Genomic DNA, 144,179 nt, shown 5'->3' with positions numbered 1-144,179 from the left:
AGGCAGGAAGGACAGAGAACTGTTCCCAGGTCTAAGGAAGAAAGCTGATGACCCCCAAAACACCAGCTTTCCCCAGTGCTCCGCTGACCACAGTCTGGTTGACTCCAAGCCAACACTCCCCGGTGAGGCTGAGTTGGGTCACCGGGGCAGAGGGAGGCTGGGATGCTCGAGGCACAGAGACACATCTTAGTCAACTGATACCAACGTAGTATTCCGTAGCTTCAAGACGGAGATATCGCCAAGGTTGACTGGATTCAAAAAATTCAAGCCAAACCTGTGTAAGCAGAAGGCGTGGCTCAGCAACATGCAAAGTTTTCCAAACAGCCTCCCAGACCTTCCCATGGTGCCTGCCAACCCCAAATGAAAGGCGACTGGACAGAGAAAAGCAACAGCTTCTGCAGACACGGGCAGGTCTGTGCACACTCACGTGCGCTATTAGGACACCTACAGTCCTGCTCCCAAACTCTCTTTCTCTCCTGGCTGAAAATGAGGTGAAAACTTCAAACCGCGGCTCTTTAATGCACACAGGTATAGGGCTTCGTCGGCTTCCAAACTCCATCCCCTACACTTACAAAACCAGTCCAGCAAGGCCAAAGGCAAAGTTATTCTGACCCACAAACCTCAAAATGCAAGGGCACAAAGCCACCAGGCTTTCAGAGATGGCAAAGGGGGAAAAAAAAACCTAAACCTAGTAAATTTCCAATCAACATGAACACACCCCGCCCCCCTACAAGTCCAAGGGTATCAAGTTCCAGAGAGGGTTTCATTCTATTTTATTCTACATTTACTCTACAATTACTAGTTGAAAAAAACAATGCCTGACAAATGTCGGTGCTCAAAAAATTCTGTTGAAGAAAGCACATGCCACAAACCCTGGCACTGAAATTTCAGTAACAGTACTATAAATCTTATTAGTATAATAATCTCAACAGGCAATATGGGTAGTCTCAGGAATTCCATGAGTAGCTATGTTCTAAAGGAACAGGGAAGGCGAGCTGGCCGGATTGCTCTTTAACTTTCAAAGTTCCTACGGTAAAAGAAAAAAAAAAACTAACCTTTCTCCCAATAAGTTAGGTACAAACTACAACACCTCCATCGAAAATTAAGACCTGCGTTCAAACACATATTATCCCTCCCGGGTGTGGACTCCTACTAATCACTGAGATCAGACTACTTCTCAAAGAGTGTCCGACGGTAAACAGGTTCATCATGTTTTTATTCCCAGTCTTAGGAGAAGACAGAAGTGCCAACCATCATAATTTTCTGTAATAAATGCCATAATAAAGACACGTCTCAAAAACTTATTTGAATGGAGGGCAAAAGTCCTTGCAATTTCTTTCTAAGCAAGATTATTGTTATTTTTGGATGTTTTTAGTTTTCCACTTCCATGGAAACACTTCAAGTTCTGGAGCTCAGCCTTCCTTTCAGAGAAGGGACAGCCAACCAGGGCCTTAAAAAAACTGCTGCTGCCAAGCCCCAACTTGCTTCTGCATCGGCCCTCTGCACTGACTTTGCTCCTTCCTGGCCTCTGACGCTCTGATGTGCTCTACCTCAACACCCCTGGGAACACTCTTGGCTAAAGCAATGATTTTGCAATCCAACAGAGAAAGTGGTTCATAGGCCAGCTTGGGCCTGAACACTGAAGGATCTCAACAACGATGACAAAAATACCTGTATCCCCCATTCTCAGTAAAGATCATCAGCTAAAAGAACATGCCAACTCAATCCACATGGACACGACTCTAAAATTATTACAGAACTAGAATTAAACGTGAGAGAGACAACACTCCACAACATGGAGCGACTTGTTTTAAAGGATTACGTGGTAGTTTGCTTTTCAACAGTCTTGCAAGAGAAAATGCTTACGGAAGACTGACAAAACATCTCTGATTCCCTGACTATGGTCCACCCTGATCCTCCGGGGCAGACAGCAAGAAACACTGTGTGTCAATGGTGTCCACAGGCAGTGACACACCTCCCATGTCCAGAAATTCAAGTCCGAGGAAACCCAACAGAGGCTGAACCAGGCTTAGGACCACCATGCCCTAGGGTTGGGCTGAGTTAAACCTAGGTGGGCTGTTTCTGATTTGCAAATCTCTCAATGAGGCAGATTAAGCTTACCAGAATGCCTCTTACCAGTTCATACATCAAACTACAAGCAAAATTATGAGGAAAGATGTACAAGAGCTTTTGATGTCACCAGAAATCTAGATCTGAGGAGACAGAGGATATAAAACAAGATTTAGTGGCAAGACCTCAAAGGTCAGTCAGCGCACCATCAAGACTCTGGAAGTCGATGAGTCCGATGTTGTTAGAAGAAACTCAGATTGAAGATGTCACTATTTCATTGCTATGAAGTATTCATGATTCTTCAAATTCATTGGGAAAAGTTGATAATTTATTTTCAAGCAGGACAATTACCTCAAGAGCAAACATCCGATCCATCATGCTTCTCGATGAGGTGGCATCAGCAACAATATGAACCTCAATACCTCGGCCAACTAGCTCCAGAGCTGTTTGCTGGATACACACATGAGTCTAGGAAGAAAATTAAAAATCCTACGTAATAATGCAGTCACACATTTTACAAACGTGCAACAACATGGTAAAGCAGGAAAAAGCACTACAGTTTTCATGACCTTGTCCTACATCTGGTGTTGCCTCTAACTTGCTAGGTGATCTTGAAAATAAACAGCATCTCAGGCTTTGGTTTCCTCACTGTAAAGTCAGAAATTGGATTACATCACGCTTCCTCATACTAGGATCCTTGAAGAGATTCTTGGAGCTCCATGAGAATTTTTTTAAAAAGATTTTCATCTGTCATCTGGATAACCTTCCTAGGGCTGACTACTACCCACTCCATTTTGATGCCACTCGCGGTTGGGTTTATTTCTGAACTCACTCTGAGTGCCTAACACAAAGAATGAGTCAGCAGTACCGTAGACGGAGAAACAAGTAGAAAAACTAAGTTGGTACGAGGTATCCAGTAGTAAAGGTAGGCCAAGTTAAAAATAACAAGTGACAAAGGCAGAAAATATCCAGTATACGGCACAAGCAGATGTATTACAGAGATTCCATCTTTGTAGGTACTAACTTGTAACAATTCATTAGCAGAGAATACAGAGCAAAACCATGCCCGACAAGAGCTCCGTTACATAAGCAATGAAAGCACATTTCAATAATACCAGGATGCCAACCTTATGTGCATGTGACGAGTGAGCTTTGGAGAATTATCAACTGACATGCCATTAAAATTGGCACTGGAGGACTGTTCAAAGATGATTTTGATTAGGTATGAGGTCTAATAATGATAAATGAGCAAAAAAAGTGCCCAACTCAGCGACAATATTTGGCATGACATATTTATATAAATAGGCTTCTTCTATATTATTATTGAAGTCAAGATACAAAAATATTTAATGCACACCTAAACCTAAGGCTGCATCTTTCTACTCTGAAAACCTACTGTATAAAAACCTACCATCATAGGTATATTAAATTAATATTATTTGGATTTCATTGTATTTATGATTTTTTCATAATTCTTAAATGTAATTCAATAGCTGTTTAAATGTTATGAATAAGTACATATATATCTTCTTTACACATATGCAAAAAAAAGGGATCAAACAAAAATCATTTTAATCAGCATGAGGAATCCAGGAGTATTTTTAAAAAAGATATGTCAGTGATTTAAGCATAAAGGACAATGAACTACATGACTTCTAAGGTTTTTCTACAGCAAAAATATGACCAAGGTGAAATCCTACAACACATAAATAAAAATAATGCCTCTGATGAATATGTGCCCCAAAAGTAGTAATTAAAAGCAAAGGCCCAAGAATTGATCAGCCGAGATTCAAATCCAACCCCATCCCTTAACCAGCTACATGCCTCAAGCAAATTATACAGCATGTGTTTTAGTCTCCTCATCTGTAATAGGGGGAGACCGAAAGTACTTAGTTGGCTCAGAAAGTCACCGGGAGTGTTAAATGAATGAAGAGATACAGACCACTGCCATGCAAAGAGTCAACACTCAATAAAGGGTGGATGTTTTTCATCATTACTATCACCTACCACCTAGTCTATACATAAAATTGCACTGTCGAAATACCAAGTTCTTCTACAAATGATATTGTATCCCAAACATAACAATAGGCACTTACTTCTACTCCAAATAATACAACACTCCGGACTCCAGGAATCTCGGCTAACGCTGCTTCTACTTCTGGTATTACCATTGAAAACTTGGTCTTTGGAAGGACGAGTTTTACACCTGTTAGGTCAATTTCTTGAACGGTGCTTCCAAGACCTTTAGGGTACTGTTCTGTTACAATAACTGGAATTCCTAACATTCGGGCCCCTTGTAACTGGAAAAAACAAAAACCAAAGATAATTAGCAATATACATATCTGTAAATATATACATGTATATCATGCTTCAGGAAATTGGAAAAAATAAACAAGCAAACATACCAATCTTTGTCCCACACTAATAATATCCCCAAAATATTTGATGGCTGGTCTGAATCGTTCCTGCATATCACAGCAGAAAAACACAGTGCTTGAAGGTGTAAGATTTCCCAGGGTGGTGAGCTGAGGAAAAAAGAATGATTTAGCACTCGTTATACAACGACATTTATTTTCAGTGGAGATCAATAAAGGAGAAAAGTGTTCCTACTGTTTGACCCAGTAAGTCAATTTCTACAACTATTATCCAAAAGAAGAGATCCGAATTACAGAAAAAAAAAAAAAAGTTATCCACAAAGATGTTGACTGAATTGCTTTTAATAGTGAAAATGAGAAATGAACCAAGGACTAACAATACAGAAATGACTTCACAATTTTAACAGCCCCATGATGAAACATTTTTTTAGAGAACTAAAATAACATATGAAAATAAGTGTTCAAAATATCTGAACCATCTATGAAGAAATACTCATGATCTAATGTTAATTTTAAAAAGAGAGCACAGTTCAACAGCACCTCAATCATGTAAAACTATAAATAGAAGGTAGAAGCAAATATATGAAAGTAGTTACACAGTTATGTGTGCTGGTAATATTTTTCTTCATAGGTTTCTTACCTTCTCCAAATGCTACTTAAAAACCCTTCCCAAATGTTATTTAAAAATATGCATTGCTTTTATAACTAGTAAAAATGTTACGATAGTAAACAACTTAAGTTTGATGATGGCACTGCTTACAAGTACGAAAAGTAATCCTGGAAATAATCCGTAGCAGAGACTATGGAACATAAAACTGAAAAAACAGAAACAAATCCAGAATCGCTCTGTCATCAAGACAGAAATATTAAGATGCTGTTCTCAGGAATAACTTCTCAGAGTTCAAAAAAGAAATGCAATGAATTGATGCCAGGCACATCACCACTGTTCAATGGACAGACATAAATTGGACACCTGCATTCTTCAACATATTCATCACCATCAGGAAAATAATGAATTAAGGTTAAAAACAGGCATTAGATTACCTAGCTTTAATTAATTGCCAGAGTTGCTCTACAGTAACAACTTGGGCTCAGTATGAATCTACAAAAGAAGTGAAAACCACTGGTGAATGTTAAGAATTTCATGTCACTCATGGATTCTTAAAGGTCCATGATGCTTTTCTTCTTACCTTCTCAAATTTCAGAAAGCCACTGTAGAGGAAGCAGTCCAGTCCTGAATGAACCCTTGCCCCTCCTCTTACTAGCCAGCCCTTAGATCTCCCCTCGAACTTTCCCATTTTGCCTAAAACCACCCATGGATAATAGCTGTTAATAATTTTCTAGAGAAAACCTGTGTCCCAATTACATGGTGGTGGTTTCCCCACCAGCCTGGCCCTAGACCCTCCCTACAGGCCCTACCACTGAGGGCTACTCTCAGGAAACAGTCACCACAGGAATTAAGTGAATCATTAAAAGGAATCCTTTATCCTTCCAGTGAGTTTGTACTTTATCTAGGTGCTGGTCTGAGGAACTCTGGTACCCAGCACCCTTTGGTGTGAACTCTATAGACCAAGTTCATGGCAGAATGGGAGTGCCATCTGTAATTCTAACACTATGCATAGGGTTTCCCTACTTTGCCAATAAAGTATGATTAAAATAAATATTCAAGCATCTTAAATTATATATTCTATCTTTAACTGTTTGCTCCCTTAAATTTTTAATGCAAGTATCATCTTCTAAAGCAGTGAGCATGTATATATAAGTACCTAGGACACAATTTTTAAAACCAATCACTATTTATAAATATGTATTTTAAATTCTCAGGAAAAATTAAATTTTGGATCAAAGGGCTCAAAGTCTAAGTGGGTCCCTAGACACCCACAATGTGTTTAGGGCACACGACAGAATGTGGTTTACCTGCAACTGGTCAATTTCAAATTAGAGCAATGCAACTCAGCCATTCTCGTCATTCCACAGCAGTGAAAGCAGTAAGCAGGCCAAGTAAACCAAAGTAAGTGTGCCGGATGGCCAACCATTATCATACTTAGAGCTCATAGCAGCTTTATCTCCAGCTCGCAGATCTCACCTAACAGACGAACTCAGTATACATTCCTAACAAGTTTAGTTGTCCTGACCCTAAATTCACAGAAGGTTATAAACAGCAAATCAGAACGGAAGCTGCTGGAGATAGGCAAACGGGGTATCGGCAAGAAATGATAGATGACAGAGAAAAGATTCAAAATACACTAAAAGATCAAAACTCAACTAGTTCCACATCTAGACTTCTAGTGGAGGAGTATGTATATAACTTATAAATTGGGACATCATTTTAGCACACTCAATAAGAAAATGTTAAATTATATAGTACTTCAGGACCACGATATTAAAATGGCCAAAATATTTAATACTGGGATACTTAAAGGAATAAAGCCTTACCTACCCAGAAATCCTAAATATTCAGAGTTGTAGTCTCCTGGGGTTTCTGTTCCTACCTCCTTTCAGCTGTGAGGTCTCCTGTTCTGGGCAGGGGGCCACATCAGATATATGTCATAGTAGACACGGACTGAGGACGTCAGAAAATGCTGCCATAAAATCCTCACCACCTTGCAAAACCCTTCTAGTACAGGAACTCACCTATTAACCTTCAGCAAACAGAAACGACAGAGATAATGTGACAAGGCATGCTTTTGTGCAGAGATGACTGGTTATAATTTAGTGAATCAAAAATGCCCAGATACCCTCCTCTCTGTAAGGCAGAGTCAAACTCCTGACATCCCCTTGGATGTGGCATGAAGTAATTTGCTTCCTCAAAGTAGAATACAGACGGGGTCGGGTGACTATTGACAGTGGAAAAACCTGGCAGACACTGCCTCAGCCAGGTGATCAAAACCGAGATAATCAGGGATGCAACACTGATAGTGTCCCGTCTTGAAAAAATGTGAGGAGAACGACCTTCACGATCTGCCTCTCAGAATCCCACAACCCCATTTGAAGCATGAGAAAAACATCAGATAAACCAAAACTGAGGTACAGTCTACCAAAATATCTGACCAATACTTGTCAAAACCATCATGTCATCAAAAACAATACAAATCTGAAAAACTGTCATTGCCCACGGGAGCCTAGGAAGACATGACAACCAGACATAATTAGTATCCAAGAATGGATTGTAGAAGAGAAAAATGGCACTCGGGAAAAACTGGTGTAATGTGAATGAAGTGTAGAGCTCAGAGAATCATATGTACCAACGCTGGTTCCTCAGCTGTGCCCAGCATCGTGCCCAGTAATGTAAGATGTTAGTCGGGGGGGAAACTAGGTACAAGTATCCAGGATCTCTCTGAATGATCTCTGCAACTTTGCTGTAAGTCTAACACTACGCTAAAACTAAAAACTTATTTTTTTTAAAGAAAACAACAAAAAAAGCTATCCCTACGCTGTGGTAGTTGGGGGGAAAAATGCTACTTTATGAATAACCTATATAATTGATAAGCCAGAAAGAAGGCTTTGAGGCTACAATAAAAAGGAGAAAAAAACAAAACAAAAAAACAATGCTGAAAAACTCTCACCATGTCCCACCAACCCACCCCCCAAATCCACATGAATTCAAGTAAGTTATTAAATTAAACCCTGAGTCTAAAATCCGGAGACTTCTTAATTTGAGTCATGAATTTCTCTGAAACCAAAACCTTGTAGATAACTAAAAATGCTGCTCAGACACACACTCTAACTGCAAGATAACAAATTAAAAGTGCACTTGACCAAATGCCATCACAAGGAAAAAACAGCAATTACAGATCACTGCATATTCAAGAAACATGAAAAAAATCACATACAAAAATATGTGTGTGCATACACACTTTCATATACCTATGTATCTACAAACATCTCTATACATACACACACATAGATAATACATATTTCAATAAACCTATTTAAATACAAAAAACTGATCAAAGCCAATAGCCTCCTCAAGCAAGAGTTTCAGAGATCAATTTCAAGTATAAATTTTTGTCCACTTTCTTAAGAAATGTCATAGCTGGAATCTGACCTTAGATTTCACAGTCAAAAGACTTTTCACCCCCAAGTCCCATTATTATGGTTATCATGACAGTATTTCCCTCTCTTCACTACCACCTATGTTCTGACCATTTTCTAACAGTGGCTGTCCATCTGCAAGGAACGTGTCCCCCTTCTGCTAAGTGTCCCTGGTTACTCAAGACGGGCACATATAGAGAGGCTGGCCTTGCTCAGTGATGCTCTCTCCGTGCCCCAGTTCTGTTCTTCCATAAAAGCAATTCACGGTGAGTGTGACATGTTGAATTCTGTCCCCCAAAATCCATACGTTGAACTCCTAATCCCTAGGACCTCAGAAAGTGACCTTATTTGGAAACAGAATCATTGAAAAATAATTAGTCAAGATGAGGTCACACTTGAGTGTGAGTTGAGTGCCGACACCAACATGACCAGCATCCTTATAAAAAGAGGAAATTTGGACAGAGAAGGCCTTGGGAACATGAAGGTAGCGATGAAGGTGATGGGTTTATACGCCAAGCAATGCCAAAGATCACCAGCAAACCACCAAGAGACAGGAAAGAAGCATGGAAGAGATTCTCCCTCACAGTCCTCAGGAGTCAACCCTGACTGCTAGCCTCCAGAACTGTGTGGAAATAGACTGCTGTTGTAGAAGCCACTCAGTGTGTGGTACTTTGTTATAACAGCGTTCTAGTGCGAACTACTACAATGAGTAAACTGTGTACCTTTAGGAATGATTAAAGTTTCAAATTGTAAGTGGGATGTGTTCAAAACTGTGGTAGTCTATGAGAGTCACAAGATAGGCATGGATGTGCTCAGGAGAGAGCCCAGAAGGGCAGTCGGGTATCATTATTTCACTCACAAGTATTTGCATGCAAGGAAATGTGATTACCACAGCTACAGCAAGGTCTTGCTCCAGCTTGGACTCCCTTAAAAGAGTTTTATGACGTGATTCCCCTGGGGTTACAAGCCTCCCTACACAGCAGAGCTGTGGGCATTAGAATCTGAGACCAAATCTCAATTTCCCTAAATTCAATTACATGAAATCAGACAAATCATTTACATTTTCAAACAGCAGTGTCTCAATCTGTAACGAAGCAACAAAACAGTATCTACCTCAGAGGGCTACTTCAAGGTTTCAATGGGCTTCATGTAATCAATCAATAAATTCATAGTTCCCACGCTCAAACACAGCTTATTTACAGGTAGCCTCCACAAGGGGAAAAAAGCATACAATGCAGTAATCTAAAATGCTGAATTTTTTGAAAGTCACACACACTCACACACACACACACACACTCCCATCGAACCAATGGGGGAGAGACCAACCACATCCCTCATGATCCAGATGTTTCCTCTCAGTGCCTGACACCGTTGACCTCCCAGGGATCTGTCCCGCCTGCTTCTCTTTTCTGTTTCTGAGCATTACTATCTATCTGCTCCTCCTACGTGCTCCCACAGGAAAGGTTTCATAATCAGAAAGCACCACCTTCAAACCAGGGAGCCCAAGGGGGGACAGATTCCTTTCCTTCTTCCCAAACCCTGTCTTCTCTCCCTTCCCACCATGAACTCTGGGGTCTCTTCTGGCTAGGAAATGTCATGCCCTCTGTTAAAAATAATAACAGTAGTAATAAACCTCTAAGAAAGTGAAGGTGCTGGAGCCAAATCCCTTCCCAATTAACCATCTCAGGAAAGGTCAAAATAACCTTCCCAGGGAAGTCCTTATCTCCCACCCCACACGAAGCTGCCAGAGCCTTCCCTCCTCCGTACAGAGGCAAAATGGCCTCACTGGCATTCTCCTCATCACGTCCACTTCTTCCTCTCTTCTGTTCGGGCTCTGTCTTCCACGGTGACAAGGTGGAAAATACACTGGTGGTGGTAGGATATCAAATGTACAGGAGTTTCCAGGGTTGAATGCTTCCATTAGTAAAAACTTGGGAAATGCCTTTGGAAAAATTAAAATTTGTAAGTTGTAAAAATGACCCAAACGCCCACCATTTGATCCTCTCCTTTACATTTCTTCCTCTGCGTCTCAAAATGCCTCAGACTTCAAGCATTCTGACAAAGCCGAAGAGACATAAAACATGAGCTGTTTTCAGCTACCTGAGCTGTCAGCAGACACTCGGTCACTGTGACGGATTATTTCAGAGAAGACGACACTCCGAAGTCCCATACTGACACCGGGGGTCTCAACAATCGGTCCCCACAGAACCGCTAACCCACCACAGGTGCGCAAGTTATGGCACAGGAAACCACTGCGTTTTACAAGGTCATAGCAGTAACAGTCAGAAAAACATGAAAACAAAGTCACTCCCCTATGTACATTAAGAATATACTCCAGAATATATAGTATGTGAGCCAGGGCCCTAGAGGCTCTAAGCCCTATGGTCAAGGAAATAACAAGTTATATTATTTAAACAGTGGACTACATGGGACCAAACTGATGCTCTCTGTCCCTGCCTCTGGGAGAAAGGGCCCATCATGCCCCAGGAGCACGGCCTCACTGATGGGCCATCTTGAGCCTTCCGGAGTGACAGGCACTGATTCCAAAGAACAGTGAACACCAGCCAAACAAATATTACAAGCTCAAGTTTGTGGCCTGTCCTCTATTCTGCTTGATATTTTCATTAAGCACGAAGAGAGAAGATGAATGCTCTAGTCAGCTACAAGGGAGGACTTGATGCTCCACCATTATCAGAGAACCTTGGGCAAATTTCCTCTATGTTCTGCTCTTTTGCAAAATGAGAGTTAAGTTATCAGGTAAGGAACAAGAATGGGGTCTTATCCATGTTTGGGTTCATCGTGCCAGGCACTTACACCTGCCACTCAAATGTTCTTGTGATGAACTCTATGGTTTCATTTAGCTATAAAATGTCCATGTCTCTAGGATCATACAGCTAGGTTCTAAAAACATATAATAAAACGTTCATGAAAAGAACTATCTTCCCTCTCACTTCTGAGTACATACACACATAAAGACATGTGTGTCTATATATATATACACTACTACAGGAAATGCTTCACAAAGAAGTCTGCATCTTCAGTTCAGCTCCAGACCTCCTCAGTTAGAATTTGGATTCTGGCCTTTATTAATGGATTTGTCAAAGGTGCATCCAACTTCTTGGGTATTTTGGCAACAATAACCTAAATACACTGACAAGGAAGGCTGCAGAGAGGTGTCAGCCATGAAAACTCCTGAAGACATAAAAATGGGGGGGTAGTAAACACCTACCCACCACAATTCTCACAATTCTCTGTATGGACAACAGGGCAAATTCTGGGGTATCAGAGATCATCCCTCTAGGATCCCCACGGGGGTAAACAGTGGAATCTCATAGCCTTTGTCCTCTGAACATAGGAAATTTATCCAGGTAAAAGTATCTGCTTTGGAAGCTTCTGGCATGGGTGCTGGGGTGATAAGAAACAAAACCAATTCTGCAGCTAGCTGTCTACAGCTAGGGGAAAAAAAAATCTAGAGAATACTCTTAAGAATATGACACGCAAAAACAAAAAAAGAATATGACACTTGAATATTAAAATGCCTTCTAAGTGTGATTCCCAAACTTCAGTTTGGTCTTCAGAAGAAATGGCTTATCAGTTTCTCAACGAAAGAACAACTGATAGTGTAGTACCTAAAATATACCTTATGTCCTCTCTTTTCAAAAATAAAAATCCTCCAGTGAAGCCTCTGAGCGTAAAAAGGGCAAGAGACAGGCCCGCATAGTTATTAGTGCATGACTTTAAAAAAAAATATCTAAAAGCTATAAAATAATCCTCAGGTGCAACAACTTTCTCAGCCAGGACCATCGGAAAATCCTGGTGAAGCGAAAGTTGGGTAATTAACAAGGTATTACAGTCCTGGAGTCAAATGACTTTTTCAACGAAGGCGACGCATATATAATCAACAGATTCAGTAACCAGTTACCAGGACGAGGCTACGCACTTAAGGTTAGGGGAGGCTTAAGCTCCAGGAACTGTAAGCTGGGGAGAGGAGCGGGGAAAGGTCTGGCTCCTGAAGTTTGTGTTTCCGCAAGTGGTAAACACAACTCCGGGTAACAAACCCTAAGGCCAGCACTCCGCGTCAACTCTTTACCCCATTCGGCAGCACTCCCACAGAAAATCACAGCTAGTACCGCACAGCCCTTGGGTTATGCAGGCGGCTGGACTTGCTCCTGGCACACAAAGCGGATGCGGGCGGTCGAGGACCACACACGTGGGGGCGTTCTCGCCTGCCCGGACGCGCTGGGAGGCCCACGCCCCCGCTTCGGGCGAGGACAGCTGGTGACCGTCACCTTCGGACTGGCCCATCCTCTGGGCCGTCCCCGAGGACTGCGATCCCGGCGCAGCCCTTCCAAGCCAGCGAGGCGCGCAAGGCCCGGCGCCAGGGCGGCGCGGGGCACCTGAGGAGCGCAGCGGAGGCGGAGACAGGGACGCGCGGAGACCAGGAACAGTGGCGGGGCGCGCGGCCCTCTCGCGGGACCCACCTGGATCTGAAGCGGCACGAGGCGGACCTTGCAGCGCTCGCTCACCGCGAAGCCCTTGGGCAGGTCCACGTACTGGCCCCACTCCTCGGCGAAGAGCTGCACCACGAATTTGCGGTGCATGTCAATCTGGTCGCCGTACAGGCTGAGGAACTTCTGGATGAGCAGCTCGTAGCCCGCGCCATGCGGCACGGACGAGGGCCGCGCGAAGACCGAGAAGCAGAAGAGCACGGGGACCGTGCCCGACGGCGCCCCCGCGCCCGCGCCACCGCTATTGGGGAGCGCCGGGACAGCCAGCTCCGCCGCCGCCATGTTCCCCCGAGCGTCTGCCAGCTCCGAGGCCAGCGAGGCGCAGACAGGGCCGGCCCCCGCGGCCCCGCCCCCGCGGCCCCGCCTCCCCGCGCCGCCCGCCGGCTCGGGAAGGCGAAGGGGCGGGCCCTGGCGGCCGCCGCTCGCGCACCCTCCCCCGCCGCGCAGAGGGCGGACCGCGGCGGAGGGCTGGGCGGTGGGGCCGGGGTGCGCGCGAGCCAGCGCCTGCGCCCGCCTCCGGGACCGCCCCCTCCAACCTGGACCTGGCTGGGCAGCCCCGAGGCGCGCCTAGTGCGCGGGAGAGGTGTGTGCCCCTGGCCCTTCGCCCGCGCTCCGCCCCCCCTTCGAACGAGCGCTGTTCGCGGGGAGTTTACGCAGTGCTTGGGGACCCAAGGCTGCCCGATTGAATCTGCCCGGACGGGTTACCTGTTGGCCTTGTGCGGAGACAGGCGGGCAGTCCTCTTCGGGGGTGGCAGCAGTAATGTCAAAACCGATAGGTCAGACTGATAGAGACCCTAAGAAGAGCAGCAGAATCTAATGTTTCCTTGGGAGGGTCATCCGAGGCTCCGAATTTCCTATTTTTTCAGTCCCATGGAATACAGTATCTCTAGGAGTGAATTTGAGATCTTGGCCTCCCTTTATCTCAAACCAGTTTCAGGGAGAACTTGGATTGGGAATTGCAAAATATAAAGAGGTTTATGAGTAAAAATCGAGACTTTATATTCAAACTGAGTTTTTCTGTTAAGTGAGTAAAAGGTCAAATAAAGTAATCCCCTGCCTTATGAACACCATAAAGCACTATCTACAATTAACTGGAATTAGAGAAGCATACACTGTAAAGTTTCCTTTACATCAGGTCGTGGGTCAAGATAGGCTCACGAGTCTAAACACATTTTAGGTATTGGGGGTTTCCTCTTCCTGGAATGTAATAACTTTTAAGTCAGTGCATTTGTAGGATGTTTAGCAGTATCTCTGGCCTCTACCCGGTAGATACCAATAGTCCAGGCTCGTCCCTAGTCTTCACAAGCTAAAATGTTTCTAGACAGGGCGCCTGGGTGGCTCAGGTGGTTAAGCGACTGCCTTCGGCTCAGGTCATGATCCTGGCATCCCGGGATTGAGTCCCGCATCGGGCTCCCTGCTCAGCAGGGAGTCTGCTTCTCCCTCTGACCCTCTTCCCTCTCGTGCTATCTCTCATTCTCTCTCTCTCAAATAAATAAATAAAATCTTAAAATAAAATAAAATAAAATGTTTCCAGACATTGCCAAACATCCCCCCGGGGGGCAAATTTGCTCCCAGTTGAGAACTACTGCTTTCAAGTAATGTTAAGACCTCCATTTGGCCTTTATTGCTCACTTGTACCCAAACTACTAAAAATAGTCTGTTTTCTGATTTCTTTTCAAACCCTGAGAGATTCCATTAAAAACTCTTATTGTCTGAACCCATCAGACCCAAAATGATATTTTTGCAGCTATCACTCCATTGCAAGGCCCTCCATATGCAGATGTAAAAATCTGTGCTAATAAGAGTGACAATCGCAAAGTTCCACTGATGCTCCAGGAAAAAAAAATAGGGAAAAAATAATTGACAACTAAAAGCTAAGTATGAAAACCAGAGGCCTTTTCAGCAGCATTGAAAGAGGTTTTCAATTCCTGCAGTAGGAAGACAGGGAATGCTGAGGACCAAATATTAAGAGTAGCAGAGCTCCAAAGAGGGTTAAACTCTTAAACAGTGCATATTTTCTATGCCAAGGCCAGAAAAAGCCTTGGTTGGAAATGGAACCGTGACATAAGAGATGGGGTTGATGATGCCCAAAATCATGAGTCTTCAGATTCCTTAATGACACATTCCTCCATTTTTTTTTAAGACAATGCAGAGGCTTTTCCTCAGCAAGACATGAACTCCCCCAGGATTTTCCCCCCACTTTTTTCTCCTGGTACCTAGGCCTCTAACATAGCCTTAAGTAACACCAAAACTAGGCCACAGATGTGCTGGGGCTCATCAGGAAGGAAAGGGACCCAAAGCAATAGTAGAATCCAAAGGAAGAGCTGAGAGATTTTGTGTGTCACTGGATTATGAGGGTACATGATCAAAGATGTGGAGCAAAGGTTTACCAGTTAAGAAACACTCTACCAACATATAGGTTTTAACACCCTGGTAAAGCTTCGGAGTGATAGACCGAGCACAATGTGTCTAGGGTAGCTCCTGCACGGGCCATACATTTACATTCTCACCCCAAAGCTATGTTAACTGTTTTTCCCTCTGTCATACTCTGGAGAGACATAAACTGGCTGGACACCCTGCAGAATATCACATTTGTCCACTATATTGATAACATCATGCTGATTGGACAAGATGAATAAAAAGTAACTATTTGTGGAAGGCCTTGGTAAAACACTCCAGAAGAGAGGGAGAACCTCTAAGAAGTTTTAAGGACCCACAACAATAGCAAAATTTTAGGGTCCAGTGCCCTAGGGCATGGCAAGACATCCCCTTCCAAGTACAGGACAAATTACTGCTTCTTGCACTTGCACTTCCCACCATGAAGAAGGAAGCACAGTGCCTAGAAGGCCTCTTCAGATCACAGAGACAGCATATTCCACAACTGAGAATAATATGACTCATTCTGTGTGACATGAAATGTGGCCAGCTTTGAGTGGGGTCCAGCAGTAGAAGTGGTTTTGCAGTAGATCCAGGTAGCAGTGTGGACAGCCCTACCTCCCAGGCCATATAACCCAATAGATCCTATAGTACTGGAAATACCAGTAGTAAAAAAGATGCCATTAAGTTGACGGCAAGTCCTAATGCAAGAACCACAATCCAGACACCATCAGTTTTGGAACACAGTCATGCTATGTGCAGCAGAAATTTCTACTGTTCCAATAGGACATCAAGGAACCATGCAGATGGAAAAGCCAACCCTGAGCTGATTTCTTTCAGATCCACCAAGACTTGGGGTTAAAAAGGTCCAGAAGAAATCCATAGAAAGTTGGAAGTGGTACATACAGGATCAAGAACAAGCAAGACTGGACAGATCAAATGATTAAATGTGTCAGCTAGCCTAGACACCCACATTATCCACTACTGTCCTAACAGTACCTCTCCTTCAGGTCACATGGGGGATCCATTATCACTAGTTGAAAGAAGCTAAAAGATTTGAGCTTGGTTTACAAACGCATTGGCTTAATATCTTGGCGCAAGCCTTGGAAGACAGGAATGAGGAGAAATTCTCCCCAGGGGCAAAGTTTGGACAGTGATTTGGTTATCTACTTTTCATGGAAAGAGAGGTTACCTGAGCTGGGCCTGAAAAAGACACAGAATCATGGACAAAGTTAAATGGCTTAGCAAACTAGTCAGGAACCTGGAAAAAGAATGATTGGAAGGTCAGGACCAAGGAGATCTGGGATAGTGACATGAAAATGTTCATATGGGAAGGAGCACCAAGTGTGACAATTTTCATATTGCATGGTAATGCTCACTCAAGAGGATCCACTATAGAAGAGACACTGTACCAGCAGGAAGATAACCAGAATATAAGAAGGACTCCTTCTACTCCATGATAAAAAGACAAGCCAATTAAAAGGGGAGAAAAGACTTGAACAAGCACTTCACTGAAAAAGATGAAAAAATGTCCAAGAAGTACACGAGAAAGTGCTTAACATCACTAGTCGTCAGAAAAACACAAATTAAATCAACATAAAAATTCTATTTCAAACCCACCAAAATAGTTAAAATTAAAAAGACAATAACAACAATATGGAACTAGAGTTTTTATACATTGTAGCTGGTGTGTGACATGACACAACCATTTTAGAAAAATTGACACGGCAACTTTTTACATAGTTAAACATGCATCTGTTCTTTATCCACAAAATCTCAACGGGCAGTTTTTATGCAAGAGACATGAAAACCCACGTCCACAAAGGCTTATACACAAATATTCATGGAAGCTCCATTTATGATATCCCAAAACTGGAAATAACCCAAATTTCAGTGAGGTTTGATAAACTGTTGGTGATATAGTCACACAGTGGAATGCTACAAGAAATAAAAAACAAAGAATATCTCATACACAGAACAACATAAGATGAATCTGAAAAAACAAAAACAAACACGAAGCCAGACACAAAAATGTGTATATTGTGTGATTCCATTCAAACGAAGTTCAAAAAGAGATAAAACTAATCTCTGTGATAGAAATCGGAACAATGGTAGCCTATGGGAGGATTGTAAGGATTAGAAAAAAATCACAGAATTTTCTGCGTTGTTGGAAATATTCTGCATTTCATTTGCGTTTATTTAATTAGAATCCACCTGCGCATTTTACCATATGTAAATTTTTACCCTGAAATAAAAAGTACAATCCAATGTCTTATAATAATTATTTCTCTGATCCTAATTTCTACCATTCAACCCTCCGCTCCAGCCCCACTGCCCTCTTGTCATTCCTCATCCTTTGTACTTGCTATTCTTTCTGCCTGAGAACTATTCTGCTCCCAGACAGCCATGCTATCTGAGTTTTAAGCAAGTCTATATGAATTCCTGCTGCCTCATTGAATGTAGGTCTATGTTCAAATATGAACCTCAAATCAAAGAGGTCCACCCTTATTTTCTTACATAAAATAGATCACTTACTGTGATCACAATCTATATATCCATTTCCTGCTTCACCTTTCTTGTCTTTCTTAACACTTATCCCCTTTTGTATATATAGTGACAGCAGAAACTTGTTTCCATTATTTCCTGCTGTATTACAACCCCTAGAACACTGCCTAGCACATAGTAGGCTCTCCACAAATAGGGTGAAGGACTGTTACAGTGACTATATCTTTAAGCTAACTGTACTGAAAAATCCAAGGTATGCTCAGTCAAAGGTATTATTTAGGTGAATGCTTTGTCTACATTGTAAATTAATCCTGGGACAACTATGATTAGAGGATTACCGGATTTCTCAGAAGGCTCCAAACAGGATTATCCGACTCCATTTGCGTTCTCTGAAAACTCTGTGATAACAAAAGCAAAGAAAGTCAAGTATCACACGGCTTATACACCCTTCTCCATGGGGAGTTCTGACAATTTTCTGCAAAGGAAAGGAAAGGTGTCAAGATGTCATTTCATACATAGATGTGATGTGGTACAGTGAAATGATGTGAAGATCTACCAGATAAGTTTAAGAACCAGAGGAGACTCTAAGATCATCTACTAGAGACACTCTAGCTGAAACTTACTGCTAGGATTTATTATTATTTTACTATAACATCACCAAAAATCTTACAGTTGATTGCTGGCACATCCAGCTGTGACTATCTCCCATAATGTTAGTCAAACTCATATGAATATAAAATTCAATTGCTTGAATTTCTCATCTAGTCAATCAATGAATACTATACACTTAGGATTCTGTGGTGAACAAGAAAGATAATAAATATTCTTACAGAGCTCCCTGCTGTTATAGAGCTGACAGTCTGTCTACTGGGGTAGGTAGACAATAAACACATAAGCAAATAAATGACCTAAATAACCCTGGGTAGGAAAAAGGCTATGAAGAAAGTATCATAGACCATAGCCAGGAGTGGTAGGATGCAGGATACTTTAAATAAATTGTCTGCAATCTCCTTTCTTAGAAGGCAGCATCTAAGCTGTGATCTGAGTGGTAGGAGAAAGTACTCCGGAGGGAGGAACATGCGCACAGGCTCTGAAAGTGTAACCAGCCTCCTATGTTTGAGGAAGGGTGTGGTTGGAACACAGTGAATTACATGAGACAAGATAACCTGATCAATGGTTATAAGCACATAAAGAATTTGGGTTTATTTTGAGTCAAATGTTTTAATCAGGGAAATGACATGAACTGATTTATGATTTAATAAAACCTCATCTTAGTACTATGAGGGAAACTGAATGTAGAGAGTCGAAAGCAGAGACAAGGAGACCTGCGTAGTTGGCTGTCAGAGTCCTGCAGGCAAGAGGGAAAGGCTGATTGTTCTGCAGCAGTGGTTCTCAGCCAGGGGCGATTCTGCCTCGGGGCATATTTGGCAATGCCTGGAGACATAAACAGCTGGAGAGAATGGTCCACTCTGTCTAATACTGCCAAGAGATCAAGCAGAATGAGAATGCACATAGAGAACATAGGGACATCTAGTCTCTTGGTGACTTTGACAAGGACAGTTCCAGGGGAAGATGGGGGATAAGAGCCTGGTTTTATTGAGTTCGAAGAGAAAATTGGTAATGAGAAATGAGTCCACCAATTCGTTAGATTAAGAGGGACAGGAGTTTAGGAGGATTTCTTTAAGGATAGGAAATGCTAGAGACATTAGATTATCATTTTATACTGGTGAGAATTAAGCAGGAGATAGGGAGAGGTTTATAATGCTCTAGGAGAGAAGATAATTGAAGGAGCACAGTCCTTGAAAAGGACAGAATCCAGAGCACAGAATGGGGGTTGTGCTTCTTGTGGGAATGGAGATCCTTGTTCTACTGAGAATAAAAGGCAGGGTACCTGGGTGGCTCAGTCGTTAAGTGTCTGCCTTGGGCTCGGGTCCTGATCCCAGGGTCCTGGGATCAAGTCCCACATCGGGCTCCCTGCTCCGCGGGAAGCCTGCTTCTCCCTCTCCCACTCCCCCTGCTTGTGTTCCCGCTCTCACTATCTCTCTCTCTGTCAAATAAATGAATAAAATCTTTAAAAAATAAAAGGCAGAGGATTCAGGTAAACATAGAGGCAGGTTAATAACTGGAATAAGAACATAAGGGAGTCTATTTTCTTTTGCATGATATATAATATTGCATATGACTCTTAAATATCTATTATCCTTATTTCTTGGTATAATTTAGATATAGGTTATTATATTAAAGCCAGTCATAATTTTGGCCTGGTCTCCTATTCCTAACTCTGTCTTTTCTTCTTCTCTTTTCAAAGGACATACTTTGGGAGTCACCTATCTATTTTAACACATTCCTTTCACCATGACCATCTTTCGAAAATAGAAAGCTGTTTATAAGTTGTTCTATTTTGTATTTCAGAACTTCCCTGTATCTCCTCAGGAAGTTTCTGTCCAATGCGGCATCTGGTTCATTTTTCAAAAAAGGGGGTCCTGGAGTGGACAGGAAACAGTGAAATTATAAACTTCCCAGAATTTCCATTGTCTCCAAAATCTCTCTTAAGGTCTTGAAGTCAGACAACCTAAGACAGTGGAGGCACATGGCTGAAATCACAACGTGCATGGCTTTAGTTTCCCAAAGTTCAGTTATGGCTCCTTTGGAATCCTTAATCACCTTGTTGCCCCTCACACTGTTCTGCTGCCTGTGGACAGATGGAGTACTGTGATTTGCCATTCTTGGACAAAAGTTTGTAGAGCCTTTCAGGTCAGCATAGCATTTAGCCCCCCATCTTCCCTCCTGATAAGCTGAAGGAAGCATCCCTGCTCCTACCAAAGGCTCCCCTTGGGCCCTGGATCCTCCGTCCCTCAGAGATTTCTGTTCTGCCATTATCCCCGATCCTGTTCTATGTGAACAAATTCCTCCCTCTCTCCTGGATCTTTCTCACTGGATATGAGTTAAGTGAGGAGATAATAAATGAACTCTTTTGCTCCTCTTCTTCTAAAAATAGGGTCCTCTTTCTCTTGTGTCAGTTGAAAAACTTCTTGGAAAATGTGACTCCACTTGTCTTTCCATTTATTCCCTAACTCATCCCGCTATGGCTTCTACCTTCCTCTGTCCCCTCAAACTGCTCTTGTCAAGGTCGTCAATGAGCTGCTTCTTGCCAGTCTCATGACTATGCCTACCATTAACGACCATGTCTGCACTCTGAACTTACTGGACTCTTCAAGCATATGCAACACGTCTCATCACTCTCTGCTTTGTGAAATCTTTTTAGGTGGGAACTGCCATTACTTTATATTCCCCTGGTTTTCCTTCTTACTGACTGCCTTCGCCAGGCTTTTTTAAAAATCTTGTTCTCCCATTATCTGACTTCTAAATGTCAGCACACACCAGACATCCGTCTTGAGTCCTCTTTTTTTCCCCTCTCTGCACGCTTTCCCTGATTGATCTCATCTCGTTCCTAATCACCATCTGCATGTTACAACAATCAAATTTTTATCTCTAGTGCTGATTCCTCCCTGACATTCAGACTTATATGTCAAACTGCCTACGTGGCCCCTCCACTAGATGTCTCCAGAACCTCTCACATACACCATGATTATGATCGGGGTGCCTGGGTGGCTCAGTCGGTTGAGCATCCAACTCTTGATTTCAGCTCAGGTCATGATCTTGGGGTTGTGAGATCGAGACCCATGTCAGGCTCCATGCTGGGCATGGAGCCTGCTTAAGATTCTCTCTCCCTCTCTCTCTGCCCCTCCCCGCCTGTACACTCTACCAAAAAAAGAAAGAAAGAAAAGAAAACTCAAATACACCATGATCAACACAGAACTCTTAACTTTCAGCCTATATGTGAGATATATATATATATATATATATCTTTCTTCAGAGTCTTCCCTCATCTTAGAAAGGGGAGTCACCTCCCAGTGATCAAGCTAGAAACCTGTGAGTCATTCTGGACTGATTCCCTCCAGCACCACCACATCCATTTTGCCAGCAGAACCTGTGGCTTCTACCAACCAATTTTGTTCAGGTTGCCACCATCCTTGTCGAAGCACATCAGCTCTCTCCTGGATGGCTGCCAGTAGTTTCTCTGATACAGCTCGCCCCTCAGGCCATGCTCCACACAGCAGAGTGAACTGTTGACAAAGTAAATGAGAACATCTCATTTCTCTGCTTACAACCCCTTATTAGCTTCCAACTAGACTTAAAACGGAAGGAAATCCATTTCCTTAGCACAGTCTGCTAGGCCTTACAAAGTCTGACTTCTGTTCTACCTCTCTGCTCTCATCTCCTGTCTTCCCATCCTTAACTCCCACCGCTCCAGCCACATAGAACTTTCCCAGAACTTTCCAGCTTCAAAGCCTTGCACTTATTCTGCCTGTAGGATTTTTTCCCAAGATTTCCCCCCTGCAGGGCTCCCTCTCATCCTTCAAATCTACCTCAAGTACATTCTCTCAATCCAAGCCCTTCACTCTTAGCACGTTATTGTTTTGATTTTCTCCTTGGCCCTTGCCATTCAGTATTCATTTTACATAAGCTTATTGATGAAGGGTACTCACCACATGAAGGCAAAAACCCTGTCCATCTCTTCTGTCCAAGTGTTCCCAGCAACCCACTGCCTGCTGAATAATACAAACTCAATAAACACGTGAACAAATCAATGAATGACTCAATGTAACTGATCTACCTTTCTCCTTATTCTTTCTATTCTCTGGTTTAGTAATTTGAAGTCATTTCCCACCCTCTCCCCAAAGATGTTCTAGGGGAGTTACATCTTTGTGTGTTCCAAGGTCCCTGAACCTAAAGAATTGACCATCTGATTTTATTGTATAGATCCTGTCGATTACAAATACAGTTCTTTTCTCTTATCAGTGGTTTTGCTTTCTGCTGTTTCGGTTAACCCACAGTCAAGCACCTTCCAGACGCAGATGACTGTCCTTCTGATGCATCCTCAGAAGGTCAATAGTAGCCTAATGCTACATCACAATAGCTAGGTCATTCACCTCACTTCAGCTCCTCAGGTAGGCATTTTATCATCTCACATCATCACCAGAAGAAGGGTGAGTACAGACTAATATATTTTGAGAGAGAGAGACCACATTTATGTAACTTCTATTGTATTGTTATAATTGTCCTATTTTTTAAAAAAGATTTATTTATTAATTTCAGAGAGAGAGAGAGAGAGAGCACAAGCAGGGTGGGGCAGAGGGAGATGGAGAGAGAAACTTAAGCAGACTCTACACTGAGTGAGGAGCCCGCTGCCAGGCTTGATGTCACAACCTTAAGATCATGACCTGAGCTGAAACCAAGGCTCGGAGGTTTAACTGACTGAGCCACCCAGGTGCCCCTAATTGTTCTATTTTATTATTAATTATTGTTAATCTCTGTGTTAATACTGTGCCTAATTTAGAAGTTAAACTTTAGCAAAGTATGTATGTATAGGAAGAAAACAGAGTACATGACCTCCCTTGGACTCGCAAGTAGGTACTGTGGTACTAAGGAAGAAGGAGGGGATGGCTTCTGGTGGACAACAAAGAACAAAGGCTATAAACTATTACAAGATTAGCCAAATGCAACCTTTCCTCTCTGGCCTTGCTTCATGAAGGCAGTGATGGCAGCTGCCTCAGTTTACACTTCATTATGCAGTTTGCAATCTTGGGATGCTTTTCCCAACACATGAGTGTGGCAGGCAAAGCCGACAAGGACGCTTCAGGCTTTTTCCACTCGGGTAATGCATGTCTGGCTTTTCTACATGGCCTCGGCAGCCACTTTACCATCGTTGATTCTATCACCTCCATCAAAATTTAAAGTCTAGCTGCGATGAAGTTAAGTGATTTCTCATAACCTCCTTTCTGGAGCTACAACTTGGCTAAAATAGGATTTCTGTAATTATTACTGCTTTAATGCTGGCACTCACTTTCGCTGGCAGGCTTTTTCCCCAATTTTAGTTTATTAAAAAATTGGACTATCTCCTCTTACTTTCTTTTCAGGAATAACCTCTTCAAACCTAATAGGCTACCCCCAAAAATTGTGCTATGGGGCTTTCTCTAAGCCTAGAGAGTAAGGAAAAGAATATCTTGGGCTAAAACAAAAAACCTGATGGGATCTTTTGTGCACGTATTTTTTATATTTTTCCTTAGCCCTATCTAAATCCATTATCTACCTAAACCTCTATGTTTCTGAGTGAATTAGGGCCTTGGTCTTATCTTTTTTTGGATACCATTTATTGACTCTTTACGGCTCACTAGGTCCAAGACTAAGCACTTTCCACGTATTTATTTAATTTGATTCATACAATAATCCAATGAGACAACATGTCTTCACCAACCACTCTCCTCCGGACTTCTCAGCTTACAAAAAAAACTAAGGTCCAGAAAGGTGAAGTGGCTGCTTGGAATCCTATAACTTGTAACTACAGAGCAGGGACCCTGTAGGAGGTCATGATTTTACTGCCTGGAATACAAGTAGAACCTTTTCTTAATTAAGCGGAAGGGGAAGGCTTGGGAATGCGGTCGCTGCTTCCCTCTAAGGCTACCCAGGTCCCTCGCCCTTGTTGCACCTGATCAAAATGTCTGCTGGTGGGAGGGGGGCTGCCACATGGCATGCTCTTTTCACTTACCTCTTCAGAATAAGCTTCTATCTGGAAACCCCTTCAGTACTCAAGTAAATGCAAATTCCTTGAAAATATAGAGGTAGTAGCCCTTGAGCTGTCCAATGCTGAGGACTCCAGCGTGTAAGTTTGTGGCTATCTTCTTGGAATACTAATAGCGAACACTTCTATAATGCTTGGTATGTTATAAGCACGGGTCTATTTGTTTTTGGTTTCTGTGGCTGCCCTAACAAAATTATCACGAACTAGCTTACTTCACACAACACAAGTTTATTTGCTCACAATTCGAGAGGCCAGGAATCCGAGCTCAGTATCACTGGGCTGAAGTTAGGATGTCAACGGGCCTGGGCTACCTCTGGAGACTATAGAGAAGAATCTGTTCCTTGCTCCGTCCAGCTTTAGGTGTCTGTTGGCATTCCTTGGCTTTTGGTCACATCACTTCAATCCCTGCCCTACATCAATGTATCACCTTCTTCTGTGTCTGCATGTGGTCACATTTCCCTCTGCCTTCTTTTTATATGGATACATATAATTGCATTTAGGGTACATCTGGATAATCTCCCCATCTTAAGGTCCTTAACTTAATCACATTTGCAAAGACCCTTTTTACTATGCAAGTAGACACGGACAGGTTCCAGGGTTTAGGACCAGGTAATGGAGCCATGACTCAGCCTACTGCAATATTTTATACATAGAACTCACTTAATCCCATAGCCATGAGGTAAGTATTGTGATTATCCCCATTTATTGATGAAAGTGAAGCACGGAGGGGTCATACAACTTATCCAAGATCAAATAGCTATTAAGTGGCAGTGTGTGGATTTGAATCAGTTTTGTGACCTGAAAAACTAGCTGCCACTGTAATTAAATGGAAAAATAATTCCTATAGAAGAATTCCCTAGGGGCGCCTGGGTGGCTCAGTCGTTAAGCACCAGCCTTCGGCTCAGGTCATGGTCCCAGGGTCCTGGGATCGAGCCCCACATCGGGCTCCCTGATCGGCGGGAAGCCTGCTTCTCCCTCTCCCACTCCCCCTGCTTGTGTTCCCTCTCTCGCTGTGTCTCTCTCTGTCAAATAAATAAATAAAATCTAAAAAAAAAAAAAAAAGAATTCCCTAGGCTGAGTGTGCCAAGATCGAAGTCAAATGTAAAGAGGTTTCTGCTTTAAAGGCAGTCCTCCTAGCTTATGGAATTTCCCCACTTTCTCCTCTTTGGTAGGACTCCTTGTTCTGTCATGTACTTTATCATCTCATACATACACAATCTGTCTACGTGTGGGGCTCTTAGAGTAATGTGAGAAAAGTGTGCTGGATAAAGTGTAGGCAGTTGAGGTATTTGCTGAATGAATGGACTTTTAACCGTTCCATCAAAGAAACACCATGTTTGAATCGGCAGCAAGCAGTAAGCAAGCTCGATACTCCTCATTTTTAATTTTTTTAAAGGATTTTATTTATTTATTTGAGAGAGGAGCAGGGGGAGGGGCAGAGGGAGAAATAGACTCCCCACTGAGCAGGGAGGCTGAAGTGGGGCTCGATTCCAGGACCCTGAAATCATGACCTGAACCAAAGGCAGATGCCTACCCGACTGAGCCACTCAGGCGCCCCTGCCCTTTGAAATCTTAAACCTATCCATCTCTGATTCTTGCTCAGGTCAGGCTGTTTTAATCAAGTAGCCCATTTCTATATGCCTGTTCTGGAGACTTTTCCAGAAAGCTCTGTATTTATATCCTTTCCCAAGTCTACATTCTTTATAGTACCCTTTTAACCAGTTCATTTTTATTTTTCTCCCCCATATACTCAGAGTTTCACCAAAACAATTTTCATAGTTCTTCATATCACTATACTCTTAGGGTCAGGTCACTGGTCCGGAAGTTTATTTCTTTCCATGTGAATCTCATTCTCCTTGACCAAACTAGCACAACCAACATGCTCCTCAATTTACAGCCTTAAGCTATCCCACCAGTGCTGGGACACACAGGTATTACTCTTCTACAGAATACTGGAAAGATATATTCAAAAAATAATACCACATCAAATAATAAAAGTGTTTTTAAGAATATTATATGTTGGCAGATGAAATAAGAGTCCCTCATACATTTCTGGTGAGCATGTAAATTAATACAAGTTTTTAAAAAGCCAAGTTGCCATCATCTATGGAGAACCTTGAAAATATTCATTATCTTTGATCTCTGAATTCTACTGTATAAGTTGGTATAGGTTGAGATGCTATAACTGAGAGATTCAAGCATGTAAATTGGTTTAAAGACAATAGGGGTTCATTTCTCACTCACGTGATAGCTGTAGTTGAGTGACTTTCTTCAGTATAGTGATTCAGAGACCAAGCTCCTTCCTTCTAAGGCATTGCCATCCCCTCGGTCTTCGTCATCTTAATCCCAAGGGAAGAGAGAGCAAGACCTAAGGGAAGAGAGAGCAAGGGGAAGATACATTCACTTCAAGTTTTAATGCAAAAGTGACAGACATCACGTCCGCTCACATCCAATGGTGAAAACCCATCAGTCAACTTTAAGAGAGAAGAGAACACAGACTAGCCTACATGCTCAGAAACAAAAGGAATTGATTTTTTTGTTGAGGAACAACAGCGTCTGCCACATCAAGCTTTCCAAAGAAGCCAGCCTCAATATAATGCCAAAAGCAGAGTGTAGTGGGAATATAACCCCCAATGCAGAGCATATAGAAGCATCATGGACAGATAGGTGGATTCAAGTTAGAATGCTCACTCTGGCCCTCAGAAGGTGGGGCCCTTATGGAATTTAAAAGTTATCTCATTTTATAGTTTGCATAATTCTTTCGCAAAGGGATTTGGTAAAGATTAAATGGGATATTGTATTCAAAGCACTTACTCAAGTATTTGTTACGCAATAATCATTTAATAAGTAGCTACTATCATTATAATTGCTATTTAAAAGTTTTATATACAAACACATCTATGACAGTTATTCCTGTTGAGCCAAAATAATCTAAATGTATCAGTGAGTTAACCACGGCACATGCATTCATTAGAATAGAAAACAGTTCTTTGAAAGTAATGCAGTCAGCAAAGTACAATACAAAATGGATATAAAATGTAAAAATTTTAAAGCAGGAGACATTTTTAAGGAGTATGAATTTAATTAGGTTAAAATACTCTTAGCTATGTAAAAAATACAAAATGCAATAAAATTTTAACCAATGTTATCTATAATTTTTCATTTTTCTTTGTTTTGACTTTGTTTTTGAATTTTTAGTGACTTTTACTGTTTTTTTCTTGGTTTTGCTGTTTATGTTAAAACTTCTTCAAAGTAATAAAATGCTATAGATGTATTTGAAATCCCTTTTACAATCCCTCCTGATATGGCTCTTTCCATCTGAGAGAAAACTTTTTCTTGAGTTGGTGTATGTCCTTCCTGATCAAGTATTTGACTCTGGCCATGGATGTATGTTTACATAAAAATATATGATAATTTGGAATTTTTTAAATTACATGAATGGAATCCATCTTTGATTTATCTTTTCATGTAATATGCGTCCAATTTTTTTCCACATTTAGTCTGTAGATCCAGTTCATTTAAAGTTCCATGGTCTTTCATTGGATGAGTATAATACAATCCATTCATTCATTCACCATGGATGAATAATTAAAGATTTCCAGTTTTGTGCTATCTCTAAGAAATACTGCAGTGAGCATTCTTTCCTATGCTCCCCGTGAATGTGTGTGATAGATTCCCTACAGTATACAATCAGAAGTGAAATTCATAGGTCAAAGGGTACGATCATACCGAGGTTTATTACATATTGCCAAATTGGTTCACATCTATTTTATATTCTGTTATGAATATACCAATTTTCCAAACCTTTTTCTCAATTCTTTCTGACTTCTTTTTTCCCAGTATGACAGTATTTAATAATATGTCTCTGTGGCTCTGCTTTTCCTTTCACTGATTATTTATGAGGCTACACATTTTTCATATTTTTCTTAGGCATTTAGATTTCAACTTACACCTTTAGTTTTTTGCTATTTGCGATAATCTTTTACTTACTCATCTGTACAGTTCTTTCTCTGTATGTATATTCCCCAAACTAAACACATTTTACAATACAGGCACCCCAAATGTCATTGCCTATATTGTGGCTAGACGTATTGCTTCACAAACTTAAAAATCAAGCTACTATTTGGTAACTCCGGTGGAAAATTAAATTTCTTTTCCAGGTGTTTTTATTGTGGATAATAGATGTGGTTCACTAAAGGGATTTCTGGGGACAAATGTATATTCCATACAGATCAAAGAAAGGCAAGCCACTGGATCTCTTACCGAGTTCACCTTCCCTGCAGCTAAAGACAACAGAGTCTAAACATGCTGCCAACTGTCAGGGATTTTCATACTGCTCATCCAGGCTTAAATATCTGCTAATTTAGATAATGGCTACAGCCCCTCAGCTAATGGTATTTACAACAAAAACATATGGCCAGTACTTGGAAGGCCAGTCATTAGCTAATATGAGTCATTTCCAGATGATATAGAGATAATTTATACTGTCAGTATGAATTGTATTTGAGTGGTATGGCATTTACCAGAGTTGACCCTTCAAGAATAGACACTGGTGGCTACTTCATGTGTTAACTCTTGAGGGACTCTGAAAAAGACTACCTGTCCATCACAATTTAAGGAATACAGACTGAAAAAGCACTAAAGGTTAAGGGAGGTGGAGGAGAGATGAAAGAAAGAGGAAAGAAAGAATCAGAAAAGAGTAGGAGGACAGAGATGGAGCAAGCTAAAGTCTACATTAGACAGAATAGGTGCTAGATTATGCTGTAGTAACAAATGGTCTCTAATAATGATGGTTTAACTCAATAAAATTTTTTCTTGATTATATTCATGTTCACTGTGGGTCAGAGAGGGCTCTGCCCAATACTCTTCAAGAGGTAGAAGCTTCTGTGATCATCAGAACTTCCTCCCAAAATTGATATATACCACTTCTGATCACACTTGACTGTCCACAGCAGATCCCACGGCCACCTGTAACTTCAACAGGAACTGATATATCTTCCACGCTAGCCTGGAAGCAAAGGAATGGGAAACATTTGGTAAACAGCATAGTGACTACTAAAGACCACCATTTTGGCTATCAAATGTTGGTTCAGGGGCTCCTGGGTGGCTCAGTCGGTTAAGCATCTGCCTTCGGCTTGGTCATGATCCCAGAGTCCTGGGATCAAGCCCCACGTCAGGTTCCCTGTGGGGAGCCTGGTTTTCCCTCTCCCTCGGCCCCCTACCCCCTGCTTGTGCTCTCTCTCTCAGATAAATAAAATCTTTTAAAACAATGTTAGTTCAGTTGGTTCAGTCTCTAGTCCCAAAAAGAGAACAACACATCTACCCCTACTCCAAGAAAGACAACCCCAAAATCCCACTCAGTCATGGTATTACCAAACCCCAAGTTTGGCTGCCTGTCACTCAAAAGGCCAATACTCAAGAAAAAGTTTTGATTGGAAAGGAATTTGAACTTTATTTAGGAGGCCAGCCACCTGGGGAGAAGGCAGACTCTTGTCCAAGAGCCAACTCTGAGGTTTATGCCTGGCCCAGGGGTTTTGAAAGGGGTTTAGGGCAGTTAATCAGTGAAGGGAGTGCAGTGGTCCACAACATTTCTGGATTACGTGCAGACTCGATGGTGCCAGCTACAGATGTTATCTCAGTGCCCCGGGGGTTGTGAGAGCAGGTCCAGTTCTTCTTTGATGATGTGTAGGAATACTGTGTTCTTCCAGGAGGGCAAGTTCTACAGATACACAAAGGGAGGTTAGTAAAATTATTTGCATGACCTGAAAAAAGAAAAACATTTTGCTAAAAAAAAAATGCTAGGCTAATCAAAAGGTGAGGCAGCTTCAAACAGACTTGTTGGCCACTGTAGCCTGGGAAAGTTTTGGTCCTTCACTCCTCAAGGCCAGTGGCCTGTCTGCTACTGATCAAGGGACTTGGGTCAGCAAGTAAGGACTGTGTTAACTTGAAGCAAGTTAACCCTGCAGACCGGGTCGAGTGCTGCTATAATGGCATTAAGCTCAACATCTTGGAAGGGGAACCCTCCTACAATGTTGTTAGGTGCAGCCACTCTGGAAGACAGAATGGAGGTTCCTCAGAAAGTTAAAAATAGAGCTACCCTATGACCCAGCAATTGCACTCCTAGGCATTTACCCAAAGGATACAAACATGGTGATTCGAAGGGGCACCTGCACCCCAATGTTTATAGCAGCAATGTCCACAATAGCCGAACTATGGAAAGAGCCCAGATGTCCATAGACAGCTGAATGGATAAAGAAGATGTGGTGTATATATATATATATACAGTGGAGTATTACTCAGCCATCAGAAAGGATGAAATCTTGTCATTTGTGATGTGGATGGAACTAGAGAGTATATGCTAAGCGAAATGAATCAGTCAGAGAAAGACAAATACCATATGATTTCACTCATACGTGGAATTTAAGAAACAAAACAGGTGAACATAGGGGAAGAGAAGGAAAAATAAAATAAGATGAAATCAGAGAGAGAGACAAACCATAAGAGCCCTTACCTATAGGAAACAAACTGAGGGCTGCTGGAGGGGAGGTGGGTGGGGGATGGGGTAACTAGGGCATGGGCATTAAGGAGGGCAGTTGATGGAATGAGCACTGGGTGTTACATGCAACTGATTAATCACTAAATTCTACCTCTGAAACTAATAACACACTATATGTTAACTAAATTGAATTTAAATATTTTTTTTAAAAAAGCTCAACAACTTGGACCTTTGCATTATATTCTTCCATATCTACCTTAAGTTTGGAAGCAGCTACTCTTGCAATGGAGAACTATTAACGAAAAAGACAAGTAAACACCTTCCAACACACAGACATACACACATGCCTCATACATTGATGTGTAACATCAACAGGTAATCATGCTAAGGCCGGAAGCAATAAAAGTCCAGTTCAAATAGTGCGGAACTGTGGAAAATTGCTAGTTTAGGGTGGTTTCTGTGAGTCTTACCAACGAGCAGGATCAGGAAGCTGTCTGGCATTTCTTTCACCCAAAGCTAGGTTTATGGTGATACCCAGAAAAGACAGGCACAAGGAGCTTCCACTACTCAGTACTTTGCCAAATTAATATGCTAAAATAAAACCATCTGCAGCATGTACAAAGATGGGTAGACACCATGACAGGACACAGTTTACTTTTACCCCAGGCTTGTCTGTCAGTTTCTGGATGTGCAAAATTAAATTCCCTTGTGGGGTGACTACATTTAAACTCCAGGACTCCTTTAGCAAATGCATTTCTCTTCTATTTCCACCTCACTTTCTTCCCACCCATGTAGTCTGTAGGCCCTAACCTCATTTAGACTGGAGTCTAATATCCGTGCTCCTGGCATCTGGTCTGTTCAGTCCCGAGTCTTACCCTTCCGAAGATAGATCTATAAAAAGAAAAAGGATATATATTTTTTTTCTTTAAAGATTTTATTTATTTATTTGACAGACAGAGAGAGAGCGAGCGAGAGTAGGAACACAGGCAGGGGGAGGGGGAGAGGGAGAAGCAGGCTTCCCGCGGAGCAGGGAGCCCGATGCGGGGCTCGATCCCAGGACCCTGGGATCATGATCTGAGCCGAAGGCAGACGCTTAACGACTGAGCCACCCAGGCACCCAAGGATATTTTTAATAAGGATGGAAAACTTTCGTATTACAGATGTTTTCAGTAACTGACAGGACAATTGGTTGAAAAATAAATTTGAAATGAGAGAGTATGGGGGTATTTTTGGGGGGAAAGGGTGGGTATTTTTTATTTTGTATTTTATTTTTTTTTAAGATTTTATTTATTTGACAGAGAGAGACACAGTGAGAGAGGGAACACAAGCAGGGGGAGTGGGAGAGGGAGAGGCGGGCTTCCCGCGGAGCAGGGAGCCAGATGCGGGGCTCGATTCCAGGACCCTGGGATCACGATCTGAGCCGAAGGCAGCCGCTTAACGACTGAGCCACCCAGGCGCCCCTGGGTGGGTATTTTTTAATATGTAGAGGATACTTCAAGAGGGATAACACCCTGGGATAACAACCTGGGGAGAAGTACAGAATGCCAGACACCAAAGGGAATAAGCAGCCTGGGGAACTTTTAAACAGAAGTCAGTCGAGGAAGCCCACCCTTTGTGTCCAAGCATGACCTAAGCACTAGCAGCACGGGTATCATCTGGGAGGTTGTTAGAAAGGCAGAATCTGGGTCCTGAACCTTACAGTATCAGAGCCTGCAACTTAACCATATCACCTGGTGATTCCTATCAGCGTTAATGTTGGTACTCATCAAGATTTTAATTATTAAGAGTTCTTTTTAAATAGTAAGGTATAATTGCTCACATACTCTTGTATTCAGAAAGCAGGACCTAACAGTTACCAAAGCTAACACAACCTAACTAGGCAGTTATTGGTTATTGGTAACTATTATTAAAATCAAATCATGGGGCACCTGGCTGGCTCAGTCAGGGCATTCGACTTTTGATCCATCCAGGGGTTGTGAGTTTGAACCCTATGCTGGGTGTAGACATTATTTAAATCAATAAATAAAAACTTAAAAATAAAGTCACCTCTTTTGTAGTGAAAACATTTCTTCTGCTGCGTTGACTATTATTGCTAAGATAAACTTTATGTGGACGACAAAGCAATAAATATAAAATCTGAAAGAACAACTTGAAGTACAGGAATGCCTTATCATTTATGTATTTACATATTCCTGTATATGTACACATGCAGAAGTCATGTATACAAATATATAAAATGTAATATAAATTAAAAGTGTAAACTTTGTCATGTAAGTGTCTTTATATAATAAAGGATACCTAGACAAAGAGAAGTTAAATATATCCAACGTCACAAAATTTTTAAGTGGCAGAATATGGAATAGAATCTAGTTCTCCTGAATATATTACATTGTAACTAATAATTCTGATGTTTAAAAACATTTATTAAGATTAACTACAGTAGTTGTTTCATGATGAGTTTCAAGCAGGAATCAAACTATAGCTTGAATGGTATGGATTTTATGTTCATGTTTTTCTGGAATTTTATTTTATTTTATTTATTTATTTTTTTAAAGATCTTATTTATTTATTCATGAAAGACAGAGAGAGAGAGAGAGAGGCAGAGGGAGAAGCAGGCTCCCAAGGAGCAGGGAGCCCGACGTGGGACTCGATCCCAGGACTCTGGGATCACGACCTGAGCCGAAGGCAGACGCTTAACCATCTGAGCCACCCAGGCGCCCTGGAATTTTAAATAAATGAAATGTCTGTCTCACAGTTAAAAATATTTTTCATATATTATAATTTCATTTTTTAATGTTTATGTTATCTTATTACTATGGACTTTTCTACTTTCTAAATAAGATGGGCTAAATTCAATTTAAACATTAAGTCTTTAACTCAGAAATTTTAATTTCACTAAAGGCTACCACAAAGTTTTAAATATGAAAGCTTTTCTAATACTTGATTCATTTTAATCTATTCAATTTTTATAATGGAAACCATAAAACATATTAGGTAATAAAGGCTAATTTATTGGGTATTTTCCATGTGTCATGCACTTATGCCACATTTTTGTGCCAATAAAACTTCCTTCTCTTTAAAATATTGATATCTATTAGTTCCAACTTTTATTATATATAAACAATACTTTATATCTATACTTTAAAAATAAGGAATGTAGAAAATCAAAGCATTTATGTTACAATAATCCAAAATTGCATGTACACCATGATTACAATATAAAAATATTCATGCATATAGACAGTGAAATGCAAAAATAAGTTCATTTTCTAATATAGGGTTATAGATTTTTGCTACTCTAGACATTTACATAATATATTATTTTCAATAAAAACTGAGTGCTCTGTTTGTATATGTTTCTCAAATGAGAAAACATGGCTTAAATTTTTATCTTCTTAGTGATCGATGTAGAGAAACATAGATCTTAATTTCATTGAATTAGAGACATCAAGCTTCTTTATACTTAGTGTTTGGTTCTGTTTAAATTTTTACATACCACAAGTTCATATTCTCTCATCTTCTGAAAACATCATAGTTTTTACATTCACACTTAAATTTGCAATTGATTTGTAATTGATTTTTGTTTGTGGCAGGATGTTGAAAGAAGTTTCATTACTTTTCCACATGGATATCCAATTTTCACAACATGGTATTTGGAAATCATTGTCATTTCCCCACCACTCTCCAGGGCTACTTTTCCACACAAGTCAAAAGTCCATATGTACACTGGTATGTTTTCTGATTCCCTGTTCTGGTCCTTGTTTTATTTCTCTACCTTTGTGATACCATGATAATATCTTAATTATTTTAGCTGTATAATAAATCTTTAATTACAGATTTTATTTTCTTAATAGTTAGAATATTCAGATTTACAATCTCCTTTTTTATCAGGTTTATTAAGTTGTATTTTCCTAGAAGCCCTAAAATACATTTAACTTAAGTCCCAGAAGGAAAAAAGAGAAACAAGGAATGAGACAGAAGGCATAGTTGAAGTGATAACAACTAAAAATTTCCCGAAACTGATTAAAGGCTTCAATTCATAGATTCGAGAAGACCAAATTTAGATCAAGATAAAATTTACGTTAGAGGCAAATAAGTGAGAAAATCGTTAAAGAAGTCACAAAAGTAGAAAAAGGAACAACAAAGAAGCAAATTACATAAAAAGGCTTTCACTCACATACTGTGGATATTAGTTACAAATTCAAACACCAGTTATATTGTATGTAAATATAGAAGTGCTAGGATCCGGCTGTTTCAGGACCTCTCAGATGCCTTCAAGCTATTGTGCATTCTCTGCAGGAGCTGACTCATTCCCTGTCTACCCCAACTCCCACAATGCCATCTTTTGAGCCCTAATCTAAAGCACCACAGGTTTAGAAGGGTCCCCACCATTGGTGTCTTCTGCAGTGCTCTTGTCTCGTATCCCCCAGATTCCTTCAATAGTGAGGGTGAGCGTCCCGGCCACCGCTGCTAGGTTAACCGGAGACCCCTGGGGCGAAGCTGCCCTGAAGGGATTTGGCATTTCTCTGCATTTGGATCAAGACTCAATTATCTGCATTTCTGTCTTGTCATCCAGTGATGTTTTACTATCTTATTAGGATCCTGATAACTTCAAGTAAATTTTTTTGCAACATATTTGATGCAGGTTTTCTACTTTTCAGTGGGAAAAGTGGTCTCAATTACCTAGTTTGTCACTACCAGCAAAGACAATTCCACTCTTATTATGATTTTTTACATGCAGAAGGGCTATCATTCCACCTTTCTAATCTAGTTCAAATGGTCTCTTCATTTCTTTTTTTAAAATTTTATGTATTTATTAGAGCGAGAGAGAGAGAGAATGAGAGAGAAAGCACGAGTGGGGAGAAGAAGGAGAAGTAGACTACCCACTGAGCAGGGAGCCTGATACGGGGCTCCATCCCAGGACTCCGGATTCACAACCTGAGCTGAAGGCAGACGCTTAACCGACTGAGCCACCCAGACACCCCTCTTCATTTCTTAAACTTAAGAAAAATAAGGATTTTAATATAAACAGCACAAAATCTCATTAGAAGTCAGGAAATCTCTGAGTTTAATCATTAATCTTATATTTCATATTTATAGGCCAAGGGTTTAACAGATTTATTGTATGCATTGCCCTAGTACCCAGTTCCATCAAGGCTCAAATGGGTCTAAGTTTTATGCAAGCATATTTAACATCAACTTCCTTCAGCTTAGCTAATTCTAGGGAAAAACATAGTAATAATAGATATAATATTAGAGATACAGGGCAAGTGATCTTCAAACATTTATAATCTGGAAGACATTCGAGAGACAGGGGCACCAGGAACTAAAAGGAAGGACAGAAACAAGGGGGACTATGTGCAAAGACAAATTCCATTTTTTTTCTAGAATCTACTACTATGGCTCTCTGGAACTGCTCTAGAAGAACTGGTAGTTTATCTAGTATGCAAATAACGTTGAATCGGGGGTTCATGTGAGTATTTCTTCCATCTCATTTTCATAGCTTTATGCTTGCTTATGCTTGATAATGAAAACAATGCCAGATGGTATGGCCAATTAACAGGCTCTAAGAGACAGCCTCCAGAATTTATATGGGAGTTAGTCTTAAATAACTCAATTCAGTTGCTTTTCTTACCGTGAATGGGAAGTGTACAGTCAATTGGCCAGAGATAGACTGAGTTACTTAAATACTTCAAGCTTTGTTTAATGCAGTTCTGTTCAGAAACTGCTTATGGAGTAGGGAAGATTTCTGGATAAAGACAAAGTCTCTGATGACTGTTGAATAGTGACTATGAATTACCAAGGTTGAGAAGGGTATGGGGGAAGGGTAACCAGCACAGGGATATATTTAAGATATGTATTTTAAAATCTTATCATGGGAGAAGCAAAGGAGTAATTTTTGCCTCCAATCAGACAAAAGTTTCTGATCTGACTCACTGGGTGAATGGATAATGGTGCAGTTTACTGTGATCAGGAATACAGCAGGTTGAAATCCTAAGATGCATCAAATTTAAGAAATTGGATTAAAAAGAGGGGCAAAGGACTTTGAGATGAAATGGAAGAGAACCCAGAGAAAACAATATCCTAGAAGTCAAGAAATTCGAGTTTCAAAAAGAAATAAGCACCCAAAGATATCAAATGAAGCCCATAATCTAAACAAAAAATAGCAAAAAGCCATTGGATTTAACAATATGTTGATTATTAAGGATGTTTAGAGAGCAATTTTGACAACATTATGGCATCAAAAATAAGATTGCAGGGGGTGCCTGGGTGGCTCAGTGGGTTAAGCATCAGACTCTTGGTTTCAGCTCAGGTCAAGATCTCAAGGTCCGAGATCCAGCCCCATACCCCACTGCCCCTGCCCCCTGCTCAGTGGGAGTCTGCTTGAGATTCTTTTCCTCTCCCTCTGCTTCTCCCCCATTCATGCTCACTTACACACATTCTCTCTGTCTCTCTCTAAAATAAATAAATCTTTAAATAAATAAGATTTCAATGAGTTAAGATGCAAAGGAAGTAAGGAAGTAGAAATAACTAGGGCATAGTAGACTTTCAAGAACCTTGTCTATAGGGAGACAGAATGGTATCTATAAAGGGAGGCAAGTTTGAGGGGAGGGCTCTGTCTTTTTTTTTTTTTTTTTCCAGCAAGAGTAAATGGAGAGATCAGAAAGACCCAGGGGACTAGTAGGCTAAATAGAGGAGAAAAGGTACACAAATGATGGAGAATATACCAAGCGAGAAAGAGAGGTCTTGATGGAAAGGAGTGGTAAGTGGTTGGTCATAAAACAGACATTTTGAACAACTTGAGGGTAGGCAAAAGTTGCTTAATGAAGATATAGATCTGAATGTGTCTGGAGAGGCGTAGCTGTGTAGATGATGCATGATCAGACCTTAAACTATGCAAGATATATTGATTAAGCTCCACTCTGAAAACGCTGAAGTTGATTTTTTTTTTTTTTTTTTAAGATTTATTTGACAGAGAGAGACACAGCGAGAGAGGGAACACAAGCAGGGGGAGTGGGAGAGGGAGAAGCAGGCTTCCCGCCGCGGAGGGAGCCCAATGCAGGGCTCGATCCCAGGACCCCGGGATCATGACCTGAGCCAAAGGCAGACGCTTAATGACTGAGCCACCCAGGCGCCCCTGAAGTTGATTTTTAATACAAAGGATGTAATTAAGAGAAATAAGACAATTTGTAATAGCCATCCACGTAATAAAGACTCTAAGTAAGATAAATGATATTGTGAACAAATCCAATAAGAATATTTTAATTAAAACTCTTGCATTCAAGACTGAGCTTGAATGACAATTATGGGATGGAAGGGAATCGCTGATGTCCATGAAGGCTACGTTCTCAGCAGAAAGGCTGCCCTTCGGGTTCAAGGACATCCAGTCCATCAACCGAGGAAAATGCCAGTGGTCAGGACGGGGTGAGTATTTGAGATGGCAGAAGTCAAGGGGGAGGACATGCCTAAAAATATGATGGAAAATAAGAGCTGAGGAAAGAGTTTTTGAAGCATTCACCACAATTCATTGCACCTGGTAATCTTCTATTTCTATTGGCCTCTGGGATTTAGCTAGAGCTCATATATCCCTGTTTGCCTGGTTTACGTCTGTTGTCACAGCATCGTTTCCTATTTAACGTTTGTCATGGGGGGAACCTAGATGTAGGCACACCTGGTTGAACATTAAAACTAAGAAGGGTCATGCAGAAGTGAAGTGAATAGGTCAAGTTAGGAGGGGTAAGAAATTTTTAAATTAGATTGCTGTGTCCATTGGTGTTTGCCCAAAGCCACTCCCAGCCAACGCATTTTGCTTTAATCTAATTTGACCTTGATATGCTTGATTTTCTAAGCTTAGCTGTTCAAACTGCAGGAGATTAGCTAAGGCTGAACTACTGACCTGATGATAAAGATCTAAGCACGGGGAAAAATGCCCAAGAGGCTCATAAACCCCTCGAAGCTTTCTCACTGAATCCCAGCGCTTTTTAGGTGAAGAGCTAGCTACCCGAAAAGAAAGTTATTTGTGGCCACAAGTGGTAAGTAAAGGATCATATTAGTATTATCTTTTAAGGAGAGAAAAGGGGAAAGAAAAAAATCAAAGTAATAGCTCCTTTTCCTGTTAACTTGCTTTGCCTTTCGTCTTTTCCCTCCCCATCCTGGAAAAGTAACTTATAATTTAAATAATGTTTCTCGGGGTGCCTGGGTGGCTCAGTCATTAAGCATCTGCCTTCGGCTCAGGTCATGGTCCCAGGGTCCTGCGATCGAGCCCCCTCCCTGCTCAAAGGGAAGCCTGCTTCTCCCTCTCCCACTCCCCCTGCTTGTGTTCCCTCTCTTGCTGTGTCTCTCTCTGTCAGATAAATAAATAAAATCTTTAAATAAATAAATATTGTTTTTTGAATATAAAATCAATGCAAGCCACTCTATAGACAGATAAGGGATTTTATACTTCAGGGCAGGATTTTCTAATTTGGGCGTTAAAAATGCCTAGAAGGCTTGCTGAAACACAGGTTGCTGGGCCCTGCCCCCAGAGTTTCAGTAAGTTTGGTATTTGAGGGGGAGAATGGAGTGGACCTAGGGGACCTATTTCTAACAAGTCCCCAGCTGATGCAAATGTTGCTGGTCCCAAACCACACCTGAGATCCACTGCCTAACTGTAGTAGGTAGCTGCTCAAAATAGCCTCTTCTTTGTGTGGTACTTAAGAAACCCTGACTCATTCTTCCCCCAATATACTGCTACCCAGATTCAGTGAGAATTCAGGCCTGCACCGAAATCCCAGGTCACTCCTGATTCGTCAGATGTCTCAAGAGGCTCTTTCTGACCCTCAGGGGCTCACGTGAGAATTAACTGAGAACATACTAAGTTAAGTGGCTACCAAAGTGAGAGGCCTGCTCACAAATCCAAAAGTCCACTGGTTACCAACACAAAGCCTATGGGAAGCAGAGGACCAGCTTAAATGAACACATCGCCCATTTGTAGAGAGTGCTCAACATGGATGCCTGATCAGGCTGGAAATCGCTCCTTTGTAGTCACTAATCAATTTCTTTCATATCTTCATATGACTGCAATCTTAATTACAGTGGGTGACTTTGCAGATTACTTAATAAAATTAGACAAACAGTGGCGTCTGGGTGGCTCAGTCGGTTAGGCGTCTGCCTTCGACTCGGGTCATGGTCCCAGGGTCCTGGGATCGAGACCCCGTGTCGGGCTCTCTGCTCAGCGGGGAGCCTGCTTCTCCCTCTCCCTCTGCCTGCCGCTCCCCCTGCTTGTGTTCTCTCTCTGTCAAATAAATAAATAAAATCTTTAAAAAATTAAAAAAAAATAAAATTAGACAAAGGTTAAACCATTGCAGTGCTTCTTAAAGTTTTTTAGGTCCTGAGCTTACTTGGAGAAACTGAGGAAAGCTATGGATATTTTCCCCCAAGTAAATACATCCAATTTGTTGGGGGGCGGGGTGGACAGTTCAATACCTCCTGAGAGATCTATATTCTCCAGATTCAGAACTTCCTGCTCTGAGGGTTTCAGGTTCATGCCCTTCTGCTGAATGAGTAGTCTCACAATCCTAAGATATGAAAGGCCTCTTGCGGGGAGGTTTCAGACTCAGGAGGAGATATGCCCCCATTGACGTGACACAGTCTTATGTCTTTACCTCAGTCTTCCTTTGTCCTGGAACTATATTCATTTTAGGTGTTGAGAAAAATTTACCACAAACTTTGCAGCTTTAAAACAACACAAACTTACTATCTTACAGCTCTGTAGGTCAGAACTTCTAAAATCATAGTGTCAGCAAGCCTGCATTCCTTCCGGAGGATCTGGGAGAGAGAATCTGTTTTCTTGCCTTTGTCAGCTTCAAGAGGCCACTTGGATTCTTTGGCCGGTGGCACCTGCCTCCGTCCTCAAAGCCAGGAGCCTAGCTTCCTCAAATCTCTCTGTTTTCATCTTCATATCTCCGGCCGTTATTCCAAGGCCCCTGCTTTCCTCTTTCCCTTTGTAAGGCCTCTGTGATTACACTGGGCCCATCTGAATAATCTCAGATGCTTGTCCCACCTCAGGGTTAAGCATTTTGAACTTATTACTAGTAAAGAAGTTGGTAGGACTCCAGTAGCCACTCCATGAATTGTAGAAATTTTTTTTTTTTTTTAAGATTTTATGTATTTATCTGACAGAGAGAGAGAGAGCACAAGCAGGGGGAGCAGCAGAGGGAGAGGGAGAAGCAGGCTCTCTGCTGAGCAGGGAGTCCGATGCGGGGCTTGATCCCAGGACCCTGGGATCACGACCCGAGCCAAGGGCTGTTGGTCAACAGACTGAGCCACCCAGGTGCCCCCGTCCCATCTCAATATCTTTAACTTGATTTCTGTAAAGTCCCTTTTGTATTTAAGGAAACACATTCATATGTTCTGGGAGTTAAAACATGGATCCTAGGGTATGTGTGTGGGAGACACTATTCTGTCTACCAGAGCATGCATTTTATTATTATCCTTCCAATATACTCTAGCTCTTGGTTGATTATCATTATTTTCAACATCAGTCAAATAAAATTAATAGTAACTGTGGATTTCAGTTAAGCATTTTGAACTTACTACCAGTAAGGAAGTTGGTAGGACTCCAGTAGCCACTCCATGAATTGTAGAAAACTTCTAAACTTAGATATTTATACATACAAATTAATGTTGCTTCTAGTTCTTTAAAACTTACTCACTGTGGAAACACGGTCAACAGAGTCTGTATTTTGAGACCAACTGAAAAAAACAGAAAAAGAAAAAATTAGTTTATCTTAAAAGTACATGATGTAATCAATCAAAAATTCCTGTACTCAAGTATAGAAAACCATGGAATGCAATAAGAAAGATACGATTTCACCGAAATATTGTCAAAAATAAAGTGTTTTAGTTGACTCCATGTTCAATATGGGTTTTCAAGATAATGTGATTTTAAGCTGAATTAACAGTTGTATAATCTTTAGAGAAGGAGATAATATTCATTCATTCAAAAAAGGTTGCTTTTAAAGCATCTATGTGGCAAGGACTGTTCTAGACAATACACATAATCTCCACTTTGTACTGTTACTATGTCCTCATTTTTAAAAATTTTAGGTTCAGAAAACTTGGATAAAAATAATCACAATACAGTTACAGGAAAAGGCCTAAACTTTAAACTCAATAAAATCTTGGCATAACAAATTTTTTTCTGAATTATTGTATCTGTTCATGCAGTTTTATTAGCAAAAATGTATTTAAAACTTTTTTTTTAAATTATCAGTTGCATCATGCACATTAAAGTTTTAAACCATCTGCTTTCCAAAATGTTCAGTTCAACATCACCATCTGCTGAAGGGGATTAAGAGCACACCTTGATGAGTGCTGAGTAATATATGGAATTGTTGAATCACTATATTGTACACCTGAAACTAATTTAACACTTTCTGTTAACTATACTGGAATTAAAATCAAATTTAAAAAACGAAGGAAATTCTGACACGTACTACAACATGGATGAACTTTGAAGACATTATGCTAAATGAAACGAACCAGTTACAAAAGGAAAAATAATAAAACATCACTGTCTGCAACATTTGAAAATTGTCTTTCTTTTAATTTTGCTCCTATTTCTCATGAACATCTCTCAGTATGAACTACAGTATAATCAGACAGAATTTCCATCCTATCACTATGTTTAGCTAAATGTTTAATATATTGCAATTTTAAGCTGCAGCAATACTGCAAAGGCAGTATTATAAAAATCTTGTAAACAAGTAATTATAGCCGTGATGTCTCAACCTTTTCCACAGACTCATATCCCTGTTTCATTATTGTTTTTGGGATAGACACATATTTTTAAAAATCCTGAAGTGATGCATAAGTAGGCAGATGCTATTTGTGTTACAAGTTTTATGACAAAGAAGTAATCGGTTCTTCTTCTTCAGTGGGGAAAAAAACAGAAAAACATGAGTGGTGACTGATGATTGTATCAGGCCACAGACCCAGGTGCACCAGAAGGGAAACCAAGCTTTAGTCCCTTTGTTCACATGAGCCTGGCATCAGCTGGCCTGTCCTTCATGCCATTGCTCATCTGGTCTGCAGGTCAGGCCAGTGACACATGAGTGGCACGTGAGCCTCCTCCCCCAACTTTGAAGCTTTTTGTCCCAGCTCTTTCATTACAACAATGACCCTCTAAAAGCCTTGGAAAAATACTTGGCTGGGCTCTCTTCTTGTGGTCAGGCTCTCTCAGACCACGTTTGCCTAGACATGCCATAGACAATCCCTACCCCCACTGCGCCATGTTGGATAAAGGGGCCCTTGACGTGATGCTGACTCCCAGGACTTGACTTGAACTGGGGTTCAGAATACCCCCGCCCCTCTAACCACAGCTCTAATTAGGGTTTCTACTCTTCTTCCCTTTCCCGGTATTTGGCCTCAGACATCAGCCAGGGCACAAAGCCCATTCCCTGGGAATCACACCAATATTTAAACCTTCTGTTTTCCCCTCCAACTTCCACCCCTCCGCCACCACTCCTCACCCTTCTAGTCTGGCAAACTCGAATACTATCTCCAGAGACAGGAAACAGTGATTCTGACTGACTTTGCAGCTTACACTTCTGAAGCTCAGGAGCTAAATACCGACTTGTTTGTTCTGTGGTGTGCTGTCGTAACAGGCCAATTTTGAGCAAAGGCTGTGCCTTTCTCTAGCTGGGTAGTAGAGTGGTGAGGAGGGCCTCGGGGGGGGGGGGGGTGGAGCTCGGGGGAAGGCTCGTTCCTGGGACGCTAGGAGGTGGGTACATGTGCAGAGGCTTAGTCTCAAACTTACAAAGACAAGAAAAATGACAAATGTCAGAGTGAATATCTGAAGGGGAAGCGCTTAAATTATCCTTGAAATTGCAGGAGTTTTGAAGTGAAAAGAGCTCTACTTGAGACGGAATAGGACCGGAAAGTTAAATCCAGGCTAGAATAGGAGTTTACTTACTCAGGGGAGAGGGAGAAAAGTGCTAGTTAATTAACCAGCTTTTTAATATTTGTGTAGCTTTACTTATGGTAATTTTTCCTGATATAAGTTAAATTTTAGAGTTTTAAAATGCAATGAGGAATGAAATGTGCTGGGCAGAGAAGAATTCACACACGTTGTTACAACTTCTCTTCAGGTCACATGGTAGTTGCAAAATTTTTACATTTAGGAAGGGCTTCCGGCTGGCTCAGTCAGCAGAGCATGTGACCCTTGATCTCAGGGTTGTAGGTTCAGGTCCCATGTTGGGTGTAGAGATTACTTAAAAATAAATAAAGTCTTAATTTTTTTTTTTTAACCTCAGGAAAAAGTGAAAAAACAAAACAAAACAAAATAGAGAATTTGTCGTCATCATCTTTTCCCCTTCTTATTGAAGACTTTCAATCCTAAACCGCAGATGCTGCCAAATATGAAAGGCAGTTGTCTTTCTGTTTTAGTCAAATTTATATTTTTGTATTGTTACTGAAGTAATGCTTGTGTTTTGCCAGACAATTGCATGTTTCAAAGCAGGATGCAAAGTTAATCTACACAGTAACAAGGAAAGGATCCAGGCACCTGTCCATAAGCACATTATAATGTCCTGGTGTAAGAAAATAATCCACTTAGTTCTACGGAGAATGAAATGCTATGATTCCATAGAAGGAGCGATATGAAACGGGCAACATGAGCATGTGTCCCCCGGGCCACAGGCTGACCCCAGACGATCCTGGCACTCGGGAAATAGGCTGCCCGTTACTGATACCCAGAGAGCAGCAAACCAACTTAGAGACAGTCATACTCATGCCATCTATTTTGGCATTTGAAAGCTTATTTAACCCATCTTTTAAAATACCTTTTCCAGGGTTGTCTGGGTGGCTCATTCAGTTAAGCGTCACACTCTTGATTTTGGCTCAGGTCAAGATCTCAGGGTTGTGAGATGGAGCCCTGAGTCGGGCTCCACTCTGGGCATGGAGACTAAGATTCTCTCTCTCTCCCACTCCCTCTGCCCTTCCCCCAACTCGTGTGAGAGCGCACACGCTCTCTTTCTCAATAAAAAAATAATAAAGTATCTTTTACATAAGGTAACATGATAAAATTTGTTCTTATAAATTATTTCTTCATAATAATAGCCATTTTATTATCCTTTCCCCCTTCTGGTTATGGCATATTACTACTGCTAATAATGTCAGAATTTGTCCTTAACTTACCTTTGAACCTGATTTAGTGGTTTTTCTGAAAGTCCTTAATGTGTTTCCTAGTACATAGCACATCAGGATACTTTCAATGACAGGTAATGGGAACCCCACTCAAACTAAAGGGATTTCATTGCCTCCCATAACTAAAAGTCCAGATGAAGAACAAATTGCTTGAGTAGTCCAATTTGGGATTTTGCTCCATTTCTCTGCAATGCTTAACTCCATGTTTCTGTATGTGTTTCCCCCCACCCCCGACCCCTTAAGCTCAATCTCCATGTAATTATAATACAGCTACTGTCAACAGTTAGGGCAACCTGCTTCCTCATTCACATCTGGCTAGAGAGGCTGGGTTTCCATTGTTCTCTGTCAGAAGTTAAGGAAGGACTTTCCCAGGAACCCCCAGAAAACTTGCCCTGGTGCCTCATTAAAGAGGCTATGAGGCTGATCTCCATTCTTAACAAGCCACTGTTAAAGGGAAAACCAAGACCAACCAGTTCTACCCCATAAACTGAGGTCAGTTACACAAACCTTACGAATGACAGAAGAAGGAAATCATCATCATCATCATCCTCACCATCCATCACCATCACCATCACTATCATCACCATTTCAGAGAGGTTAAGGAAATTAAACATATTGGCCTTCATTTATGGACATTTTTTTTTTCTATTAGAGAACCCCCCCGCCTCCCCGCACCAATGCATCTCGCCAGTGATCTATTCCATAGCATGGAGCTTCAAGTAGCCTTTTTCTAACCTTCTATCTAGTTCTTTCCTTCCTATGCTCCTCTTGCAAGGCTTCCCAGTCAAGCACACTCTCTCTCCCTGGGTTCTGCTAAATAAAGGTAAATGAATATCTTGTAGGCTATTCAATCCTGTATTAACATGCTGATTGACTGACACTGAGATAGCTTTGTGATGAATAATAGGAAGGAATATTAGTTGTTAATTACCGTAATTGTTGTCACACTTGGATTAGTAAGGCTCGGGAATCCATCTTTTCAGGAATGTAACCCTCTATTAAAATCCTGTTTCCATGGGAAAATTTTATCTTTTATCATGTCCATTGCCATGAATTCACTTATTATTTGAATTAGCATATGACTCTAAATTTAAATACCAGTTTTCCTAAATTAACGTGTTCATTCATTCATTCACTAGAAATGATATTGCACAGTCTAATCCTGTAGATAGGAAATGGCCATCTCTATTTTTTCAAGATGAAGGTTAAACACAATGGTGCATATTTAGTAGATAGATGCAACAAGTGTTTTATTTTTTATTGAGTGTACCCAGGGCCTTCATATTTGTTGTTCATTTCATCTTCACAACATTTTTGTAAGGTAGATTTATAACTTCTATTTTACAGGTGAGCAAAATAAGGCTTAGAGAGGTGACTTGCCTAAGGTGACCCAGCTAATTAAATGTCGAGGCTGGGAGAGAACAGAACACAGTAAATCCTGACTCCAGTTTCACTGTACTCATGAGTTTAAATAGGAATTAAACTGGACAGGGCAATGTCAAGGTGGCAGTGAATTTAATTTCCAGGAATCATATATTAAAAGAATATTTTGCTACACGTTAAACGTATAGCAGTGTGGGCTGGTAGACATAAGCCACTGTTTGACCAGTGTGGGCTGGTAGACATAAGCCACTGTTTGACCAGAAAATTTTTTAAGAAATAAAAATCACTACACACTGATAATAAGAGAGATTATTACTCACTATTCTATAGAGTTTATAGAATATGTTAGTCTGCTATCTCTCCTACACAAAAACAATCATTTTCTTAAAATTGCCCAATATTTTAGATTCCAACCATAGATGCAAGGTTTTTACTGACCTTGATAGTTTGAGGAACGCTAGTCAGCTGTTTTGTAGAATGTTCTCAATTGGCATTTGACTGATGCTTTTCCCTATGATAAGGCCGGGGTTATCTATGGGTTATTGCCCACAGTCTTTTTTTAGTCTAGTGTGAATGAAGTCTAAGAAAAACATATGAGAAATCTGTATTAATGCTTTGTTCTTCTTATATGCAGAACTTCCCCCACTTCCCAGAAAAAAATTAATTCCTTTTACTACAAAACCCCACTTGATATAAATGTCTTTTCATGTTTTCATACCACACAGATCCTAATAGCTTCAAACAATGTTCTCTTCTTGGTTTAAATAGTGTATGAAGGTAATTAAATAGCAAAATCAGGTATTTTGATGCAGATCAAAAACAATTGACCACTCACAGACTCTCTTTTTAAACATGTAGTTTGGCTTGCCTAACAATCACCAAAATATTTGAGTAGTGCAGGAATTACAGTAGTAGATTTGACCATTATCTTTGATATTGGTTTTCCAATATCCCTTATTGGTTTTCTTGGCAACATCAAGAAAGAATTGCCTTTTTGTTTACTAAACTCACTCTGACAGAAATTTGTTCATTATGTTATTGCCTTTTTGACATAAGCTTTCACATATTATCTTTAATATTTGTAGCTCATTTGCATGAGAATATAATATCTAGTCTCAGTACTGCAGCTCTTAATATATAGAGAATTTGCTTTAATTTTCCATTATGTCACTGAAAATTTATAAAACATATGTCTGCAGAAAATGGCATTTTTTTGGCCCAGATGTTCACTTATAGATAATAGTACACTCAAAAAATAGCACAAAGAAGACTCATAGTAAAAAAGATAGCCAATGACTTACCTAAATCCATTCCCAAATCTGGCGGCTAGATGTCAGTGTTAAGTCTGTCTTTGACCCACCCATTACAGGTATGGGTCCCTTGTTCCTAACCATCATGCCTATGGAAGCCAAAGTAATCCCTTGGCTGCTCTTTCTATTCCAGACCTAATTCATAAACAGGAAGAAAGAAGTAAAATGTCTGCCAGTTCTAAGAGAATTGCCTCATGAATCATACTAGAAGACCCTAAGGAGCACAATCAATGGACAATTCTCTGAGTATCTGTAGAGATCCTTTATTGCAACTTTTCTTCCATATCAAGAATTAGAAGTTAAGGAATTGAGTTTCAGTTTGAATCAGAATTAATCTAATTTCCATTTTGAAAAGCAGGATGGCAGCACTTAATTTCAAGCAATTTTGGCTTCTCTTCTATCATTTCCCTCAACTTTGGGTCTACATCCTTGAGAGTGTGCGGTGGATACCGGCGAGGAGAGGGGCCCTGGGTTACCCCACCATGCAGGTGTCTCTGGAGAAGTCCGTTTTATTTGGCTCCCAGTCATAGATCCATGCAGTTAGCCACTGAGATGCCCCTATTTCTAGCCCCTAGCCCTCTAGAAGCCCGATGTCCTTCTCACTAATTTCCTGCTAAAGTTGGAGTCATGGGAAACATTCTGTTTCTGAAATAGCCTCATCGTTTCTCATAGGTCTCTGTGACTCTAAGGCCAGAGACTTTCTAATCTAGGTGGAAGTCTGTTCTTCTATAACCTCTCTTTTCTACATTTTCTTAAGGATTTCATTTTTTAGAAATTAAAATCAGAAAACCTCCTTGCCCCCTGCTTTTGTCCTAGTAAAGTTGGATCTTGGTAGGGATTCCATTTTTTCATATTCTTTTTCCTTTTGAAAGAGAAATCATATTCTCTTCCTTTTGCCTCCCCCTTTTTTTTTTGCAAATGTTCTTAATATATAATACATGTGAGCAACTCCCTTCTCCAGGTTTCTAGACATTTTGTCTTAGTTTCTATCTCTTTAAAAACTTTAATCCTTAGTGTCTTTTGTCTTAAAGGAGTTTTGAATGTCATGGGGTCTTATTTTCTATTTCTTTCTTTTATGTCATGAGTTATTTTGTGTGCTGATGGAAATTTTCTATAATCAAGGGAAAGGCAGAGAAACTCATTATCTCAATTTTCTACGATTAATTACCCTAATTAATTACACAGAGGGCCAGTCTTGGTCTTCAGATGTGTTTTTAATGTGGCTGGAGTTTCTTTTGCCTTTGAAGCAGTTTTCAGTGGCATTAAGTGTGAGGCTTTGTTTCCCCCATCCATCAGTTGTTTCTTTGCTAACCTGGGCCCGTGTGTTTCCTATTTTCCAGTAATTTCTGACAATGTTTTAGCCACTGAAGATAGACTCTCTTGTTCCCTCCCCCCCACCCCCATCTTTTAGTGGATTATTGTCTTCATGATATTTTGTCTTTAACTATAATGGATTTGACAGGAAAGGTTGGGGTAAGGGAGTGAGATATGTATGCTAAATTCACCATCATCTCATCGCTAACAATTTTTAAAAGTTATGAGTTAGTAGTAAAATGTCCATTCAGATTTATTGCAGTAAAGAGCACCCATAAATTAAAAATATGTACATAAAGGCAAAACAGATTTTTAACGGGAAAGGTAAAGAATACAAAATCACCAATATAAAAATTAAGTGCCAATTTATTCATTCACTTAATGGTTTTTAATAAAGATCATTCATCCATTCTCATATATATTATGGGAGAATGGATATGCTTAGACTTATTTAATTCATTCTTACCTAAGAACTTTTTTCTCTTTTAAAATTTTTTATTTTTGCAAAATTGATTACATTTTGTTTTTTTAATCCTAAGTTTGACGTTTTATTTCTATGCTACATATGCTTTATATTTCTTTTTTTAAAGATTTTATTTATTTGACAGAGAGAGTGACAGTGAGAGAGGGAACACAAGCAGGGGGAGTGGGAGAGGGAGAAGCAGGCTTCCCGCTGAGCAGGGAGCCCGATGCGGGGCTCGATTCCGGGACCCCCGGGATCATGACCTGAGCCAAAGGCAGACACCTAATGATTGAGCCACCCAGGCACCCCTATACAATTGCTTAATCTTTACATTTAAAAAATATTTTAACTTTGTAACACTTCTTTTCCTAATAAGGACAAAAAAGAACTACAGTATCTGCAATTTCTCTTCCAACCAAAATTAGCTTTTTTTTTTTTTTAGGATTTTATTTATTTGAGAGAGAATAAGCAAATGAGATAGAGGGAGAGAGAGAGAGAGAGAATGAGCAAGGGGAGAGGAAGAAAAAGACTCATCAGTGAGCACGGAACCAGATGCAGGGCTCAATCCCAAGACCCTGGGATCAACCTGAGCCGAAGGCAGATGCTTAACCCACTGAGCCACCCAGGCGCCCCCAAAATAAGCTTTTTAACAAGAGGCAAAGCTAACTTTCCTTCTCTTTGTACAGGGAGCTAGGTTTATGGGCAAAGGAGCTTCCTGCTGGGCTCCGCTCCACTTCTTAAGTCTAGCTCCACAACCCCCTCCTGTGGAAGCCAGCTCACTTTGCTCAGAGAGTCATTCATGCGGTTCCAGCTTGAAGCAAACCTTGGAGCCTGTAGCTTCCAGACTGAAAGAAGTATCATTGTGTGTATTACATTGTCCTTGCACTACATTTCTGTTAACAACAAGAAAGCTGCTCACACTCAAAGTCTTTTCTGCCTCTGATCTTGGTGTCAATACCTACGTTCTATTCTAGTCCATTTTTTTCTCTGTATTGTTAGTGGTTTCTACAGCTCTGTTGGATTTTATCATTAATTTGATCCCATTTATGTATCTTCCAAAAATTCCTAAATGTTTTGGGCTTACCAGTTCTCTTGTGTTGCTGTATCACACTTCTATATTTCTTCTATCATCAGAATGTGAGTTCAGTAAGGGAGATAGGAATGCATGCATGAGGTCAGTCAGCTTCCTTGGACTGGAAGTTTACAGTTAAAACATCAGAACAAAACCTCAAAACACATATTAATGAAGATGATTTTATTGAGTTATAGCACAGGGTGCATAAAAATAAAACATTTGAGCAAAATTTAACCATTTATTCAAAACTAGAGACTTTAAATAGGAAAAAGTACATTTGTAGTAAGTTTCTAAATTGTTAACCACTTACTATTTAGAATCTTTACGATTGAAGCAAATATTTAGTTATGCACTGAACCCCCAGATAGGTAAAACAAATAAGCAACTAGAGTTTGTTATGGACTAAAACAAATGGAAGTTCCTACTTAGAGAAAACCTGTTGCATATTAAGAAAACACAGTGTATGTTAGTTAATGTCCATTCCCTCCCCCCATATCATGTTAAAGAATCACACACTCTCCTCTCACCTAAGAAAACATATGAAAATCCCACGTGTACAAAATCTTAAAGTTTGACCTCCCCTAACATTATTTGATTATAAAGTTCTTTGGTCAGTGGAACAAAAGATTTTTTCAAGTTATCCATGAAGTAAAGTGGGTCAGAAATTTTCAGTGGGTTAAATCCTTCTTCCACCAATTGAAACTTCTGTAGTTTGAATGTGCCTGTTGTTTCCATCTTCTCCTACAAAGTAATTGAATTGTCAGGATTAGTGGAATCATTTAATATTATCTAAAGTCTATAAACAGAATATACAATAAGACAGACTGTAATATTTAATTATAATACTCTTATGTCCAGTGACTATCACTCTACTTACTACTAATAATTTAATATTAGAAATTTAAAACATGCCCCCTAGAACACTGGAATCTTTAGCTCGATTTACCTCTGAACTTCATTCAGTGTAGAAGAATTATGAAAATTGTCAAAAACTAATTACAACTGACTATAGACCTGTCTAAAATACACAGGCTTATCTCTTTAATTCTCTGCCAACACAACATCATGTGCAGAGAATGCTATTAGACACCAAGAAGATAAAACCTATGAAAGAGAGCATTCTATTCTATAAGGCAAAATACTATAAAAACCAGGAGTAAAGGATGATCTAAATTTTGGGTTCCCAAACTGTGCACTGAGGTGCTTTGTGGTACCTCCGTGAAGTTCCAGTGTCTCCAAAGGTATATTTTAAATATTCCAGGTAAGCCCAGTGATACCTGCTGGTCCCCACTTGCTAACTACCAGCTCAAGGTAGTTCACAGTTCTAAGAGTAATTTGCGACACATTCTTTTCAACGATGCCGTACCTTTGTGAAACGGGGTTTTCAGTGGTTGCTGGAATAAAAGGCAAGTACATCCCCAAATCAATGTGGGACAAAGAATTAGGCTGTCCCTGTGCAGCCCAATCTAATTCCAAGGTTTGAGGAGTCGTACAATGACCAATTTATATCTCTTTGGTACTTGTGGTTGTCTAGCAATAAAAGTATTTTTTCTTTTAATTTATATGCATTATTTTTTTCAAACAGCAACTCATTTGTTAGGCCCAAATATTTAATGAATTTGTTTTGACGTAAATACTGGATAAATGAAAATTTAGGTATTTGGTTGGCCCAAGAATGCCAGGAAATACTTACCGAGACACTAGAGATGCCATCAATCTAGAAAGTTCAAGAAGCTCTCTGCTTTAAGGGGTTTAAGAGATAAAGTGTATCTGTGACAGTTTCAGGCATGGAGAAGTAACCTGCTTTAAATCAGATGACATGTAGAGGTCCTTATAAGGTCCTATGAATAACTTGGCCATTTTGATTCATCCTTCCGGACTCACTCAAGACTCAAGTTCTCTCTACACCTCCTTCCCTACTCATCCTTTCAATCATCCCCTCCTCCCAACACTGCCATCACAGAATTAGATCTGACTGTGTAGAAACACATACTCTTTTTCTCATTTATAGAAAATTAGAAGCTCCCTGTATTTATACAATTGATGTCCTGCCTTTAAATAAACAGCTCTAGGGGCGCCTGGGTGGCTCAGTTGGTTGAGCTCTGAACCCTTAATTTCGGCTCAAGGTCATGGGATCCAGCCCCCACGCCTCTGAGACCAATGCGGAGTCTGCTTGGGATTTTTTCTCTTCCTCTGCCCTTCTCCCTGCTCTGCTTGTGCTCTCTCTCCCTCTCTCTCTCTCTATAATATATAAATAAATAAAATCTAAAAACCAAAGAAACCCAGCTCTATAATATGCCAGGTATATTTTTCCGTAGATAATTTTTTATTAGGTAATAAAAACCATTAAGTAATGGTTTAAGAAGATCTCACCTAATTATAATGTTTTAATTAACATTACTCTTATTCTAATAAAGAATATCAAAAATTTTTACTGCTATAAATACTTTGTAGAACATCTGTATATATAACATTTGTTCAGCTTTGGTTACTTTTTTTTAAATATTTTTATTTATTTATTTGACAGAGAGAGACACAGTGAGAGAGGGAACACAAGCAGGGGGAGTGGGAGAGGGAGAAGCAGGCTCCCTGCCGAGCAGGGAGCCCGATGCGGGGCTCGATTCCAGACCCAGACGACTGAGCCACCCAGGCGCCCCTTTGATTACTTTCTAAGGATACATTTCTGGAAATGAAATTACTAAGTCAAAATATATGTAAATTCTAAGAGCCTAATTATATATTTACCAAATTGTTTTCTAGAGACGTTCTAACAGTTTGTGTTTCTACAAGCAGAATGAAAGGATCAATTTAATTTCATCCCACCCATACTGAGTAATATCACATTAAATATTTTTTTTGTAAATTTAGGGTGCCTGGGTGGCTCAGGCAACTAAGTGTCTGACTCTTGATTTTGGCCCAGGTCATGATCTCAGAGTCCTGGGATGGAGCCCCACGCTGGGCTCTGCGCCCAGTGGGGAGACTGCCTGAGGATTCTCTCCCTCCCTCTCCCTTTGAGGCTCTTCACCCGATCCAGAATAAATAAATCAATTGTTTAAAAAACTTTTTTTGGTAAATTTAGTACCAAAAAGTATCTTTTTTTAATTTGTGCTAAATGGATTTTGATAAGATTTTGATTTTGATAAGATAGTTGTTTTATTCATTTTGCCAGAAGTGACTTAAACTTTTGTACTGCTTATACCAGATTTATTAAATAAATATTGTGACTGCCAACTAAGTGCATTGTGCTAACTGTACAAATACTATAATAAATTTAACAATCATGGCTCTAGTTCTTTAGGTGTTAATTTTTTTACTATTTTATGTATTTGAGAGAGAGAGAGAGAGAGTGGGCACAAGTTGGGGGAGAGGCAGAAGAAGAGGGAGAAGCAGGCCCCCCGCTGAGCAGGGAGCCTGATGCGGGGCTCGATCCCAGGACCCTGAGATCATGACCTGAGCCGAAGGCAGACACTTAACTGACTGAGCCACCCAGACATCCCTCTATTTCTTTAGGTGTTTAATGATGCTAAAGTTTTTTCTAAGTTTGTGCAAGACTGATTTAGATTTCTAAAGTAGTTCTATGCCAAAATATTTCTTCGGCTTAATAAAAGTGAATTTTAAGTTGCCCTAGGGAAAACACATTTAAGACATTATTTAAACTACCAACTGTCTACTCCCATTAAAATACATTATTTCTAGGGTGGTATGGGGAAGGGCAAGAGGGAACTGGGTGTGGTTATAAAAGGGAAACATGAGAAATCCTTGTGGTGTCAGAATTGTTCATATTTTGACTGCAGTCATTGATGAATAAAGCAACACAGGTGATAGAAGTGTATAGACCTTAATACACACACACACACACCCGCACGAGCGCGCACACACACACATACATAAGTAAAGCTGGAAATTTAATAAGATGGGTAGATTGTTATCAACGTCAATGTACTGGTTATAATAGTTTTGAAAAATGTCACCACTGGAGGAAATTGAGTAATGGCTACACAAAACATCTCTCTCTGTGTTATTTCTTACAATATCATGACTACAATGATCTCAATAAAAATTTCAACTGAAAATGTATTAATTCTGCTTCCTACTTCTGCTTACCTTTAATATTTCAGAGGATTGTTATGAAAATAATCTGAGACAATGTGTACAAAAGTTCTTAAAATAAAACAATTATGTAGATGAAATATGTATTTATGACAGTCCAGATGATGTGTCCCATTGGTCAAGCCGTGACAGGGCCGTGAAGATTGCTGTGAATGCTTTAAAGATGAATATGATGCATTCCATGGCTCTGCTAGGGATCTAACAGTGATCTGATGAATGTATCCAGAAAAGTTCCATGAGATTGGATGTTAAGAGAAGATAAGTACTAGCTTTGGGTACACAGTATTAAATACATGAATGGCTAAATAAATGAGCAAGCAAATTTATCCAGTAGCTGAGCAAACTCTCCCTTTTACTGTATTTTATTCTACTAACCTAACAAGAGAGTACCCACCTCTCAAAACAAGTAAATTCAGAATTCCCTAAAAGTATAAAGTCCCAGAGTGAGGCTGGTTAGAACGAGGATAAAAATTAAAAGCAGAATGGCTTAAAGCCAATTGCCTTTAGGTTCTGCACACACCCTGCAGACGCCTTGATGTAAAATTATGGTGGAACATAATTTTAGGCACAGAGCACCAAATGTCTTCATAAGGCTTGTGTAGAATGGAGTTTTGGCTTGCACCATTGCTGAAGTTGAGTGAAGAGGAAGAAAGCAATTCTATAATTAGGACAAAGACAAAGACACCCTAGCATTTCATCAAGTTCCCTTCTATAATTAGGCTTCAAATGTGGCATAAATTAGCATCCCAATGCTTTTCATTGTTCTTGAGATTTTCTAATATAGATAAAATGCACATATTATCTAAAAGATAAAATACTATTTTGTAATTAAACCATCTTCTGGATTCCTGGTCTTGTAGTTAAGTTGAATCTTTAGTTAAGTAAAATTACCTGAATTCTTAAAATTCAAACAGAATTACCTGAATTCTTAAAAATCGTGGGCAGGCATAAGCTGGTAGAAATGTTACAACCTGTTCGTAAACTTTCTCCAAGTCCAAAGACTTATTTGGTTTTAAAATAATAGAAGCCATTCCTGCTTTTCCTTCATAATCTGAAAAAAAAAGTTTGCAATAGCATTAATTTTAAAGTACTAGGCGATTCCTCTTAATTATATACTAATTGTTGCAAATGGAGACAATTCTATCACAGCAGCAACAATCCAACAGTAGCATAAATGAGTGGGTCCTTCCCGGAGCATATGATCGACTTCCCAGAAATAAGTTAGGAACAGGAAAAGGTAGAGTCTATTAATTGTTGACACTACACAAATGAAATAGATGGAATAGAAAACACCATAAATAACCCCTACTTTGCATCCTACCACCATTAACATAAAATATTGGGAGGAAACATTTATTTAATGGTGAATATATTCCAGACAAATATCCATGTTAAGAGTCAACGCAAAAAATAAAAGGCAACATTGTTTTTAAATTTAAAAACCAGACTTATCATGCCACCTATGGATTTTTCCAGGGAATCAGAACAGACAGCACCCGAGGTCTATTAGAGTAAACACCCCCTTCCTCTGCTCCGCATTTAAACACTCCCACCCCATGTGTCCCTGGCACCTACAAACATTAGTTGGAAAATACTGTCATTTACCAAAATGAAACAAAACAACAGCAAAGGAGAACAGCAATCCTATAATTTCAATTTGGTAACTGCCATTTTCACCATCATGAGACAATCCTCATATGCATATTTATAAAGATAAATGAAGCCAAACAGGTTTTAAAATTATTTTTGAAAAAGATTCAACTTAACCAGGGGCACCTGGGTGGCATCTGCCTTCATCTCAGGTCATGATCCTGGGGTCCCTGGGACGGAGCCCGGCATCGGGCTCCCTCTCCCTCTGCCCCTCCCCCTCCACTCCTACTCTCTCTCTCTCTCTCTCAAATAAATAAAATCTTAAAAAGAAAAAAGATTCAACATAACCACAAGTCAGTGTTATTAAACATTTAAACTAGGACATGTTCCTGTTTGGTGGCATGCATAAACTCTAGTCACAAAGAGAACAATAATAAGACTATTGAAAAGTTGGAACTATTTTCAAGCAGTGAGTCACTGACCAGAATTTTCAAGCTTTACTTAAAAATACACACATCCATTAAAATTAAGTTGGTATCTGATGGGACCATGGCCTTTGTAAGCCTGGTCTAGGGCATTGCTTGCCAAGACAAGACTCAGATATTTATTTTAATATATAAAAAATGAAATGTTGAATTAGTAAGATCATTGCAGAAGTAAAGAGAAGTGACACATTCTATTCTGAGAATTCCTCCCAAACCTGAAGTATACTCATACCTCGCACCGTCACCCCGTAGGCGTTTGTCTCCTGTATGAAATCCAACATTCCAATAACGTCAGCAACCTCTGTGGTGGCAACATTTTCTCCTTTCCACCTAAATGAAAAACAAGTTCCAGGGAATGCGCCTATATCTCAAGTAGGCACTCAGTTTTAGTTTCAGAGCCTTGCATTTGGTTCTGCGCAAGTACATGTAACCAAACACAATGGCCGTTTTTGGAATGAAAGGCATTTCCAAAGAAGCACTTTGTTGAGAAGTCAACATACTCAGAATCACTGTTTTAAGTAGAATTACTTTATCTGTGTTTCATTGGTATGAACTGGTAACTCCAAAATGTTTTTCTATAGTATGTCATCAAAACAAAGTAATGATAACTCCCTCTTTATTTTGAACTGTAATAATGTTTAAGTACAAAACATTGCCTAGCTCTAATGATAGAGTTAGAAAAAAATGAAAGGAAAGTTATAGTTGTCTCTCAGTGTAATGACCTTCTTTAATTTCTAGGGGTTAACCACTTTGGCTCCTTTAATGCATATGAAATATGTATTGAATATGTTACTTCAATTAAAATAATTTTATACAAAGTGAGCACATAAGTTGGTACAAGAAGGTGAGGAAGTATGATTCATTTATTTATTCAAACATTTTTGGAATGTCTCCTGTATGTCCTTCACTATTCCATAGTCATTGAGTAGTAAAGCAAAATCACTGCATAAGCCTAAAATAATCTTAAGGAATTAAGAAGGAAAATGTAAAAAAGGAAAATTTTGCTGTTTCATTGTTTTTATCATTCGGTCAAAAATTAGACCAGACTTGACCACATTGGTTTCTGTTTCAACTCTGCCACTTAGACATCCCATCTGTCTACTTATTTTATATTCTAAAAAAAGGAGCTCACTGATTTGGACCAAAGTGATTCATTTAAATAATGATAAAAATTGACATCAACATTTAACTTAGGTTACAATCTAGAAACAGATGGCCAATGAATTTTTAAATGGGGAGACATTACCGAGATAAAAGAGCTCTGTCTGCCCCAAAGATGAAGACCACGTGGTCTATAATGTTTCCACAGAGCCTTGCTTGGAGCATAGTTCACAATCACAAAAGAAGCAGTACGACCGATGCTATTTCATACCTGAAAGTGTCACCAATACGGTCCCAAAAATAGAGGAAATTGTCCTGATCTTGCACCATTAAGTCTCCTGTGTTAAAGTAAACATCTCCCTTCTTAAAAACATCACAAAGCAGTTTCTTTTCTGTGTGCTTCTTACTCCCGGCGTAACCGAAGAAGGGATTCTTCTCATTCACTCGAGAAATGAGCAGCCCAGGTTCTCCTGGGGCACAAAGGCATTTTTCAGTGATTTGATTAAAACTGTTAGTATACATATCATGCATGTACTTAGATTATATCTGACCAATACAACCAGTGTTGCTTATCTTCCCCTGAATTTGTTTTTATTATATTTAATATTTACTCTGGGTGCCTGCATCCAGCACACCTTTTCACAGACTGCCACCAACACAAACCACTTTGGAAAAACTAGAAAAAAGGAAAGCGAATGCAAACAAAGGCATATTAAACTTATTTTACAACCTATCTTGGGTGGATAGACCAAAGGCTACTTTTCTTTCAAGTTCCATAGATTTTAATGCTGATGATAATGACAACTATATAAATAACCATAATAATAATTTTAATAAGATTATGATAGTAACAATATTTATTGGGCATTTACTATGTAGCAAGCCCCACGAGCCCCTTGCAACTGTCATCCTATTTATTCTTCACAGAAATCCTTCGCAAATGATAATTAAAATCCTTATTTCACAGGGAAGGAGCCAGGGCCCAGAAGGGTGAAATAAGTTACTGAAGACCAACAGGTTGAAAGGAATGGACCTAGAATGGACCTAGAACTCAAATTCAAGTCTATGATTTTGCAACAAGGTTTCTGTTCCATACTATCTCTGATCTAGAAGTTATGAGAAGCTTAAGAAAGTGTTTTATTCTTATGGGGTGTTGTTTGGAAAACCTCAACGGGCAAGAGATGAGGCATGAAAGTTATTTGTATTCCTCATATGTAGACACATTAGCTGAAAAAATTTTTCAATCAGATTTACTCAAATTAATCAGGATTTTGCCCAGTAAGCTGAAAGGTAAAAATCTACTTCTAAGAGAAGGGTGGAAGACAAAGGGGAGCAGCAAACATGGCCCCAGAACATCCCAAGGCCATTGTTGACCTGCTTTGCCCCCTATGAAGAGAGGCAACGTCCATGTGATTAATGAGGTGGGGTTAATTCCAGCAAATTGTAAACCAATTTTTGTCATTGTAACATTATTCAACGTTCATGGGTCCCACTCCTGCTGGACATCCTGGCTTCCACATGCCATTGGCCAAGCCAAGTCTGCTCGACTACTGGAGAGGCCCCTTGTCATCACTGACACACCTTAATCATCATCATCATCATCATCATCATCATCACTGCCATTGTTACACTTCCTGAGCACTTTCTGGGGACCAGTCACTATTCTGAGCACTTTATTTATCTGATCCTCATCATAAACCTGTAACACAGGCCCTTGTATTATCTTCATTTTACAGGTAAAGAAACCAAGAAAGAGACAGTAATTTGCCCAATGTCATTCAGTTGCCAAATATGAGAGATGAGTTTTGTTGTTGTTTTAACACTTTACTGACTGAGCCACCTGGGTGCCCCCAAGATGGGTTTTTAGAAACCAAGTTCATCTGACTCCAAACCTATCCTCCAACACATATTCCTTCAGTCTACATTCCTCAAGCAGACTCCCCACTGAGTGAGGAGCCCCACACGGGGCTTGATCCCAGGATCCTGAGATCACCACCTGAGCCAAAATCAAGAGTCGGCTGCTTAACCAACTGAGCCACCCAGGCAACCTGAGACAATCTGCTTTTTAAGAAACTCTGAGTTTGTACAAACAGTACTGAGACTCAAGTTCCAATGTCAGATTCTATCCTAAATGCAATAAATAAAACACATTAGGGGTGCGTGGCTGGCTCAGTCAGTGGAGCATGCAACTCTTGCTCTTGGGGTTATGAGTTCGAGCCCCATGTTGGGTGCAGAGATTACCTAAAAAAATAAAATCTTAAAATAAATAAACAAAATAAAATAAAATAAAATACACTAAAATGTGTATAAATAAAGCTCTTTACAATCTTTTTAGAAAGGGCTTTTCTCTTGGACACAGCTTGTAGACTTGAATTAGGGGAAGATATTTGATAAATGCTCTTAGATTTGAAATTGAGAGGGCAGGATAATTTGTTTTTTAATAGATAAGGTTTATATTCATTCCAAGCTTCCAGCTACCAGAACACACAAACGAGCCAGGTTTACAATCACTATCTCCACATTTGAAGTAAAGATTTAAATGAATTCATCTTTGAAATGTAGTCTAAGCATATTCTGAAGACAGCAAAAAGTAATTTTGGTCTGATTTCTTCAGACTGAATCTCTAAACAATTCCAAATGCACATATCTACATTTAAATTTCTAGACTGATCATAAGCAGCAGCAAGTTAATTGTCTAACCAAACCTGATCAGAAACTGCCTTGGTGGAGGAATGGAATGAGAGGGAGAAGAGAAGGGAGTAGGTGGCAGCTGCATACATCACCTCATCTAATGGTCAACAAGAAATTCATGAAATACTGTCATCTCTACCTATGAAGAAAATGAGACTCAGCGGGTGTGGCCTGCCCAAAGTTGTACAGTTTCTAAGGGTGAGAGCCCAGATACAAATGTCAGCCTGCCTGACTTTCCACTGTACCTAGAAAGATAACTAAGGCATTCTTTTTTACATTATATCTTGGTGATAAGAGGACATTAGCGCCACTGTTACAACCAGAAGAGTGGATTAGGAAAAACAGGAGCCCAGTAGTAATCCATTTTAAACTTCAGTCACTGACCATCCAAGCGACCCACGTGGGATCCCTAACATCTAATAATGACACTATTCTACCTGTATTGAAATTCCGAATAAATCTCATCACATATCAATAATAGCCATTCTTTCTTTTCTAAATTCAGTAGTAATTAAATAGAAATTCAGAAGCTTTTGCCTGAACAGACGTGGTCAAATGCAAGAATCTTACCTTTTTTCACATGAAGACACCAGCCCTGTTCGTTTCTAATGGGTTCATCTTTCTGAAAATCATACTTTACCAAGTCAAAAGTGAAAAGAAGCTGCAAAAACAAAATTAAACAACAAAAACAACAACAACAAAATATTTATTTGTGCAGTGACATCTCCTGGTGGTAGAGCTTATGTTTAGGCAATTGAAATAAAGAATCAGAATGTAGATTTAGGAAAACAAGTAAACTTTACTGATAAAAAATTAAATATATATTTGAAAATCAAAACTGAAGGCATTAGTCAACAGCATTTGTATACTGGAATTTACTTTCATTTCATTTTATATTGCACATTACCTTAGCAAAACATTAATTTTATTCTTGAATGAGTGGCATCAAACATCCCTGCCCTCAATTACATACTCTACTAACTCTAGCTAAGAGGAACGCTTCTTGCTTTCTCCTTTCTGCAGTCATTCAAAAACATCCCTTGGGGGGCGCCTGGGTGGCTCAGTTGCTTAAGCGTCTGACTTTTGGTTTCTGCTCAGGTCATGATCTCAGGGTCTTGAGATCCAGCCGCACATCGCTTGGGATTCTCTCTCTCCTCTCCCTCTGTCCTTTCACTCATGCTCTCTCTCTGTCTTTCTCTCTCAAATAAATAAATTAAATTAAAAAACAAATCCCTTGAAATGAAAGTTTTAATAGCACTAAAATTTCATCTACACGAAGGCAAGGATTTTGTTGTCTATTTTTAATTTACAATCCCTTAAAAAGGGATCAGATGCCTACTTGACTTTGAACTTTTCCCCAGCCTTTCACCCTAATGTCCTTTAACTAACAGTTAGTATTTCTGTGCTGCGAGATGGCAAATTTGTTAGAACATGCCCATCACATTGGAAAACAAGCTAGTTGGACACCTCTCCTTGTCCCCAAATATTTCCAGCTACCCTGCTCCTGTCATGTCCATGTTGTCATGCAGATTCACCTATCCATGAAGACGTGACTCTGGGAGGAAAAACTGCAGATTGGTTCAACCCAACTCCTTCATTTTATATATAAGAAAACCGAGGTTTTGCTGATCAATTAAACAAGCTATCTGGTTAAGGTGAACTAGAAAACAGTCATCTAAAATACAGAAAAAATAATAAGGAAGGATGCATAGAAGAGAGAGAGACAAAGAGAAGGAGGAACAAAGCGAATAAATATAGAACAAAGAAGTGGGAAAAGATGAATAAAATTAGTGAGATAAATGTACTATGATTTATCCTCAAGGACTAGACACAAACATCCTTGTTTTTTTTTTAAGATTTTATTTATTTATTTATTTGACAGAGAGAGAGACAGTGAGAGCAGGAACATAAGCGGGGGGAGTGGGAGAGGGAGAAGCAAGCTCTCCGCTGAGCACGGAGCCTGATGCGGGGCTTGATCCCAGGACCCTGGGATCATGACCTGAGCCGAAGGCAGATGCTTAACCATCTGAGCCACCCAAGTGCCCCCAAACATCCCTGGTTTTTAATCTCAGCAAATTCAGCATGTAATTAGAATCACAATTCATTACTTGAATTAAAATATAAACGACAGCCACTGATGTTGATTGAGTACTTACTGTATGGCAGACAGGGCTACAGGCTTACAAGCAATATTAATTTAATTACCAACACACCCTATGACATAGCAATTAATATTGTCCCACCTTGGGGCGTCTGGGTGGCTCAGATGGTTAAGCGTCTGCCTCGTCTGCCTTCAGCTCAGGTCATGATCCCAGGGTCCTGGGATTGAAGCCCGCATTGGGCTCCTTGCTCAGCGGGGAGCCTGCTTCTCCCTCTCCTTCTGCCTCTTTCCTTGCCATGCTCTCTTTCTCTCTCTCTATCTCTGTGTCTCAAATGAATAAATAAAATTTTTAAAAACAAAATATTGTCCCATCTTAACACGTGGCCAATGAGAGAGGCAGCAAAGCAGAATGTATGGTGATTCTAGACATAAAGATTCTTTATTAAAATGCATGCTTGCATCTTGTTGGTCTTTGTCTGTAATTGGGATAACAGCTTTCTGGCCACTTGCCCAATGGTCTGTAAAAAGAAAGATTTCAGAAGCCCCAGAACCACATTTACCATTTTGGTCAAACAAGAAGAGAGCCCCGTTCATTAGCCATCTCCTCTTGCAACGTGTTTTATATTTTGAAAAATGCTCAGCAACTGATGATATCAGCTTTAGTGTTATTTCTTTTATAATAATTTGTCAACTTCATTCATGGGTGAGATTCGTTCTATACCAAACCACCATTCGGTGTGCCTGTTATCACAAATTGGGTAATTTTATGATACAACTGGAATTTAAATATATCACAGCATCTTCCAGAGCTAGTCTGGATCTGAGTATTAAGTTTCAGCTAGAGGGATTTCTACTTTTTCCTTGCCTTCAAGAGATCCCACAAGATTACAAAAATGACTTTGTTATCACAATGCAGATTAAAAAAAGACAGATCCCCACTTTAATACCCCTAAATGTACGTGTGCATGCACAGGTATGGGTATCTGTGTCTGTGTCCAGAGCAGAGTCACAGGGGTCTCACTCACAACAGACTGGGTAAATGGATCCCCAGTGCTGTGCACTCCACACTTATGTGGCTACACACACTGCCCTTGGAGTTCCCACACACACCTGCATGCTTCTGCATATTCATACCTACAAATGTAGAAGTTGGAAGGAGAACACAAAAATCATTCCCTCCGTGAATACATGCGGAGACTCTGAATTCAGAGGAAAGTGACTTGTCAAAGTGAAAAACTTAAGGAAAGGCAGAGCTTAGACTACAGGCCTTGGTACAGTGATGGCAGTTCACGGTTTTCCCCTCAACATTATACTACATTGCCTACACGATAGAGGCTCATTTCTCTCGCACCATAGGGAAAGGTTAGTCTCTCTGTTTTCTTTAACAAAAGACCCTAAAAAAACACAAACACACATATAAATCATAAATCTATTATATATACATAATATCTATTATGCATCTATACCCATAATACATACATCTATTTATGTAAATAAATATATATTATATCTAATATTACACATAGTTGGGTTATTATGAATACTTAGTCTTAGAATGCATTTTTTAAAGAAGATTTTATTTATTTATTGACAGAGACACAGTGAGAGAGGGAACAGAAGCAGGGGGAGTGGGAGAGGGAGAAGCAGGCTCCCCACTGAGCAGGGAGCCCGATGCGGGGCTCCATCCCAGGACCCCGGGACCATGACCCGAGCCGAAGGCAGATGCCTAATGACTGAGCCACCCAGGCGTCCCTAGAATGTATTTTTATGCAACAGCAGAGTTCTGAATGGTTCACAGAGTTGTGTTAAAAAAAACAAGCAAAATAGAAAAATATGAAGAAAATTTATAATTTCTCCAAATTCAACCAAAAGTAAACTGGCATTAACATGGTGTAATATATTCTCAGCAGAGCCAAAGTGATCCCATTAAAGCTGAAATAGAAACCCTTGGTCTTCTGCTCAAAATCTTTGCTCACCTCACTATGACCACTGTGGTCTCCTTGATGTCCCTCAAACATGGCAGGCATGTAACCACATAAGGGCCTTTGTACCGGCTATTCATTCCACTTTTTTAAAAAGGATTTATTTATTTATTTTAGAGGGAGAGGGAGGAAAAGAGGGAGAGGGAGATAGAGAATCTCAGGTAGACTCCTTGCTGAGCGTGGAACCCAACTCTGGGCTCAATCCCACAACCCTGAGATCATGACCTGAGCCAAAATCAAGAGCTGGACACACAACCAACTGAACCACGCAGGTGCCCCTACTCATTCCACTTTGAACACCAGATAGCCTCATGACTCCTTCCTCTATTTCCTTCAAATCTTTCTCTAAATATCACTTTCTCAGTATGGCCTTTCTGACTACCCTCTCTAAAATTGCAAAATCCCTACCAAAACACACACACACACACACACACACACACACACACACACACACACACACACAATCTTCTTTTCCTGATTACTTTTTCTTCTCAGCATTTAAGAGTATGTAATGTGTATTATATTACGTTATATTTATTTATCTTGTTTTCTGTCTTCCCCAATCGAATATAACCTGCACATGAGCAGGAATTTATGTCTGTTGTGTTCACTGTGTTCACAGTCTCAGGTATATTGAAAACTTTTAGTAGACTATATAAAGGAATGCATTTGATGAGCATCATTACAAATGTGTTTAAATAGAGAGAAAGGTAGGAAACTGATTAATAAAATAATCTATGAAAGATGAAACCACACCATTTTAAGAAAGGGAATCAATTTAAATTTCTTTGAATGTAACAAAAGAAAATGGAACTGAAGTTAAATGATGTGTTTCTTTAGCATAGGAGAAATCAGTCCCTGCAGCATCAAGAATTTAACCTTAACCCCAGTTTAACCAGAGGTCTGGCTTTCACTCTCATCTGCTGGGAGATAATCTCTATGCCCCTGCAATGTCATGGGCAACAGGAGTGTATGTGTTAACCTAAGGGCTTTTGGCATCCAGATAGTGACCATATGATTTAGATTTAGTGTCTCTGAGCCACACGAATAATGTGATTGATGTAGGTTGGGGGACTTTGGGTCTTCCAGCTTGACCTCTTGAAGGATTCTAGATGGAGGTCAGCCGCACAAGCAGCCAAGTAGATTTAAATGATGGAGCTGCAAGGAAGACTGTGGGCACCAAGGCTGGTGAGTGTCCCTAGCCAGCAATACTCCATGTACATGGTCACATATCAGTTCCAGGAGAGTAATGCCATCCTGACTCCACAAGAAAGGACCCCTAGAAGCCTTGCATTTGGTGCCCTACTGATTCTGCCCTATTGCTTCTCCCTCCATCTGATTTTAATCTGTATCCTTTAGATGTAGTAACAGTAATTATGAGCGTAAACAGCTTTCGGGAGTTTTGTGAGTCCTTAGCGAATCATCGAACCCAGAATGGGTTGTCGGGACTTCAAACCCAGCAAGTGCTGGGGGAAGTGAGGGTGGTCTCGTGTGGGTTACTGCCTAACTGCACAGCCAGCTAAATTTCCTGGTCCATAAGAAATGCCTACTTTTAAGATAATAAAAAAGTTTACCAAAATGTGAAGGAGGCTTTTTATTAAATCCGTTTCTTTACACTGTATTTATGGACTTACTATAAAAGATGAGAAAATTAGCACCTATATTTCCTCCTTATATGCCGTCCCATTTATCAACATAATTTGGAGCTGTTCAATCTTCTGTATTTCGATGGATTCAATCAAACCTTTTAACTGAAGGCGATTCCTTCATTTCTAAATTCTGCTTTATCTTCAGGTCGACTGGACATTTCCACGGAGTGAATTTTATAAAGAAGTATGACATTCCTATAAATACATGGGTATTATATTCTCTGAGTTCTTAAAATTTTGAGAACACAGCTTTGTTGCCTTTATACTCAAAGAACAACTCAGTTGTTCACCTTCACTCAGGGTGAAGTTAAATTCTTAGGTGAATACCTTCCTTCCTTCCTTTTTTTTCCCCTGGCATTGAGTGTTTTGTTCTTGTTTTGAGAGATGCTGGAGATGATTCCCATCTTCACCCTATACTTTGTACAACCTTTATTTTCTCCTTACAGTTCTTTAATTTATGTTCAGTACTTTCACCAGCATATATTTTTCTGATGGTCATCCTGTACTAATATTTTTTTTTTCCTGGAACACAGTGTGCTCTTTTGCTAAAGATTGAAGTCTTTACGAACCATGAGAGACTATGGACTCCGAGGAACGAACTGAGGGTTCTAGAGCGGAGGGGGCTGGGGGGATGGGTGAGCCTGGTGATGGGTACTAAGGAGGGCACGTACTGCATGGAGCACTGGGTGTTACACGAAAACAATGAATCGTGGATCACAGCATCAAAAACTAATGATGTGTTGTATGGTGACTAACATAATAAAATATAATTTAAAAAAAGACTGAAGTCTTAAATTTAAGGAAGTTTTCCTCTATTAGGTTTCAAATCATTTTTTTTCCTGCAGAAACACCAATTAGCGGATGTCAGATGATTGTCTATGTTTTCAAAATTTTTCTCATTTATTTTACATTCTTATTTGCTTCTTCTTTTTATTGTGTTTGTGTGTCTTTAATCCCATTCATCTTGCTCCCTAACAATGTTTACAGCTTGTGGTGTTCATCTTTGCAATACTTTCAGTCTTCCCTTTTATTTTTTTCCTTTGAACTGAGTATGTCTACTTTCCAACTCCTTTTGTTGATTTATATTTCCCTTGCACTTTCCTCTCTTTTAAGCTCTTATTTTTTTTTAAGATTTTATTTATTTGACAGAGAGACAGAGAGAGAGGGAACACAAGCAGGGGGAATGGCAGGCAGAGCGAGAAGCAGGCTTCCCGCTGAGCAGGGAGCCCAGCGTGGGACTCGATCCCAGGACTCTGGGATCATGACCTGAACCGAAGGCAGATGCTTAACTGACTGAGCCACCCAGACATCCCACTGAGCTCTTATTTTTAAAGAGAATATTACTGAAATTTTTGAACCTATGGGAAATTGTTTTTCTAAAATCCCCTGGTCATTTTACAGAGCTTATTATTTTGCTATGTATCCATATTTTTCTTCAGTTATCTTTAATTAAGACTTATTTTCTCTCTCTCTCTCTTTTTTTCAAGTTTTATTTCCTCTAGGGATTTCATGTTTTTCCCTCCTAATTATATTATCTTTGGGTGTAGAAAAGGAGAAGCCAGTCTGTAACTGTGACTTGGATTGTCTCTCAAAGGCAGTCACCAATTTTTTTATAGTGTTTGCTCTGGGGGTGTATATGGCTCACATATCCCTTTGGATGCATGCATTTAAATGGTAAGTACAGAACACAAGAAGGACATTTGGGATGCAGGAACTCTGTGTTGAAGCCTCATGTTTTTCCTTCTCTATTACTATCCTATCTCTGCTTAGATGCTGATTTGTCTCTGAGCCAGTAAGTGGAAGCTTCCACGAGGTTTAAATTTTTGAGAGACAGACTTATCAAATCTCCCCACATGATTATGAAACAGTTATTGGTCCAAACTTTTCTGATGACCTATGTAACAAAACCATAATACATGCATGAAATGAGAAAAGATAGAGTAGAATTCATATGATAATAGGTACAATTTTTTTCATTTCCAAACTGAAAAAAAAATAAGTTGAAAATCAGAAGTTTTCCAAATAAATTAGAGACAATCATGACTTCTTGCTTTATTGACAGTATTACAGTCTCACAGGGAATTTAAGATATTATAAAATTATAATGAAGTCAAGCCAGTAATGTAAAATACAAATCTTCTTCATTGTGCTCCTGTTGGATGATTACTTGGAAATAACTCAGCTTCACTAAGTAGCTTTAATATGAATACCAAATTTTTAACGGAACCAGTGTAACAAGTTGAGAAAATTAACTGTAAGGAATGAAAAACTCAGTAATATCAGCACTTACTTTCCCAAAAATTACTTTTGAGAATGTAGCTGCATTTCTAAGATGCCAATAAGACCCTCAAAATCCCAAAGAGTATATCATAAAAACAGTTTGCACCTTCTCTAGGTTCCAAACATCAGAGAAATTTATACCAGCTTTGAATCTGTTTCTTTACTTTTTAAAATTTATATGTTTCTCTCTTCTGACACTTCTCATTAAATGTTTATCTTGTATTTTTTTACTTTATGTTCTTGATTACTTCCTTATTTTTATTTTCTTTGAGTTTATTTTAGTTGCTTTTTAATTAACCCCAAGAAATGGATATTTAGCTCAAAAATTTTCAACCATTCTTATTTGGATCTACATTCTTATGTAGATCCAAAAGTTTTGAAATATAACACTTTCATTTTAATTCAGCTCCAATAATTTGTTTTTAGATTTTTTATTTTTATTCATTTTAGAGAGAGAGAGCACGAACATGAGCAGGGGTTGGAGCAGAAGGAGAGAGAGAGAGGGACAAGCACAAACCGACTTTCTGCTAAGGGTGGGCTCCTTCCCACAACCCGAGATCACAACCAAAGCCGAAATCAAGAATAAACTGTGCCACCCAAGGCGCCCTATCTCAAATTATTTTTTAATTTCAATCATGATTTTTTGTCGACTCATGGACATTTACAGACGTTTTATAACCCAATATATAGGAGATGACCTACCTGTCATTTACAAAATTTATTTCTACCTTAATTAAACTGCTGTCAGAGAACATAATCCATATTCAATCCTCTGAAGTTTGCTAGAATTCCCTAAGTGGTGCGGTAATCTGTGTGGATGTTTCATAAGTGCTTGAAAAGAATGGATAGTCTGCAGTTTTTAGATGTAGTATCTTATATATGACCGTTAGCTCAAGTAATTTGTTTATTGCATATTCTGTAACATTGAAGGTTTTCTTTTGTTTATTCTATCAAATACTGCAAGAGCTATAATTAATATCCTACTATGATTCTGGAGTTGTTTATTTCCACGTGAGGTTATCTACATTGCGCTATATAAACTCAGAGACTATTTTCTTTACTTGCACTTTTATTCTTTAAATAATATTGCTGAGGATAAACTTTATTTTGACAATTATTTTCTTCAAAGCAGTTCAAGACATTGTTCAATCCATGGCTGCTATTGAGAAATCAGCTGAAAGTCTTTCACTCCTAGGCAAATGATTTTTTGGACAGATTTTAGTGGTAGCTTGGTTTATCAGAAATCTATACATAATTTTTGAGTGATATAAAAATGAAGTGTAATCAGAAACACTGGATTAAAAAGACTCAGGAAAAATGGAAAGAGTCAAATCAACATGTATCAGAAACTTCGCTTGTTTTTTATACATTATATTATTAAATTTGAAAACAGACCAAAAGACTTAGGTGTCATTATCCCCACATTATAGAGGAAAACATGGGAGATAGTTGAGGTTTTTATAAACTATGGTTCACCTAGAGGCCATGACTATATAATTTCTCAGCTTAAAGAAAGAAAAAAAAAGGAAAAAGAAAGGTGATCACATTTACCATAATTTACAAGCAGGAAGACTAGAAGAGAGGTAAACTGACCTCAATATATTTCTTATGTAAAGAAAATACTGTACTTACTTTGTAAAAGAAATTTGTTCTCCCAACGGATCCTATTTTCCCAGTGTGATTCATGAAGCAAATGTTTCCTTCAGTAGCTCCATAAAGCTCACACATTTTAATATTTCCAAATCTGTCTAAAAATTCCCTCCATACATCACTCCGTACACCATTTCCAACTGCTAAACGCACTTGATGATCCTTTTCTCCTTCTCTCTGTTAGAAGAAAAGATTTTACTTGTAATTTATTAATTCCCCAGTTCTCCATTCTTTCATTACTGTAACTTTAATGCAAACATCCAGAAGTAAGTTCCACATAGGCAGTAATGGAAGGGAAGTAAAAAAAAAAAAAAAAAAAAAAAAAAAAAAAATTTAATTCTGTTGCAGAACCATGTCCGACAGCTAATGAAACTAACACTGGCCTAGAGTAATATAGCTTTTATTATACCCATATCTGGTAAAAGATCTTCCTACATTCCAGATTACAAAAGCCTTATTTCGGTAGAGATCAGGTAAGGAAGAAAGCATATTTCAGGAAAAAAAGCATTACTTTAAAAAATTTATAAAATACACTTGAGTTTGTACTCTCAGCTCCACTACTCATTATCTATATAACTTTGAACAAAAGGTTGACTACCATTCTGATTCTCAGTTTATTCACCTGTAAAACTGAGAATACCTCTCTCACCTAAGTACCGCAGTATATAGGTGAACCCAGGGCCTAGCGTAGGGTAAACAGTACACTGAGGTCATCTAATCCCTGAAATATTTGACTTACAAATATTATGGCAACTGCTTGTAAATATTATTTTTGAATGTGCAATATTCTCACTTTTTTTCTTCTGATTCATACTTTAGAACTGAAAGAAAAACTAGAACTATACTTTACGTTCCATAGGCACTATGTTAAGTAACGTGAATTATATACACTGATCAAAAATGAGAACCTCACACCTGTTAGAATGGCTATTTTAAAAAAAGATGAGAAATAACAAGTGTTGGCAAGGATGTGGAGGAAAGGGAACCCTTGAGCACTGTGGGTGGGAATGTGAATTGGTGCAGCCACTGTGAAAAACAGAATAGAGGTTCCTCCAAAAATTGAAAATAAAACTCCCATATTATCCAGCAATTCCACTTCTGGGCACTTATGTGAAGGATAAGTGGAAAAGATATCTGTACCCCCATGTTCACTGCAGCATGATTTACAGTAGCCAAGACACAGAAACAATCTAAGTGCCCACTAACAGATGAATGGATAAGGAAATTGTAGTACACACACACACACACACACACACACACACACAGGGATATTATTCAGCCAAGAAAAGGGAAATATTGCCATCTGCAACAACATAGATGGACCTTGAGGGCGTTATGCTTAGTGAAATAAATCAGACAGGGGAAAACAAAGACCAAGTGATCTCATTTACATGTGAAATCTAAAAACAAAAGCAAAAACGGAACCCCAAAAAATCCCCAATCCAAAGCTCATAGATATAGAGAACAAAAGCAGGGAGTGGGGGGAGGGTGAAGTGAGTGAAGGGGATCAAAAGGTACAAACTTCCAGATATAAAATAAATAAGTCATGGGAATGTTACATCCAGCATGGTGAGTACAGTTAAAAATGCCGTGCTGAATATTTGAAAGTTGCTAAGACAGTAAATCTTAAAAGTTTCACCACAAGAAAAAGAAATTTATAACTATGTGTGATGTTGGACATTAACTAGACTTATTTTGGTGATCATTTTGCGATATATACAAATGTCAACTTATTATGTTGCACACCTAAGACTTATATAACATTAAATGTCGATTACAACTCACCAAAAAGTTACAGTAAGAATATACTATCAATTAGATTAAGAATATACTGTCAGTATGACTATGGTAAATCCACGATTCCCTCTGAGCTACCCCCATCCTCACCCAAGGTAATTATAAAATTAACAAGAAATAATAATACATCCACAACAATAAAGGAGTATTCAATGTCCCTGACACTTATAATTAAAAATGATCAACAGAGCACATTCTTTATCTCAGTTCCTTCTCAGTCTTAAAGGAAAGATTTTTACCTATTAACTGTCAAGAACAAAGAGAATGTGAGGGCAAGGTCACCTAATTTTTTAAAGAATTTATTTATTTATTTGAGAGAGAGAGATGAGCGATAGCATGAGAGGGAAGAGGTTCAGAGGGAGAAGCAGACTCCCTGCTCATCAGGGAGCCCGATGTGGGACTCGATCCTGGGACTCCAGGATCATAACCTGAGCGGAAGGCAGTCGTTTAACCAACTGAGCCACCCAGGCGCCCCAAGGTCACCTATTTTTAAAACTGGAAAGTAGATAGGTGGCAGCCATGTGACTAAGCAGAGTGGGAAAAGCTGACATCAAAGCCTAACAGGTAGGGATGCAATAAATGTTCTGAGGTGTTTATGGAAGCAGCAAAAAGAATGAGGAAGGCAGAAGGCTTGGTTGAAAATGTTTAAGAAGCTCCTGCACCTTTAGATACTCCAACATAGACAATGCATGTGGGCATCTGCCCTTGCTACACATTAACCAAATACTGGAGACTAACTGTCTGGAGAAGTCCATCCACACAGACACCAGTTTGGGGTTGAGGAATCTACTGAAAACAGTAGCGTTACATAAAAGTATGAACACTAAATGGTGAGATCATTAAACTCTTCTGCTCTGATCTCAGAGCAAAACTAATCTATAGTCAGAGAAATCAGAATACTGTTCACATTTGGTGGGACAATGACAGATTGTTGAAGATATCCAGGGTGATGGTCTTCAAGAAAAGAAAAAATTACTTAAAAATACTCCCAAGTGCTGGGACGCCTGCACGACTCAGTTGTTAGGCGTCTGCCTTCGGCTCGGGTCATGATCCCAGGGTCCTGGGATGGAGTCCCATGTCGGGCTCCCTGCTCAGCGGGGAGCCTGCTTCTCCCTCTTCCTCTGCCCCTCCCCCTGGTCATGCTCATGCTCTCTCTCTCTGACAAATGGATAAATAAAATATTTTAAAAAATAAAAATACTCCAAGTGCTGTTAAATCATTACAACAAATATCAGCTGTGATGGAGAGTTTGAGAGTATTTTGATACTAATTCCTTTAGATCCTAATTCATTAGGTATTTAGAAAGCTAAATTTTTAAAAAGAATTTTTTAAAAAAAAGTAATTATTAGAAATGAAAAGTTGAAAAAATCAAATTGTAATGATATTTTAATTACATGATATGCCTCCACTGTGAATAAAATGTACATATTTTAATTTCTTTATAATAACTTAAAAACCTGATTATCAACATATTTTTAGGTGATCATAATTATATTGTGCCAAAGAGGGAGAAGAAATATATCTATATGAGTATGTGAGTAGGAAGCCAGGTAGATGACAATTAAAACTGAAAAATCAAGAAATAGTAACATACATATTTTATTGAGAAATATGTTACTATATAACAACCAAAAATACCTTAACATAATGAAGGGTGTTTACCTCTAGAGATCAGGTATTGATAGCAGGGGGTTACCGTTTATCTTGAGAGTACTATTTGATTTTTTTCAAACTATAGAAGTCATTATTTGATAAAACAAAAAATAAATTAAAAAAATAAAATAGGAGGTAAGCAAGAGTATGGATATATCGAAAATAAGACTCCAACTTGCTGATTTCCTTAGCCCCACATCAATAGGGTTGAAGGTAAACATTCTGCAGACAGAGAAAAAAACTCACTCAGATAAGAGCAGCTCCTTCCAAGACAGGAGCAGTTCTGTACTGGTTCCTACCTCCCAGGGCCATGTTGGATATGGCCGACCTGCCATGGAACTCGTTCTTGGATTTTCTGCCGCCATTTTTTCTGTACAAAACAGTAGTGCTGCAAATCTTAGGATTTATTCTGCTTGAACAGAGAACAATCTTTTCTATAGTATAACTCTTGGATGCTTTCCAGGTCAGAGATGAGTCTCAGCAAGTATCATTATTTATAAAATGTGTTGTACACTCCAGAAAACAGTAAGAAGGTGGTTTATAAACCAAATTCCATAGACTTTAACCTCTGTGTGCTATAGCTATACAAGCTTACTAAATATGGATAAATAATTATCCAAAAATGATTCAACTGATAGAGAAAATTGAATTATCCATACTAGGGTAAGGCTTTTGTCTAAAAATATCAAATCCACTTATTTAACTCTCAAGGTATCTTTATTCTGTGGTCTTCTCTTTTATTTTACTTTTTAAATTTAGTTATTTATTTTAGAGAGAGAGAGGGAGTGCACATGGAGGGCGGGGAGGGAGAGACTCCTCAAGCAGAATCCCTGCTGAGCAGGGATTCCACTGTGGGGATCCATCCCAGGACCCCGAGATCATGAATTGAGCCTAAATCCAGGGTCAGACGCTTAGCTGACTGAGCCGCCCAGGCACCACTGGTCTTCCCTTTTAAAACAGACCCAGAAGATCATGCTTTGAGGGGTATGAGAAGAGATTCATTATTTACTGTTATGGGAAAAAAAGAGAAGGTGTATTTCTTCTGATTTTGAAATGCATGCACATCATAGAAAATTTGGAAAGCACGTGAAAGTTTAAAAAGGAATTAAAAAATCTGTAATCCTACTACACCAACATTATTTTTATATAACCATGTATATACATGAAAAGTCACAATCACACTGTATTAGAGCTATATATTTTACTTTATTAATATTATATTCTGAACACTATCCTAAGATACTAGCTCTTATGCTTCAAAAACATGATTTTTCATGTTTATATGACTATCATATCATTATATCACAATTTAACTACTATCACCTATTTTTGGATAACCAGCTTGTTTTCAAATATTTACCTATCTAAATAAAACTGAGTGAATATCCTGTCTATAAATCTTTGCAGCTCATTCAGATAGATTCCTGAAAGAACCTAATAGCTATCAATTTTTATGACTTTGTTACCAAAATTGTTGTATAAAAAGGACATCCTATTTACATCATACCTTTCAATGTACTAGAACTAAGAATTCATTTAATTTAAAATGTTAGTTTGATAAGAAAATGTGGAATAATCTTTTTTTGGATTTATTTTCTTTGATTTTAGGCAAGTTGAATTCTTGTCGCATAATAAAACATTAATAAGATTAGTACTTTGTTTTAATAGTTAATGGAATTTATTTCCTTTTAATTTAATTTTTATTTTCAATATTTGCATTCAATGTGTTTATTTTTATAATTAAATATATTATTCTCTTCTTTGGTAATATTTTCTACTTAATTTGTGATTAAAAATCTCCTTTCCCATCCAACATCACAAAAAAAACAAAACAATAGACTATCTTCTTCTTTACATTTAACAATTATATTCATCTAGAATTAACTTTATGAGAAAAGTGGAACTTCTAAAATTTCATGTAATGATTTGTCTCATTTAAGGCCAATTCAGATTTCATGAAAATTCAGTTTACAATTTATTCAGCTCTAGTTATCCAAAGACTTGCAAATAGAAGCTTCTCAATAAAAGTCTAAAATTTTACAAACATCTTTAAACTGATTCAGTAAGTACATGCACACAAAATACTTTTAAACCATTCTCTAAAATCTTCCTTTAAAAGATAACTGAGAATCAAAACCTAAGCACTTCTGAAAGAATGAAATAGAAATGACATAACTGATGTAAGTGATCTAAATTACGATTGTTTTACAGTTTACTGAAATAATTATCTAAAGTTGTCAATAGCATCATTCAGATTTTCGTTTCCTTGATTCAAATTATGAGCCAGGAAGTATATATAAATGAAGATAATATGATTCCTTTGTTTATAATAATAATGTAAAAATTATATAAAACCTGCGGCAAGTCCAAAAGATAGTTATTTTTGGCATACACACACACTCATTATGTACATACATATATGAAAAGAGGGAAAGAGAGAGAGAGAGAGAGAAATAAAAGTTTAAAAAAATAGTTTGCACAGGAATGGAAATTTTACCTAAAACATGACAATAAGATGTTATCATAAGGTCTAAATCAAGGGTTATTAGCAAACTACAGCCTATAGGGGCCAAATTCAACCTACCTCCTGTTTTTGTAAATAAAGTTTTATTAGAACACCATCACGCCTATTTATATGGACTGTCTATTGCTGTTTTTGTAATATAGAGGCAGAATTAAATACCTGTGACAGAGAAAGTATGATCCACAAAGTCTAAAATAATTTACGAATTGGTGCTTTTTTTGCTGACCTTTGTCCTAAATTGTAAAGAAAATTAAAAAAGCAACAACTTCTTAATATTAAGACAAGTCAAACACCATCTAGTTAAGTGGATGATACACTGGTGCTACATATATTGGTTCATTAAAATTCTTCATCCAATTTCTTTTCTTTTTATGTTTCTTTCTTAAGATGGGTTTTATCTTACTGGAAATAACTGGGAACTGGTTTTATTTGTAAAGTGGGTGAGTAGCATCTCATGCACGTTGAGCATATTGGTTGATGGGCAAAATATTGGTCAGATGAATCTTTTTAAAGACTACCCAGCTAGTGATGTTGTGAAGTTGAGGGGGATGACTCGAAGCCAGAGGACGGCATCCAACAGAGCCTGATAAAATAACTACATTAACCTGGTACTAACTGGCATGATGCACTGGGAGGTTGGCAGGGGTAAGGAAGTAGAAAAGGAAGGTCAGCAGAATGGCAAATTTAAAAAAGAAAACATAATCAGGATTGGCAAAGGGAGCTTCAAAAAGTGACCCTGGAATATATGGATATTGGGAGGTGGGTCTGAGGGTTGCTAATTATATTTGGTTTGATACGTGTCCATTTTGAAATTGTTCAGAAACTAGCGGTACATCATCTAAAATACAACCAAATTTTCATAACTCCCACCTACAATTAAAAAGAATCCCCCTCGGGGTGCCTGAGGTCCCGCCTGAGCATCTGACCCTTGATCTTGGCTCAGGTCTTGATCTCATGGTCGTGAGTTCGAGCCCCTGGTTGGGCACCATGCTGGGTGTGAAGCCTACTTAAAAAAAAAAAGAAAAAAGAAAAAAGAAAAAAGAAAGAAAAAAGAAAATAAAAATACCCTTAGCTGTCCATAAATTCCTCCAAACCTTCTTAGAACAAATTCCTATTGCTTCTAATTCTCCCTGAGGAGAACATGCATAAATACATAGGTACAATTAGATGAATACATAATACCTACATAAATAAATGCAGAAGAGAAAGAAGACAGAGACTGGCAAAGAACAAGAGAAGGGAGAGATAAAGAGAGATAAGAGAGAGAAAATACATGAGAGACCCGCAGAGACACACGGAAAGCAGGAAAGACAGTGAAAGTGAAAGAAAGTGAGAGAGACCCACAGAGCAAGGGTGGAGGGAGTATAAACAAAACAGAAAGGGACCAAAAGTGAAATAGAGATCCATAATAACAAAGAGAGAGACCCACACTGTGAGGGAAACATTGAGAAACTCCAAGTGATGCAGGGAGACGCTCACACTCACTTATACAGGGATGCAATGTGAGGGACATTCAGAGACACAGAGAAATCCACACGCTGAGTGATATTAAGAGACAAAGGCACATGCAGAAGGAGGGATGCTTGCTGTCAATCGCTCTCACTCTTTCTTTCTCTCTCTCACTCTCTCTCCACCCCCCCACATACAGAGGGAGAGAGAAAGTTAAAAAAAAACAAAAAACTAGACACAGAGAGACATACGAAGAAAGAAAGGCACACACCCAGAGACACACAGTTGTACACAGAGACACAGGTATTGAGACCCAGACAGAGATACAAGCAGACAGAGAAGCAAACAAGCAAAAACAAGTGAGGTAGAAACAGACAGAGAAAGGGGGCAAACACAGAAATCCACAGGGTGCAGGACAGGAACAGAAGACATGTTTGCAGCCCAATCAGCAGGAGCAAAAGGAGTGTTTGAGCCCCCATGTTCAGGTTACCGTACTTTCTCATTTTAATCACCATGACAACCCTACAAAATAAGACACATTATCCCCGTTTTGCACATTGGGATAATGAAGTTCAGGTCCAAGGTCACAGACACGAAATAAACAAGAGACAGAATTTGAACTCATTAAAATGAAGGTGCTATGTGGGGAGGTCTGTTGTCTGTTCTCTCCTCTGCTGTACCCCATTGCCTAGGACAGTGCCTGGTGCATAAGAGATGTTCACAACATATTTGTGGAAGGAAGAAAGAAACAGAGGGAAGGCAAATCAAAGAAAGAAAGGGAGACAGAGATGGAGAAAGGGAAGGAAGGAAAGAAAGGGAAGAGAGGAAAAAAACCAGCTCAAAACCCTGCAAAGCCCATGTTCTATTTTCCAAGTGTTTCCCCATGATTTCAGGAATAGGAAGCAATCAAAACATGAGTTTCTAATTCAATAGTTAGTAATTAAATATTTATGGACTTGCACACACACACACACACACACACACACAGAGTAAGCCATTTTACAATACACAGAAAGTACTCATTTTTATCTCCAGCCATTTAAAATCCCATTTGAGGGCGCCTGGGTGGCTCAGTTGGTTAAGCGACTGCCTTCGGCTCAGGTCATGATCCTGGAGTCCCGGGATCGAGTCCCGCATCGGGCTCCCTGCTCGGCAGGGAGTCTGCTTCTCCCTCTGACCCTCTTCCCTCTCGTGCTCTCTGTCTCTCATTCTCTCTCTCTCAAATAAATAAATAAAATCTTAAAAAAAATAAAATAAAATCCCATTTGAAATTCAAAAGAGAATCTGCAGGATGAGTCAGACCTCTTAATACAGAGATCCCACGGTCTTGGGTTTCAGTAGAGCAGTTTCCCTTTGCCTTTCAGTACCATGCACCCATAACAACGTGGACAGACCGTGTCCATAGCAGGACAGGAGTCACATCCAGCTGGTTTCCAGCATTGTCTGTTGAGCTTACTAGATGCCGGGCAGTGCTTGAACTACAACTACCCCCTACCCAGCCATATGTTCACTTATTCATTTGCTGAAATGGACAGGCCTCTAACAACAAAGTCTTTGTCTTCCAGAACATGGGCTTAATCCTACCCAGAAAATCTAAAACACCCAAGCTAAATGCCTCTTTGTATGTCTATGAAAAGTGAAAGTCTGAAGGTTCTGCTTAAATACAGGTAATTTTATATCAACCTTGCTTTCTCAAAAACAAGCGTGTTTGTTGATAGATGGAGACACAGAAAAGAAATACAAGTTAACAGTGAAAACAAAGGGGCAAATCATTTCTGCCTTTAGCCTCGGGTAACTAGCTGCTTAATGTGCAAAACGAAAGTATGGTCTAATTCCTAAAGGATCATCTGATATTTATAACAACACATGTTAGGGCTTATGACTCTTCCATCTTGATTCCATTTAACCTAAGACCTCTTTTTTCTAAAACCCACTGATAATTACACACGCACATGTGTCACACCAACACACTCCATGAAATAACTATATTCCAACAGTTTGCTGCCTTCACAGACACTCCAGTATTATACATTGAAAAAATAAAGGCAGCAAGCCAACTGGGTATTACAGATGGGTACAAAGTAACAGTAAGGGCAAACAGACTGTCAGAGAATCCTGGGGCAAAAACAAAAACAAACAAACAAACAAAAAACAAAAAACGGCATAAAATAGCAGACTTTCTTCGACTGCAGCAGGAAAGGCATGGTGGGGGGACAGGGTGAAGGCCTCTTTTGAGAAAGGGCTGGAGAGTACTTAAAAGGAGAGACCTGCCCTGCTGACTTGGCCCGGGCTCCAGCTGACCCTAAAAGTCTTTGCTGCGTTGCCTCTCCAGCCTGAGTTTGGGCAGGCCATGGTTTCAGAGATGCCAGCCTCAGTTCAACAAACCATTTTAAGGCATAAATATAGCTTGAAAAGAGCTCTGTGATCTGAAGTATTACAGCAGAAAGCAACCACACTGTGGGCTTATTTCAAACTCATCTTCTAGATATAATAGTAAGAGGGACTGCCATTTACAGACCATTTCTTCTGAACAGGTGTTTTCTATCCTGGCAGCACTTCGGGGAACTCAGAGTGCAGGGAAAGCCATGCTGCAGACCAGAGACATTTCCAAATTGCCTTGTTTGAGAAAGACTGGCTCCAAGAGTCTATGCAAGACTTGCCTTGAACCTGAATGGCAGTGCTAATTCAGCTAAAAAAAAAAAAAGGAGGGGGAGCCTGTGTAGACATAAAGGGAGGTTGATCTGGAAACCCAGAGAAAGGGTCACCTGAGCCACAACTAACATGACTTATTAATGAAATGTTCTGAAAAGTGTAGGGGCCCATGACCAAGATAATTTCTGCTGTGAGCTGGATGCAGCAATGGTTTGACTCCCTCCATGTAGGGATGCAAACTTTTGATTTATCCAAACTCCTTCAGGGAGCTCTGTCCTCCCCAGAAACATGACTTGCTGATTATAACTGAGCTTACCATGCAGGTCTGGGACCAGTGAAAATTGTGCTGATTCGGAGCACACAGGTATCCCAGCAATGAGGCTCATTATATTTGTTACTTTATCTTTAAAAAATGACTCAACAAATTTTTATCGAGCACCTGTTATGTGTCAGGTACCATATTGAGTACTGAGGGTGTAACTATAGATGAAGAAGACAAACGCCCTGCTTTCCTGGAAGCAGGAAATAATAGTGGAAGGGGGAGATTAAGAGACAATAAGGAACAATTACATATAAAATCTGTAGTAGGGTAATAAGTTATGTGAAGAAAAATAAAGCAGTGAAAGAAGACTATGAGATAAGCATTGTAATAGAATCTGACTTCATTCTTGAGGTCTGATTGCTGGTAGCTTTCAGCTCTAGCACTCCCCTTTCTTTCCCTGACTCACATCTGGGCAAGCTGATGGGAACATCCAGCGCTCCTTCCTTTGGCAGCAACAGGAAGTTCAAAGTACACAAGCAGCCCCACGTGCACAAGACCACTTGTCCCGGTGCCTCTTTCTTGTCACAGTAACAGCCGAACCTGGCTCTTTCCCTGGCTGTCTGAAGTCATTTTTGGATATGCTTGGGACCCTACCCTGCTCTTCCCAGAAAGCCCCATTGTATGAGTAATAAACTTGTTCACATCCTCTTGGTGCAGGTATGGTAGTATAAGTCTTAAGTCTTAACATCTGTACCAAATTTGGGTATGGGATCATCTGAGATGCTAAGGTGACCGCACCACCTATCAGTAGGACCTGTGGTCAGAGAAGACCTCTCTGGGGAGGTGGGATGTGGATGGGCTAGGGACTGAGCCATGCAAATATCCAAGGGAACATTCAAGGGGAGAGAACGGAGAGCCCTGGTATACTGAAGGAAAAGCAAGGAGGCTAGCAAAGGGGTGGTGGAATAAACAAGGAGGGCAAGCAGGTGTGGCAGGGAGGTGGGAGATGGGGGGAGATGCCAGCAGGGGAAGCAGACCACACAGAGCTGTGTGGTCCATCCTAAGGGAACGTGGATTTTCTTCCAAGTAAACCATCAGAGGGATTTTAATAGCAAAGTAACACAACTTGAATTCCATTTTAACGGAATTGTTCCAACTGCTATGAAAGAATAGAAGGGGACAAAAGTGGGGTGAAGAGGAAGCCAGAGCTAAACTCTCAGGGAGATCAAGAGCTGGCTGAGATGAGAGCAGTAGGGATGCGGTAAACTGAGGTTATGGTTCAGGATGCATCTGAAGGTCAAATCTGCAGCGGTTGCTCATGGATTAGACAGGGGGCAGGGGGGGAGGGTGGGAAAGAGAAGCTCCAAGGGAGATCCCAGGATCTGTGAGGCTGAGCACCTAGATGGGCAAGAAGGGCATGCTGATGGAAGAGATGGTGAAAAAGTTGAGCTTTGGCCATTTTTGAGATCAGATGCCAATTAGATTTCTAAGTGGAGATGTCCAGTAGGAATGTAGATAGATAAAACCTGAAATCAAGGGAGAAGACACAGCTACACACTTACGAGTTAAGTTGTGGATGGTATTTGTAGCCAGAAACATATCCCGGGATTGAGAGTAGAGAGGAGAAAGGTTTGATTGTGACTGGTGGGCACTGTAACATTTACAGGTCAGGAAGATTAAGGAAGACCCAGCAATGGAGATGATTTAAAGCTATCAACTGGCACTCTTGGGCTTGGTCTATAGGAGTCTAATCTAAAGACCTATACTGATAAAGGGAGATCTGAACCTGTCAGGCTGGTGATTAGATCTTCAACTTTGGCATTATTTGCTGTGATAACAAAAACCATCTTGTGAGGTCTCTTCCAGCCTCTCCCCATCATGTCAATCTGTTTCCATGTGAATTTCGGTGCTTAATAACTTAACCCTTCCATCAACCCTGGACATAACTGTTACTACATTCATTTTATTGATGACAAAACTGAGATCGGGGCTGCTCAGAAAAGCAAGATAATTTGCCCAAGATCACAGAGCTTTTGAGACACAGAGAAGTTAGGCTTGAATTTCAAGCTCCCTGACTTCAAGGGGCAAAGAAATGGAATGACTTGCCTGATGTGACACTGTGAATTAATGGTAAGGCTGGAAATAGATCCCTGATATGTTTAATATATTCTTATTTTTCTCCACTTGGAATAACATAATCACTTGGAAAATTCTGGCCATTTATCCTTGGCTGAAGATTCTTGTGCTTGCACACTGAAGGGCAAAGATTGGCCACTTCTTACCTTATTTTATACGTCCATAGCAAGGACGTCAAGAACACTATTAAAGGAATAGGCAATGTGAAAATTTGCAAATAAATAATAAAACAAACAATCTTGGAGGTAAACTTTAAAACGTTAAATCAATTTGGACTGTAGGAAAACCTCACCCACATGCCACATTTACAGTAAGAGTAGTATATATAAGCCAAGAGGAAACAGGCACCCTATCTTCAGGATTTTTAATTACATTTCTGTTTTTGGTATTTTTATTTGTGAAAAGTATCATGTTATAAAATTATTACTATTTTAATATTTTAAAGTTTTACTTTGAAGTTATCATGCCACATTTAAACTGGCTTTTATAATTTTTATTTATTTATTTATTTATTTATTTATTTATTTATTTGAGAGACAGAAAGTACCTGCACAGAAGGTGGGGGTGGGGGTGGTGAGCTGGGGCAGAGGGGGAGGGAGAGAGAGAATCCTAAGCAGGCTCCAAGCTCAGTGCAGAGCTGGTGGCGGGGCTCCATCTCACGACCCGAGCCCAAATCAAGAGTCAGACGCTTTACCCGACTGAGCCACCCAGGTGCCCCTAAACGGGCTTTTATAATTAATAAGTATGATTTTTATTAGTCAAAGACCAATTATTTTCAACACACAAAAATCACTCTAGTTTTACAATGACATTTGCAGAAAACATTACCACATTCTGTTTAAAAATAAATTCCTTCCATTTGTTTTGGGCTTCCCAGTTTAGATTTTTTTCATGTATATCTCATAGCCAGATTATGAGAAGCAAGGGGCAAATGAGGAGAAGTGGGTGTTGTCACCTGTTTTATATAATGACGGGAACCATGGCTCAAAGAGAAGAGGCCGGCAGAAAGTCATACAACTAGAGTCTGAAATTGAACATGGGTCTTTTGATTCATAGTCAATGCACTACCTGATGACTTTCTGCATAAAGTAAATTTGTTGGAAAATTTTTTTTGAAGATTCATTTATTTATTTGAGAGAGAGAGAGAGAGAGAGAGAATGTGCACATACATGTGCGAGGAGACAGAGAAGAGGAGAGGGAGAGAATCCTCAAGCAGACTCCCCGCTGATACTGGAGCCAAATACACGGCTTGACCCCAGGACCCTGAGATCATGACCTGAGCCAAAATCAAGAGTCCAGTGCTTAACTGACTGAGTCACCCAGAGGCCCCTCCTTGTTGGGAAATTTAATAAATAAGAGATATGTATATTCTTAATGGAAACCATAGCATGAATGGTACAAGCGGATAGACAGAAAAATATATGTATATTTTATATGCATCACTACCCATGAAATATGAATCATTAAATATTAAAATCAGCTCTTATTAAAACTGTTTAATAATATATCATTCTAAACAGTCTAAAATATCTAAAATAAAACATCTCAAAATATTCATTAATTCCCTGCTAATTCTACTAGCATTCAGGTTGTTCGTATTTCTTTTTTTTTTTTTAAAGATTTTATTTATTTATTTGACACAGAGAGAGAGAACAAGTAGGCAGAGAGGCAGGCAGAGGGAGAGGGGGAAGCAGGCTCCCTGCTGAGCAGGGAGCCCGATGCGGGACTCAATCTCAGGACCCTGGGACCATGACCTGAGCCAAAGGCAGCCGCTTAAGCGGCTGAGCCACCCAGGCGCCCTCGTATTTATTTCTTATCTGAGTTCTTCTAAGGACTATATTTCTATTTTTGTAGTTTCTAAGCAGAAAAGAAGGTTCTGGGAACTTGCCAACTTTTCTAAGTGCTTTCATATCTAGTATGAGAATATTAAATACATCTTTGATTTACTGAAGGAAAACTGAGTTTTAAAAGAGAGATGATTTACTCAACCATATAATAAAATGCTTCAAATATTTGGGGGAAAGAAATAACAAAAAACGTATAAATGCCTTAAAACAACTAGGTCTTGGAGATAAAATCAATTGTTTGGAGTGTTCCAGAGTAGAAAATGATAACGAAACTAACGCAGAACATCTTAATAAGAGCTAATGCTCATATTAATTTAAAAATGTCATTCTTTAGAGGTTATTAAGTGTGATGAGAAAAGTTTCCAGAGCTCAATGCTTTGATAAACTACATCTTTTACAAGATGTGGAATGAGGAAAACGTGATGATAAAACATTTGAAGTTAGGTAGAAATTAAGAAAATGAAAACACTATAAAAGAATGAATTTTTTTTTTAAAGATTTTATTTATTTATTTGAGAGAGAGAATGAGAGACAGCATGAGAGAGAGGAGGGTCAGAGGGAGAAGCAGACTCCCCGCCGAGCAGGGAGCCCAATGCGGGACTCGATCCCGGGACCCCGGGATCATGACCTGAGCTGAAGGCAGTCGCTTAACCAACTGAGCCACCCAGGCGCCCAAAGAACGAATGTTTTTAATATATCCATTAAGGTGCATGTATTCATTTACGTCAACACAGCATAATTTAGTCCCTTCTATTGGAATTTTATTCTTTGACACATCTCCATCTTCCTCATCCCCACCTCCCTAATTATGACGAGGAAAACTCTTAAAGTCTGGAAGAAATGATGGGCTTTCTTTGGAGAAAAGAGAGCAGGTGTCTTTTCAAATTCAAGTCTTAAAAAATCTCGCAGTGCTGATATTTGATTCTTGTCATTTAACAACTTCATCTTGCTACCCTAAAGAAAGCCCAGCAAACACTTAAGGGTGCCCTGCACAACTGTCTAAGTATTGCTGGTGAAAGAATTGTATGGCTTTTAATGAACAATATTTAGTAAATATTTATCAGCTATCCGGGTCCTGTAAAATGTCTCTCTTTTCGTAACGGGAATCGAGTGTAATCCATTTTGTCAAGGTTTTAATACACTTTAATGAAAATACCCAGAATCCTAAGGATACTTTCTAGCTGCCAGTGAATGTCCTCGCTTTTAAGAAAACAGAAGAGAGAAAAGAGATGTAACTTACAGAAGATATATTCACTAAAATACATATACCAAAATACATATACTAGAAAGTATAGGCTATGCCCTCAGAATGTCAAAACATAGGTGTTTTACACTGAGACAAACTATACTGCCTAAATGATAAACTATAGTATTAACTTGAAAAACAAGCATTACACACATAGATCTTTTGCTTGGTTCATTATATCCTGCCCTCTGTAGGCTTTGGGCTCCGAGCATATTCCTATATCCAACTACCAATTCCACTTCTTTACCTGGATGCCTAATGAACATATCAAACTTCACAGGTCCAAAAGAAATTTAATTTTCATTCTTTAAATCTCAGTTTTCTTCACCTCTGCCAATGGCTCACAGTTTACCTGTTTCAACCAAAAACCTGAGACTCATCATTGATTCTATTACTTCACTGCCTAACCCTGAATTAACAAGTCTCGTTATCTTTCCTTCAAATAGATTCCAAATCAGTATAGTTTTTTGTATTTTTTTTCCTTTTCAGTTTGCCTTCATCTTTTCCCAAATGCTCTGATGGGAATGAAATCCAAATTTTCCTCCATCGTATACGGAGCCCCACGAGATCTGGCCCGCGAGATCTGCCCATCCACCCTTTCCTTCTCTAAATATTCATGCGTGTCCTCTGTGGGCTTCTTCATTTTCACTTTGTTCTGTTGTGATGCCATCCCCCATGGGTGCAAAGCCCCCTTTGTGGCTGGATCCCACTCACCATACCAATTCCTCGTCTCATCGGTTACCATTTCAGACAAGCCTTCCCTGACTCCTCAACCTAATTAGCAATGCTCCACCCTCACCACCCACCACCCTACTTTTCCTCACCCTCTTTGTTTCTTCATAACACCTGTCATTGTCACTTTCCTTCATGGGTTGGCTGGTGTATGTTCTCCCTCCCCAAACTAGAGCGTGAGTTCCATGAGAAAAGGGGGCTTGTTGGTCTTATGTGCCCCCAAATACCAAATCCTGCAACACTATTTGAATGAGTGACAGATAAGATCCTATTCCTAAATAGCGCTGTCGGCAGTTTGGGGCAGAGTTTATTTAAATATGATGAACTGTACAGGAATCCCCCAGAGGATCACAGATGTATAGCACGCCACCATATTCCTTACCAACCGATATGAAATGTAGCACTAATGCTAAGCAAACAAAGAACTCGATCCAGTCAGAGAGTGTTGCTTCAATAGAAGCAACATAAGCATAAGCATCAGAATACTGATGCTTCAATAATGCAGAAAACTTGGACGATTGGAACGTGGAGAGGGCTGCTTTCCTATTCTCCAGGGAAGGGAATCATTACTCCATCGCTCCGTGACTAAGAAGAGCCAGTACCTTGGCTTATTTTAAAAAAAATTTTTTTTAATTTTATTTATTTATTTCAGAGAGAGAGAGAGAATGAGAGATAGAAAGCACGAGAGGGAAGAGGGTCAGAGGGAGAAGCAGACTCCCCGCCAAGCAGGGAGCCCGATGTGGGACTCAATCCCGGGACTCCAGGATCATGACCTGAGCCGAAGGCAGTCGCTTAACCAACTGAGCCACCCAGGCGCCCCCTTGGCTTATTTTTAAAGGGTAAGTGCTACTGCCAGAAGTTTGAGGCACATCCAATGTTTATGCCAAAGGAACTTTGGTAACTGGACTTTTGAAAAAGAGAAACAAGACAGGGTTGGGTGGGGCGGGGGGGAGGTGGGGAGAGATGGATAAATGCTTCCAGCCAGGGAAGGCCAACCCTAGGGTGTTTTTATGCAACTACAAACAACCACATACAGCTTGGGGCAAAGCTCTATTTATTTCCCTCTCTTCTCCTCCTCAATTTGCCTTCAGGTCATTGCTTAAAAATTATTTCACAAACATAATCTTTTCTTCCAAGAACCTCAGTTAAGAATTAAAATATGATGTCACTAACTAAAAGCAAACAGGAATTCTGTTTTTAAGCACTCACCTCAGACCTTGAATTCTGCCAGCAGGTAAATCTCCTTTGGAATATATTACTTACCCTTGGATGTAGATAGAACAAATATCTGGATGCATTTAGAGAATAAGCGGTTTTGCTCCTTTTTTTTAGTTAAGGATTTATATTAAACAAATGTCTTTGGGGCTTCAAACCACGGTGTGGGACACATTCACTGTTAACTCTCTGAGGGCGTGGACCGGGTTACCTGTTCACTCTGGGCTGAGCCTGAAGCCACTGATCTGCCGCAGAGCAGATGTAGCCCCCTGCCTGCAGGAGCAGTTCACTGAAAACCATAAATATTGGACCGAAAAAAAGCAAGACCTCCTTGAAGGGGTCAGATGTCTTAACAGAATGACTTTCTTCTTTCCCTAATCTTTAATGCCAAGAACTGCTTGTTCTTGTTCTGTGTGAAATCAACAAAAGGGATTAAGTAATACAATGCATCTCTGCAAAAAAAAAAAAAAAAGATCACTTTTTCCTTTGAGCAGAGCTATTCTTTTATTTCCCCTCTCTCCGCCTCCACTTGCCTTCAGGTAAATGCCTAGAGATTATTTCACAAACACTATCTGTTCTTCAAAGAACTTTAGTTAAGAATTAAAATATTTAATTAACTAAAAGAAAAATCAGGTATTCTACTTTCAATTCTCAGTTCTCTCAAATTCTCTGTGGCTATAGCATTTTTCCCAAATTGGTGCATTCCAAATTCAGAGCGGTGAAAAGGATATTTCTTTTTATAAAAAAATTCAGACGAAAACCCTTTGAAACAAGATTTGTAGTGAACATCATAAACTATAAATAAATACCTTTATTAGAGGAAATGGTAGCTCAAACAGATAAAACATTATGTGCTAACAACATCAATGAGTAAAAGACTCAGAAAAGACATTTTAAAGAGAAATCTAGATAATTTTCTAATTATCCGACCTTGCTAATAATCTGAACAAAGAATTTAAAAATGTTTGTTTCTAGTCTATAAAATTATAAATAAAATGATTGTTTCCCCATTAAAAAAAACACACACAAGAAAAACCCCCCAAGACATCCCTTGTTCAAACAAAATATTATTGAAAAGCCCTAGCAAATTGGGTTTCATCCATCATATTTGAAAGGGTGGACCATGAAGACTGTCCTGTTTTTTTCCCTGTTCAACTACCCTTCAGGGACTTATGAGGAACTTTGAAGGAGGTTCTAGTTCTTCATGAAGCATAACTGGAAAACCACTCTTTTTAACAATGCAGTCTGATAAGAGACCATACGCACAATGGGTATACTCTCACAACATCAATGAGATTCTAAATCACATCAGCCATTTTTAACAGCAATTTGGAAATATGCCATAAAAAATCACCAAGGTATTCACGTCCTTTGACTGCCTTCACTTCTGAGCCCCCCTTCTGGCTACATTGCATAAAGATATTAATTGCCGCATCATGTAACACAGTAAAACATTAGGAAGAAAAATGCATGTGTTCAGCTGTGCAGTGCATACTGACTGGCAAATGACCTTGCAAAAGCTCATGTTGCTATTGAAGGACGGAGAAAAAGAATGGCTGGGGGTGCAGTTTAGAAGGTCTGTGAAGAGGTTCATTACGTAGTGCCTAATCTGTCCTTACTGAAGGAGGTTTCTATCTTCACGGAGGACATTGATTCCCCAAATTATCCTTGCGCAGATATCACGTTACCAAAGACCACAATGAAAACTAGAAAATGGGGCAGGTTGCGGCATTATCATTAATCGTTCTACAAGGACTCTTCAGATAAGAAGAGTCACAACTTTAACATTGGCAAAGTCTCCCTGAAGAAAATAAAGGTCAAAAAGTCTAAAACATTACTCTGGGACTCCCTGTCTTAGCGATGGATCTAGGGAATCTATAGCTATTTGAGGCACCCCTGACCAAGAAAAGAACAAGGCCACAAAAGGGGTGGGTCAGGAGCTAGACAGGAGGTCTCTACATGGTAAACCTCAAGCTTAAAGTGCATAAAAGCATTCTGTAAATAAGATTATCCAGTTTCACATTCTTCTTGTGTTTTTCTTCCGTGTGTAATCCCATATCTTCAACAAAGTCTAATTTAAATGCTTCTAGCCTAGTCTCAGCTATGCTGTGGGCAAAGGAAGGATTTTGTGTCCATATTTTAGCCAGCCAGAGAAGATATCCCAGCCCACCATCCATGCCTCAAGCTGGCATGCTGATGGCAAAGGTGATGAGTGAGGAATGAGGAAAGGGGTTTATCAAAGTCCAAGGGCAGGCCATCAGCTTCTGCTGCCTGCCCTGCACAGGGAGGCATTCCCAATCACCATTATTCATGGGGTGGTGTGGATTTGATGACAGAAGGTCACTTCTTCATAGCCTCAAGAATGTTTAAAAAAATCAGTTAAAAAATAAGCATCTCAAAATACAAATGAGACCAGGAAAAGAATGTCTGACGGCAAAAACGCAAACAAATGAATAAAGACAGACTTCAGGCTCTTGCAATTCTCTCTGCTTGTCTATTTTCAGAAAGGGACAATTTATCAGTTGTTTGTGGGAATGATGGTTTTAGGTGGGGAGACAGGAACACATGAAAGCAAAATTTCTTTTTAACTTTAAGTCAAAGCCAAACAAACAGACAGACTAATGCAATCACTTATTCAAAAGGAAAGAAATAACAAAAAAGTATAATCAACATCATTAGTTTTGTTTTGTTTTTTAAAGAACAGCATTTTGAAAGACTATCTAATTCAACCTTGCAGTTGTACAGAGCACGCATCTAATTTCATAACTGGATGTGTGCTACATTTGCAGAAATTTTAATCTGTCTAAAAATAAAGTGGACTGGATCACAAGTGTCTTCTATCCTGCCACAATGTAAAACACTTTAGTACAATCCTGCATAGCTCTCCTTTTATTTCCTCTGACTTGTTTTATACTCATTTTTTTCAGGGGGTACTGCCTACATCTCTGTAAATCAGTCAAACTATGTTCTGAAAGAAGGTAGAGTACACACAAATAAAAATTATTTTTCTCTCCATACTTTTTTCTTTCTGAAATTACTTTTCCTTCTGAAAATGATTCCTCTTACCTTCGGTTGTTTGCAAAGATAGCGACAAAGTTCTCCGATATACTGAAACACAGTCACATTATACTTTCTGCAGTCATTCCAAAACTGACTTGCTGAGAATTTCTTCTTTAACACACAAGTAGCTCCTATGAGAAAAGGCAAAGAACAGGCGCTGGGGAAAAATATTCAAGGGCAGAACTGACCTAAAACACAAAGGATGTTGCCCTGTCTAGAACTCCTGGAACTCTGTCTTGCCCTCCATTTCAAGGCTTTTCTAATCCATCAGTGGACATTTATTTCAAGCTCATTTGAAACCATTAATCTTACAATTGAATAAACTTTTAAAAAAATTCATGTTGTAATTCTATATTTTGACTGCAAATATATTTTTTTTTCTTTTTGAAATACAGGGGATGAAAGAAGAGGTCAAAATAAGTAGGGGAGTTGCAAGTATTAGAGCATGACTACAGGAAAGGGTCAGCCATCTTCACAGAGACCAAGAATATTCACTTACTTTTGTTCTTGAATATGTACATTTTATTTAATTTCAAAACCTTAAAGCTGCCTCAATATTTCTTGATGCTGAGAGTTGGTAAGGCAGAATTGGGAAGATAGCACCAGCCAAGTTCATCGATGACTACGGACCCGAAATGTAACAACCTAATTTTCACAAGAATGTAAGTCATATGAATATGTTCCAAGGAAAATGCTAATGTCTTGACCCTTGCCTTTGTTCATTGATCATATTCTAAATATGCTATTCCATAAAATCATTTTTGTATATTTCAGACAGATACAGATAGTAGTGAATGGTCTCTGTTATATACTATTTAGGGGCCAGATAAATAATCTCAGCATGTTCATGAATGGAATCCACTCAGTCACAAGCTACCAACAAACTTACTGGGTGCCTGCGGTACCTTGTTTGCAAAGATAACCTCAACAATTCCTTCTGTGCGCTTACCTTTACAATGTGAATTTGCCACCTCTCCCTTTCAAGGGGTAGGGTCTGTTTCCTCACCCTTCAAATCTTGAATCTATACTGATTTGTGACTTGCTTTGATCAACAAAATGCAGGTGATCAGTGTGATTTCTGAGGTCAAGCCTTAAGAGCTACGCAGTTTCTACATTCACACTCTTGGAAGGCTCCTATCACCATTTAAGGAGGCAGGAGTAGACCATCAAAGGATAAGTGACCACATGAAGAAGGAAGCCCAATCAACAGCCGGCTCCAACCATGTGACCTAATGTCCAAGGCACTGCTCTTTTCACTTCAGGAATAGACTGAGTATGTCACGAAACTGTGTCCTTTTAATAAAAATTATGTTCTAATTATAATAATAAGCCCACAATCACTCTGAATTCTACTGATAGAGCTTCAAACTTTAATGAACACAAGTTATGGTTAGTAAGCATTCGGGAAACGCATCAAGCAAAAAATGAAAACTTACCCAACTCAATACATCCACCAATTCCCAGAAGAGCTCCTGAACTATGATACAGAGGAAGAGTTATATAAATGATGTCATTAGCAGTACAACCGAAAGCCCACAAGCCAGCAGAACCCTTTAAAGCCTGCAGCTGACTGATTACAGCTGCTTTTGGTAGACCTGGAAGGAAAGAAAAGAGATATATGTAATAGAAAGCAAGTTTATGTATTACATGTGCTTTGTAGGGACCATGCAAATGTGAGCTACCGCTCTAATTAATTTCTAGAATCTTGGATCTACCCAGAAGGATCAAAACCAAGATTATATAGAGTTTGAGATACCATTAGCTTCCAAGAGCCATATCTACTATAAGAATGACAAAAATGCCCCAAATCTGGAAATGTACACCCAAAATGAGGTAAATCACAACAGAAATCTAAATTTTCCTTAAAGTAGAAATTTTCTAGTGAAAAATTCCAAGTAAGATTCTATCTCAAGAACCAGCAATTTTGTCATGTTTCATACGTCCTGGTATAAGATCATTATAGAATATCAGATTCCATACTACATGATGCTGAAATAGTTCTATACATTCATGATTCAAACGTAAATCATTTGCTTTTTTCTTTCTAGTCTTCTTCTGTGTCCTAAGGGTTTCTTATAAAAATTTCTAGTTATAATTAATGTATAAAACATTTTGCACACTGTTTTTAATTTTCCATATCGTTATAGTCTTTTGCAGTATAATGTCAGCATAATAAATTCATCCAGTTAATATATGATACAATATGAAATTGCCTTATCTGTGATTGAATATCAGCAATTTCATGTTTCAACCTACATCTCCTTGTACACACAACACACAACTGGTTTTCATAATGATAAGTATCCTCTCTTGAATTCATTTGTTAGATTAAATGGCATTTTAGTCCTATTCTGTTTGTCAGTTCAAAGAGTTCTAGTATTTCTGGAATGTCCTCATGCAGAGGGCCCCATTCCAAATCTACCTCACCAATAAAGTTTCTTTGCTTCACAACACGCAACGGTGATGAGGAGTGTCATCCATTCTTGCAGGGAGACAAGCAGAGACCAACGTGAGAGAAGCCACAGGAATAAGCAAATGGCAGGATCAAAAGTGAAGACCAGCCACCATAAAGTGTGGCCTTTCTCCACCCCGCATACTGATACAGAACGTCAGTGGCTCTACAAACTTACCGCTGCACCTGATTGGACTTTATTTCCCAATTCTAGAAATTGAGACCTAAATGTGTTTCCCAAATTGAAGTACTTCCTTGTAATTTTCAGCCTGCCTTAGAGTCCTACAGCAAAATATGCTCCCACAGTGATGTCAGCTGCAAGGATGGTGAGTCATTCTTTTTTCCCTCTCCCCTCTGATATACAACTAATGGGACATGTATAACTACCTCCCCTCCAAAAGTGCGTCTGCGCAACATACAAGGACACCCCAGAGATCCGCCCATCTGTGGTCGTGAATGTGGGCGAACTGGACCCCAGAGGAGGTGGCAGAGTGAGGGAAGTGGTGCTGGAGCCATGACCTTTCTGGCAGAAGAGGTCAAGGGTGGCGGCAGTGAGTGGGGGAGTGGTGAATCTGCCTGGGCCCATAGGCTGCAGCTGGACCAAGCTGCTCTCTCTGAGAGACCACAGTGACTGAGGGGAGGGAAAGGGAAATGAAATAGGCAGACAAAGAGAGGTGAAGGAAAGTGACTCCTACTATCTACCCCAGGACTCAAGAGGACGGCCCATAGACCTTTAGGACCCCCCTCTCCCCTTGCACTTGATGATTCCCGTACCAGGGCAGAGGCATGCCCAAAGCCCCAAGTGCTAAGTACACACCACCCCCCCACCTCAACCACCACCCTGCCTTTTTTTGTGTTCCCAGCTCCAGTAGAGAAACCAAGAATTGGTGCTATAGCGCCACCTTCTGGAAAACGAAAGGAAGGCTCCTAACTACCAATGTGTTCAACCGATAGTATCAAAGTAAACAAAACCTTGCCTAGGGGCGCCTGGCTGGCTTAGTTGGTGGAGCATGTGACTTAGTCTACAGGTTGTGACCAAGAGCCCCAGGTTGGGTGTAGAGATTACGTAAAAATAAAATCTTTTTAAAAAAACCCCAAAAAACCATGACGCGTGGTTTGTTCAGTTGGCTAAGCATCTGCCTTGGGCTCTGGTCATGGTCCCAGGGTCTGAGATCTAGTCCCGCATCGGGCTCCTTCCTTGGTGGGGAGCCTGCTTCTCCCTCTGCCTGCTCTTCCCCCTGCTTGTGTTCTCTCTCTCAATCTGACAAATAAATAAATAAAATCTTAAAAACAAAACAACACTGCCTAAATAAGAAAGGTATTTGCTGCCTCAAATATGGTGGCAGAGGCACTTTTCATCAAACATCATGAAAAATCATGGTCATAGAGTATAACAGAAAATGACAATTCTCCATGAACCAAACCCAAAGATATGGGATACTGCACTCTAACTGATACAGAATTTAAAATAGTTATTATGAAGATATTCAATGAGCTACAAGAAAACTCAGAGAGACAATATGATGATCTCAGGGATACAATTCATGAACAGGAGTAATTTAACCAAAGAAGACTGAAATTGTGAAAAAGAACCAAACAAATTCTGGAACTGAAGAATTCAAGAAATGAGAAGAAAAATGCTTTAGGAAGGCAGTGGAAATAGACCTAGATCATATGGAAGAGAGAATGAGTAAGATGGAAGATAGAAATACAGAAATGATTCAGGTGTAAGAGGAGAAAAAACTAAGATTTTTAAAAAGTGAAGAAAACCTATGAGAACCATCTGATTCCTTTAGAAAAGCCAACACAAGAATAATGGGTAGCCCAGAAGGAGATGAGAGGGAGAAGGGGGCAGAGGGAATATTTAAAGAAATAATAGCTCAGAACTTCCCGTATCTCGGGAAGGAACTGGGTATACAAGTCCATGAAGCTAACAGAACACTTACTATTTCAATGCACAAAGATCTTTTCCAAGACACATTATATTAAAACTGTCACAAGTCAATGATAATGAAAGAATTTTAAAGTCAGCCTAGGAGAAAAAGACAGTAGCCGGCAATGGTACCCCCATTATGCTATCGGCAAATTTCTAGCAGAAACTCTACAGGCCAGGAGAGAATGGAATGACATATTCAAAATATTGGAAGATAAAAACTGCCAGCCATGAATAATCCACCTGGCAAAGTTATCCTTCAGATATGAAGCAGAAATAAAGGCTTTCCCAAACAAACCAAAGTTGAGGGAGTTCACCACCATGAGATCTGACCTATATAAAATGTTGAAAATTCAGAGCTCTTTGAGCTGAAACAAAGAGGCAAAAGTACACAGAACTCTGATTAAGTTGATAAAGTCAGTCAGAATTAGAATACTGTAACTCTTTTTAGAATAGTATAATAAACTCTTAACTATAACATAAAGGATAAAGGAAAATCGCATTAAAAATAACTATATCTACTACAACTTGGTAATGAAATCATAGCATACAAAGAGATAATTTGTGACATCAAAAATATAAAAGTTTGAGTAAAAAGATGGAAACTTTATAGGTGAATGAAGATAAACTGCTTTCAGCAGAAAAAAGAATTATTTTATCTATGAAATGTTTTATGTAAATGCTTGGTAACCACAAAGCAAAAATCTAGAGCAGAGACATTATACATAAAAAAGGGCAAGACTGAGCAAATCATCATGGAAAACCACCAACTTACAAAGGCAGACATAAACATAAACGGAAGGAAAAAGAAATAGAGACCCAAAATTACCAGAGGGCAAAAGATAAATGACACTAGTAAATAATCAATAATCACCCTAAATTTAAATGGTTTGTACTCACCAGTCAAAAAGCACAGAGTGGCTGCATGGATTAAAAAAAAAAAAGACCCAACTATATGCTGCTTACAGGAGAATCATTTCAGCTCTGAAGATACACATAGGTTCATAATGAAAGGATACAGGTTAATATTCCAAGCAAATGGAAATGAGAAGAAGGCAGGTGTAGCTATATTAACCTCACAAAACAGACTTCAAGCCAAATGGGTAATAAGAGAAAGGTCATTATAAAATGGTAAGGGGTCAGTATATCAAGAAAATACAATGATCGTAAATATATAATGCTCTTAACACCTGAGCACCAAAATGTATTAAGCAATTAATAACAGATCTTAAGGAAGAAATACATGACAGTATAAGAATTGTAGGGTACCTCACACTTGATCTTAACTAAAAAGCTGACAAGTGATTGTAGGAAACCTCAGTACCCCACCATCAACGATGGGTAGAGCATTGAGAAAATCAACAAGGAAACACTGGAATCGAACAACATTTTAGAAAAAATGGACCTAATAGACATGTACAGGACATTTCACCCAACAGCAGCAGAATACACATTCTTCTCAAATGCACATGGAAAAATCAGGGTAGATAAGTCATAAGTCGTAAGTCGCAAAACAAATCTTAGCAAATTTAGGAAGACTGAAATCATACCAACTATCTTCTCTGAACACAACGGTACGAAACTGGAAATCAGCAACAAGAGGAAAGTGAGATCTACAAATTGTGGAAGCTAAATAACACACTTCTAAACAACCATTTGGTCAAAGAAGAAATCAAAAGGGAAATAAAAAATTATCTCAAAACAAAAGAAACTGAAAACACAACATACCAAATATTGTGGAACAGAGCAATAGCAGCTCTGAGAGGAAAATTTATAGCTACATATGCCTACATTAAGAAATTAGAAAGATCTCAAACAAAAAACCTAACTTCAACCTCAAGGAAATAGAAAAAGAAGAAAAAAATAAGCTCAAAGTTAGCAGAAGGAAGGAAATAATAAGGATCAGAGCAGAAATAAGTGAAATACAGACCAGAAAAACAATAAAAAGGATCAACAAAACTAAAAGTTGGTTCTCTAAAAAGATAAACAAAACTGGCAGACCTTCAGCTAAACTAACTGAAGAGAGAAAACTCAAATAAATAAAATCAGAAATGAAAAAGAAGATATTATAACTGACACTATAAAAATAAAAAGGATCACGAGAGACTAAGGGGAAGAATTATGTGGCAACAAATTGCACAACCTAGAAGAAATGGACGTTGCTAGAAGCACACAATGTACTAAGACTCAGGAAGAAATAGAAAATCTGAACAGACCAATAATGAGTAAAAAGATTGAATAAAAAAAACAAAAAACAAAACAAAAAAATACCAACTCCCAAAACTGAAATCTCCAGGACCAGATCCTTCACTGGAGAATTCTTCAAACAACTGAAGAATTAACATCAATCTTCCTCAAGCTCTTCCAAAAAACTGACGAGGAAGAAACACTTCCAAACTCAATCTGCAATGTCAGCATTACTTTGATACTAAAACCAGATAAAAATACAAGAAGAAAATATAAACCAATATATCCCTAATGAAAATAGATGCAAAAATTCTCAATGACATATTAGCAAACCAAATTCTAGAACATATTAAAAGCATGATACACCATGACCAAGTGGGATTTATCCCTCAGATGCAAGGATGGTTCAACATATGCAAATCAATAAATGTAATACATCACATCAATAAAAGGAAAGATAAAACTCACATGATCATTTCAATAGACATAGAAAAGAAGCATCTGACTATACAACATCATCTTATGATAAAAATCTTTAACAGTGTACCGAAGGAATATACCTCAACATAATAAAGATCATATATGACAGACCCACAGTTAACATTATATTCAACGGAGAGAAATTGAAAACATTTCTTCTAAGATTAGGAACACTCTCACTACTCTTATTCAATACGTTACTGCAAGTCTTGGCTAGAGCACTTAGGCAAGACAAAGAAATAAAAGTTATCCAAACAGGAAAGAAAGAAGTAAAATTGTCATTATGCTGATGATATGATTTGATATATATAGAACATCCCAAATAATTAATCAAGACTATGGGAATTAACAGTAGCATCAAAAACAAAATACTTAGGAATAAATTTATTCAAGGAAATTAAAGACACATACAATGAAAACTACAAAACTTTGCTAAAAAGAAACTGAAGAAGACACAGACAGAAAGACATCCGATGTTCATGTATTGGAAGAATTAGTATTATTAGAATAACCATAGCACCCAAAGCTATCTACAGATTCAATGCAATCACCATCAAAATACTAAAGGCATTCTTCACAGAAATATAAGAAACAATCCAAAAAATTTGGAACCACAAAAGACCCCAAGAGCCAAAGTAATCCTGAGGAAAAAAGAACAAAGCCAGAGGTATCAGGCTTCTGAATTTCAAACTATACCACAAAGCCATAGTAATAAAAACAGTATGATACTGGCACAAAAACAGACACATCTACTAATAGAACAGAAAGGAGACCCCAGAATTAAACCCTGGCATATGTGGTCAACTAATATTTGACCGGGGGGCCAAGAATATCCAGTGCAGAAAAGATAATCTCTTCAACAAATGGTGCTGGGAAATGCTAGAGAAACATATACAAAACAATGAAACTGGACCTCTATCTCACACCACAAAAAAATTAACTTGACAGAGATCAAAGACTTAAACTTAAGACCTAATACGATTAAACTCCTAAAAGAAAATGTGTGGAAGAAGATCATTGATATTGGTCTTGGCAATGATTTTTTAACACGATACGAAAAGCATAAATGATAAAAGACAATTTAACAAATGGGATTACATCAAACTCAAAAGCTTCTGCACAGCAAAAGTAACAGCCAAATAAAAAGATAACCTATAGAATGGGAGAAAATTTCTGCAAACCATATATCAGATGAGAGGTTAACAAGCAAAACCTATAAATAAGTAACTCAATGACAGAAAAAAAAATCCAATTAAAAATGGGGCAGAAGAATTAAACAGACACTTCTCCAAAGTGTACATCAAAATGGTCAACAGACTAACAAAAAGATGTTCAACATCACTAACCACCAGGGAAATGCAAATTGAAACCACAGTGAGATAACACCTCACACCTATTAGAATGGCTACCATCAAGAAGACCAGAGACAAAAGGGGCTGGCAAGGATGCAGTAAAAAGAGAATTTTTATACATTGCTGGGGGGAGTGTAAATTGGTCTAACCACTGTGGAAAACAGTATGGAGGTTCTTCAAAAAATTAAAAATAGAGTTACCCTATGATCCAATTTTACTTCAAGATATATACCCAAAGGAAATGAAAATGAGATTTCAACAAGACATCTGCACTCCTATGTTTATCACAGCATTATTCACAACAGCCGAGATATGGAAACAACCCAAATGCCCATCAATGGATTAAAAAAGACGTGGTACATATACACAGTGGAATATTATTCAGCCATTCGAAAGGAAGATATCTTCTCATTTGTTTTTGTTTTTTAGATATCCTTCCATTTGTGACAACATGGATGGACTGTGAATGATGCCTGAAATGATGCTTGAGGGGCACCTGGGTGGCTCAGTCGTTAAGCGTCTGCCTTTGGCTCAGGTCATGATCCTGGAGTCCTGGGATCGAGCCCTGCATCGGGCTCCCTGCTCGGCGGGAAGCCTGCTTCTCCCTCTCCCACTCCCCCTGCTTGTGTTCCCTCTCTCGCTGTGTCTCTCTCTTGTCAAATAAACAAATAAAAATCTTTAAAAAAAAAAGAAAAAGAAATGATGCTTGATTTTCCAACTGAGACTTGACTCACACTGGTCTTTTTATCTCCCAACATTTATCTCACTCAGACAATGAGCTCTACCTGTTCCATACAAACTAAACTCCAATTTTGCTCTGGTTTCATCTTCTATTCAGCAGTTTGTAGTGAACAAATTATGCATCGCTCAGTCAACCGGGGCACCATCCTACTAATAGTAGGACATCACTCCTTCTCTGATTCAACATATTCACTGATAAAAGCCAAAATTTTCATGGGGTTTTCGGTCACAGCAGCACCCAGAGCTATGAACCACAGGCTTTGGTGCTTCCTAGACACTTCAATCCAGGTGAACCTCAAACCCACCTTGTTGCTGTACCTGCTGTGACATTTTCTGATAAGCTTTGTGCTGCATTTCTACTAAACTGGAAGACGATCTCATATGCAAAGTTGGCATTATCTTGCCTTTATCCTAGCTAAAATTTATTAATTTTTTTCAAAAGACGTTTCTCTGGCTCGTCCTGACAGCGTGGCATCTCACAACATGGAAGTTTCTCGTCATCCCCATGCACAGGGAATCTGTCCAAATTTTCTCATCAAAGCCACATATAAAGATTTTGGGTGAGACTAGCTCCATCCTTGGTCTTGATAATTCAATGTCTTTCTCGTCTTCATCCAGAAGATCAAGCATTTATGTGCTTTCTGCTTCCAAGAAGTTCCCAGCCATGATTCTTCAGTCACTATATTCCCTACTTCCCACACTGTTCCTGATCCCATGGAAACCTAGCTTTAAAATAATTTTTCAAATGGGGTGTGACCAAAGAAAAGGATGCTTTATCTAGTTGTTTTCCATCTGTATGCTTATTTCACTCCTTCAAAGCACTTCAGTAAACAAATTAGCCATGTTTCCCATCCTAATTTGGTTATCTTTAAGTGATAATGAACTCACTAATTTATTATAAATCATCCAAAGTAGTCAGATTTTTGGGGGGGTGGTGCAGACGGAGAGGGAGAATCTTAAGCAGGCTTCACGCCAGCATGGAGCCCGACCCAGGGCTTGAGCTCATGACCCTGAGATCGTGATCTGCCTGAGCCGAAATCAAGAGTTGGTTGCTTGACCAACTGAGCCACTCAGGCACCCCAACCCCTAGATTTTTTTGATGAAAGAGACAACAGAGGGGCACCTGGGTGGCTCAGTTGGTTAAGCGACTGCCTTCGGCTCAGGTCGTGATCTCAGGGTCCTGGGATCGAGCCCCGCATCGGGCTCCCTGCTCGGCAGGAAGCCTGCTTCTCCCTCTCCCACTCCCCCTGCTTGTGTTCCTGCTCTTGCTGTGTCTCTATCTGTCAAATAAATAAAATCTTTAAAAAAAAAAAAAGAGACAACAGATATGAGATTGTCCAAGAAATGAAAGTGATCAAAGGTTGATGGAGGTTAAAGTTTGAAAGAAGGAATAAAGAAAAAGGCGAATAAAGTTTGTTAAAAGTACATTTTAGCATCCCCCTTTAAAGAGTTAGAAAGCACATTAACATTTTAAAGCTCTTGCAGAGCCCAGCAGTATGGAAACTTTGGTATTTTTTGTTAATGGTGTTTCTCAAACTTCCATGGTCATAAAGCCTCTTTTTTATACACACACACACACACACACACACACACACACACGTATTTAGGTAGACTCCACACCCAATGTGGGGCTTTAACTCACAACACTGAGATCAAGATGTGATATCAAGAGTCGGATGCTCCACTGACTAAGCGACCCAGGCATCCCACCCCTTTTTAATTTTTATTTCATCTCTTTAAAGATGAGAAGGAACATGTCATAGAAACACACTTTGAGAAATGCTCCGAAGTCTTCGGCTCTTCTAACCTTCTATGAATCCCTGGCATTGGAACTCCTCACAGTTCCAGGAGGAGGTCCAGGCATAAAGGTGGGAGGGAGGCTGTGCCCAGTGAGTTGGGGATTAGAAGGGCGAAGGAGGGAGAGATGATGTAAGAGAAATCCAATCCAGAGGCAGGAATAAATAATTTGGGGAATTCTGAGGTAGTTTTGGAAAAATGAAAAATTCCGTAAGATTAAGAAAAAGGAGAGACGAAGGAAAGAGAAATATTGAGATGATGATGGTACCTGGCTTCCAGGCAAAGCTCAGCGGGCAGTGACCTGGTTTTCCTCCTCCCTCTCCTTCTAGGAATAGGGGAACCCATGGCTGTTATGTCCAGGCTTAAACAGCTTTCCTAGAGATTCTTGAGGCTACTTAGCCAACGCCAGTGAGTAACAACAGAATTAGAAGTTGGCAGATAGACACATACACAGACCCTCAAGGCAACAAGAATGGATTTATAGATGAAATCAACAAGATTCTAGAAAAGCAGATGGATGGCCGTGGTAACTGACACAGTGGACCCAAGAGGCTGACACCTGAGACGAGACTTGAAGAAAGATGATTTGCCCCCACAGAATCCCCAAAAGGCTTAGAAATTTGATGAGCAGGTGCCCTATAGAATGGAAGATAAATATGGAACTATAAACAAGGAGCTTTATGGAAGTTCTATTTAAGAAACGATGAGGTCAAGGTCATAGAAAAGGGAATCTATATAACGCTCACCCCTTGTTATTCAAGATATCACATAACCTCCTAGGTCAAAGAGACAGGAATGCCATCAAAACTGATCTCAACCTTTTTCTTACTCAGAGACACTGCATTTTTTCAGATGTGGGAATATAACATTTTGGTGACCTTGGGCAAACAGGGCTTGGCAGTAGTAAGAATGGCTAGGAAATGTTCATATTTAGCCCAAGGGCTTCATTACAGCCAGCGGAAAGGGCTCACGCGCAGACTTTCCATCCATCGCTCACTTTTTCAAAGCCTCACTTTTTACATCATGTCCTAACATGCACAAACACTTTCTTCATTATCAACATCAGAAGGCTTTGCTGTATGAGAATTAAGTGACTTTTCTAACATTAAATGGCATACTAATAGAAATGATCATATTTATTACCATTACAATCAATTCAGCTCAAGGTTTTGAGTTGCAAAACACCAGTTCCTATTAGAGAGAGATGCTTTTCATCAAAAAATGTCAATAAAATCTTTAATGAGGCTGCATGCATCATGGTTTGCTACACTCTTTGATAGTGTTATCTTCATAAATCATGACATCTACTGTATGACCAATTCTGTACATGGTTCTGCTCTCATCTCCATAAGAGGACCCCAGGTTGCTTAGGATTTAAGCTAAAAGAAGATGACATTTGTATCACGTTCCTTTTTTTTGGATGGCCTGTACTTTTTTTTTTCTTTCTTTCCTTTTTTTAAAATTATTATGCTCACTTTCCCTGTGTAAGATCATTCACAAACTAATTTTGGAAGAATGTCAATACATGCTTTTGGTATTTGTTCTAAAATTCAGAAAATAAAACAAATTATAGCCAGATGGCTTCCACCATACTGGCAGAAGTTATGAAATTTATTCTCTGGAAATGATGAGCCTCCAGAAACACGAGGAAGAAGAAATGTTGAGCAAACAGGGGGAATGAGAGAAAGTTTGCTTATTCCTCTAGCTCCCTTCTACATTTTATTCATTTTATCCTTCGAGGTGCTTATCTGAGGAATCTGAATCATCTACCAGTCAAAACTGAAAGACGCTGACAGTCATGAATCCCCCAACAAAATGTCCTGCGTGATGAAATCAATCAGTCCACAAATTCCACTCAGCTTCGAGCCAGGATCTGTTTTGGGGGTTTCTGTGTATGTTTTGGTGTCTGCACTTTAAATACGAACTGACAGCCAAAGGTCACCAGCTATTTAAGGAAAACCTCCAGGACAAAGGATAGAGACCAAAATAAACCAAAAGATAAGAGGGTGCTGGCAAAAAGAGAGACAAGGTGGAGAGGAGACATTTTCAAAAAATTATCACTACTACTCTGAGAGATACAAGATAATAAATAATCAATAATACAAAAATAGCCTGCTACAAAAAAAAAAAAGGCATCTTCAGAGAACAGAGGTTTAGAAGATAAATCTCTCAAAAAGTGGATGAAAAATAAGAGAAAGAAAATGGGATAGAAAAGACCGGAAAATTAATAACTCAGTCCAGGAGGGCCAATCTTTAAAAAGTTTGAGTTTCAAAGACAAAAGAATGAACAAACAAACAAATACAATAGGAGGGAATGGGTAGAAAGAATAGCAATAAAGAAGGAAAAAGAAGGGGATGTAGAACTTTTTTCCTTTAATTTCCAAGTACCTAGAATTGCAAGATATGAGTTTCCAGACTGAAAAGGCCTACAAATTTACCAGCAAAATGGATATATAAAAGTCCCAGTACAAGTCATCACCAGGTTAGAGCTACTGAAGACTCCCAGAAGATAATAAAAATCCCCAAAAAGAAAGAGAAAAACAACACCAGCTTGCATGTCAAGGCTAAGAAATCAGAAAGGAAAGGACATCTCATCATGGGTACTGGAAGTCAGAAGACGGTGCAATGTCCTCAAACCCCGGGATAAAAATTGTGTCTAACCTAGAATGCTACACAAACAAGGATAAGGGTATTTCCGGACGTGAGGACTTAGAGAATTCACCTCCTAAATACACTTTTTTTTTTTTTAAGATTTATTTATTTTTAAAGAAACAGAGAGAGAAAGAGTGAGAGAGCGAGAGAGAGAGAGGGCGAGTGCACACAAGCATGGGAAGGGGCAGAGGGAGAGAGAGAGAGAGAATCTCCACCAGACTCCCCCCTAAGCACGGAACCTGCCATGGGGTTTTATCTCATGACCTTGAGATCATGACCTGAGCCAAAATCGAGAGTCTGATGCTCAACTGACTGAGCCACCCAAGAGCTCCCCTCCTAAATACTCTTTAGCAGATAGCTAGCTACTACTGAAAGCAGTGCAGTGATAAAATGAAAACTGAACTGAGGAAACTAATTTAGGATCTAGGAATTATGGGATCAGAAAAAGGAAAAAGAACTGAAGGGAATTCCCAGGACAATGGTGAAAAACAAACCCAGGACAGCCAGAGAGCGAGGGGTTGACAGTGAAATCATGGGGAGGCTCCGGGAAAAAGGTGGCCAAGAACAAGGCTTGACAACAACATACAATCTTACCAATATCAAAGGTGAGTTAACTTTTTGACAAAGGGGCGAGTATGCACCAGCAATAGGCATATAGAAAACTAAGCAAGCAAGCAAACAAATGAAAACAGTGGTTAATTCCAGGTTAAGGGGAATTTTACATGGAAGGCAGCAATAGTGTTTACTAAGTTGTGATAACTGATACCAATCCAGTCAAATTTCAAGATGACACAATACTAGTGTGACGGGGAAAGAAAGTGTCTGCACCAGAGAGAAAGAAATGAATGGAGAGAGAGAGTGGTTGGTGAGAGAAGACAAATCCTCATTTCCATCATGGAAAATCTGTAGATAATTTTCAGTAAGCATCTACTAAGTATCCAGTAAGATACCCATTCTATGCAGAGAAATGGAGGTGATTCCAAAAAGAAAGATCTAAAAATACTGAATGTAGTTGGTTTGGAAAAGGAGAAATGCGGAAGGGGGTTAACAGGGTACTTTTCTCTAAAATTTCTAAAACTCTTAGAATTTTTCATCTCTGTGCTATATAACTTTAACATAAATATCAAATAAAATGAAAATCAGTAGTGCTTTTGCTTCCGTCCTGTTCTATGAATGGATAGAACAATCTGGTTTCGATCTTGGAAAACAAAAGCTAGTAGCTCTGGCTTGTTCTCTCTCTCTTTTTTTTTTTTTTTTTTGAGAGACAGAGTATGTGCAAGCGAGCAGGAGGGGTAGAAGGAGAGGGAGAGGAAATCTTAAGCAGGTTCCATGTTCAGTGCAGAGCCTGATGAGGGGCTCAACGTCATGACCCTGAGCCAAAATCAAAAGTTGGACACTCCACTAACAGCCACCCAGGCCCCCCCTGCCTGTTCTCTTTGGGCCAAGGGTGGGGAGTGGTGAAGAATGTTTGGAAGACCAATCACTTTCTATTTTTCATAAGAAAACAGCCATATGGATAAATTGATTAAATACCTTCTGTTGAATGTTTGCAAAGCATATCATTTCTGAAATTTCATTGTCTCTTTCAAAGTCCAAAGTCAGACTGAATGTATGCTGACAACGTGAGACACATTAGCACTTTCCAGTTCATTTAACAAAGCTGTTCCAGACAACGTCACAAGTATAGCCTACTCTCCAATCTAAAAGAGATCACTGTTAGCCTCTAAATAGTAAATAAAAAGGAGACAGACACACACACACACAGAAAGAGAAGAGAAAAAGAGAAAACTAAGAAAACTTTACTTATGCAATAGGAGTTTGCTTACAATACCACCTGTGCATAGGAAATTAGTTAACAGATTATTTTTCATTTCTCTAATTCAAACCCCCAGTCATCTTCACACTAATGACAAAAGCTTATTTAGCCTACCATAAATGCCATTCACCTTTTCCTAAGAGCCAATCAGGTTTAACGTTTCTTCTGAATTCTTAGGCAGTTTAATTATTCTTTTTATTTTGGGGTGTTACGATTTTTTTACCTACAAAAAGGGAGGGGGGATGTTTAGTTACTTGATTCTATTTTGTATCTTCTCCCAATCCCCCACTGCTTTCAAGACTTCCTGTTTGTCACACATTCCAATCTCCCTAAGAAAAAGCCAGAGAGCCTACTACCTGTGCTTAAACTGCAGCTACAGCTGGATTGTGTTTAGGATTTAAGAGGGTACACAAGAACACAGAAGACTGTCTTAAAGTAGACCAATGGATTTTTTGATCCAGGAAGATAATTAGAAGCTACCTAAACTAATCTCTTCATTTTATATATCAGGAATCTTAAGGAACTGGGAAGCCAGCAGCTATCTTGCCAAAGAAGTTGGCCAAATTTCACACTCTGAGCAACTGCGCCGGATCAAGGTCTGCATTCATTCCAAGGTCTTCAACGACACTTGAAGAAAATCTTTCTAAATGAGACAATGGCCAAGGGAACATGGGAACTTGCCAAGTTGCAGTGAGAGCAAAGTCATCCAAGTTTGAGAGTTCTAAGATCTAAGAACCTTGGCACTTCTTGGATGCGTGCTTGCTCAGATGTTTGGTGAGACCCATGGTGACAGTTGTTGCTTGGAAATATGCTGCGTTCTTTTTAATTCTCGACAAGAAATGGATCCTACCTGTTGTTCCAGAGGTAAAAATATAAAGATGAGGAGACTTGAGGCTTGAAGCCACATGGAGGCTGCGAGGCACGGGCTTGTCAGACGCAGTGCCCAGTTTTTCTTTGAGTGAGGTTACGCCTTGTGGAACAGAATCGTTCATCCCCCAAACAGTGATACCTTCTGGGAGGCTCGGAAGGATTTCTTCTACAGTTCCAAGCAGATCTAAAAACCAGAGATTTAGGAAGAGATAAATAAAACAGGAATCTCAAACCATTAACTTGTGTTTTCTTTTCTCTGTTGGAACAGGGATAAAATGTCAATACGACGCTGACTTCCTCTTCATTGGGATGATTAATATCATAGCCATTTTACCATTCCGATTCAATGGGACCAACTGGAAGGGAAATCTGGTTACCACCTGATTTAATAAATGCAAATAGGCTGATTCAAATTGAATTCTGGAGACACCATGATTCCGATTATGGCTTTTTTCCCCTTCAATGTTTTAATGAAATTCTATTTTTATATTCTACTTTAAATCTGCGTTCAGGACACCACAGTAAACATTTCTGTTGAAATATACCTTGGTAGCTCATTATTCCACAAAGCCATCTGTGTGTCACTGTTTAATTCTACTATAATGCAATACGTTCGGGAAACTCTCCTGACCCCTCCAGAGTCATGAGATCATTATGGTTTAGAGACCGTTTCAGAGCTAAAAGTCAAGTGAGGAAATTAAGAGATGCCCTTTTCTCTGGATCAGGATAACCAAAGGTGAAAGTCTTTGAAAGCTAGAGGAGGAAATGAATGCCTTCCACAACAGGCAGTAAGGTCCCAGGGCCCAGCCAAGTGCAACAACGGCAGATGAGAGCAGGCTGAAGAGAGCACAACCTCCAACGGCAGCAGTGGGACCCAAGGCCCACCTAGAACCAATGCCAAGCAAAAAGGAAAGCAAGAAGTAGAAAAGTCTGAAACACTGGTGTCTTCAAGCCTGAAGAACTTGAGGTAGTCTCACAAGACCAAGGGTCTGGGTTGCAATTCAGGTTTCAGAAAGGAAAAAAGGAAACAACTCCCAGGAAGCCTCTACTGTACAGAAAACAAAAGAACACCTGGAGAGGAGAGGCTACGTTGCATTAATTTGGGAGACTACACCCAACCTTCTTAATTTGGTCATTAATGTAGAAGAAAACGCCATTTGCTCAGGAGGAGCTGGGGTAAAGAAGAAGAGAGGCAGAAGGTGGGCGTGAGTCCCCAAGGAGGAAATATTTATTAAGGTATCCAGCACTCTGTAGGAAATAAAGGAAGCAGAGCATCAACATTCCCAGAGAGTCTTTTGTATGAGCCAGTGAGGCCTCATATTTTTTTCTAGAGTAGAGACACAGTTATTTATAGTCTTTAAATACCTTTAAAATTTAACACTTCTCTACTTTAATATGGATCTCTAACACGGAAGTTTGACACTTATATTCCACAAAGGTGCTCCAATTTTACTTTGGTATTCCTATAAAACGTCATACTTGTTTAAGATATAAGGGATTTCTGAGTGCTACATTATTTATCTTAAACTCTACCTTAACATCCTTAGAGATATTAAGCAGTAATATCCCACTGGCCTTTGGGGTTAATGCGAGGCATGCCAAAGGGTACCAGCAACTGCCAGAACCAGGAAGAGACAAAGGAAGACTTTTTCCTAAAACCTTTAGAGGGAGCATGGCCCAGCAGACACTTTTATTTTGGACTTCCAGCCCCCAGAACGGCGAGGGAATAAATTTCTTTTGTTTTAGGCAACCCAGTTTGTGAGAGTTTATTATAGCAGCCCTGGAAAATGAATACACCAAGTCACAAGTCGGTGGACAGAATTGTTATTCTAACCTGTGGCTAATTATCCCTAAAATCTATACATTACCTCATAAACGAAATCAATTATAAAAAATAATGTTATTAAATGTAAAATATACCCTGGTAAAAAGCTCAAGTACATGTAAATATGAACCGTCCCATCCAAACAATTATATTTTTTTCTAAATTTTTTAACACAACTTCAAAAATAATTACAAGATATATTCTGCTTTGAAGCTGAACTCGGTGTTCTGCATTAAACATTTTTTTTGGAAATGGAAATCAGTATCTGGTAACCTCAAAAAGCCATCTGTCAGCCACTAGTTAGTCTACTATAATATAATACATTTGAGAAAAACTCATGATTTAGTTCCTCAAAATCTATAATCCAGATTGATCACAAAGAAACAGCAAGAGAAACATGTCAAATTAGACCAAGTAGTTCACAAATAAAACCTGTAATACAACTAAGGAAACCCACAAAATGATAAGGAGTTCATATGTAGGGGGTAGGGAGGCCGACTGGGACTTGAACTTTTTTGAATTAATTTTTATTTCTGTCACAAATCCACATAAAATAAACTGTAAGAGTCCAGAGTTCCACTGAGCGCACATGGGATGCTGCTAGCTACGGATTGCTTCGGTAAGAAGTGAAAAATCACAGGGAACGCTGGGGGAAGAATAAGCCACAAATAAATGAAAAAAAAAAAAACCAGGATAAACAAATGATCGAGACTTTCTATTTTCTTTTAATTTCATGGTGTTGTTTTTGAGAGAGAGAGTAGGGGGAGGGAAAGGTGCAGGGGGAGGGGCAGAGGGAGAGGGAGAGAGAATCTTAAGCAGGCTCCATGCCCAGCTCAGAGCCCGATGCAGGACCCAACCTCACAACTCTGAGATCAGGACCTGAGCTGAAATCAAAAGTCAGACGCTTAACCCACTGAGCCACCCAGGTGCCCCAATCTTGTTCTAATGACTCTTTCTGGCAATGTGAATGTATAAGTACGAATCTCTGAGTTGACTCATTTCATTATCTTAATTTCAAATCTCTCATCTGGAATTGTAAATTAACAGCATAAACTTATAAAATGTTTGTAATGATATGTCAGTCTACGTAGGCAAAGTAAGTGCAAAGAAAGTTACAGTATGATTAATTGTGGCTCCCTATCTTTTTTGGAATTGTAGAGTCTAAAGAAACACTCAACGTCTACAAAGAGTGATGAGTTTTAGAAGAAAAAGGAAGTGAGCAGATTCCTAAGAATTAGAGGAAATAAAATTTAGTTTCCTTCAAAAGTTAAAATTAAATTGACTTAGCTAAGACATTCAGAATTCTACAGAATTTTATAAATTACTTCTTCAACAGTCATAGGTAATGTGGTTGAGGATAATGAAAATTGAAATAAAAATCTGAAAAGTCTTGTAGAGGATAAAAAATGATGATTTATTCATCACTGTCAGTATTCCTTAACAAAATGAAAAGGTTCAGTGTCATTTTGAAAGTAAACTCTGAATAGTAGGTCCTGACACAAAACAGCACATTTTTATATACCTCAAGGACACCTAGCTATGTTTCATGAAGATTTACTCTTCAGTGAAGGGTACTACCATCGACACCTGTTGAACTATAAGACCTCAAATGAATGATATGTGTCCTAGTACATATCCCTGCTCACTGCCCCTGGCGCACACACACTGCGGGTGCTGGATAGAGATCTGGGTATGGAATTGAGTTCTGCCCATGGGATCCCCTGGAGATGCAGGTCTTGACAGAAAACTGCTATAAGAAAATGCGACACCTGAATATTTTATGACCTTGAACAAAGTCTGCCTCACAGGGCAAGGCTGTATAATGCAGAAGGCTTTCACAGCAATAGGGTCCTTTTAAGAAACATGTACTATTTCTCAAATATGCAAGGCACTTCATTAAGTAGTGCTGCAAACATTAAAATGGGTAAATTAAAGGGCTGCCTGGGTGGCCCAGTCAGTTAAACATCTGACTTCAGCTCAGGTCATCATCTCGGGGTCCTGGGATGGAGCCCTGGAATCAAGCCTCAAGTTGGGAGTTGGGCTCCCTGCTGTGCAGGGAGTCTGCTTCTCCCTCCCCCATCCCCTCTGCCCCTCCCCCGCTTTCTCTCTCTCAAATAGATAAATGAAATCTTTAGAAAAACAGGTAAATTATGATCTCTGCTTATGATCCTTCAGCACTTTTTGTACCAATTAATTTGTTTCTACATCATCTTGTCTCTTATTCACATTACTGACACTATAAATGCAATGAGTAAAATTTAACATATCCCTCTACTATGCCATTAGTATGAATTATGTGACTCATCCTGCATTAAAAACTCTTAAAGTTATCTTATTTTACATAAAACAAGCTAATGCTTTCAAAGGAATAGCTTGTAGTTCTTAATACACTGGCAAACACTGAAACTTTTAGGCATGAAGACAACTTATATGGAATTCCGGGACAAATGGTTACCTTGAGCTTTCCACATTCCAAAGCAATATTCACATAGAATCCAAAGTGAAATTATAGATCTCACTTCATGCTCATAAATACCCTCCTCCTACTTAGAGCCACTCAACAGGTTTTCCATAGAAAGCATGGGCAGGCTCTGGTTTCTAACAAAACTGATGCTTAAGTAAGCAATATCCTAAGGCAATTCATATCAGGCCAGAAACTCATCTCACCATGAATAAGTGCCAGCTAGTCTAACAAATATTAGTTTATTAATAGTCATAATAATCCTAGGAAGTGCACAGAAGCACAAGTCTTTTCGATTGTGATAACATATTCTTCCCTGAAATGATTTTATTAGCTGCCCTGAATATATGCAAACAAGTTTGTAAGTGGGCTTATGTGTCTTCACACTCAGCTGTCCCCACATGTTTTGAGGGACAGAGAGCATATTTATTAAGGGTAAAATTGTTCAAGAAAGTAAATAGTAGAACACTTCATTTGATTTTATTTCCAGCACATCTCCCATTGCCAATGAATAATTATTACCCAAATGGGACCACAACGCCATGATGTATTTGCCTTGCTATTTTTCAATGACAAAGTAGTAAAAACTAGTAAATGCACAGAAAAGCTCTCTAGACACAGACGAATCAGTAAGTAAACTATAAATTGGTAAAAAGGCAATTCCAAGGTAGTATATCTACAAGATTCATACGCCATCAGAGTTATTTTCCACATTCCTTTCTGGTTATAAGTGGAAGAATCCTCCTTTTCTCGGCCAGAGAAGAGCTAACCATCTGGCTCCTAACTTGTCTGACACCATTCCAGCTCTAGCTCCTGAGAGTTGGGAAGTAGATATGGCCACACTGCTACGGGGGAGGACAGAACAGCTGCTTAAAACCAGTTCGCTTGGGTCCCGGGCCATGTGCCTGGATCTGCTTCCTGATGGCCATCTGCCCATAGCAAAGGCAGACACTTTTACTTCGCATATATGTCTCTGCCTCTATGCAATTAAAAATAATTATGGCAACCATTTATTGAATATATACTATGGTCCAGGCACTCTGTCGTGTTCTTTACATTTAATTTGCCCAAGACCCACTGATACTCATCGATCATCTGCTATGTGTTAGCAGTCAGTTAATGGCAGAGTTAGGGTTTAAGCCCATGTTTGCCTGACTCCAAGATGTGTATTTCTCCCACTTAACCCTGCCACATCTCTGAGTAGGCACAATCTCCTTTTAAATAGTTTTTGCTCCTGCCAGCATTCAAACATCATTCCCTTACAGTGAACACATGTTCAGCAGATAATGTAAATAAGAACCCCACTCAGTGTCCCCATGATCAGAAAAGAAAAAAAACCACAAGTGCATCAGTGCTTAGAACACTGTCTTTTCCAGCTAGGGAGTCATGAAGCCACTTAACCTTCCTATTGAAATGCGCAATTTTCTTTTGGAATGGAGGTCATCTTTGACTGAGCTGAGTCTAAAATGGAAAATAAAAACGCAAAACAGCCATTCATTCTACTAAATATAAGTAAAAATACAAAAATGTCCTAAGAATGAAAATAGATGTGAGGTTATCACAATACCTGGGTTAAATAATAAAAGTTTACATGAGCCATGTTTCTTATCTATCCAAATACATATTCCTTTCTATAAAACTTAAAGGTTCTTTATTCTTCCTCTAACCCTTCCTCTTGGTCTTTAAAAAGCAGATGCATTTATGGCTGAAAGTCATTTGGAGAATTACAATGGCACATTTGCCCTGCACAGTCTGAATGCAACAGTTCAGGAAAACTAACAGGGCAAATCTGCATGCATTACTGTAAATTATTAGAGCCGTTTCTTATGAACAGGAACACAAAACCCTTCCAAACATGTTGATACCATTGAATCCAAAGTAAGAGTTCAGGGTAATATTGATATATATATTTTTAGTTATCCACTTAGAATAATTTTTGTATATTAAGAAAGGAGAAAGTACAAAATACATACATGCAAATGAATTAGAAACTCTGGGGATGCTTAGTGTATCTAAAGCACTTCGTACTTTTGGGGAGTTATGATTCTAACAATTAGCAACATTAATATAAAATAACACAACAAAGAAATTCCACTGATGCATCTACTATCAAAATCAGTTACCAAATGGACAGCAGAGGGACAATTTATTAGCAAAAATATGCAAGTAAATTAGAAGTTACGGAGTGTCCATATCTACCTCGTACTTTTTCATGAGGTCATTCATTCATACTGGCAATAAATATTTGTTGAGCATCTCCTTTGTGTTAAGTTCTGAGAATTTAGCAGTGAACAAAATAAACTGCCTTCACTCAAAGAGCTTACATCCTTGTTCTGAGCCTAGTCCTGAGTCTGCACAAATAATGACTAGAACTTGACCATTCTGCTGGGTCGCTGTGAATAGTCATACCACACCCGAGGCAGGAGGGGTTACTGAAAGGAAGTAGGGGGATAGATGGGAGGTGAGAGATAGGGAAGGAAAGGGGGTGGGGAGCAGGAAGGGATGGGGAAAGGAAAGGAAAAGATGGTGATGGGGCAAAGAACAGGAGCAGAAAGACAAAGACAAAGGTGTACCCAGCAGGCTTTCACATCAGAACATCCCGGCTCCAAACTGTACATTGCTTCTTCTACATGGGTGAGCTTGAGGAGATGGCTCACCTGCTCTAAACCATGTTTTCCCTCCCTTTAAAACAAGGCTATGGCTGTGGTGAGAGTCACATAAGACTATATATATATATATATATGTATATATATATGTATATAAACAATTTGTAATTCATAAAGTACTTTAGACATGGAAGAGGTTATTATTATTTATTATTAAGATTATTATTATTGTTGCTAAGTAGATCAAAGAATATAATTACATGGACTTTTTAAAGTGATATACAAGCATCCCAACATTTTCCTGTTTATTCTAAGTAAAGAGAAAAGCATATAGAGGTAGATGATAATCTTGGCCACAGGCACTATTAGTAATAACTGAAGTTGAAATAGTGGGAGGAAAGGACGAGGTTTAACCTAAGACTATTTAATTTTCAATAAGCACTGAAATTTCCAGGGAAATCTGAAATGCCATTTAATACATCTTCAAAACCACATTATACAGATAGGAAACTTCCTGGCAAGTATTTTTGAATCTTCAGACTGTGAGAGAAAGGAGTAAGAGTTTTAAAAACATTTAATTTTGGGGGCACCTGGGTGGCTCAGTCGGTTAAGCGGCTGCCTTCGGCTCGGGTCATGATCCCAGGGTCCTGGGATTGAGCCCTGCCTGGGGCTCCCTGCTCAGCGGGACGCCTGCTTCTCCCTCTCCCACTCCCCCTGCTTGTGTTCCCTCTCTCGCTGTGTCTCTCTCTGTCAAATAAATAAATAAAATCTTTAAAAAAAACATTTAATTTTTTTCTAGTTATCTGTATATGAAAAACCTGGTATCTTAATATTAGCAACCTTTATTTTAGTATTTTTTACATAACTGGAATGCACATTTTTTCATAGTTATATCTAAAGGGGACTGACCAGCCTCAGAAACAGTTGGGCTATATAGTACAACACAGTCTTGTATCAGAGATGAGCCTTTGAATCTTTGCTCTGCAAACTAAGTTGTTCTCAGTGAACGTCTTTCCCTCTGCTGCCAATACATAGCTCTGTACCTGCCTCTCGGAATCGCTGAGAGTATCTTTTACATAATCAGCCTTGAGTAACGGGCAACTGTTAATATTTTTGTTAATGACACTAACAATTTGCCTGGGAGATTAGTTGACATCTTTTCCTTTGACTTATTCCTGAAGACAGAATTATAAGACATTATTTGGGGACTCCCGGGTGGCTTAGCTTAAAATCCACTTGATTTCAGCTCAGCTCATGATCTCAGGGTCCTGACATGGAGCCCCGCTTCGGGTCCCATGCTCAGCAGGGAGTCTGCTTGAGATTCTCTCTCTCTCTGCCACTCCCCCTGCTCACTCTTTCCCTCTCTCTAAATAAATAAATAAATAAAATCTTAAAAAAAAAAAGGCATTATCCGGCCTGCCTATAAATCTGTTTGAAATCGGTTCTATATAACTTCTGGAAAAAAAAACGTTGTTAAAACATACCAAAGTAAGGTGCTTGAGGTCCTGTACCAAACTACTTACCAGCCTTTCTTATAGCTAACACCAAATTAGATTGTAGCAGGAAAATCCAAGCAAGTTTCCTTATTAAAAGCCTCAGATGACTTTATAATAATAATAATAGCAATTATTTCAATTCACTACAGCTCCAGTTAGTACATACCAGGCACTCAGCTAGTCACTTTACAAAAGCTACCTCATTTAATCTCGGAATTACATTGTGAAGTAGATTGGTTTTGTCACTATTTTACAAATAAGTAAAATAAGACCCAGGGCAACTGGTGACCTTTTCCTCAATGACAGAGCTAAGAAGTGGTAGACCATAATTGAAATCCAAATCTGTCTGGCTTATCTTCATCTAAACCCTCTGACTCATTTCTTTCTCAATACACTTTTCCTGGGGATATAATGGTTTCATGATACCTCTCCATTAGAAACATTCCATGAGACTCCAAGACCTCTAAAATTTAAAGCTCTAAAAACTGTAACTCAAGATGCCAAGAATACAGTGTTTCAGGCTAAGGGTTTTAAGTACAGAAAAGTCCCCGTGATAAGCCACATCCTACCAAAAACCAAACAACAACAACAAAACAAAACAAAAAACAAAAAATACACAACCACCCAGGAATTACATAAAATACAATTGTCCCATCTTTGAAAAACATATGTAATTTATATATTCTAAAGATACGCTAAAAAGAACTGTTAATAAGATTTAAGGTTTGTTGCTCCACCTATCTATTACTAAGCAAACTGACTAAATGGTTTTGGCTTAAAACTCCATCATCCCAAATTGGCTTTTATATACAAAAACTCACTGTTGGTGTGAAAGTCAAAAACAAGGAAACAATGCAATTTAGTTATTGGCAAGCAAAGCAAAACTTTGGCACAAGTAGAACTGCAAAATTAATTGTTCCTAATTGGGCTACCACTCAGTCAAGAGCAAAGTTTGACTGTTCTTTGCTGAGAGGTAACCAGCCCTATACACTCTCAGAGGAATCCCTCAGGAGACTGGCTATAGGATGTTTCTCAGGTTGGCTTCAATAACATGGCCACCCAAATCTTTTTTAGGGATACCCTGGCCCTCTTAGTTTGCTCTTGTTAAAGGAATTTGTGGCTTTATTAGCACAACCAAATTTCGATTTGCTCTAGAAACTGCTATCTAAATTAGATTGAGCAATAAAATGTTAGAATATATCCAGAGATGAACGGTATTTTTTTCTGCTGCATTCACATTTATCACTTGCCCCTGTTCACCATGATGTCAAAATTCTGTATGACTCATTTATCCTACTTATTACAGTTCAGAGGAAGTTCATCACACTAGTTAACCTCTTTCCAAGACAAGGGATTGAATTTCAGTCTTGGAGGATATGACTACTGAATGAAAAAAAAAAAAAAAGGAACAAAAAATAGACGAGAGACTATTCAGCTTCTCCACTCCTTTAGATTAAACAAGATAAAATCAGTGCTTGAGAGTAAACATTTTGCTACTTTCTCAGGTCACAAGTTGAGCTGGAAAGACAAGGGGAATGAGCAGAAATGAAAGTCTTGAATAACTAACTTTTGTACTATATATCACCTAACCCCTTATTGTGTGATATGCAAGTGTTATAGGATAAAGGTTACTTGTAAAGTTCTACACTTCCGAGATCACTAATGTATAAACGTAGATAATTTTTCCATAATGCTCTATAAATCTAAAAACTCTATATGAGATTTCACTTAGTGAAAACTACTTAGTCTAAACTTAGTCTAAACTACTTAGTCTAAACTACTTAAGTACTTAGTCTTAACTACTTAAGTACTTTCACTAAGGCCCTTGCTGTGGATCCTCCTCATCCTCCACCTGCCAATCCTCGTGTTAGAAAACTTAGTCTAAACTACTTAGTACTTAGTCTAAACTACTTAAGTACTTTCACTAAGGCCCTTGCTGTGGATCCTCCTCATCCTCCACCTGCCAATCCTCGTGTTAGAAAAATATGCATAAATCCATTAGATTATACCAAATAAGTATCACTGGTCATACTTCAATTCCATTTGGTTGTGCGACCCATCTTCCTTAGGTTCTTTGTTAATTAGGTATCAACCAAAACCTTTCCCTTGGAGTTCTTTGTCAACACGTGCATCCAAAGCCCAACTCCAAGGGAGGAGGAAGAAGACTAGAACCTACTGACAGGGGAAAAAAAAAAAAAAAGATGACAGGCAGGGCTGGTTAAGAGAGAGAGTCTGCCAAGCGTCTGCCAAGAGCCCGCCCACTGGCTGGGAGATGGGAACCTAACCTTGCTGGGCAAATCCCAGCTTGCAAGCAGTGCAAAATAAAAGCAGACATGAAGATAAGAATTCATGCAATTCAGATTAAACATATTTGTTCTTCAAATGTAGTCAGCCTTGATAGTGATACTATTAGAGACAGATAGGTATTCCGCCATGAAATCAAAGATACCTTTCCTACACGTCAAATAATTTTGTCAGGTGGGACAAAATTTTAAAACATACCAAGTTCTATCTCTCTGTGTTCTTACATTCACTGAAGGAAGGCATCGATAACCGTAAACCTGCCCCCTCTCCCCAAAACAGTAAGAAGCAGAGAATTCAGAAAAGTTTTTTAAACTCGTCTTGGTATTTACTCATCTGCAATAGAGAAAGTGGTGGAAACGGAAGAGGGAGAATTAAACCACGAGTCACAGAACTGTAAAACTGTTTTGTATCCTTATTACGCACACTTCATCACACACCCAAAGTATTAATTGTGAACTGTTCTAACAAAAAAGGGCAGGGAGGAGGCGGGTGACCCTCACCCGGTACTTTACCTGCCCCTACCACGAGGGCCCTGGGCTCACAGCTGCGGATACAGTGCAGGAGGGAGTTGGAGCGAATGTTGGAATTGAGGAAGGCCACCACGCAGCCCAGCTTGGCCAAGCCGAACCACACGTGGACGAAGTCAGGCTCGTTGCTCATCAGCAGAGCCACGGTGTCCCCCCTTTCCAGCGTGGAATGGTTCAGGAAGACGTGGGCCACTCTGCTACTCTTTTTGTCCACATCCTGATAGGTGTGGATGTCTCCCTCATAGATGATGAAAGGTTTCTGGGGCTGCTTCTTGGCAAGACTCAGGAATTTATCCAGGACAGTGAACAGCTCCCCTTTCAGTACGTACGTCTCCAACCGAATTCCGTAACGTACCACCTTCAGCAGGTACCAGAAATCGTCCCAGAAGTAAGGGAACGCGAGTTTCTGCAAGAAATGCAGGAGGATTATTCCAGCCGCTAGTCCTGTTACCCATGACAGGAGCATGGGGGCCACCGGCACAGAGGCAGCTGGGATCCCAGCCCCTCTCCCCAGGTGCAGCTCTCCGCAGAGACCGCACGTCCTCGGGCTTCAGGCTGGCACCTGCAGTTCGCGCCACCGTTTCCGGGAGGGAGAGGGTAAATCTTGAGAAACAGAATCGGAAGGGTGCACAGAAGAAGTCGCTCCAACGGATGCTGTGGGGATAAGGCTTGGGTCACCTGGCGGATGAGGGGAGAGCGCGCGAAATCAACGCGGGCACTCGCAGGGTCCTCGGAATCTAGGAGCCCGGCTCAGCGCCCCTGCCTGGCAAAAGCCCCAACTGCGGCCCGCGCCCTGCGGGGTCCTCTGGCCCTCTCCAGCCCTCTCCCCGCAGCCTGGCTCAGTCCCCGGAGCCTCTGCGGCCCGCAACAAATCCCACCACCCTCAGGAGAACTACGTCCAGGGGCAGATGCTCTTCTTCTGGGGGCAGGCTTTCCGGCGGCTGCAACTTGGAGGCTGAACTCGAGCCTGGAGAAGTTGGGGCGGCGTCGGCTGAGAAAGGCAGCGGCTTCCCCTCTTAACCCGCCAGAAACCGCGCGGGGTGTCTGGGCCACGCCTGGGTCGGGGATGCCCCAGATCTAGAGAGGTCCGGGTCCGAGCCCCGCCCCGGCTCCGCCCCGAGCGCCCCACAGCTCCCCTCGGACGCACCACGCACCCGGTCCCGGCGGACTGCTCCCCGGTGACCCCCTGCGCCCGCCCCGAGTGGCTGCCTCCGGCCCGCGCCGCAGATCCCCTCCGACTGTGCTTGGGCTGGTGTATCTCCTCCGAGCCACCGCGGAGGTGTAGTCCGCCTACCGCCCGCCTCCAGGCTCCCGGCCAGCCCCCGCTCGGAGCGCCGCCGCCGCCGGGACAGCTCGGGCCCCCTGGCCGCCTCCCACCCTGGGCCCGGCGAGGGTGCCGAGACTGGGGCCTCGGGCCGCGAAACGACGGTCCCCGGAGGGAAAGCCCGGGATCCCGGAAGTCCTGGCAAGAGTCGTGGGCAACCAGGCTGCTGGAATTGGGGCGAGAGAGTTCATTCACTGAACAATAAAGGGAACTAAACTAAACTAGACGCTGGAGAGGCGATTGGAAGAATTAAAATATATGTATTTGTATGTATATGTATGTATGTATATATATCCCGACGGAAAGAGAGAGAAAACAACAAAAAAGATATCTATGAATTGGTCAGGTCAAGGAATATTCGAACTCTTTGATTCATAAAACACAAAATTGGGTTGTTCTACAAAAAAGTACTTTTAAAAACTTAAAGGCCGGAATTGACGTTTATATTGAAATTTTATCCTTAAAATGCCTAGAAGCGCTTTTTACAGAATTTTACAAAAATATTGATTGATGTGGGAGCTTAAGTCCATATACACACACACACACACACACACCCCTTTTTTTAAGTATAAGATACTATTCTTGGGCGCCTGGGTGGCTCAGTCGGTTAAGGGTCCCAACTCTCGATTTTGGCTCAGGTCATGATCTCAGGTTCTTGGGATGAGCCCAGGGTGGGACTGGTGCTGGGCATGGAGTCTGCTTGGGATTCTCTCTCTCCCTCTCTCTTTCTGCCCACCTCGTCTCTCTCTCTTTCACTCTCTGTCTTTAAAAAAAAAAAAGAAGAAGAAGAAGAAAAGGAAAAAAAAGAGAGAGAGAGAAAGATACTATTTTCTGTCCTTAAAAATAACTTTTTAAATTTTCATTTGATAGTTTAAACCATTTACCAGGACTTCAAGCTAAAGATTCCCAAGGTGGGAGGGGAAATGGAGAGGAAACAAGTAATTGTAAAGAATAACAATAAAATTTTATGCAGCACTGATGAAATTTTACTGAAGGTAAGAAACTGAGGGGCATTTAGTTACACATTTTGTTTTCTTGCAGACACCATCATCCCAGGCCTCTGCTTTTAAGAAGTGTGAATAGATGGTTAATTGCACATAATGAAATGATTAAGCATTGCCTCACATTTCCCTCCTTTTGTCTTATGTTCTGCAGCTGGGTTCTAGCTAACTTCAGATTTCCTAATTAAGAAAACCTGATAACTCCAAGGCAGCCTCTGGTTTATTAATCTGAAAATGATTATTTTGAAATTACAGTGAAGAGCCCAGAAGAAAGGCTCGTTAATCCTATTTGTGCAGATGAAGAAAATGTTTCCTAAATTTACTCAGAAGCTCTGGTCTTTTCAATCCAAAAACATCTTCTCAGTTAAAAAAAAAAGAAAAGAAAAAAGCATTAGTATCAAGTAGTTTTCAACTTGAAAAGCATCTTTGAAATTCGATTCTTTTCTCTCCTAGCTGTAGTCTGCTTCAGTTACCTCCTGGAAAACAACATTTGAAGCAGACAATAGACTATGGAGCAATGGGTCTTAGGCTTTTGGATTTCCAGCACGACTAAAATCTGTCCTCCTCTAGCGAAAAAAAAACGACTAAAGAGACATAGGTTGCCATCTTTTAATTTGTTAAATTAAAAACATTAAGCACACATTAAAACAATTACCATCTACTGTCAACATTGTTTTATAAAGGGAAGGATTGATTTCCACATTAAAAACAAGTAATACTATTATAATAAAACAGTCTTTTAAAATAAAATTAGCTTCATGAAAAATTCATTGTGTTACACTTATTTTTCTCATCATGGGCCTGGTAACATCATCCCAAGGCATGGAGCTAAATTTTTAGCAACTACAGGTATAAGTGGGTTGAGAAAATATTTGGCACCGTGTGAGATACTTCGATTCATTAGGAGAGCTACAAGCCTGTGTTGCCAAAATCTATCTTAGCCAAGACCAATTCCTTGCCTGAAATCTCGCCACAAAAGAAGGAATCAATGAAAATCTTGGGTCAGCTATAGTGGTATGATATGTACTATTACATCAGCTCATATAGCCCTGCTTTTTTTTCTATAAATTTGATATTCACTTTCAAAAAGAACCAAAGACAGCTAAGTAAAATAGATATAATTATTTGTTACAGTTGTTAATTATTGTAAAATGGGGGTCAGATAGCAAGAATAATTGAAAGTGAGTAAATTTATCATTTAATTAAAATAGAAACAAACACATGCAAATAGTCTAGACATTTCTGTTAACATTACTTTTGATCAGGAACAATGCAGTATTTCTCAGGTTTCCTTTTATGAAATACAGAAATTTAATTTTTTTCTTTAATGTTATTTGAAAATAAATATTGTGACTAAATTCAAATCAATGCAAAAAAGAAAAAACAACCCTTCCTTTATTTTCAATGTAAATGTGCTCTCCTCTCCCCCTTCCCCATTTCTGACTTGACTTTCCCCTCTAACCTGCTTCTAATCCCCTCTGCACCCCCCGTTCTGTTGAAGATGAATTGGTTAGTGAGTAGATAGAAGTAAAACTGAACAAAAAGCATCGTATGGTAGACTCCGAGTCATCTCATGCCCATAAGATTTTACCACTGTAACTTAAGGATTTTGACTTTGTGTAGACAAATTACTTGTCCGTTAAGTATTCTGAGTATTCTGAGGAAATTCAACAGCAGTTATATTTTGGATTATAGGAAGTTTTGGGGGAAAAGGCAGAGGTTTAGAAAGTCCCAAATGATGCTATGTTGGTACCAAAATACCACAACAGGTATGTGCCATGGGCCAGGAAGCTGAGTTCCTAGACTGTAGCAGTGTTTGGGGAAGGTGGTAAGAGTGGGGTGGACTGTGTGAGGGAGATGGATGGCGAGGTGAGGCTGGGAAGGGGTGAATGTGAGACTTACCCACTTAACACTTCTGTCTAGGAATGGGGTCTTACTCAGGTTTTAATCACTGTTTTAGTCTCTGATCATAGCTTGGTTTTTGATGGGAAGCCTAAATCGTCCTACAGTTGGTTTGTTTGTATTAATGAACCGTCATTGCCTACAAGTTTATTCCCCGCAAGGACTCATGAAGCCAACTCAACATTAAAGATGAGAAGTGGGTTAGAGGGTTGGATAGTATGAACATTAGTACATGTCTTTGACACATCAAACACTTCTTGAAATATAAAATTTTTATAGCACCATGTAAGTGATCCTCTAATAACAGTCTGGGAAACAATTCTCAAACAAATTAAATCTTTAACTATTATTTTTGCCGCAGACCACAAACCATGCCTAGAAACTTTTGCCCATCAGGATCCTGCCAAGAAGATATGTATTTTATCCATGAATTTTAGAAATAGCTTTCTTATATCCAGGTACTTCTGTCTGTGATAACTTCCCCTTCCTCGATGTTGGTGTACTATTTGGAAGGGCTATTTATATGAAGTTTTACATACTGATTCTGAGTCCTCAGGGTAGCTTCATTTCTATTTTATAAGCCACCTACATGGAGGCAGGTCATATGATCATCAGTGAGATAAAATCAAAGACACTCTTTGGCAACTTTTATTAGGAATCAACAATCTTCCAAATATCACAGTGAGTTGTTCCCTGGGCCCTTAGTTTTGTAAGTCTCATAGGGTCTAAGATTTAGTCTCAAAGGTGTAGGAGGGGAGAATGGGAATTCTGAGATTCAGAGTGTGGCTATTACTTCCTGACACATCAAGCAAATTTGCAATGCATAAAATTAAATTTCTTTCCAACGGCTTAATTATAATAACTATTTCTCCCTGGGTAGGCAGGTGGTCCAGACCTGGCACCACTCTGTCAACTTCGACTCGTGCCTTACCACTTAGGGGGTCAAGCCAGCCGCTCTAGCTCTTGCCAGCTCCCAGTCTTCAAGAGGGGGATGGGCGGGGGACTGAAGGAGTCACCTTAACTGATGTTTCATTGCTTCAGTTTTATTTTTCAGCTTTTTATTAAATAAAATTTACAAACACACATAAAGACAGAAATAATACAATAATGACCCCCCTACCATATTGTCATCACCTGGAGTTTGTGATTGTTAACCTTCTGCCCAATTTGTTTCAACTCTTTTTTTCTTAAGTATTTTAATTTCAGACAACATAGCATTCCCACCCTGAATATCTCTAGGTACTTTTCTGAAAAAAAAAAAAAAAAAAAGGAGATTTCACTCCCTAATCACCATACCACGATCACATGCGATAAAATCAATGCTAATTCTTTAATACCATCTAATACTTAGTCCATATTTAATTGCTTCCAAAATGTCTTGGGGAATTGGTTGATCTAAAACCAGAATCAATTCAAGCTCTAAAGTCTAAGTTCTCTTTTAATCTAGAAGAGTCCTTATCACAACCTCTTTATCTTTTCCCCAGACATTTCCTAGTTAAAGACAACAGGCCAGTAGTCTTACATAAGAGTGTCCCACCTTCTGCTTTGATCTCACTGCTTCCCCATGTCTCCTTAAAAATGTTCCTCTGTCCACCAAGGCAAACCGATAATTAGACCTAAAGACTTGGTGAGACTCAGGTTAAACATTTTTGGGCAAGAATACTTCACAGGAGAATCTATGTACTTTATGTGGTTATACATCAAGATAAACATGCTATCTAGTTGTGAATCAGCCCATCACTGTTGATAAAGAAACGTACCTTACTGTATACACTGATACCTACCTTGTTTTGTGTCCCCAATGCACTCTGGTGGCCACAATCTATCATTATGCAGTGATCCTCCTCATTTTCTTTCATGGCTGTATATACTTCCTGTGGTGAATAACATAACTTCCTCAACTTGCTCTTCACTGGTGGGCTTGTTTTCAATCTTTTGCCATTACAAATAGTGTTAAAGTTAATGAGTCTATGCACATGGTGTATATTTATTTTCAGTTTAACTTTGAGATAGCTTTCTAGAAATGGGATTGCTGAGACAAAGAGAAAACATGTGTAATTTTTCTGAATATTGCCATTTTCCCCTCCATATCAAATGCCCACCATCAATGTATGAGAGTATTTGGGAAGAACAATGAAGTCTCTAATGACTACTTCGATTAAACCGGCAATGCTGGGGACTACATACAATGTTCCCACAAATATGTACAAGTTAATTCATGTTCAGTATTGTAAAGCATTTGGTTCTGTGTTCTGACACCATTATTGAAGTGTTTCATTTGTTTTTTGGTTTTTTTTTAAGATTTTATTTATTTATTTGACAGAGAGAGAGAGAGAGAGAGAGAGAGAGAGAGAGAGAGAGCGCACACACAAGCAGGGGAAGCAGCAGAGGGAGAGGGAGAAGCAGGGAGCCTGATGTGGGGCTCGATCCCAGGACCCTGGGATCATGACCTGAGCCGAAGGCAGATGCTTAACCTACTGAGCCCAGGGACCCCTGAAGTGTTTCATTTGTATTGAATATATATTTTTTCTTTTATTTTACATGAAACTATATAATTCAAAATCCACATCCGTGGTATGATTTGGGCAACACTAAATTTCCAGCCTTTTTAGACAGTAAATTACAAAAACATATTTAAAACAAAAGCTAAACTTAAGTAACAGATCTTCTCAAAGATGAGAAAGAAGACAGCAATGTGGCCTCAACATCCAGGCCACACACTTCAAAGAGATAGGCTTTTCCAAATTATTACAAGAATATGTGTTCTGATTTGTTACAGAAGGCACATACAAGTTTTGGCTCATTTAATTAATGATATTCATAGGCAGCATAATATAATATCAGATGAAAACCTAAAGGTTACAGACAAGGAATTTCTGATGCATGCCAACAGGAAAACTTGTCCACTCTTTAAAATTGGATTTTGAACCCAGAGAAGGTTCCAAAAGCCCTCGTATCCATTTTTCTCTATGTTGAAATTTCAAGAATAAAACTACAAGTTTGATAATGCATTCTTTTGCCAGGGAAAGACACCCAAAAACAAATGGAGAAAGCCTGGTACTCTCTCACAGAGAAGGGTTTTCAACAAAGTCAATATCAGATTCTGCGGCCCTGTTCCAACAACCTGAGAACAGTACAAACTCGGTCACTGATGCCCTTCTTTAAAGATCAGAGTACAAGGGATACAACTTCCAGCAGTAACATGCTGATCGAACCTGCAGATAAATGATTTACCTGGTGCTCAATGATTTCCCAAGGAGAGGGGAGGAAGCACAGTTAGACCTGGCTGCTGTCATCTGGCCACATAATTTATCAAAACTCAGGCCAGTGCCCTCATGCGGCTCAGGACCATCTTTGACAGGGCTCTAGAGGAAATGTTAATCAATTAAGCCATCTCACCAGGGAGGCGTATGTCTCTGGCACTCTGTCTGAGTCCCAGCATAATACTGGTGGATCACCAGCAATGTTAAGCATGCAGCATCTGGGCTTCAGGGTCATGTAGTGATGCTCAGCTGAAATAATGACCCACATTGGACAGAATGAATTAATGGCCTGAGGCATTTTCTGTACCTGCCCTTGACCCCCAAGAACCCTGGAGTCTGGTCAGTGGACCCACATATTGGTCTTCACACCCATATTAGCTTAGGTTGCCCAATTCAACCCCTGATATGAGTCATCCTCAGAGCTCTCCACTTAAGTCTTTATGTCCCCTGGCTTCCAAGGTCACATGATATAAGACTAAAAAATTCTAATTCATATTCCTCTCTTATAGAGTTCTATTTAGTACCCACTCCCATGCCAATAACAGATGCAGAGAAAACTGTAAGCTGAGGGGTACCTCGAGTGCAGTTATCACCTAGTGTATCTCTCATTTCTGTAGGGCAAAATGGACATACTCTAATTCTGTCCAGGCATTTAATCAGCACATAGTCTTCATTATAACAACTTTCACTGTCATTGTGGCTATTCCGATAGCAGGCCAGGATTTAGAGAAGCTGAAGGACAAATAAAAGGGCTCGAAGTAGGTAAATCAGAGATAGAAAACCATACCCAACAAAGTCTACGTTCTCCAGGCCTATATGTAGTAGGGAGCCCAGATAGGTGAGGCCTGTAGCTCTCATCGCTCCCTAAGCATTAAATAAAGAAGAGGTTACATGTCTGATGCTCAGGCACCAAGCCAATAGCCCAGAAGTTTCTGCCTGATGCTTCTTGTCCCTTCTCCCAAGATTTGAACATTCCCTTCTCCCAAGACTATCACTAGCCCACCAGCTTGCCTTCCTTTGGCAGAGAGCACCTACTAGAAGACTGGTAAATATCGTTGCCTGATACCTGAAGGACATTCAGACCACATGTGAGAGAAGTATCCCTTCTGGGACGAACCATGGGCTTCTCCACTAGATGTGCTGCAGCCCCTAGCATGGGCAGGTTGGCCAGTTGGTCTTTCAACTTAGGCAGCCAGCCATCCCCCACTGGCTCTCATGAATGGTTGATCCTTAAATTATCAACGTGCCAAAGATCAACTTGATGAGTGGCAAATTCACCAAAATTGAATTCGCTAAAAGATAATTTGCTGAACTATTGATCACTTCTTTAATGTTTTAGTATTCGTTTTTTTTTGTTGTTGTTGTTTGTTTGTTTGCTTTACCATCACCCTCTATTGCTACCAATGCCTTAGTCTTGACCTTGTACCTTCCAGAGGTTGTCAGACCAATACTGGAATGTGTGCAATTAGTCCAGCCTTGTTGCCACCAGAGGCAGGAAGGGGGCACACCCAACTGTATGAGCAGGGTGACACTGAGCTGCAAACAGAGAGTTTAAGTGTCAGTCTATCCTTTGAATATAAAACAGGAGGGTCAGCAGAAGGTCAAGTGCAGATGGTGGAGTAGGAGAAGTTGCAGGGGGAGGCAGCCACCTCATGTAGCAAAACTGAAGCTTTCTGAATAGTGTGACATTTTTTCTTTCCAGCCACAGTGCTTGGTATAGTTCCTCATACTGGATTAGAAGGGTGAAGTAAACCTACAGACTACCAGATTCATTCATCCATTCATTATGGAGTTAGAATGAGGAAGAGGTTGACTCATCTTAATGAGGATTTTTTCTTAAAGCCTCTTAATTAATTTGAAAATGTATTTGAGGGCTGTAAGGTGGGTTCGGCAAGTTTTAGAAGATAGAATAAAAAGATTTGAACACACAAATTATTTCCTTATATTTTATGGTTTAGGAATAATGATATGTACTCAAAACACCAGGCTAAAGCTAACCCGCCCATTTACCCTCTCACTTACTTCAGCAGCTCCTCTTCTGCCTTTAGTAAGGCCTGTACATTGTTTGCTGATGTGCTCTGAGGACCTGTTTGGCTTCTGAGCAGCTTTTGGGAAAAAAAAAAAATCAGGCTTGTTCACTGGACTAAAAATAGAGACTCATCAGCACACAGTAGAAGCATCTACTACTGAGGCGTTCACAGCATCGTATGGGTTCTTTTGTTTTAACTTCATGGCAAAGCAAATAAGTCAGAATTAGTTTACACATATATGGATGTATGCATATATGTATATTCTTTCCTGTGTAATATCTAATAAGAAGAAATATTATAATTAATCAAATGTAAGTGTTCTTTGGGTAACTGAGTTTCTTGGGAATGTTTTTTTTAAAACAATACCTTACTGAGGTATAATATAATATATAGAATAATTTTAAAACTGTACATACTTAAAGTGTGTAATTTAGTAAATCTTGATATATATGTATATGTGCATGAAATTACCACCACAATCAAGATAATGAACCTACATCCATCAATATCCAAAGTGTCCTCACTTTGAAATCCCTCTTTCCAGTCACTCCCCACCACACCGGCCCCACCCCATCTCCAAGTGAATACTGACGGTGCTTTCTATAGATTAGTTTGCATTTTCCAGAATCCCATGCAAATGAATCATACATGTGGTTCAGAGGATCTGACTAGCCATTTTTCCAAACAAAACTTACAGATAGCTAACAAGTAGGTACAAGAAAAGATGTTTAACATCAGTAATCATTAGGGAAATACAAATCAAAACCACAGTAAGGTATCACCTCACCCCTGTTAAAATAGCAATTAACAAAAAAACAAGAGAGAACAAATACTGGGGAGGACATGGAGAAAAGGGAACACTTGTGCACTGTGGGTGGGAACGTGAATTAGTGCAGCCATTGTGGAAACCAGTATGGAAGTTCCTCAAGTAATTAAAAATAGAAATATCACATCCAGCAATTCCACTTCATGGTATTTATCCAAAGAAAATGAAAACAAAAATGTTCACGGCAGCATTATTTACAATAGTCAAGATGTGGAAACAACTGAAGTGTCCATTGGCAGATGAATGAATAAAGAAGTAGTCACACACACACACACACACACACACACACACACACACCCCACCATAGAATATTATTAAGCCATAGAAAAGAATGAAATCCTACCATTTGCAACAACATGGATAGACTTTGAGGGCATTATGCTAAATGAAATAATTCAGGCAAAGACAAGTACCATATGATCTCACTTATATGTAGAATCTACAAAAACCAGAAATGAAAACAAGTTCATAGATTTAGAGAACACACTGGTGGCTGCCAGAGGCAGAGAATGGGAGGTGGGGGAAATGGGTGAAAGAGGTCAAAGGGTACAAAATATCAGTTATAAGATAAATCAGTCATGGGGATGTCATGTATAGCATGGTGACCATAGTTAATATACTGTATTACATATTTGAAAGTTTCCAAGAGACTAGATCCTTTTTTAATCCTTGAATATTTTTTAATTTAAATTCAATTAGCCAACATATGGTACATCATTAGTTTCAGATGTAGTGTTCAATAATTTATCAGTTGTGTATAACACCCAGTGCTCATCACATCATGTGCCCTCCTTAATGCCCATCACCCAGTTACCCCCCGACCTCCCCTTCCACATCCCTCAATTTGTTTCCCAGAGTTAAGAGTCTCTCATGGTTTTTCTCCTTTCTGAGGACTTCCCATTCAGTTTTCCCTCCCTTTCGCTATGATCCTCTGTGCTGTTTCTTACATTACACATATGAGTGAAATCATATAACTCTTTCTCTGATTGACTTACTTTGCTCGGCATAATGCCCTCTAGTTCCATCCGCATCAACGTAAATGGTAAGTATTATCCTTTCTGATGGCTGAGTAGCATTCCATTGTATATATGGACCACATCTTCTTTATTCATTCATCTATCGATAGACATCTGGACTCTTTCCAGTGTGGCTATTGTGGACATTGCTGCTGTGAACACTAGGGGGCACGTGCCCCTTCATATCACTACTTTTGTTAAGTTTGGGGTAAATACCTAGCAGTGCAATTGCTGGGTCACAGGGTAGCTCTATTTTTAACTTTCTGAGGAACCTCCATACTGTTTTCCAGAGTGGCTGCACCAGCTTGCATTCCCACCAACAGTGTAGGAGGGTTCCCCTTTCTCCACATCCTTGCCAACATCTGTCGTTTCCTGTCTTGTTGATTTTAGCCATTCTGACCTGTGTGAGGTAGTATCTCATTGTGGTTTTGATTTGTATTTCCCTGATGCCCAGTGATGTGGAGCATTTTTTTTCATGTGTCTGTTGTCCATTTGTATGTCTTCTTTGGAGAAATGTCTGCTCATGTCTTCTTCCCATTTAAGAGATTAGATCTTAAAGGTCTCATCATAAGAGAAAACAATTCTGTAACTATGTATGGTGACATGGTGACAATGTTAACTAGACTTACTCCAAAATGTATACAAATAGTGAGTCATTATGTTGTACACCTGAAACTATTATAATCTTATATGTCAATTATACCTTTAAAAAAAGCCCCAATATAACTATGGCTTAAAAAAGCAAAAAGAAACATTCTTAATGAAACTAAAAGTTCATTAGCTTTCTCGTATTTTTTAAATGAATTTTTTACATATAAGAATCTTAAATCAGTGAAAGCCTTTGGTTTGTCATTACATTGCCTTTTTTTTTTACTTTCCTATACAGTTTCAAATATATTAATAAGCAACATGAATTACTACATTATTAAATAATTGTTTGTTATGTATTGCTTAACTTCTCTCCTGAATATGATTGTTCTTAGTATTTATAATTGTGAACAGATTATTATTATAAAATAATTTAATTAAACATTATTATTTTATCCACCCTAATGGTAATTCTGGGAGCACCAGCAACTCCAGCTGGAGCAGCAAAACTGTATGCTTCACTCATATGCACACAACTATTATTGAGGTAAGATCTGTTCTTTTTTTTTTTTAATTTTATTTATTTAACTGACAGAGAGAGAGAGACAGCTAGAGAAAGAACACAAGCAGGAGTGGGAGAAGGAGAAGCAGGCTTCCCGCGGAGCAGGGAGCCCGCTGCGGGGCTCGATCCCAAGACCCTGGGATCATGACCTGAGCTGAAGGCAGCTGCTTAACCAACTGAGCCACCCAGGTGCCCCGAGGTAAGATCTGTTCTTGATTAAGATACATTTACAAGACAGGGTAAACTCTAAGGTAATTAATGAGGCCCACTTGACATTCATGCAACATTTTGTTCAGCAAGTGGAGACATTTTGAAATAAATCTTTTATCCTGTGTCAGAAAGCAGTCCATACCTATCAGGATGAGGACACAGGAGCAATCAGGTTAGCCATGTCTTGATGGACCAGACGGCTCTTAAGAAGAGAGACACAGGGCGCCTGCATGGCTCAGTTTGTTAAGAGACTGCCTTCAGCTCAGGTCATGATCCTGGAGTCCCACAATCGAGTCCTGCATTGGGCTCCCTGCTCAGCAGGGAGTCTGCTTCTTCCTCTCGCCCTTCCCCTGTCATGCTCTCTCTCTCTCTCTCATTCTCTCTCTCTTAAATAAATAAAAAATCTTAAAAAAAGAAAAGAAGAGAGACACATTGCTCTGCTACTAAGCAATATGCCAGACTTCATTCATGTATGGTTTATGGTGGTCAAGCTGGACCATATAGCAATACTCCTCATACCAACACTCAATCCAATTCCTGTCTGCACTGTCCTCACCAAAGCAGAGCCAAGGTAATGGTACTGAGTGATGGTAAGTCTTTTTTTTTTTAAGATTTTATTTATTTATTTATTGGAGAGAGAATGAGTGAGAGAGTGCGCACATGAGAGAGGGGAGGGTCAGAGGGAGAAGCAGACTCCCCGCTGAGCAGGGAGCCCGATGCGGGACTGGATCCCGGGGCTCCAGGACCATGACCTGAGCTGAAGGCAGTCACTTAACCAACTGAGCCACGCAGGCATCCCGAGTGATGGTAAGTATTATTTTATTTATATTGATAGTCAACCTACTGGCTTTTATTTCTACAAAACATGTGAAGTGTTAAACCATCTATTTAACGGATATGTATTCAGTATCTATTAGGTAGCAGATATTGATAGATGCTGGGGATACAATATGAAATATCACAGTCCCCTCTCTCAGGAAAGGGAGGTGGGCATGGTGGCAACCAGTAGGATGGTTTGTATAATGGAATGAATGAACAAAGTGTATTGAAGGGACAAAAGGAAAGAATCCTCAGGTAACTTGGGAGAATCAGATACATCTTTCTAAAGGAAATAATTTGAAATGCACTTTTCTGAAATGTATCATATCAAAAAATAGAGATGCCCCAGGCCCAGGCTCAGGAGTCAGACTACTTGGGTTTCACCTGGGCTTCCTGTGATATGTGAAGTTACTTGGTGTCTGTGTATTACTGCACCCACCCACCACCGAGGACTACTGCAGACACAAGGTGAGGTAACAGATAAAGAACAACATTGTGCAGTAAGTTTCTAGTAAATATGATCTGTTCCTGCTTTCTTTCCATGACCAAATATGTAGTCTCATAGGTTGACAGCATCTGGTTCGGGTCTCACAGATAAGGAAAAGCAGGTCCAGAGATGCTGGCTGGCCATAGCCACGCAAGTCACTAATCTTCTGAAATAATTTGTAAAATTAACCTATGACTCCTCTGGAAGTAGAACTTGCTTCGTTTTTATTTTTTTGACTCAAAATATACTTGGATTCTGAGCTTATCATTCCTAAGTAAAGTAGCATTCAGAAATTTATGATAAAATGAATGAGATTTTAAAATCTTCACATTGTCAAAACTTTCAATTATTTTTTTTTATCAATTGGTTTAAAACTTGAAAGTATTTGCTATCTAAAACTTGAAGTATTTTCCTTCACATGCTTGATTATGTGGATATTTGTGAAGACAGTTTATCTGTCAGATTCTGGAAGCTAACACTAGCATTTAGTTTCCGAGGAAGAATTATTCTTTCCAACACGTTAATACTTTATTGAATAAACTAGATGATGCCCCCAAAGATCCCCTGCCTTCACACCTCAGAACTACAGCAAGTACAGGCAACTCAGCCTTAATCACACTCAAGCCTGAAACCACAGGTGATACTTTTTTAATCCTGTATTCATATTGTGCAATATCCTATTGCACAATAATTCATTTGAACAATATCTGTGCCCTACATCTATATCTCATTATCATAATGCAGATGAAGAAGAGTTCTAAGAAAAGAAAAATTTGTTAAGAACTTTTTTTATTTTGTAATGAAAATTCATGAGATTAATACCAGTAAATATCAACTTTCCAAATGTTTTGAACATTAAAATGGATATTTGGATACTAAAACAACATTTATATTAACTGTACCTACATATCCACCACCTAAACTAAATTAGTCAAAGTTGAAATGAAATTATTTGTTACATCTTTCTTTTTTGTTTGTTTTTTTTCTGTTAATTTATTCGTATTTCATGTTTGTTTCATTAGCTATTTCACAAGTGCTTATTTACTAAAAGAACACAGTTTTGTTCACTTGGCTTAGAAGCAAGCACAAGGAATCATCACATTTATACACTGAGTTAGTCCAGTATAGATTTTATAGGCTGGTGACATTTGGGTTGTAAATTAAAATTTTCAACACATCTGCACTGACTGGATTTATACACAAAATATTTTGTCTGAAATCCCCTGTGCAATGAAGATGGTTGAAATGTCAAAACATAATGTTCTAAAAAGGAAAGCAGCAATGGAATTTAATGAGTGTTTGCCCCAACAAGCAGGTATCTCTGTACTTGGTACTCCTTATTACGATCCTATTGACTAAAAACTATACAGAAATTGAGGGACATCTTGATGAATCAACCTAGAGAATTTATACTGGCCATCTAGGAAGTAGAGCCAGTGACTTCCTTGATTGGGAAGAAATCGGTTGGATCTCACAGTTTGGTGACAGAAAGAAAGAGAGAAAGACAGAGAGAGGAAGGGAGGAAGGAAGGGAAGGAAGGAAGGAAGGAAGGAAGGAAGGAAGGAAGGAAGGAAGGAAGGAAGGAAGGAAGGAAGGAAACAAGCAAGCTTCAGATATTTAAATTGCAAGGACTGCTCATGGATGGTAGATGTATTTTAGTTTTCTAGACAGCAGGGAGGTATACTCATGTACACCCAGAAATGGCCTCTGGCATGTGAAAATCTACCCCAGAGAAGGACTGTAATAGTTTGCTTTTATTCCCCAAGGCTGCAGCTTCCCTTCCCTTTCACTGCCTATGACTGCCTTCACTTTTCTTTACACAGAATGTTGGTCTTCTGGTGGTACCCCCACTTACCCCTCCCCCAAGTTTTTGTTGGTAAGAAGAGAAATGACAAGGAGGCCTGTTGAGAAAGGAAGACGGAAAATCTCCAAGGTGGGTTCTCCCCCTACTTCCTGTCTCACCAGCAAGCCACACTGTCAATCTCCCAATCAGGCGTTCACCTCTTGGAGCTCCCCCTCCTTCTCTTCGCTGGACTTCTAATGCTGATTTTGCAAGGAACTGCCAAGATAGTCATCTTTTTGCAAAAAGCAGAGCTAAATTCCCTAATGTTTAATTAAACCTTAGAGAAACTGATTGCAACTGATCGTAAACAAGAGGAACCAACTAACACTAAGCAGATTTAAACAGAAAGGCATTGCCAGAAAGGCTGGAGAACTGGACAAAGCCAGGGCAAGAACCAGAGGAGGCTAGACCCAGTGAGTGCAGCTGAAACCACACCTCTAAGCGCCATGTGGAGGCAGACACTGCTATCTCTCCAGCTGTCCATGATGGACGCGCACCATCTGGCACACAGTTCCATCTGGCACCAACGGGAGATACACTGTGGCACTACGGTGACCGAGGCCAAAAGTAATTCATGCTGTGGATGAATTCTTGCTCCACACCGAGGGCCTGTAAGGTTGTTCTCATCCCTCGCTTCCATCACCTGGAGAAAGAAGGTGTTTGGACAGTGGAGATTTTGTACTAGGAGATAGGCCCTGCCTCCTCAAGCATCATAAGGTAGAGAATTTCCCAAATAGAGAAGAATAGAGAAGAGGATTTCCCAAACAGAGACAAAAACTTCAACACCTAAACAGCCAAAGTGAACCAAAAGGCTCAGTAAAGTGACATTTTTTAGATGACTTGAATTTTGTGAATTTCCCCATATGTTAGCTTTAAGCTAATCTTTTTTAGTTTCATTATTGAAATGCTTTTAAAACCTTCAAAGAAAGGTTCTTCAAACAGTGAGATGTGATCTCTAAATGTGTCATTAAATCAATTTGGTGAGCTAATTTTTTTCAACACACTAGAAGGGAATACAAATTATCAATGTGCCTATTGCATAGTAGGATGAGTTTTTTTTTTCCCCCTGAAACTCCTGTTTCAATTATGTAAATATATAGGTACATATTTACTTAATTATGATGTAAAATGCCTTTATGACAGTGGGTCCTAGTAAATAAAAGTCTGAAAAGCACTCCTGCAAAGGACTGTATACTTGGATTCAGGCACTTGGAGACCAGAGAATAACATCAATTTTTCATGACAATGACCTGGGAGAGGAGACAAACTGTGGGCATAAGAGGAGACAAACCTGTGGACAGGTCAGGGCAGCAGAACTGGAAACATGTGGGCCACTGTCGGGGCCTGTAAGTAATGTAATTGGGAGCTGATGCAGAACGAAGGACCTCTGAGATCTCCTTGCTCTCTTCCAAATGTCCTTGACCCAACCCCAAATGGCTGGACTTCTTCATCCAGGTTTCAATAATCATTCCCAGTGATTGAGGAGACAGTGTAGCAAAGGGTGATGGCAGTAGGGCATGGTTCCCGTCATCCCGAGTTAGAACACGTTATGAATTTCCCTTGGGAGAGCTGAGAGTATAAGGCTAGTGTCTACAGGACTATTACTGCTATCGTGAGGAACATCATGAGTTCTGTGGGCTACATGTCTATTATTATTTTTATAGGAAATATGTCTAATTTCCAAAGAACTGACACACTTTGTACTGATTTGGTAACTCCTCCAATACTTCCAAGTTTAAGTGGAGGTTGATGAAAAGTCATGTGCACAAAAGAGGAAGGATCTCTTGCTATAAACAGATGAACAGGCGGCAAAAGCCATGTAAATATTGCTTTGTAGTTTGGCATTTACAGGAATTGCAGTAATATTAGATGTCTTTAATGTTGTCATACTCTGACATTACTCACTTTTAGGTTTCCCCCAAACTGAGTTATTAACTGGAACACACTGACAGTCTATCCCTCCTTTTTGTAGGGAGATAATCTCATCAATTATCATGTTGATCTTCACGTGTACCAGGCCAGAATATCTCTTCTTGGCATTGGAGTGTGCAGTGAACTTCATAGTTTATCTGCTGAATAAACACTGTTCTGTAACTAAGAATTGTGTGGTGTGGTACACTTCACAGGATACGGAACTACAAAGAGAAGCATCCCTGAGATGCAAACACATTTTCTCTCTCAGATGACTATAGACTGTAAACTTCCACAGAGTAAGGAATGTGATTTCTTTAACTCTGTGTTCCCAGGTTGGGTCTAGAGCTTGAAATCCAACTAAAACTCAACGTGTCATCTGGAATGCGCTGGCCACATTTCACTCTGACATTTCCTGATACTCGCTTTACTAATTAATCTTTACAAAAACACTATAAACTCGGTTTTATCACCTTTTACATTATACAAATGAGAACACTGGGGAAGGTTAAATAATTGCTCCAAGTCACACAGCTCATGCGAGGCCAAGCTGGGATCTTAACCATGCAGTTTGATTCAAGAATCCAACCTTCAATCAATGAGTGAAACTGCCTCTCTTGATGTTGAAGTATTGTTGGAAGGAAAGAGGACCACAAGAAATATGACCAGAGAATAAAGGCAAAATTATCAAAATGAGAATAAAGGTAAAATTATACCAACCCCCAATAGAGTGCTATTTTCTTTGCTACAACAACTTTCCTCTCTGCCTCCCTTTGGTGAAACCCTCTACAGCCCGAGTGGTAGGATCTGTATAGACCAGAATATACCTTAATAGTAGGGGTTATATAAAGTTTATTTTATTCTCATGTAAAATAAATCTGGAGGGAGGAAATTCATCTTACGTTTACATCAGAAACCTCAACTCCTGTTGTTCTCTTCTACCAGGTTAGCACAAGGTTGCCATCCTGAGGATACCTTGTGACCCAAAACAGTCTGTGGAACTTTAGCCATTATATCTGAGCTGTGGGCCAGACAACAAAAGGCAGAAGGATAAAAAGAAACTCCTTCCTGAAGAAGCCAGATGAAGAACCCATGGACAGATGAATGGATAAAGAAGATGTGGTATACATACACAATGGAATATTACTCGGCCATCAGAAAATGAAATCTTGCCATTTGCAACGACGTGGATGGAAGTAGAGGGTGTTGTGTGAAGCGAAATAAGTTAGTCAGAGAACAACAATTATCATATGATCTCGCTCATGTGGAATTTAAGAAACAAAACAGGATCACAGGGGAAGGGAGGGAGAAATAAAATAAGACAAAATCAGAAAGGAGACAAGCCGTAAGAGACTTTTAACTCTAGGAAACAAACTGAGGGTTGCTGGAAGGGAGGTTGGTGGGGGGATGGGGGTAATTGGGTGATGGGCATTAAGGAGGGCACGTGATGTAATGAGCACTGGGTGTTATATGCAACTGATGAATCACTAACTCTACCTCTGAAAGTAATAATACACTACATGTTAATCGAATTAAAAAAAAAAAAAAAAACAACTTTCGGCAAGTCAGCTACCTTTAAGCAAATTTTCTCTTGTGATGAGAACTTTTAAGATTTACCCTCTTAGCAACTTTCACGTGTACAATACAGTATTATTACCTATAGTCATCATGCATACATTACATCACCAGGACATATTTATTTTATAACTGGAAGTTTATATCTTTTAACCAAATTCACCCATTTTACCTACCACCTACACCCCGCCTTTGGCAACCACCAATATGTTCTCTGGATCTGTGAGCTCAGTTTTTGTTTTTGTTTTTGATTCCACATTTAAGGGAGATTACACAGGATTTCTTTTTCTCTGACTTATTTCACTTAGCATAATGCCCATATATGTACGGGTTTATTTCTGGACTGTCTTTTCTGTTCCACTGATTTATGTGTCTTTTTTTTTTTAAGTTTATTTATTTATTTAAGCAATCTCTATACCCAGCGTGGGGCTGGAACTCCCAATCCTGGGATCAAGAGTCACATGCTCCTCCAACTGAGCCCGCCAGGCGCCCCTATGTGTCTGTTTTTATGCCAATATTTATGCCAACATTGGATAGCAGGGGAGATGGAACTGATAAAACATGTGTATAAAGCTTGTCAATTGGTTTGCTGGGGAAGGAAGTCCGAGACCCCAAATGATTTATCTTGGGCCTGGATATTTAGGAATATTCTACACATACATGAACGATATCAGTATGTCATTTTGTCAGAGTACTCAAGTATCCCTCTTCAAAATTGGCAGAGCTTACCTTAATAGAAGGAAACAGAGGTCATCAATAGTATCTTTCTTTAATAATGAAAACAAGCCATCCATAGACTGATTTATATAGAGACCATATCGTAAATGAAAAATTAACATAAAATGCCAAAAATGCTGCAAGTCCCAAACTCAGCAAGAGAATTCAGTTCAGCTCTTAAACAGATGGTAAATCATTGGATTTTCTTTTTATTTTTCTCTCTTGGCTTGAATTCTGAGGCAGTTATTCTTATTCTTTTAGGTCTGTAAACATGCTCAGAATTTTGTCTCTTAAAACGTAAAGTAGAAAGTATATTAACAGTCCCTTACTTAGCCTAAACTTTTTTCTCTGCACTTAGCAATTAATTTTCAATAGCAGTGGGAGCCAAACGGTGGTTTACATGATGTACCTTTTAAGAAAATCTGTAAAGTTTTACTACTTTATATTAAGTGCATTTATGTTTCTGAATCTTAAAGAGAGAAAAAATAAAACTGTAATGGAATTATTGAATAGATCTTATAGAGCTATCTAAAATATTTCTAGGAATTGGGGAAGATTCTTAGGCTGTGGGAAGAGAAGTAAAAACAAATACTTTGTGGAGGCCTGGCCCAATCGTTTCTGCAAAAAAGAGCAAATGAATCATAATATTCACCTTCCTCACCAAACCTCTTCTCAGAACTGCTGGATCCTACATGAACTCTGTTTAACATTCTGAGGAAACGCCAGACTTTTTTCAAAATATTTTCCAAATTTGCATTCCCACTGGTGTATGAGGGTTCCAGTTTCTCCACATCCTCACTAACAATTGTTATTTTTCTCTGATTATAACCATCCTTGTGGGCATGAAGTGGGGTCTCACTGGAGTTTTGATTTGCATGCTCATGATGAGTAAGTATGTTGAGCATGTGTGTATCTTCTTTGAAGAAATGTCTACTTGGATCTTTTGCACTTTGTTTTTGTATATACAAAAATTTATTTCAGCTTTTAAAATTTATGTTTCCAGTTTTAATAGGGTATAATTGATAAAACTGTATATATTTGAGGTATACAATGTGATGATTTGAAATATGTACATGTAGTGAAATGATTACTACAACCTAGTTAATTTTATAACTGCATTTTTTAAACCAGGCTTTTACTGACTTAATTTTATGTTCTTAGGATTTTGTTTTAGTTTTTTTCTTTTTGTTTACTTTGAGCATTTGAGTACTTGCTGTATTTTATGTACGATAACTTAATTTAATTGGAGTCAAGGCTGAGCACAAATAAATAATTAATCCAGGTACTGCATTGGCCTAGTTTACAAGCTGTTTACAAAGAGCTGAGAATATCTTGTGATCACTTCGAAAACTGACTTCTGTGCTCCAGAGCCCAAATATATAATGCAAAGACGGAGTTTGGGCATAAAGGGGAACAAAATCTCTATTGCTTTGCTGGGCAAAGGAGGCTGCAACAGGCCAAGGCCTTCAAAACTGCCAGAGGAAGGGGCCGGTGGGTTTTCTAGGGAAATAGAGGATCTAGCTGGTTTCTACAGGAATTGGGCTTATGCTGCCAGCCTCCTTCCTCATGTTTTCTGGGTGGAACCGAGTTCCTGAAACAAAAAACTAAGGCTATGTGGAAGAGAGGGAAAGGTTACTTAGGTTAAAATCGAGGCTCACTGAAGTGTTAAAGCAGCCTTTCTCATTTTTGATCAACTTCACGCTTTTAAGTGGTTTCCATCACATCACAAATTCTCTTTCCCTCCCCACATTTAAGTCACTTTAACATTTACGTGAAGACAGAGTAATTGTAAACATAATCTGCTCCAACACACGCATCCAACATATACTAAACTACTAAGGGGCATGTTTTAAAAACTTATTTTTATTTTATCATTCACAGCAATAGGTTAATATCTTTTATAGCTTAACTCTGTTAGCCATTTTGGTTAGAACAATTCTTAAAAGTTTTATTACTTCAAAAATAAAGATAATAAAATAAAAATAGTCACTTGCCTGTGAAAGCAAGTATATTACAGAACAACAGGTGTTTTTAATCCTTTCACATACTGTATATTAAAGATCAATTAAGGAAATAAAATTATTAATGCAAAAGGAGAATATTTTTCTGCCTCAAGTACATATTTTACTTTATTTTGATAATCCTCGATTTTTAGAAGTTGAACAAGTATCTTGAGACCTTCTGCGTTAAACATGGGTAATTGTTAAGTATGAACTGTTTGCTGGAAGTGGTCATTTCTTTTCAAATTCACATGGAATTTACTGAGTACTATATAATTAAATACCATATCTCGTGGCATCTCTCTGTTTCTGACACTTTATTCTAATTTTAGAAACAACACGTGTGATTAAGAAATTTCCTCCAGTAAATTCTGGGATGACTACCAAAAACAGTGACTGTGCCCCTACATATTGGGGAAGTTCTGCCATTAATGGTGTAACAAACCAAACGTGAACTTGAAGGACAGGGCCCCAGAGCTGGGGACAGGGTACCAGGCAGTGGGATTCTGCTCTTCACAGACAGTGGTTCTCAACTAGGGAGATTTTTGCCCTGATGTGGGGGTCGGTTGAGCGGCAGATGCACTACTAGCACCTTCATGGGTAAAGGTCAGGCATGTTGCTGAGCATGCTACAATGTGCAGGACAATCTCCTATAACAAAGAATTATCTGGCCCAAAATGTCAATAGGGCCCCAGTTGAGACACTTTGATGCCGACAGAAAAGATATGGCTCTACCCAAATATTCTTCTTCTTACTGGTAAAGGTCATTATCAATTGAATTCCAGGCAGCATGCTAGGGCTTCGACACTGTGTCAATTTCTCTTCTGACCCTATATATATTACCTTAGCTCGCTCTTACATTTTCTTTTTTTTTTTTAAGATTTTATTTATTTATTTGACACAGAGAGAGACTGCGAGAGAGGTAGCACAAGCTGGGGGAGTGGGAGAGGGAGAGGGAGAAGCAGGCCTCCCGCCAAGCAGGGAGCCTGATGTGGGGCTCGATTCCAGGACCCTGGGATCATGACCTGAGCTGAAGACAGACGCTTAATGACTGAGCCACCCAGGCGCCCCTCGCTCTTACCTTTTCTATGCAAGGTAGTATGATGACCAGAATATACTGTTAACATATGATTCCAATTCATTAAGAACTCAGATATGCATGATGATTGAAACATGGTTCAAATAAAACCAAGCCGCCCTAGTCCCTGTTTTTATGGAACATCACTAAATACTAAAGGTAAATTTTTATCTTAAAATGTTAGGGTAAGAAAAAATACACCATTCTTTTCACACTCCACTTGTACATTTTCAACTAAACTGCATTTCAAGTGATTCCTTCTCTTCAACCCACCAACATTAGAGGGAAGCTTGTCATTGGGGACTTTCAATTGATCTATAGATATTTCAGAAGATATCATTCTAATGATTGTCTTCTTCTGTAAGAATACAACTAGCGTGCTGTTAGAATGGCAGATCATAAAGTTAGAATTGTGCCGTATTCCCATTTTTACCAATCAACTAGGTGTTTGCACAATTATTCTGAATACAAGCTTGTACAAAATGGATGCAAGGAATATCCCTATTATCACCCACACAGCTTCATACACACCTCCTTGCTTATTGTCAAAGAGTAAATTTGGTCAATTACCAACCAGGGGCCAAGGAGTATTGAAGAATGGCACCTCCTATCTTGAGGCCATTTCACCTCGTCTCTGAGAGTTTCATTTCAAAGTCTGAGAGTAACTTTTTTTTTTTTTAAAGATTTTATTTATTTATTTGAGAGAGAGAATGGGAGAGAGAAAGCATGAGGAGGGGAGGGTCAGAGGGAGAAGCAGACTCCCCGCTGAGCAGGGAGCCCGATGTGGGACTCGATCCTGGAACTCCAGGATCATGACCCGAGCTGAAGGCAGTCACTTAACCAACTGAGCCACCCAGACACCCCCCCCTTTTTTTTAAAGTAGGCTCCACACCCAGCATGGAGCCCAACACAGAGCTTGAACTCACGACCCTGAGATCAAGACCTGAGCTGAGCTCGAGTCAGACACTTAACCGACGGAGCCACCCAGGCACCCCTAAGAATAACTTTTGAGAAAAACAAAGTTACAGTGTTTTGAGACCATCCTCAAATTATTCCTCATTGTCACTGAGGGGCAGAGTTCTTCTCCACAGGAAACTGATGAATAAGAAGCAAAGTATTTGGCTCACAAAGGTTATTCTGCCATACAGAGGTTAAGTAAAAATTCATCTGGAGAAAGAAAGACTTGTATTTTCTGCAGCAGAATCATTGTATATCTAATTTTTAGGCCCTATTAGCCAATAAAGAAAGCACCATACTGAGTGTCATTTATAATGTAATGATTAAAACGGAATCATATTTTACAGTTTTTATAAAGTCCTCAACACAAACTGTGTTTCCAGTATTTTGGCTTCCCTAGTGTTGCTTTCCTCTCTCTTTCTCTCTTCAACATGCTTTCATTATATCCCACATAAAAATGTTATATATAACATGTTCAGAAGAAAAGAGAGATCAAGTATGCTGGCACTGGGAAATGGAACAAGGCCTAAGCCTTGGAAGGAATTTCTTGAATGGTTTGGTCCAACTAAAATGCTTGAGGTTTATAGATCCACAGACTGAAATATATTTATCTTCATGTACACAAATGCCGCAGGGACTGTGAGACATGACCGTGTCTTCTCTGAGATAAATGTTAGCTGCCTGGCCCCTGGGTGGCTCAGTCGTTAAGCGTCTGCCTTTGGCTCAGGTCATGATCCCAGGGTCCTGGGATGGAGCCCCGCCATCGGGCTCCCTCCTCGGTGGGAAGCACGCTCTCCCTCTCCCACTCCCCCTGCCTATGTTCCTGCTCTCGCTATCTGTCTCTGTCAAACAAATAAATAAAATATTTAATAAAAAATAAATAAAAATACATGTTAGCTGCCTTGTGTAGACCGCCTGCCCAAATTCCGCCTGATGCAGATTTCTTTCTGCGTTTGCCAAGATAACTATGGTTTTACCAAAGGATATTTTTTATTTTGTTCAGCTTGAAATTCCTTTAACTTTCTTGATATTTAAAATGAAAAAGAATGGACAATGCAGCAAGGAGCAGGGCTGGAATATCAAGGCCCAACTGGGTTTCAAATGGCTTTCTTTCTAATACACCGTTGATGATTGCCTGAGAAAAAAGAAATGATATGATAGTATTGTTGCGGTGACCATGACATAAACATAAGATAGAAAATACCGTAAAAAGGTTAATGCCAGACAAGCAAAAGCAGAGCAGTGTAAAAGTAAAATATCTTCTTGATATTTTGAGTAGCGGCTTCTAAAAAAAAGGTATGTCCATGCCCTAGTTCCTGGAACCTGTGAATATTACCTTATTTGGAAAAAGGTCTTTATAATATAATTGAATTAAAGATCTTGAAATGTAAAAAAATTAAAAAAAATAATTTGAAAAAAGGGGGGCACCTGGGTGGCTCAGATAGTTAAATGTCTGCCTTCAGCTCAGGTCGTGATCCCAGGGTCCTGGGATCGAGCCCCGCATCGGGCTCCCTGCTCCGCGGGAAGCCTGCTTCTCCCCCTCTCACATCCCCTGCTTGTGTTCTCTCTCTCACTGTGTCTCTCTCTGTCAAATAAATAAGTAAAATCTTAAAAAATAA

The 144,179-nt window shown here is 39.5% G+C and overlaps 2 protein-coding genes across 5 annotated transcripts in view; both read right to left on the bottom strand.

Moving 5' to 3' along the window:
• ISOC1 (isochorismatase domain containing 1) overlaps positions 1-13,300 on the bottom strand; it is a 15,982-nt gene extending 2,682 nt beyond the window's left edge. Inside the window, exons 1-4 of one of the 2 annotated variants that reach the window (XM_027606959.2) lie at positions 12,962-13,300; positions 4,476-4,595; positions 4,167-4,370; positions 2,422-2,538 (exon numbers count right to left, since the gene is read on the bottom strand). In XM_027606959.2, the coding sequence (XP_027462760.1) occupies positions 2,422-2,538; positions 4,167-4,370; positions 4,476-4,595; positions 12,962-13,270 (750 nt within the window). In that variant the 5' untranslated portion in view covers positions 13,271-13,300. The remainder of the gene's footprint in view (positions 1-2,421; positions 2,539-4,166; positions 4,371-4,475; positions 4,596-12,961) is intronic. The other variant, XM_027606960.2, reaches the window with a different exon arrangement.
• A 37,623-nt stretch (positions 13,301-50,923) lies between these two features.
• On the bottom strand, positions 50,924-119,870 carry SLC27A6 (solute carrier family 27 member 6). Of its 3 annotated transcripts, XM_027605737.2 has the most exons (11): positions 119,606-119,868; positions 118,437-119,105; positions 107,213-107,416; positions 92,389-92,547; positions 90,959-91,083; positions 70,362-70,556; positions 61,288-61,378; positions 58,298-58,496; positions 57,158-57,255; positions 55,771-55,901; positions 50,924-51,481 (listed from the first exon to the last, which is right to left on the bottom strand). In XM_027605737.2, exons 2-11 carry the CDS (start codon positions 118,915-118,917, stop codon positions 51,305-51,307), a joined length of 1,860 nt encoding a protein of 619 aa, XP_027461538.2. In that variant the 5' UTR covers positions 118,918-119,105; positions 119,606-119,868; the 3' UTR covers positions 50,924-51,304. The 3 variants fall into 3 exon arrangements, with proteins under 3 accessions (XP_027461538.2, XP_027461539.2, XP_027461540.2); XM_027605738.2 differs by lacking the exon at positions 70,362-70,556 and having other exon boundaries at positions 118,437-119,870; XM_027605739.2 differs by lacking the exon at positions 107,213-107,416 and having other exon boundaries at positions 118,437-119,869.
• Between the last annotated feature and the right edge of the window lie 24,309 nt (positions 119,871-144,179).

This window comes from Zalophus californianus, chromosome 5, assembly GCF_009762305.2.
Source record: "Zalophus californianus isolate mZalCal1 chromosome 5, mZalCal1.pri.v2, whole genome shotgun sequence".
Classification (NCBI taxonomy): Eukaryota; Metazoa; Chordata; class Mammalia; order Carnivora; family Otariidae; genus Zalophus; species Zalophus californianus.
The sequence above is the reverse complement of the archived record's forward strand: the minus strand, read 5'-3'. Positions and strand labels throughout refer to the sequence as shown.

Coding starts and splice junctions, on each gene's coding strand:
- SLC27A6 (XM_027605737.2), bottom strand. CDS start 118,917: ATGCTCCTGTCATGGGTAACAGGACTAGCGGCTGGAATAATCCTCCTG. Junction 61,379..70,361: donor GAACAAATTTCTTTTACAAA/GTAAGTACAGTA, acceptor TTGTTTTTGCAG/CTTCTTTTCACTTTTGACTT. Junction 55,902..57,157: donor CTACGGGGTGACGGTGCGAG/GTATGAGTATAC, acceptor TTTTTTTTTCAG/ATTATGAAGGAAAAGCAGGA.